The sequence below is a fragment of the Fundulus heteroclitus genome, chromosome 6, assembly GCF_011125445.2.
Source record: "Fundulus heteroclitus isolate FHET01 chromosome 6, MU-UCD_Fhet_4.1, whole genome shotgun sequence".
NCBI classification, from domain to species: domain Eukaryota; kingdom Metazoa; phylum Chordata; class Actinopteri; order Cyprinodontiformes; family Fundulidae; genus Fundulus; species Fundulus heteroclitus.
The window spans coordinates 16,575,553-16,694,610 of NC_046366.1; the positions used below are offsets into that span (position 1 = coordinate 16,575,553).

The following is a 119,058-nucleotide window of genomic DNA, read 5'->3' on the forward strand; positions in this document are numbered from 1 at the left end:
TCCATCATCCCCTAAATTAGATTGTCCTAACGAGATAAAGGCACCAATTAATCCTGAATTAATTTCTACAGCTCATTTTCCCCAGAAAACACTCTAATATGCAAATGCCAGTGAGAGACAGCGAGGCATCTTTCTGCAGAGGTTCATAATATATCTACGTATTGGTCTGTCTTTCTTGTATACTTGGTCACATACTGTGAGGGAAAAAAACAAAGGGTTTAAAGAAATTTCACCGCTCTGATTTAACACAACAACTTGTAAAACTACATAAAAGTAGACTTCTTTGGCTTTATAAAAGTTAAACCTGGAATCTTCTGTTGGTAGCAGAAGTAGGTGCAGTCCATAAGATATAAAAATGATTAGTTATTATATACACTTTGTTGCTCATATGTAATATATTTGTGTGCTTCACTGAACCCAAAGCTCTGTGATGTCTCTCCTAATTTTCTCTCTCTGCAAAATTACAGCACAGCTGCTACGGCTTCGGGATTTTAGCAGTGCAGAAGTTCTGAAATGACTTGTGCGTCTATTGTAATGCGAATTAACGTGTTGTCTTAATGGGCCGCCTTTCAGGTTCTGACAACAAAAACTGAAAAATATGTAAATGAGAGGAGGGTTATGTGGAATTTGGCTGTATTAAAATGCACCATATGAGTGCGCACACTGCTGAGGGCTGACACCAGTCGAGAGTAGGCTGAATGCAAATGTCACATGATGACATCACCTGGCAATATTAAACCGGTTGCCTTTCCAGGTTTGGGCTGTTTTCCAATGGAAATATGTTTCAAGTACTTTGTCGAAGCATGTCTGTGTTGGCTGAGCTCCAGCAGGTAGCATATATGCAAAATGCTAATGTAAAACAGAGAAAACGCGACACGCATACTTTCTATAACTCAATACAATGAAACAGGTTTAGAATTTCTAACTGGACAGATTCTTTGTGCCCAATTAGGGCTCCCAGCTACTCCACTGCATCCAAGATGTTATTTTCAACCAGTACTTTTTTCCCCCTCCATTCCTTAAAAAAAAGCTATATATACACAGGATTATGATCAGAAATGCTGTAATACTAATGCCACACCAGCAGCAGGGGGTTACGTTGACATTTAATGATATTAAAATTCAATAGAAGAGCAATTTGGGCATGACTAAAGCCTGGCGCACACTGTGTGATTCAAACAATGGTATAGTGTTTTAACAGGTCACATTATAGAAACTACATTTGATAGAATCTTGGCATTAACTCATGTCACACTGTGCAAAGGAAAATGGCAGAATGAATGGTTTGTTGCTGCAGCAGACTCGCTTCAGAAAGATCTAAAAGAGGTATCAGCGCAGCAGCTAACAGGGAGCAAGTTAGGGATGTTAACACTGTTAACAGGAGAGGAGGATGAGGAAGAGGCAACTGACATGGAAGTGGTCAAAACAGAATCAGATTTCGATCAAAGACTTCTTAGCCAACGAGAATTTTACCAAATCAGAATTTTAAGAGCTGCACAAAGAGTTTAACAAAATAATACCATAGAAGAAGAAATGAAGCAAAGGGGGTTGAATTGATTAAACTGTGGTTCTCAGGGAATTAACAGTGTGACATGCTGACAGTTTTCGTGATATATTGCTTTTTGTGTAATTGTTACATTTGTTACATTTGATCAGAAAGGGATATTGAGCGCATTCAAAGTACTTTACAGAACGATCTATTTTATAAAAATCTTTTTCTCACCCAAACCAGATGAGGCACAGCAGTGGCATTCTCTATTAAATACTATAATGTCAATTAGTTTGATCAGTCAATGGTAATTTTTCAAAGGTAGACTAATGTTCTACTACTTTTTGGCAATTTCTGGTTACATGCAAGTTAGGTTTCAAAATCAAATTAATTTCTGAGACAACGAGCCCCTAGACACAAACATCTTTCCTTCTTACAAAAACTCAAACAAATTGACAATGACTCAAAACACACCTGCAACATTTGTTGTTTTAGTCTTTCAACCATGCCTTTTCAAACACTCAAAACATGTATAAATAAATACTTACCATAAAACAAATCTATTTTAATTTTGATATATTTATAATTAAAATGTCTTTATTGAGGGTAAGATAGTAAACATGTGCCTTCTGTCAGGTGTTTTCCCCCAGTCCCTAAAAATAGCAATTACAAAAACACTGTTGAAAAAGAACAATTTGGACGGACTACTTCTGCAGAACTACAGTCCCATCGTAAACCTCCCTTTTATCAGTAAGATTATTGAAAAAGTTGTGTTTCAACAATTAAACACCTTTTTAACAATGACCAGCGACTTTGATGTTTTCCAGTCAGGTTTCCGTGCTCACTACAGTACAGAGACCGCCCTTATCAAGTTCTTTAATAACAACCGTATAAATGCAGACTGTGGAAGAACCACCGTGCTGGTTCTGTTGGACCTTAGTGCAGCATTCAATACTGTCGATCACTCCATTCAGTTAGAGCGCCTGGAAAACTGGATCGACCTTTCTATTACAGCACTCAACTTGTTTAAATTCTACTTAAAGGACAGGGACTTTTTGTGTCAGTAGGTAACTTTACATCAGAGTTGATAAAAATCACATGTGGGGTTCCCCAAGAGTCCATCCTGGGTCCCCTCCTATTCAATATCTAAATGCTCCCTCTAGTTCAGATCATAAAAAACAACATCAGCTACCATAACTATGCAGACAACACACAGCTCTACATCACCATGTCACCAGGTGACTATGAACCCCAACAAGCACTGAGTAAATGCTTAGAAGAAATCAATGCATGGAGGTGCCAAAATGTTCTTCAGTTGAATAAAAGCAAAACTGAAGTAATAATTTTCAGACAGATAGAGGAGAAATCAAAAGTTATGAATGGAATGAAAAATGAAATCCAAAAAGATCTGAATTTGTATGAGTTGGTGACTTTTGGAGAATTTAAGGCAATTTTAAAAGAACATGGAAGGTTTAGTTTAAGTTTAAGTTTTTGCAACTGTATTGGATCTGGTATCAGAATTTTGGTTCTTAATCTGATCAGATCTGTTACGTAATGAGTAATGTATATTTGAAGTTATATTTGATATTATTGGTGTCATGGAACTTTGCTGCTGTCTTGCTAGGTCCCTCTTGGAAAAGAGATTTTAATCTCAATGAGGCTTCGTCTGTATAAATAAAGGTCTAGTATCTCATCTCAAGGCACTTTACAATGTGAATTCTATCGAGTCATGAAGACAGATTGGTTAAAAAGTTTTCTACCTGAAGAAACCCAGCTGAATGCATCGAGTTATTGCTGCATTGATGTTTCACAGTAAAATGCAACCCAATATCTGCACATGTAGTCTTTTATTTGTAAGCTCGACAGGAACCACTTTGCTTTTCATCAACTGACTTCCGGCCTGAATGATCCAATCTGCTCTAGGTTGGCGTGGAGTTGGCACTGCAAGCGTACTTTAGTGAAGCGGCGAACGTCATCACTTCTGGGACCACTCATAAATGCGCCAAGCCGCACTGGATGGAACCACTCTGACTGACTAGAGTTGCAGCAATCAGCTGCAAAGGTGCGCCACAGCCGCATGACGCCCCCACGACGCTTCCGCCTTCAGTGGAACCCCAGGGTAAGTAAACACTTTCAGGCACAATTATTTGAAGATAGATGTATAGGTTTTTTTCTGTTTTCTATTTATGGTCAAAATATGTGATCGGACCTCTTTAAAGCTACTATAATGAAATTTTCTTTCAGGGGTGAAGATTTCCATTAAATGTTTATAGCCACATAATATCCTTATAAAAACAGACCAAAAAGCATTTGATCCTGATAAAATAAGGTTATATACACCAATCCTCCATCTTGACAGTGTTTTGGTGGTCCTTTTTGAGCAGGCAAATATTTTGCTCTCAGGTGTGATTAACAAATATAAACAGAAGTGGCGACATCTAGCTACAGTGTCGCAAAACTATCATAATGCCAGTTTGCTTAATTAATAAATCACTTGTAAATCATGCCGGGCCGAGCTCGACCCTCTGCAATGCCTTGCAGTAAAGCAGCAGCTTGACGTGATCGAAGACCAACCATAATTAAATAAATACATTAAACTTTAAGTCAGGCAATTCGGGTAGCTGTTCACATGCACATACACCCATGTGTTTTTAAACATACACACACACAGGATGGCCCGGCTATGTAAACAAGAGACCGTAGAACAACATAGAGAGAAATGTAGGGTGACGTCATTCCATAGTCCATCTGAAATATTACCGTTACTTCTTCACATTACTGTTTTTTCAAATTAATGAAATTTCACTTATTGCTCATCTAACCAGCAGTTTCAGGTTGGATTTGATGTTGCCCAATCTGGCTCTTGAAAAGCAGTTGACTATAGGCCCGTTTACACTACACCTAAAAACCGAGCCATGCCGAGACCAGTCCGAGCTTTGATCAGTTAACCTGGATAAAAACGGCCGTTTACACACAAGAGTTATCTCGGTTATCTCTGTTCCTTGGTTGCTCCTTGCCTCCTAGTGGCGATATGCGGTACTACCGCTCTCTGGAATTGAAGGCAGGACCGAGCAAATCAAAATGGCGGCACCCGTAACATTCAGGATGTTATGGTTAGACAGAGTCGGCTTTTGGGACGTGGATAAGACAAACAAACGTCTAATAATGATTTACAGACGCAGGAAACAACAACAGACACTGAGGTTCATCACACTGCTAAGCAGAATCATCTCTGGAAACCATGTGGCACGGTAAGGAAGCTAGTATTATTATGAATGTCTGAAATTTGTCTGAATGGATTGTGAATCGGGACGTGCAGCCAGACACGCCAGAAAACCCGCGGACAGTCAGCTGACTGTAAGGGCATGACGTGGTCTGCTCATGCGCTCTTCGTTATCAGGTAACTGGGATAAAAAAAAAAAACAGTTCAAGACCTACTAGGGAACTGGTCCGCAGTTAGCTGTTGGTGTCTCTAATGCCACGTTTCCGATTGCAGCATCCAGTTATAAGAGTCAGTTTCTCCGAAGGTGTTAGGGAGGTACAAATATGTGCCGTGCTTTTGCTTTCAACGTTACTTCTTTATTTAGGTCTAGGTAAGTAAGATGAGGGGTGCCATCTATTGTTTGTAAATACAGATTGCAGGCTGCAGTCAAAATACGGACAAAAAGAGTGTTCCACATGAGACACTTCAATTTGGCTCAAAATACGGGACATCCTGGCTAATATTTGGCAACCCTAGTGGGTGTCTCGCTGAGTGGAGAAAAACTGCTGGAACCACAGACAGGTTGATTGGGACCCATGGGCTGGGACCTTGGACTATGCTTTGTACGTAACGTTGCCTACAAAAATGCTACATTTAGTTCACGTACCATCATCACTAAAGGAGGCACAGGAGTAACTGATCAACTGACACAGAGAGAGGAGGGGACTCAGACAGAGAAAAGTAAAAAAATAAAAACAAGAGACAGAACCGTTAACCATAGTAGTGGCTAATGCTAAGCTAGCGACCCTTACCACACAACGAAACACCTTGAGAACCAAGAAGGACTTCCAAATGTCATGTGTACCAACAGAAAATAGGTGTTTTGAGCTGCTTATGTGTTATAATGACTCAGAGATGTCACAATAAAGACAATTCAGTTGAAAAGTTGAGTCTGAAATCCCAAACAGATATACTGAGCGCAACAGCGATAACAGGAATCGACGCATTAGGACACATGGGGACCGAAAAACGACAGCGACACGACAGCAATGGCAGCATTTCAAATCACGCTGTTGGATAGCTTGTTTACCAGAAATCTTGTTGGTTATAAAAATGGAGGGCTTTTGATATTTTCAAAGTAGTCCATCGTCAACAAGGATGAAGGGTCAGAAGATTTTGCTGGAATTGACTGAAATCTTGCTTTTCTGTCTATTCCACAAAAGAAAAATACATCTGGGTTCATCCTATATTACAGACGAAGAAACAGCATGGGGGATGACATCATTTTAAAGGCCGCACTCCATGGCTGATCCAGATAAATGGCTGTAGAACCAAGCGATGGTGACAAAAGTTGAACATTGTTCAACTTTCTTGTGTCGCATCGCAAGCCTGCGTCTCCACTTTTAGCTTTACGAGCTCCAAATTTCACATGCACAAATTTTGCTGGTCGCTTGGCAGGAGGAGAGCAGGTGATTGTCCAGAGGAAATGAGAGAGAGCGTCGTTGCTCCCCGTGTGTCCGTGTGACCCGATTAGCTGTGCTGCTCTCCATCTTTGTGTTTTCCCACGTTTCTGAATGTTTCAAATTGTTCTGACCCTTGACACTTTTATATTATTTCTATATGATATTTTTATTGTAGCCTGCTTGTCTATTTTAACCTTGTACTGTTGCAATGTGTTTTTATTAGTTTTTAGTGAGACATGTTTCCATCTGTCCTGGGACAATGGCTGAAAAACAGCTCTGGTGCATTTATAGAGATTTAAATTAATGTAGAGTGTCCTTGTTGCTGTTATGCTGCTGTTTAATCATACCACAATAATTGTTTTAAAAGAGTAAAATTATGTCGGAAAACATATTTTACATACCGGTGCACTTTGAGCTTATCACAAGTATTGGTAAAGGTATTCTCAGCTGAATTGGTAAAGGAAGTGACACATTTGCTTAACGGAAACTTATGGTTGCACACTGAAGCTTGTAAATATATATATTCATTTGAAAAGAAAGCAATTAAAATTTATTTTTTCATCATATTCATCATTATCATTTGAACAGTCTTAATTGTCTTGCTGCCAGCTGTCTTGAATCTGTGTAATTGAGCGATCTGCCATATTCTCTTGATAGTGCCTCAGATGCTGAAATCTTCTATAATTAAAAAATCTATTGTTTTTTACTCTAAGCATAGACTTTCACTGTTACAAATTATCATTCATGAAATGATTTACTATAAATCTAAACTGTCCCCAGTTGCTTTATTATTCCAGAAATATGTATTAATCTGGTCTTATTCTGGTTTTCGCTGTATTTTATTGATCAGCACCACCTGTGCAGGATCCCCCATCCCTGACAGCGTTGACAGAAAACAACCAGGCTGTCAGTTGCCAGGCAATATTCACAACCACTGGCCCACATCAGCTAATTACCAGCAGAAATCACGTATTGACAGATGGGCCTATGCATATTGATCGGCCAGCACTGCCACGTTCTAAATCACCAAACGCTAATGAATCATTTTCCGTTTGGGAGAGAAGGGGAAAAAAAAGCATCAGTCTTCCGCCTGACATCATACCTGCGTTGCATAAAGCACATAACGTGGATACAGACACACACACACACACACACACACACACACACACACACACACACACACACACACACACACACACACACACACACACACACACACGCACGCACACACACACATCACCTGAACTCCCTCAAGACTGCTCATATACACACCCCAAAGCTCTCTGTTTCCATCCTTGCTGTGTGTCTCATCTCTCTGTCTGTCTCCCTCCATCTTTCTCACCTCTGCCATCCCTCCCTGTGTGTTACATGGTAGTTATTTTTCATGGCGGCTGGCCGGTGGAGGCAGTAAATACCCCTCTCCTCAGACTGCGGACCCAGAGTGACCCTGCAACCCTTTCTGTCTCTGATGCCTCTCCCAAGGTCTCTCATTCCAAGGTCCCTGTGATGCAGCACTACGGTCGCAGAGTACACCCTGTAATTCACCAGCCTGCTAGATCGCCTGCCAGGAGCTATTGATTTTTGTTTCCCCAATCTCCAAGAGAGAGGGAAAGAAAAGATTAAAAACACTTTGTCAGTTTGGTAGGGAATAAGAATTCTGCGCAGAGGGATACCTAGAAGGGCACGGGGTCAGGGCTGAGATACTGTACGTCTTAATGGCTTTAACTATTTCCACACCACAAATGTCTCTGTCTTTCTTTTTTTCCTACTTTCTGTGACTATGAAAATTAAAAGATGGACAAGAATGGGTCGATGACCTCTACCTGCGTTTCTTGGAGAACAGTGCACATGAAATGACAAAAGTGTTTATGTGTCTTTGTTTATATACAGACACAGGGCATGCTGATGAAAAACACTCACTGGCATGAATGTCCTATTGAATTATGCATTCAAATCAATCACTTTTCAGTATGACATTATGACACAACATATGAGTTTATAATTTGTAAAAACAAAAATTTGGTGCACAAGTCATTTAGTATAATAATCAATTTGTGTATGGTTTCAACATGTTTGAAACCATACATAGAGGCTAAAATATTTAAGTTTTTGCTTGAAGGTTCTCAGGTACTGAAAAGGCTTTGCAGTATAGCCCGTGCAGCTAATGTGAAAATTAATTATACACCAGGCCAGATTAGATTTAAATTTATTTTAACTGAACCACAAAGTTTATATCTGAGGAAAAGTAATCTCCCAAAAGTTGCGGCAAATGGCCTGTTCTTGTCTAGCGCTTTATCAAGTCCTTTATCAAAGCGCTTTATACAACATTACGTCATTCACCCATTCACGCACACATTCACATGCTGATGGTGGTGAGCTACATTGTAGCCTCAGCTGCCCTGGGGCAGACTGACAGAAGAGAGGCTGCCAGATAATCGGCGCCACCGGGCCCTCTGACCACTGCCAGCAGGCAAAGCAGGTGAAGTGTCTTGGCTAAGGACACAATGACTGAAATGGTCAGAGCAGGGGTTAGAACAGGAAACCTGCAGGTTGCAGGACACTGTCCTAAATATAATAAGATAGTGTAAAAAAAAGTATCACTTTTGAAAACAAAATGTTCTCCATTTTTATTATTTTAATAAAAAAGACCATTTATTCATGCCTTTCTCAATAATAGCCAGAAAGCCTTTTATTGGCATTACAGTAGCAAAACATTTCTGGCCAAGCGTTTGCATGCTGTATCTGTAGTGATTTTATACTTATAAGCAAAAACGTTCTATGGAGAAGAGGCAATAATGTCTGTTTTGCCTTAAATCTGATTAGATTGGACAAATCCAAAATGTTAATATTTCTCCCAGTGAGAATGAAAACTGACATACCATATTAATAATATTAATTAAATCTGACAGGTATGAATGGATTTGGACCAGTGCATTTTATTTAGGATACATGTCAGGTCATTTAGGGAGTTTAATGTGAGCCTACTTTATTCATTCTAGAGACAGTGTTGATGTGTCAACCATCTAACCCAAACTGTCACATTCTAATGAATGGATTTCAGGATGTGTGAAAAACCGAGGAATCACCAAAGCTCAAACCCTAAAATAAACTGGAACCTGCTGGAAAAATCCTTTTCACTGTGAACGCTGAACTGTACCTCACATCAACTCGACGCCAACCGAGAAAAAAAATCCCTCCTCCAGAATCAACGCCTTCCTTCCTTACTGAAATTTATAGCTGTCCATTAGACAAACCTAACATCTTCTGGAGAAAACTTTGATGCTCAAACAAGACAAACATTTAGTTGTTTGGCCACAATGAAAGGAGGAATGTTTGAAAGAGTAAAGGTGAGACTTTCAAACCTAAGAATACACTGTTTGTCAAAAGGATGGTGCAGCATCCAAGCCCCCATTTCACAAAGTGGGAGTTGGTGGAAATCCAGAGTGAGTTCTGGAGTAAATTCCTGCTTACCCTGATTTTTCTGTTTCAAAAAGCAAGGAAGCTGTTACCCTGAGTCAAATTATGATGGCAAATTGCTCTGAGAAACAACCCTACTCATCAGCAGGTTTGTTTAGACCAAGCCTGGAGTTTTTATTATTTTTAGCAGAGATCTGCACAAAGAAGTGTCAGAAAAGGTGTGTCCTTTTTTGGAGGAGCCTGTATGCTGGAGCACAAATACTCCACAGAAGTCTCTGTTGGGAGGGGCTGACCACGATTAAATGTCTTATCATTTCTGGTTAAGATCAAGCGTTATTGTCTTTCACTGCAGTCAATAATTTTTCTAAATATTCTCAGCCAAGTATGGAGAGCAGGGTGTGGGGGAGGCAGCATCTTTTTTGGGTAGGTCAGGTTGTGGGGACTGTTAGATGATGGTTCCCCCTATTCGGATGATGAGGATCACCTCCTGTGTCTGGGGGTTGGATACCCCTCTAGGGTGTCAGTACCTGGACCTGGGAGTATAAAAAGTATGAGGTGAGTGCGAGTGTGTGTACTACGTCCTTTTTTTGCGGGTAAGAGTATGTGTGGGGCCACTATGGTGGGAACGTGTGACTGTGACTGTGTACCTGGTTTCTGGTTTGTCTTTTTGTCAGGTTGGGTTTTGGACTGCCCCCTCTCCTGGGACATCTCAGATCTCCGCTAAGTGTGAAGTCCTTCCCCCTCATTCTGCTCCTCTCCACTGGCTGGCGCCTTGACCTTCTGGAAGAAAATCTTTCAAAGGTTCATGTTGGCCCCATCTCCAGGTTGATGGGCGTATGTTACGCTGTCAGGCATGTTACTGTTGCATTCAGCTACTCCACAGTTTAATGGTGTTCCCTACGCAGAGACCCACAAGACTAGTAAAAGAACCACACAGAATAACACATATCAGTGAAATATTTATTCAATATAACATTTTGAGAGTTTAAGTACTCATTTTCTGTTCATATATTTTACATTTTTCAGGCATAATTGGCTGCAGTGATGGCACTTGCATTCCTATTACTGCTCCTTAACTAAATGAGGGACATTATGAGTGAATAAGAAGTTCCTATAACATTAATGTGTAGTGGGCCTAAATACACTTAATCAATGCAAATGTAGTTGACAATGCAGCTCATTATAAACTATTGCAAATGAAAATGTAAAATGTATCCTTTTATTTTCCAAGGAGAGTACAATGGTTACCTTCACAGGGACAGACGGTACCCGTCGGTCTGATTTCCTGACCCCTCAATCTCAGCCTGGAAAGGCTGATTTACCTGTTTAGAAACACTTTTTGTTATACTGGATGAAATGGTCCTTCCATCCTGAGATTAGTCAATATATTATGTTTTCAGAGAAAGGAGGTAAAGAAATTTAATCTCTGTGAAAGCTGCAGACCTGTGAAAACTCTGACCGATCTTGTCATTCGGTCCGAATGGAAATAACCAATCAGATGCCTTCATGCCTCGTCCTGCCCATACGCACAACAGGGGTATCGCAGCATCTGTTGATTTTCCCACATGCCAATCATGTAACACCACTGCGTTAGTTTCCGACTGCTGGTTGCACATGCACACCTCTAGTGTTTATGTATCCGGTTAGCTTAGCAGTAAGCTTGGGTGTTAGATGTTCATTGTAGTTCAGCTGCTCTCACCGTATACTTTGAATATGACTGAGAGACACAAGAAGCAAACCATTTACAAGTTTGTGAGAAGATGAGGAAGGCTTCAGTAGAAATAAATAAGACCAGAGTGGATTTGGGAGATTTTTTCACGTGATTGCCCTGAAGAGCAGAAGAGCAGGTAAGATGGTCTTGTGCATGTGCAGTTATTCAAAAAGGTACTCACGTTTCTTACTTGCATTTCCAGAAAAATTGCAGACTGTACCTTTAAGACAACAACTGCATGCAGGAGTTTTAGGATAGACAGCTGCACAACATCATCTACAACTGAGAAGACAGAGATAAGACTGTCAAATTAAACATTTACCCCAGACAAGTGACCAATTTTCATTCACAGTCATCATTCTTTCCTGTCTTCTTCTTGTTGTTGTGTGACTCTTTTGCATCATGTGTTAATGACATCCGCAGCCAGAGGTGTGACTTTGATTGTTCAATGTGATTGAACAATGACCCAAAAAGTGTTGATTGACCACAGGCAGAGAGAACTGCTTCCTGAAAAGTAACCAATTACTTTACCAGCATGAAGTCACATAGAAGCCAAAGTGTGTCAGATTTTCACACTGGCGCATCTTCTATCCATCCATCCATCCATCCATCCATCCATCCATCCATCCATCCATTCATCCATCCATCCATTGTCTGCCGCTTATCCGGGGTCGGGTCGCGGGGGTAGCAGCTTCAGTAGGGAGGCCCAGACGTCCCTCTCCCCGGCCACTTGGGCCAGCTCCTCAGGAGGAATCCCAAGGCGTTCCCAGGCCAGCCGGGAGACATAGTCCCTCCAGCGTGTCCTGGGTTTTCCCCTGGGCCTCCTCCCGGTGGGACGTGCCCAGAACACCTCACCAGGGAGGCGTCCAGGAGGCATCCTGACCAGATGCCCGAGCCACCTCAACTGGCTCCTCTCGACGTGGAGGAGCAGCGGCTCTACTCTGAGTCCTCCCCGGATGACTGAGCTCCTCACCCTATCTCTAAGGGAGAGCCCAGACACACTATGGAGAAAACTCATTTCAGCCGCTTGTATCCGGGATCTCGTTCCTTCGGTCACGACCCAAAGCTCGTGACCATAGGCATCTTCTAGTGATGTGCTAAATGAATTACAAACGACTTCTCTGTAATACCTACTACAGAAGCCACGGAGTATCATAAATGTGACAATGTCAACATTTTCTCCATGTATTAGCTACTGCTACTGCTAATAGCTAATAGCTACGGTCATGGTTTTTGGCACTGTTACCAAGTCCGCTTGTGTTTTTTCTAAAGTCGCGCGTAACTTCTGTGAGTCGCAGTTTTTTTGGGCTTGTTTCCAAACATGCAGTTGCTTATTTGGGCTGCAATATAAGCAACTATAAACACCAGTAAAGAGACCAGCTTCTATTGTTGCACTACAGAACGTGTGAACCAGCCAGCTGAGCCTGAAATATCCCTCTGCGTCCCTGCGTGCACACATTCTCCCTGAGAGGGAGGGAGATGCAAACAAACAAGCCCTCTCTCTCGGGAGGACAGAATAGCTCCTGCTCTACACTGCCCTGTTTCTAATATAAAGCCAAACATAAACTTCACTGCTATATTGAATTAACTTATCTGTACAGCAGAAAGCCTGCAACCTCTGCATCCGTTTTAAATCCGCACTGCCTCATGAATTATCTCCACCTGATAATAATAGCTGCACCGATATAGACTCTCGTTTTTTTCCCGGTTATTACTTCTTTTTCTTTCCTTGGTTACATTATCTTCCCTCTCACGTGGCAAATAGTATGAATGATCCTCCATTTCAACAGAAAATGGCAAATAGAATGATCCACGGTTGTGTTTGCTTGTTTTATGCTCTTCCTCCACCACAACAGCGAGTCTTCAGACAGATAGGGGAAAGCACGCATGGCTGGCAAGTTTGTCCCCTTTCGGCTACTGAAATCAGAAATAGAAATGCAACATGGCGCCTCCCAGTGGGTGCACAGACAACTATGTATTTATAAATAACTAATTCTAAGTTATGAGAACGCTTTCATTTTTGATTGGAGGTTATTAGACTTTGGCAGAATAAGTCTTTATAAAAGCAATATTTGATTTTTGCTAATTAAAAGCTGAATTAATTACACACTGTCTCTTTAAGAACATTTAAACACATACTCCTTTGGCTGGCGCCATCACCTTTAAAACAGTGTATTTAGGCCTACACAAACCAAAAACAAAAACAAAACAAAACAAAATGGAATCTGTATAAATGCAGAAAAATCTAAAGTCAGACAAACTTTATGAGTGAACAGACATAATTACAATTGAAGCATGACGATGAATAAAGAACACATGCCTCATCTGCTTAAACATACATGCAACTTTGGAGCTTTATGTTGTCTACGTTCTGATAATTAAAAACTAAATGTTTTTCTCGCTGATATTTTTTTGTTTACAAATCTAAAGACGGCAATAATTAATTATAATTAATGGAACACATTGTTGGTGCCACAATCTTGACTCTCCTTTCCATAACTGGACAATTCCCAGTTATTTTTTTTTTGACTACCTGCCTTACTAACTCACTACTACATCCTCCAACTTTAGCCTTGTTCATTTTACACATGTTTGAGCCCAGCCATGTGAAGAACAAAAAAAAAAGGGGACTGAACTGCACCAGAGAAAAAACAGCAATGGTGACTGGTAAAAGCTCTACTGCTAAAAACACTGGATCATTCTGTTTTGTTTTGTTTGTGGTGTTTAACTACTTTAGTGCTGACAGGCAACTGAGCCGTGATGCTACAAAGTTTTTTTGGGTAGTGCTTTTAAAGTTGTGACAAACTTAATTTCAGTGAGTGGTTCAAACCTGTGGGCAGAGGGCCTGGTAGCGCTGGGTACCTGTGGTACTTAAAAGGATTGTAATAATAATAGTAATGTTGCAACTAATATCTTCTTTGTTATTTAACCAGAGCAACCAGAGCACCTTGGTGATGCTTTGTTCCCCATCTTGAGAGTCCATAAATGTTTAATCCCCCAATTGTAGGACTCCATCATTTCTTGTGACAGCAAGTTGACGTATTAGGAATAAATTGAGCTCTAATTTGGCAAATTAGTAATTAAATATTATTTTATTAACATTTTATTTAACTTTTCCTTCTGCTTTCCATAGTGAACTGGTTGTTTGAACACAAACCAATTGCTGTTCTTATTGATTTAAAGCTATTTTGAATTCATCACAAACTCCTGAAAATAAACAATAAACGTACACATTCACAATGAACTGTGATATCACTGCATTGTTTTATTGGTCCTTTGTTTCAGTTTTATGGTCTATCCCTTCTTCCGTGGTTAGTTAGTTTAGCTTTTTTTATTTTTTTATATGAATGTCACTAGCTTAGCTAAACATTTTGTTGACTAAAGTAATTTAACTTTTAAGTATTCTGTAAGTAAATGTACTGTTAAGAGAAGTTGTTTGTGTTTATTGTGAATCTGTGTGTACACACCTCACCAGCAAGTAATCCATAAAATAAACTGACAATTTTTGTTTATTAATTCCTGATCATCAGGTGGTGGCCTGACTTTGTAATTGTGTTCAAAATTACTAACTTTGTCAATAATTGCCTTTGGCACTTACTGATAGTTATTCATAGCCAAACTAAACCTATTGTTTCACAACACACAAGGTAGAAGTGGCATGAAGGTTTCTCAGGTGCCGCTTTAAAGTATGATGTTAAAACCCGTGCCATGGGCACTAATATAGAACGGTGAAGGAATTGTATTTTGCCTAATATGTTATAATAGATGAGAAATAAAAGTTCTGTTGCTAAACAAATTATTTCTTTTTTAAGAACACAAAAAAGTTGTAATATTATGCAAAACGGGGCTAATATGTTTCACATCAGGATGACATGAGAGCAAAAAACTGTAAGGCAAATCATTTTAGGTCACTGAACGTAACAATTAACGAGTCACAGTGCAGCTGAAAACCATCGCTGATTAAAACACAGAAATAAACATGGTTTCCTGGATGGTGAGCAGAGTTAGGTGTTGCATGGTTCATCTTAAGGTGCTTAAAACTGTCTTTGGTGTTGGTAAAAGTGGCAGCTGTGAATTTTCTGTTTCACATTAAACAGTTAAAAAAACTAACCTGACAGGGTTCTACTTTGCTGACACCTCGCTACCAAAATTAGCTTTGTAAAATCTGCGTAGCGTTGCCAACAATTAGCCAGACACTGAAACCGATCTCATACCTCTGTGCTTGGCTCCAGACTTAGCTGAGGAAAAAGGAAACGACTAGGTACCTTTATTGCTCCGAATTAGATTAGTGCCTGAAAGCATTAGATTGCTGCTTTGCATGTAAACGCACTGTCTTGTCGTGAGTAGACTTTTTAAACGTTTCTGGCTATTGTTTCTTCTCACCAAATGAGTGAGATGATGAATTGAAAACGCATGTGCTCCGAGCTCCGTAGTTTCTCATTTGAGTCGTTTGGGGGAAAACCTTCACACTTGCGACAACGCCCAAGTCAAACGCAGTCATGCTAATGTAATGCCAATACATTACCCCATCAGATTGTGTTATGCATGGACGACTCTTATCATTTCACCGTAACTTTCAGCTAAATGTGGAGAATGTTTTTTTCCCCAGACATTAGGCTTTGGTAATGGTGCCTTTCAGGGCCACTCTATTTTCCAGAATGAAATATTCATTCATTGGCGAGGACAGTCTTAGAGGAAGTCTGTCTGAAATGTGAATTCATGGTTCCAGCAGACATTTCTTCAATATTTGATAGGCCATCAGAGCTCTGTGTTTAATACTGCGCACCGGTTCCAAACGTTCATTTTGTCTGTTTTGCTTTTTGTTCTTGTTTATTTTAGTCACACTTAACTTAATGGGACGTTAAATTCGAATGTGGGCAAATAGACCTTCCAGGAAGACTTGTTTACATATTTTGCTGAAATTTCTGGGTCACAAATCACTATTTCTTTTTTTTTTTTTTTTTTTTGATTTGTCTTTTCCTTTTCAACAGGTTCACATCTTATAAGTTGTTGTGCAAAGCCATCAGGAAGTGTGCACTAAATCAGCTTGATCGCTTGCCAAACGGGAGATAAAAGGCTCGGAGGTGGGTACAATAATCCAAAGAGAGCGGGTGGTCTGCTTCGAGGCATAACGTTTTATTCTCTCATGCATATTCACTTCTAAGCCTCCGAGTATGCAGATTAGTCTTGTTTGAACAGTGATCTCCCCAACCCAATCCAAGTTTTTTTTTTCTCTCCACCTTCATTTTTTCCCCCTGTTTTGCTCTTACTGCACCCTGCTGTGCTGGCACAAAGGATATTACATGCAAGGTTGTGCATGTGTAGGGGGGGATTTTTTTATTTATTTTATTTTCTTTGCTGGTTTGCAAGTTTTGGGGGGCAGCTGATTTTGAGCATGCACGCATGAATGGGTGTTTGGCTGCGTGTCCATGTGTGCCTGCGTTGTACGTGTGTAGGTATGGGCCTGCCAGACACATGGCTTTGTCTTGTCCTGGCACCGCGTTCGACTCACCAGATGTTTTCCTTTTTATCATCCTCCACTTGAACGGCGCTCTTTGAGGTTTAGGGAATTTGTGTTGCTGACATTCAACTTGCTCTGTTGTTGTCTGCGGGTTTTTTTTGGAAGAAAAAAAAAAGAAAAGAAAAAGAGAAACAATAAGCTCCTCAAAGCCTTGTTTTTATTTTCATGCAGAACAGGCATATGTGTGAAATCAAGGCTTCCCTCAGAAAAAGAGACCTGTTTTAAAACACTGAAATATTGGTCTTTAAAGTATTTTCTTAAAATGTCCCATATCTCTGTATGTATTTAATAGTAATAGGGATCTCATTACCCTGATCTGTGTGGTCTGTTGCTGTGCCAGTTTTTATTAGTGTTTTTATTAGTTGTTCAAAGAAAAAACAAACAAAGCTGAAATAGATTACGTAAAAAATATTCATACAATCTTATACATTTTTCTCCAGGTATATTTTCTATATGTGTTGTAGTTGGAGCTGTTGTTTGGATTTTATTATACTGATATTGCTTTCTAAAAAAAATTTTTTTTAATATACAGATAATTTTCTTCTTACTTCTTGTCTTACAAAAATTAAATTTGATGTCAGGAGTCTAAATTTACAAGTTTTCCTTTAGGATCACCATAAGGTTAAAAGCTTCTTCTTGATACCTGTTAGTAAATTTTAATAAGGCTCCCCTCCCAGGGCGCTATAAAGTCAAAGAGGCACAAGCATTTTGACAAAACTAGAAATATCTCTGAGCACCATCCCCGGTGAGGTATCTTTTGTTTATTTGCGTTTGCAGACAAAAGAGTGCCCAACTGAGTTGAGCACATTTTAAGAACCGTAAGAAGGTAAGCCTGAGCATCATGCCTGGTTCAACTGCATCCCATTTAGTGCTGAACCGAAGGACTGTTTCCCAGTTTTTAAGGATTTCAGACCATATTAAATCATGTCTGGTTCAGATAACTACTTCGATTGGTCAAACCTAAGCCGATTTATCTTACATTGAGCTCAGGTTATAAATATTTCAGAAATATTTTATTGTTTTTGAGACAACCCTAAAAAGGAGCGATTTAAATGTTTTTTTAATTTTTTTTTTAGCTTTAGGTCAAACATGGATTAAATGATTTCACATTCAAATGGCTTGCTCAGGATTTTATTCCTCCCAGAAGCAGCGCTACATGATTGACATCATTCGGAATAAAAAGGAAAAAAAAATAAGTTTGTTGACACCTGAATCACGCAACATGCAGTCCTTCCTTGCGTTAGATGTTATATACAGAAACCTCGTGAAAATGTCACGCTATGCAAGCAATAAATGATGGTAATACAGCCTTTTCTTTCAAGGAGCAAAGGATCAGAGTAAAAATTATAAACGATTGGTCTTTTATGCTGTGTTTGCATCCTCGCTCTTCTGTAAGGAGCACGCCGAAGCTTGATTAAAAAGCCAGCCTGAAATGTCACGACTCAAAACCAGTTCACTACATCGCAGCAACGCCTCCATAAAATTAAATCAAGCTGTCACCTGGTCAGCGCCACCACCCACCAAACACACAAACACATCGGGAGACACACTGCCTTCAACTAACACAGAGAGCTGTCAAATAAAGCAACACTTGTAATTATGGGCGGGGGCGAAACTCAGATTTATTTATTCCAAAATGAAGCCTGCCGATCGACAGAGGGACAGCTCTCCTCCATCTGTCATCGTTGAAGCCACACGCGCCTGACACAAGGATTCATTCGTCTTGTCGTCTTTGACAGTCGGATTTTCCCGGCGCACTCCCACCAAGAGTCGCGCGGGATTTTTTTGGAGGCAGTCTAAAAGAGAAAACACTCTGTGACAAGGAGTAGGCTCTTTATGAATGCAAATGAGTCTGGGAAAATTCAAAGAGCAGCAAGCAGGCTCCGAGGCTCCGGCATCCGTCACATCTCCCCCCACCAGGCGCTACCCACGCTTTGCCAAGAGGTCCAAAGGCTTACAGGGCCCTACAGCAAGAGCAGAGATACTCGTGGAAATCCTTTAGCCGACACACACACACACACACAGCGAGAATCACCGGTGACTGGTATTTTCATGAAAATCAGAAGCTTACTATTTTTACATGCCAAGCACAGAATGGCCGCTGGGCTTTTGGTTTTATTATAAACCATTCATCTCCTCAACCCGCTCTCTGTGCGGATATGTGGTTTGAGGATGCATCGCTTGTACGACTCGACGTTCGGCTCCCCCTTTTTATCATGTTCCAAGGATAGAAAGTCAAATGCTATGTGACAGGTCAACCCTTTCACATCAGTCACCCTTCACCCTGACCCGGCCTCAGCTGCTCAGAGACGCACCGGCATCCTCCGCACCAGAAACGTGAATAAAAGCGTCGCTCGGGGGTTTGTGAAACCTTCGGTTCAGTAAACCTCACCTACAGTGTGAGATTCATTGAATATTTCATTTACTGCGAGAGGGGAAAGTTTGCAAATCTCCGGGATTTGCAGAGAATGACATCTGCAAGCATGCACAGTGTTTTCTCTCAAGAACTGGATTTTTATTTATTTATTTTCAGTCTTCAAAGACTGTTTGTGTAAGTTGCTCTGTGAAAGTTTCCTGAGTTGCTGATGCCGGTCAGACTTGGAAATGTTACAATGTTACAAAATCCATTCAGACCACCACCAATCAATCACCAATACAAAGATTACCGAAGCTAGAGGAACACCCAGTTTGACATTAAAAAATTTTTTGGTTTGTTTCTACACCACATTGATATTCATATGGCCTCTTGTGAATACGACTGATCAACTGCTGATGCTCCAGAGAAGGCAGGATAAGTTAAGCAACCATGATTTCCAGTCAAAGCCAAGCTGAGATAGATGCTGCTTCCCATTTGTTCTTGAAATTTTCTTATTTTAGTTCAACAGTTGGAAAACAGATGGTATGCCCCCATAAAGTAAAATTATTGAGAGGAAAGTCAGAGCTCAAAATCAAATATGACCTCTCATCATATAACACTGTGTACGTATATACAGTAGCTTGCAGTAATTAACACATATGAAGTAGAAGTTCTCAACTTCCGCTGGTAAATCTGTTAATCAAGGGTTTGAGTGCATGAAAACATTATTTTTTTTTTGGCTTTTATTACAAACAGTACCTTTCTGGACACGGAGCACAACAATGAACACATCCCACAGATTTTCCAGTTTGCAGCTGGAACAAGAACAAAAAGGACTCCACTCCACACTGAGAACAAAAGAAACTGGAAAAAAAAACTCTGAATCCCAGAATGCACAGTATTAACCCATTTTCATGACAGCTCCCAGGAAGCAGGAGTTTCATGGTTGGAATCCACATGACGTCATAAATATACGAAACTCTGGCACGTAGCACAGCCTTCTTCATAGGCTGAGATGGTACCTTCAGGAGCTCTTGGAGAGAGCAGCTGGTCTTCCATGCCTCGTGCATCAGATCAGGTGGCCTCATGTCCACCTCCGTTCCAAAGATTGGATGGATGGAAGGAAGTTGACATCTAGTAGAAATTAATCTTCCAAAAAGGGTAATTATAAATAAGACTGAAATGTATTCACCTATTTTTATTTATTTATTTATTGGATTCAACCTTTATTTATACAGATATTCTTATTGACATCCAAAATCTCATTTTCAAGAGAGACCTGTTTGATTAAAAACAAAAAAAAATCATTAAAACTTTACAAATAATGACAATACAACCTCTATTTATACAGGTATTCTTGTATACCTGTATAATCTAATACCTGCGTAAATTCGACTCAATTAAATAAGCTAAAACATATGATTTAAAAACAAGAGCAAGTTGCATAAGAAGATTTCTCTTTTAGTCTTAAAAAAAATTTAAATTGTCGCAGAAGAATCGAAGTGGATAGTGTCAGATCCAGTTGTACAGTGGTCCATGCTGGCCGGAAAGAGTACAAAAATTATTTTTTTCCCCAAGTTCTGATCATACTAATGGAGCACTGAAGGAGAGGAAGTTCTGAAAGCGAAGTTTGTGGCTGGACTGTCAAAGTGACAGGTATAAGAAAAGGTAAGGCGGTAACAGTCCAAGGACGGCTTTATAAATGAAAATGTACCAATGCATGAGTCTAAGGATTGATAATGAAGGCCAGTTCACCCGAGACTATAAATTACAGTGGTGAGTGAGAGATGTATACCCTGTTATAAACCTTAATGCTCAATGATAGACAGCATCCGACATATGCAGAGAGGTGGCAGGTGCATTCATATACACAACATCACAGTAATCTAACAGAGTCAGTGAGGCCATTAAAACAAGAAAGAAAAGCAAGATCTTTTGTACAATATTTTCAATATGCTATTTAAAGGAGGGCTTATTGTGCAGTTTTGTGGCATTTTTGTGCCAAGATACTTACAAGATATGTTTCAACATACTCTATTGATGTGCCTGTCATTGTTTCTATGAAAGAACTTGTGGAACTTTCTTCTGGCTGGCCAACAGCATGACCTGCATTTAATCAGCATTTGAGACAAGCCCCAGGTGAAGGAAGTCAGACCGAATGGTGTGACTATGGACGACTGAAACTGACAGAATTAAAAACAAAAGCAGAAACATTTAAATGGCCCAATTTCCATCCTCCATGTTTTTCACATGGAAAAAAAGTAGTGAAGCTTTAAGAGTTAAAATTTTCCTCTACAGATGTATGTGCTAAAATTAATGTAGAGATTGTGTGCAGAAGGAACCAGTCAGAGTTGTTGGATAAAGATATTAAAAATAATCAATTGCAGTGTTTGAAATAAAAATACACCTAACATACACTATATTTAGTCAGAATTATTGATTTATGATCTTGATTTAAATTTGCAAAATTTATATTTCTTTGCTTTTGAAATTTAGAAATCATCACTCAAACATTTTTCGAACACTAGAGAGTGATAAAAAAAATCTGTATAAGCATCTTTACCCACATATCCATACATCATGAGCCCAATCATGGGATGTATAATTTACCTATTTAACAAAAAAACAATTCCTTATATGCAAAACTGAGGTGGGGGATGATAGATCTCAGTTTAACTTAGCAAGAGTTCAGATGTAGATGGACAACCAATTGAAAAGCTAGTGCTTGGAAATGCTGACTCGGTCACTGTGGCTTAATCTATTTGAAGCGTGATTAAAGTTTAATTCATGCCCATCTCCTAATGTTGGCCAGAATGTGTGCTCCTCGGCAGTGGGTCAGTGAGTAGTTTCGAGCTGAGCCCAGGTCTTTTCTCTCTGTCTGGGCCCCACTTTATTCATGCCTGAGGGACACCAGGAGCTGCAAACAACTGAATTTTTCATCAAGGTTACTTCCTGGAGAGATGTGCAAGGCAGTGTCTGCTTTCTCCCAAGGTGTGTTCCTGCCTCATACATAACTTACCCTGCTCTGACCTGCACCTCTCTCTGGGAGGAGCTGTTTGACCCCTCTCCAATGGCTACAACAGGGACTGTGGAGATTTTTTTTTATTAATCCTGAAGTGTCAAGAGTTGCTTTCGGTGCATATGGTAAGTCATACTTCATTGATCCTCAACAGCTTAAAACACGTAAATATGAATTTGTTTGTATGTTTTAAAAAGAGACCATGCTATAAATATATATATAGATAGATAGATAGATAGATAGATAGATAGATAGATAGATAGATAGATAGATAGATAGATAGATAGATAGATAGATAGATAGATAGATAGATAGATAGATAGATAGATAGATAGATAGATAGATAGATAGATAGATAGATAGATAGATAGATAGATAGATAGATAGATAGATAGATAGATGCAATGAAGTATTTATACCCGTTTTGTCATGCTACAACCCCAAATTTCTATGCAATTTTATTTCACAGGTCAACATAAAGTATTGAAGCACAAGGAAAATAACACACATTTTTATAAAATAAATAAAAACCTAAAAGAAAAAAATTAGAACCGGTATCATACGTTCGTGTTCTGTGTCCCCCGGTCAATGTTTTGTAGAGCCAAATTTTGCTACAGTTACACCGCCAAGTCTTTTGGATATGAGGCTCTAAAAGCATGAAAATTTAATTTGTGCATAATGTTTGTGAAATAGCTCAAGCTCCGTCAGAATAAATGGAGAACGTTTGTTAAGATTAATTCCACTTTTTTTTGTGGAAGGGTCCTGTAGCAGCACTTTAAACACAAAAGATAAAGAAGCTGGTGGGCTACATGTGCCAAGACACAGAGTAGAGCTGTGCTCTACAAAAAGCATATCACAAGATTTTATCCTAATCACTGACTTGATTAAATTCAGACTCGCTACAGCATTTGAGTAGGCAGGTCACACTAATTTTAATTGTAACCTGTGTTTCTGTGACCTTCAACAATACGCATTATTTGTGTGTGAGACCCCCTAAAGCCCCAAACATGCCAGGCAGGCCCTAGCCCACCACAGCAGCTGGAGCTTGGAACGACCAAATGAGGGAGAGAGGGGCACATTACCATCCCAGCTGGTGAGCTAGCCCCTGAGAGGTCAAGTTGGAGTGATGCTCACCACATGCCAGCGAAGCCCTTGTGGCCCAAGGACATCCCCAGGAGCCACAGGCCTTCAGGCAGGAGCCATTCACTCCCATCAGGCCTCTACTTGTCCCGCCTGCACCCAAACGAATAGAGCGCCAACCAAAGACAGGTGGGAGATTTCAGAGAAACCACCCCCACCGGGTGGGAGCAATCTGGGAGAACCAGAGCCAACGAAGCAGAACGAGCTTACCCCCAGCATCCCAGGACCTAGAAACCCATTCACCAGCCAGGACTGCAGACACCATGCCTCTGAAACCCCACTGTCGACCTGGGGATATCCCAAATCTCTATCACACCTGATAGTCCAGCAGACCCCGTTAGATTGGGGACCAAAATTGCAACATTGTTACTATTTTCAGCTGGTGCGGTTTTGCTTTCATGTGGCACTTTGTCAAACAAACCAAACCTTTTGACCAATCTGTTCATTGCTTCGCTTGTGGTGGCTCTGCACCAAGAACCACTGAAGGAAAGAGGTTGGTCAGCAACACAGCACATCTTTGTTTTCTGCAAAATGTAAACAAAATTACAAGGAAAGTGTGCCAGACACGCACAACTCAACAGTGGGATCAGCATGAGCATCGGACAAAGCAGAGGACCATTGAGATTATTATATATTATACAGAGCGGGTGAGACGGCTCTGTGTGAGTAGGGGAGCTTACAACTTCACTGAACAGATGTCACACGTACACAGATGTGGAGCAAGGTATTTACAAGATATGAGTAACTTCAGTAGCAATATTGCTGTACTATTACCATACATTTACTATTACACATTTGTTTTGATTGTATTTACCCAGATTGCCCTGTGCTGTAGTCCACTTCCTGCTTTTGAAACGACCTTCCCATATGCGTTCCAGAGTTTAGTTCAACCGAGCCAAGACCTAGGTTTTAAGGTGGACCCGAATTCGCTTTTTTTGGTCCACATCAGATTTTGATTGCGCATTCACGCCTGCTCAATTGAACTGAACTTTCTGAGCAAACGAACCAGAGTTCGATTAAAGTGGACTAAACAGGGCTGGTGTGAATGCACCCTTAACCTCCCTGCCAACCCCAGAAGATCATCCCCAAAGAAGATGATGCTGTTTCACCATACCATACCATACCATACCATACCGCTTCAAAATGTAATTGTGAAGATTTTTTAAAGCCATGTTTTCATTTTCTTTCACTTCACAACATTACTTATAATTAGTATGTTTTGGATTTTATGCAAAACATAAAATCCAAGTAAAATAAACTATGCTTTCTGGCTGTAATGTGATAAAATAGGGAAAAGTTGAAGAGATGTGAATATATGTGCAAAACAATGTATATATTATGTAATGCTTGTATTATCCTGGTTTCCAATCACAAATGCATGATTATTATCAGTGCGCACAGCATCTTTCTGTTTTCATCAGAGCAGCCTGGCTGGATCCTGGCAAACACAACTCCACAAATGCAACTAGTTTTCGCTTCTGTTGGGAATACCGACATGCTCTGCATTAACATTTTTATCCTCTGAAGAACAACTCGGCAGCTTCTGGAGGAAAAACATGCACTATTTATAGGCATATTTTTATATCAAAATTCATTTGCAATTAAAATCAAATCCCACATTTTATCAGAATTTGAATGCTTCAGCAACACATTTGATTTTAATGGAGAGAATATATGCAATGTCAAATTATTTTTTTCCTTCCTCGCTCATTAAGGGTGCAAGAGCTGCTTTATCTGAAATTCCGCAATCAGAGTCATAAACAAGGTCTTATTTATTCTGTTTGGAGTTTATTTTCCCACTAGCATCCGAGTAGTAAGGTCATTTCTGTTTACTGGTTTACACGGGAATAAATTTGAATTTCAAGTGAAAAGAACAAGCTCTTTAGATTATATTTCACAATAATCAATGCTGTTTTGATTTTTAAAACAGAACTAAGACGGCAGGGCGGGAGGTTGTCAGAAGGGCTTTTCGCAGATCAGCATTTGAAGAAGCCTCTTCAAAGCTGGACATAGTATAGAAAATTTCTCGTCATCATGTCTTTAGTGCTTTTCTAGCACATTTATATCTCTATAAGACCTACAACTGAGCCCTTTTCACATCATGACCCTGCTAAATACAGAAGAAGATAAAGCTGAATAGATGTTGGTCTGCAGGCTTCCATTTCAGAGCTGCGTTACACAGTCTTCCCACTCTGAGTGGCAGACATTATCACCACCACTACCCTCAACCTCACCCTGCCCCTTGTGACAATTACTAGCCTACCTCCCTATTCAGCACGTAATGAGAAAACTGACTGATCGATTTCTGTCGGCCCGGTGAAAGAAGGCACAGGCAGGCCTCTGAGGCACATTACTGCACTGTGTCCACATTATGAATTGACTTTTTTTCAAGTGTTAAAAGCAAGGAGATTCAGCTATTAGTGCAAATTGGTGTTGGTACCCCTCATTTTTAATGATGATGAATCGAAAAACAAATTTCTTTGACATCTGTATTGTTTTCCACATTGTTTTGCTGAAGCTCAAAATCACCCGATGGCAGATTTGTAAAGCATGCCACTACAGACGAAACAGTTGAGATGTTTCTTTAAGTAAACTGGAAAACATCCCCACTATAGCAGAGCTAAGCTCTAACAGGAATGTTTTTAAAACGTTTTAAATATTTTAAAACTACTGTGCATATTTGTCATTTCAACCTGGAAAGATAGGAAAGGCAATTAGACAGATTTACTGACAAAAGAGTTCTTTGGTGCTCGGACCCAAGCAGAACAGGTGAAAGCTGTGAATGGCTTTGATCTTGGATGATCAATCTTTGGATTGGGATTAGTAAAGTCTTCCCCCCGGGGTGCAGACACTGGTGGTGGAGGCTGGAGGAGAGGAGGGAGCCAGGAGGAGCCAGTGGCACGAAGGGGAAGATGGGGTGGAGATGGGTTGAAGTTCAGATGAAGAGCAGGAGAGACCATGTATGGAGAGTTATATAAGCAGAGCCTTCCTTGTAGAATGATTGGTGGAGGTAAAACGAGGACCCTGTGAAGATTGGCTGGATTGCAGGTGCCTAACGAGATGGTCGGGGAACAGGTGAGTTTCCCTGTCTGAATTTAGACTCCATTTGGCATTAGTGGGCAGTTACTGAAACTGTTTTTGTCTCTCTTTCTTACTTCTAGCCTGCACTGATTGTTGTACACAAATGTTTTAGAAATAATTGGTATGTTTACGCTAGACTAAGGGCCTACGACCTGTGACTCTAGCCCAATGTGGCCCTTTTAGTCCACCATTGGGGCTTTTCAATCACTTTGGATTAAAATGATAAGCAAGAGAGCAGTGCTTTTAAAAATAAAATAACTAAGAAGCTAGTTTTAACAGTACATGTTTTTTTTTTTTTTTCCACGAAATATCCTCATAGAATTTGGGGTGAAAACAGGTTTATTTGTATAGAACATTTCAGTAACAACACAATTCAAAGTGCTGTACATGAACCGAACATAAGAAAAGAAAACATTACAGAGGAAACCACATTGCAGTGGAATAGTAGCAGCAGGTTAAGATATAAGACAAGTTGGACTACAAACTAAAACATTAATATTTAAAAACAACTCTAAAAAAATAGGTTTTAAATCTTGATTCAAAGGAACTCAAAGGTTTCAGCACATTTACAGTCTTCTGGGAGTTTGTTCCAGATAAGTGGAGCATAGTTATTTTGTTGTTGTTCCCTAATTTTTCATTTATTTTAGTAGGTGACAAGTTAAATGCTTCTTTGAAATTTTTTAAATGATGTTTAAGTTTGTTTTTTCTCTTTATCATGAACCCCTTCTAAAATATTTCAAACTTAGATGGTGGATTTCTAGACCTGTGCTGTTCCTTTTTAACAAGTCGGCTTCTCTGCAAGGATAGAGAACACAAAGAAAAACAAATCTCTAAAGTCTGGCCAGACTGACACATAGAGCAAGTCTGAATATAAGGAGAGATGTGTTGTTGAAAAGAAAAACATCAGACCGATGCATTAGCAAATCTACAGGTAAATGTAAAAAAATTAAATATTGTGAAAGGTCACTTTTTTCACCCACTGCCTGAAACGCCCGCTGTCGCCATAGTTCTCGCTGTCTCGTCAACATAAGTAAGCGTACGGGTTTGTTGTTGTTGTTGTTGTTGTTGTGTGTGTGTGTGTGTGTGTGTGTTTGTGTGTGGGCCAGAGCGCTTTCTGGATTGGAGGAGGAGCGAGTGATGCGTTCACAGCATGTGGGAAAAACTAAACTCACACTGAATTAAATACAGCGGCTCAATCTTGCCATGAAAATTTACACTCGATGGTCACGATAAAGTCATTTTAACTATCGCGCGGAGGAAAACTTGAGATACATCGAGTATAGTCGATATATTGCCCACCCCTACCTTGAGGGCGAACTGAGACTCGACTTTTGGGATACTTTTGGAAGTGAACTTTGACACAGGATGTTGTTCTCCTGTTTATTCCCTGTCAAACAGGAGTGTATACATGTCTGAAATTAGACCTTCAATCTAATTTAGGCATTGCGTCATGTAAATACACGCATTGTACGCACACATTATGCTTGTTGTGTACATTTATTGACTGATTAAAATGAAAAGCTAACCTAACCATAGGATGTGCATATGCTCCTCTCCTGCACTTACAAGGCACACCGCGTCCGTTGTGTTTCCTCCTTAACTGAGCTTTCTGGGTCTGTCACTGGCACCGCTTGAGGTGGAAGGAGACTGGATTTCGGAGCTGAGCTTTTAGGTTGCTGCAGGGCTCAGTGGGAACCTTTTATTTTTCCAACACTTCTGTGCAAAAAAAGAAAAAAAAACATGCCAATCCTCGAAGGACATTTACCCAATATGTGTAGGAAAAACTTGTTGCTTTTCAATTCAAAAATAGTGTGCGTTAAATATATGATGTTATAAAGGTTATAACAATATGTAACCCAAAAACCTCATGAATTATTGCCCCGTTGCTAAAGAGCGATGGCAGAGGGGAAAAGGGACCACCAGGAACGCTCAGCATGAGTTTCAGGCTTTCAGCAGTGTTGCTTGGTCATCTTATTATCAGCGACTTTGGGCTTGTTTATTTAGGCTATTTACAAGGTAGAGGTAATAGAGCTGATTATTTATTTCTCTTGAAACAACTGGCAACACTGGAGTGGCTTACCAGTCGCACCAGCTGCCTAGACACAGAGGGATAGAATATTCGTCTCATAAGCTTTCGCTGCTGTGTAAAAGTAAAAATGTAAAAGTCATTTACCCTGAACTAAAACAGCTATCCCCTCAAACATGCAGCGCTCTGAGTGTGTGTGCATGCAGCAACGTTTATCTCAAGACATGTGACACAGACTGAGTGTCAGCCTTTGGTTAGCACCTAGCGTTAGCATTATCAAATTCAAGTAGTGAAGCTAAAATTTTTGTTTGCGGAATATGAGTTTGTGAAGCTAACTTTTTCGTTAGCTGTGTCGACCACTGTCAGTGGGTCAGAAGGCAACACATTCATAGGGAGAGCTGCTGGCTTGAGAAAAGTCCAGAAAAGAGGCACTGACACACTGTGCAAGATAAGCCATGAAAACAAAAAGCTAAAGAAGCTGATTTTTCACAGAGCGTTGTTTTCAACCGTATTCATAAAAAAGTTGAATGGAAGGAAAAAGTGTGGTAGAAAAAGCTGAACCAGCACCGATGATAGCTACAGCCTGCAGATAATTATTGGCCTGAGGTTAGAGTTGGTCTGCACTGACAGGCAGAGAACCTGATATTCAGCTTGACAGTGTTGCGTTTTAGAAGGTCTATTTAATAAGATAGACAAAGCCCTGCTGCAGGCAAATGTAGATGGCTCTGGGCAGGGGCACACAGACGGTTCTGGGCAGATGCTCCTTAACAGCTCTGGGCAGGCATTCAGTGGCAGCTTTCGGCAGATACTCTGTGGCGACTCAGGTCAGGATCTGTTTTGCAATGATAGAGATAGGCGCTTGGCTAGATTGGTGATCCTCAAGACAGTCCAGGTTGTGTCCAGAATAACTGAAGCCAAAAGAGGTTTCTGAAGAGGGCAAGGTGAGACAGGGGAATAAAAAAATAAAAAACTAGAACCTGGTTGGAGACTTGGCAAACAGGCAAGGAAGAATGCTGGACCTCTACTCACGAAATGTTTTCAATGGACTGTCACTGGCTAACTGTGGAAGCCCAGTATATAAAGTAAGAGGACTAGTTGAGCTGAATGAGACTGATTAGGCAGTGACAGAGGAGATACACAGACATCTAGCCCAGAACATGACAGGACTCAGCGCATCAAGAGCAACAACTAGGCACAGAGGGATCCTAAACATGGGCTACAAAAACAAAACGAAAACTAGACTGTTGCTTAGTGGTCCAAAGCAGGTATGTTTGAAGCATTTCCCCAAGGCCATGTACAGCCTTTGGGCTTTTTTATTCACCCAAAAGTACAAAATTGTTGAAATCATGGTTGAGACTGCAGACCATTCCTTCTTTAGTTCATATGGTGCTAAAATCCTACAGGAATGCCCTGACAGAATCTGCAGACCCAATAATTCAGCCAACACAGAGAATAAGGATTTAAAAATTTATATTGACAATAACCTGGTTCTGCAGGAACAGGAACTGCCTGGAGTTCATACTGGAATATCTTCTTAGATGCAAGGAGGTTGCATTGCCTCTGATGATTGATCCCAACGGCACCGTCTGAATGATTCGGATCACTGACTGACTGTTCCGAATCTCGGCGTGTCTAGCCAAGGCAAATGCTAGCGGGGAAGTCGTCATCAGTTCAGGGATCATGCACAGGGAGACATTCCACAGGGCAAAGGTTTCCAGAAGGACTAGGAAAGAGGGAAATCTGGGATCCAGGCAAGAGGATCGGTAACTGGAGGCGCACACACCAGGTGGAGGTTTCCGAGGTGGGCGGAGACAGGAGACAGGTCTGAGTTCCAGTCTTGGGTCATGCACGATAGGCAGGAGTATCCAGACAAGAGCTAAGGCAGGCATGCTTGATCGGTAGGCAATGCCGGAGGTCGATGTCAAGAATACAGAAGCCAACTGGAGAATCCGATAAGAGAAAGGCAGACAGGAGGAAACAGGAATGAGACAGGTCAATAACTAGAGGTCAATACAAGGAACACTGGACTGTCACACATGGCACTGGGAGAGCCAGGAATACATAGAGATCCTCCCAGATGCAGCGACTTCCAGTAATTGGAGCCGCCGCAGGTGTAACCACTCAGACCTTGATTGCAGGTGCAGCACAGAGAGCGGGGAGTGACGTCATGGGACTGCAAAACTGGAGTTTTTCGGGCAGGATCAGACAGGAATCATTGCACCTACATTGTGCTATTGTGCAACACTTAATCTGTCTTCTTCTGTCCGTCTGTTGCGCTACTAACTGCTATCTGGTAGCAAGCATAAATGCCTATTTGCCTGTTTGTCTGTCAGAAACCTGAGCAGATTCCCATTCTTCCAGATCATGCCAACTTCAGCTACAACTAGTAGTCAGCCATTCAATTTGCAATGATGAGTGTACCAAAGACGGAAAAGTCAACAGTGAGTACAGAGTGTTTACCAAGGAATAGACAAAAAAAAAATTCCATCAAAATCCAGTCGAAGCCTGTCAGTCTTATTTGGCAGGAAGCAGCTGCATTGTTTTGACAAAAGAATAAAACATCAACCTTCTCTTTTACACGGAAGGCTGGTTCACACGGCAATATTTTACAATTGTCAGCCGATTTTCACAACCTGAGAGACACCACACATAAAGATGAAAAAAAATCATAGATATAACAAGTTTGCTCATATAGTGTGTGGTCTCCGGGCAGAGGGTAAGTACAACACACCACACACAAACAGATTTCACTCAGGATCATTCAAGTGTCAGATGCAATCTTGCAAAACCTCCCAAGATAAAATGTGAGTTCAGAGTAAATAAACAAGGATGATGAGAAAGAATAATGGTGATTGTTTGTGGACTAATTTTATTAGAGAAAATACATTAAAAAGGTATTGGTTAAATGGGCGGAGACAGTGCGAACAGGGACTCTACATTTGCTACACTGAGACATAGAGGTGAGTTATGTGGGGGGCGGGGATATTCTCTGAGTTTTCCTCACCTCACTCTCTGAATGGCTACACGTGCTCAATTGTCCTTGAGGAACTCCACAGATTCTAGGATATCAGGCCTAGACAATCCAACATGTTGAATAGTCCCGATTTGACGGTGAAGCGGTCCCAACATCTATCCGAGCAGACCAGATCACTCTTAACACACCACACACATCAGAAATGTCTTTTAAGATTATCTTAAGAGAAAAGTTAATAGGCCTGTCTGAAGGGGATGATCGGGGCAAAAATCGAGCAAATTATCCTGCCGTGTGAACCAGCTTTAAGCATGTCAATTATGCCAACAACTGGTCAAACCAAGAATGGACAGCTACTGCACAAAAGCTGAAAGCCAATTTACAGGCTGAGAACAACACTTAGCTCCGACGAGCTACCATCCAAGAGTCAAGCACCAAGGCAAGTTATTTGCTGACATTATAATAAGCAAAGACCAGCAAGCCTTTCTCTGTTTTTTTTTTTTTTAATGAGTGCATAACAAAGACAACAGGTATCTTGTGTCCTGAGAACAAATTTAAAGAACAAATCTTTCAAGAACAAAGAAAAAATGGTTTTACATGCAGGATTGTGACTTGCCTCGTTGAGCTAATTGATGAAGACGTATCTAGCAAGTTTAACAAAAAAGCTTACAATGTATTCCTTGGCACTGGATGAAATTAACAATGCCAAGGATACCACTCAGCTTTTAATTTTGGCTACTTCGAAACAACTGAGCAGTTTTTGCTCATGGAATCTCTAAAGGGGCGAACAAGAGGAGAGGACCGTTTTGACAAGGTACTGAGCGTCATCAAGAAGCTCCAGCTACCTTGGAGTACACTTCCCAACGTCACCATGGATCGTCAAATCTGGAGGAGAAGAATCCCAAACAGAATATCATTCTCTTAAGGTGCGTTCACATGCCTCACACTGGGTCCTGGACAGATGGAAGTACTGCTAGAAGTGACCATCAACCAGACACAGCTCATGGAGCAGGTGGTGGTACTCGCTGAACCAGGTGCATTTCTGCAGGATCTTGTAGACCCAGGGATGCCGGCACCATTGTTCTGCATTCCACATTACATACAGCAACACGTCTAGCTAGGTAAAATCCAGGTCCGCCATGGTGAGTTGAACAGACAAGAGGAATCAGCAAGCGGATAGCTATTTGATTATGTAATGAAGCAAGCTTGGTGGAATTTTGCTGTGTTGTTCGTGCAAATTGTTTGCAAGAGAGAGGCAACAAACAGCAGGTGAACAATGCAAAAAAAAAAAATACTTCTTGTTTGCGTTCGGTATGAAAGCACATTTACATAGCCTAATCCAAGAGGAAGGGCTATTTAAGCTCGATCATCTAGAGAAGCCATTGTAACACACTACAGGAGCGAGGGGTCTTTAGCATTGTCAGTTTATCACATTTGTTGAAGAAACTGATGGAGATTACCAGGACTTGCCTTGCCACTCTCATGTCCACTGGTTTTGTTTTGGGGAGGTTTGTTAGCGAGTTTGGGAGCCAAACAGGCAATTACCAAATTCTGCAAGTTTCTTGAGAAAGCGACGTAGACACTGCTGTGGACACATTGGTAGATATGAAGGAACTGAACCTTAAGCTACAAAGGAAAGATCAATTTCTGCATGAAATGTACACAAACATGACAGCCTTCAGAGCTAAGCTGGCTATTTTCAGGACAAATGTGACATAAATATTTTACTTATTTCCCCACCCGTGCAATGCTGAAAGCGGACCCTCGACATTTGAAAAAAATACAGGAAATCAATGGACAATCTGCGCAGAGAATCCTGCCTTTGGTTCTCTTATTATTAAAAAATTAAGACATTGCTTCAGCTGGTGTTATGTCCCTTCTCACAGGATCCCAAAACAGCCCCACAGGAGTTGCATTTGGGACTGATTGTTCTTCAGTGTGACCCTTGTCCTAAAGGAGAAGTTCAGCCCGCTTAAACTGGGAGAATTTTATACTTTATTAAATGAAGCCAAATTTCCAAAGATACAGCAGAGGGCAAAGAGGATGGTGGTGTTGTTTGGCTCTATCTGTTTATATGAAGAATACATTTAATAATTTATATTTGGCCTTCCTGAAAGATTTACTATATCTATCCATACATACATCCATCCAAGAGAGGCAAGATGATTGCTACCAAAGGGGGTTGAACTATTAGAGATACTGAAAACAGTTAGAAATACTTTGGGATCCCACAGGTAACTTTGATTAAGCCACAAGAATATCTGCCATAATTATCCACTTACCTATAAAGAGTAAGATGAGTCCTCAGAAGCCAAATGAATGTTAAGAACAAAGTCCAAGCCATCAATGCCTATGCCCTACCAGTCATCAGATACCCTGCAGGAATACTAACCTGGCAAAAAGAGGAAACAGAAACCACTGATATGGGGACAAGAAAGCACACAGAGACCATGCACTAAGATGAAGAAGGTAGTCCAAGGTCTATTAAGTGTTTTGACAACTGTCTGGAATGAAATAACAAATATCCTGGAATCACAAACATAGTCCCAAATTATGATCTACTAAATTAATGTCTTAGGAAGCAGTTAACTAATGTACAAGAGAAAGACCCAGGAGGAACCATAATGGAAAGACAACCCCCTGCATGGTGCAGATTGAAGATGTGATAGTGAGAAGTCCATCAGTCAATATTTGGACTGAAGGACGATACACAGGCAGTAATCACAACAGGACAGGTCATTCAGCGCAAGCGCAACAGAGGCCTGGACCTACAACACTTGACAGGAACCAAGACGCAAGCTGTGCAAAGAAGCTATTGAAATATAACGGCTGAGTGGAAGAAGCTGGTAAAGTGTACATGAAACACCATACACTGGCCATAGGTCCCTCCACTCAAAGTAGACGCCACAGAGGGTTTTGGAGAACAATATTGTGATTTATATGCTACATACTAATACTATTTAATATAATAATGATGCATGAAGGTAGGGGGGCTTATTTCTACTTTTCCTTTTTGTTTATTACTTATCCAGACCTTTAAATAAATAATAAGGTCAGGATTATATTTTCCTGTACCTTACTGCTTTCTTATCACCCCCCCCCCCTTTTTCTACTTTGCTTTTTGAGTGTCATTTATATTTTCAAAATAAATGAAAATTAAATCAAGGAAATAGAATGATTGAACTTTCTGCGGGTTGTCTACATGTATGAAGTTAGAAAACCATCACGCTTCCCAATATATACAATTTGAGCTCATGAAAAGAATTTGTTCGCTGGATTATTTGTTGTCAACATCTTCTTTGGCACAACATAAAAAAAAAAATAACGTATGTTGGGCTCATGGACCATGCTGAGATACAAAATGCTGCGTTGCTTTAAAGAGACTGCATTAAAATTCATGAACACGGGCTCCACTTTTAGCTCCTTAAAAAGCAAAAAAAAAAAAAAAAGAAAAAAAAAGGCTCTAAAACAAATAAACAAATGATGGCAAAGATGGAAAGACTTCACAATTATTTTGGTCATAAGTTACAGTTTTACTGTGACACAGACTCTCAAGGACATAAACAAACAAATACAAATAAAAAACTAAACGGGATGATGTTAAGAGGTTAATTAACTTACCATCCACTGACTAAATGCACCCGTGTGGCCTCTGTCATCTCTGAAAATGTCAGCAAACACATCATGACTTGAGAGCTCGAAGCTTCCGGAAACTTAAGAGGTTGTGAATGCCAAAAGGTGAGGGCTGTTCATAATTGACTTTTCCTATAAACCAGGTAAAATATGTCAAAGGACACTGAGTGTATTCATGTGTTTTGTTTTATTAAATACAAAAAATCCCTTTGTTTTTTATTTACTTTTTTTTAATTCTGGAAATTTTTGGTCAGATGAGCAGATCTTGTGCTTGCATTGGCAAGACTTGCTGGAGCTAAGCATGCTGACTATGTGGCCAACCGGATTAATCCAGATTGTTTCCTTTGTTTGTTCGTTTTTCCTGACATTTCTATGAATCATAAAGGCCTCTGTTCTTCAGGATGAGCTGTGACATTCCTTTTACCCAATGTGTAATCTTACCACTGAGAGAATAGGAGAAAATTAGGTTTCATTTATTTTATTTGTTCATGTAACATTGATCAAATACACTTGACAAAGTTAAGCTTGGCATGATATCAATAAATAAAACAGCAGATGTGTCTTTAATGTCAGTAAGGTTATAAATCTATTTGAAAGCCACCAAATAAGGGTGGACAATTTGAACTCACTTTCAATGGCGTCGTTATGCCCTGAAGATAAAGTGTTGAACCAGATGATTGCATACGATCAAACCCTCCAAAAACTTTTCCATTGAGGTTCAAGCAGTACAGCTACATTAAGTAATTCAATTGTACCGTCTACTGCAATGTGCCGTCCTCTGTAATGTTTTCCTATGTTCTGTTCATGTACAGCACTTTGAACTGTCTTGTTACTGAAATTGACTTCACAAATAAAACTTGCATTGCATTGCCTTCAAATAAACTGGTTTCATGATAAAAAAAAATATATATATTCATGGATGCTTTCATGGAAGAATAACTGGAGGGATTCCCATTCATGCTGGCATACATTGTATTACGAAAGCTTAAATAAGTTTAAGACTGTTACCACCCAACCTTTATATATTGGTTATCTAACAACATTAATTATGTATATATAAATATATATATCTTATCTATATATATATATATATAGTATATAATATACATCAGATCATATATAATATATATATATTATATATATAGAAAGAAGACGAGAGCGCGACTCGCGGCGCGCGAGCCGTTGCGCATTCTCTCTCTCTCTCTCTCTCTCCTCTCTCTCTTCTCTTCTCTCTCTCCCTCCTCCTCTATATCTCTCTATATATATATCTCTCTATCTATATATATCTATATATATATCTCTATATCTACACCACGCAAAGCGGATGCTTCACCAAGCTCATGGGTCCCAGGCTACTGCCCTTGTCAGCCTTTTCTGAAGGTACGGCCCTGGTTGAGAATGCCAAAGGGATATAAACACGCCGGTGCCTGTTGTGGGTCTCTGTTACAACTCAAGGCTCATGAGATGGTCTCCACAAACAGCCGCATATTTCAATAAATCCACCTTGATTTATTATTCCTTTGACTGATTATACGAATGTAAATATTCAGCAGGAAAATATATAGTCTGGGTGACAGAGTGTCTTTTGCAAGCACCACCACGCCGCCCTGCTGGGTCAGAGCTCCAATGCCACTCACAATTATTTATTAGGCAGCATATTCACTCTCTATCCATCACCGCATTGCCACCCGGCCCGGTCACATCTCTTAATGTTTATTACTGTGTCCCACCTTCCACCGGGGGAGATGATTGACGCTTTCGCAGAGGACCGAGGTGGGACTTGCGCGCTCCTTTCTCTCCAATCGTGGCTCGAAGGGGGCGGAGGCTCTTCCTCCAATACTCTGATTATGAGTCAGTTACCAGACATAAGCGAAACAATATCAGTTGGTGGGCTACTTTGCGCTCAGGTTCCTTCCCCGGCAAGTTGAGTCCTTCAGCGCGGGTTCTTTTTTTTTTTTTTTTTTTTTTTGGCGCATCGTTATTACGCAGCCTACAGCGGAGGAGCACAACGCGCTCCACTTTTAATCAGATTAGGAATCTTTACTATTCAATCCAGTGTTTTTTTTTTCTTTCTTTCTTTCTTCGTCCCTACAGTAAGCGGCGCAGGAGTGGCCAAAGCCAAAAGCAGCGATTCAGATCAGATTTCACCTAAACCAGCTGGGAGAGAGACCGACAGAGAGGGAGAGAGAAAGAGAGAGAGAGAGAGAGAGAGAGAGAGAGAACGAGCCGAGAAGGGAAGAGAGAGGGTTTGTCAGTCTCCCTCCTCCCAAATCCAGTAAAGCTTACCAAGGAAAAAAGGAGGAGTGTCTGGGCTCAGATAGACGCGAGGAATCCAGAGGAATTTCCCGAGGATATTTTCTCTTCCTTACACCCCCCCACCCTCCTCCTCTTCACGTCAAATTAAAAACAACAACAAACAAAAAAGTTGGAGGGGAGGCAGCGGGGACCGTGGTCAGGGATGGACGAGCAGCCGCGGCTGATGCACTCCCACGGGGTAGGCATGGCCGGACACCCCGGCCTGGCGCAGCATATGCAGGATGGCACGGCGGGGACGGACGGAGAGGGCAGAAAGCAGGACATCGGAGACATATTACAGCAAATCATGACCATCACAGACCAAAGCTTAGACGAAGCGCAGGCGAGGTGAGACTCATCTGAAGACACTCGCGTTATTTATCGGGGGAAAAGGGGGGGGGGGAGAAATTATCAGCGGAAAGGGAGGAAGATGATAGTGGCTTGTAACAGAACTGCCTGCAAATGTAAGCAATAACGCCCACCGAAGTGCCGAGATTGCGCGAAAGCGACCCCAAAAAAGCCCTAAAACTTAAAAGATGTCATAATCTGACAACTTTTGTCTGATTTCCTATCAGAATGAACAATTAGTGCCTGATTGTTGCGGATTAATAAAAAAAGAGACCTGTTTTATCTGTGAGGGACTTGGCAGCTCAGTTACTCTGAGTCTTTTACCTTAATTATTACAAAGGAGCTTACATTGTAATCCTGTGCCATAATAACAGGAGGCTGATCATCTTCTAAGCTTTACACCCAGCACTACAAATAAAGACGGCACATTAAGGAAATAAAATGTGTAAATGTTTTAGAGATGTGGACCGACTTGGTTTCATGTGTGTTTAAAAAAAAAAAAAAAAAACATCTACGTTTACAACATGGCTAATTGGAGAATTAGTCATGTTTTATATAGATGCACCAATAAGACTTTTCCCGGCCGGTGCCGATTTTCAGGCGTTGTTTAGATATACTCTGCCGATGTGCTGCTGCTTTGTTAATGGAGGTAGTAAACAGCTGTGCATCAAGGCATCTGATTTTAATTAATTGTAAAAAAAAAAAAGAAAAAAAAGTGCATTGAAACTGCGATGGGAAATCTTAGTCTGGATGTAAGTATTTAAAGCAGCCGTTCAGCGGTCAGAGCCAGTCGAGGGAAATTGGTTACTACTCATCTTTGGAGGATTGATTGGGGTGTACTGCTCCAGTATTTATTTATTTTTAAAAACATTCCAGAAAATAGTCAAACTTTTTGTATTTGATCTGCATCTCCCAACTCACAGCCGGTCACGGAAATCGCACAGTTACGGTGCATATTTTGCCCGGCTCCTACATAACAAATCCAACAGAACGCGCTCATTTTTGGCTATGTGACCAACCATTCACCGGTCAGAGCCGATCAAAGGAAAGCTGACCAATATTGATTTTTAGGTAACTGATATTTGATATTCTACCTTGCTTGTGCATTTTAAAACGTTCTTGCTGTTTTTATTTTTTATTTAAATTCTGCGGCGTTTGACCTGCAATTAGAGCCAAATCAAGTGGAAGTTGGCCGATTCCCATCTTATCAATTGGTGCAAAATTGCACCCGGGTCCTGTATTTTCTTTCTAATCAACACAAGTCACCTTAGACACAAACAAAACATGTCTCTAGCTGTTTAGCTCTTGTTTCTGTTTGCTTCGTTATTGACCTAGTAATTTATCTTCTTTTTTTTTTTTTAGGAAACATGCACTCAATTGCCATCGAATGAAACCTGCTCTCTTCAACGTCTTGTGTGAAATTAAGGAGAAAACAGGTAAGGGCTCACGCAGACGAGAATAGCACCGTCTTTGTGTCTCACCGTCACTTTCCTTTTCCATAATTGGATTCAGGTGCATATATGTCCTGTTTTTATCTCTAAAATGGATCGTAAGATATGTGTTTATATGTGGACAGGCTGACGAAACCTGCTGCTATTGGGCAGCACTGTTGTCGTTTTAGCCTCCCTCACCTCTCTCTCCGTTGGGTTTGATGGTGTGTCCTGAGTGAGCTGTTTTTCATGCAGAGGGATGCTCTGTTCGTGTACACGAAAAGGGCCAAAGCCGCTCAGAGGCATGTGTGAATTATCCCTAATCTAACGTTGGGTTGAAAAAAAAGAAGAGCGGCCCACATGATGAAAGGGTTGTGAGTTGTCTCGGAGGGACGCCGGCAGAGCGGCGCTTTTCAAGAGAGGAAATAACACAAAATATCCAATATAGGCTTATCTGAGAACACAACTTTGAGGCTGTCTGCAAGGTTATTGAGAGAGAGCCTTGTCACTTTGTCGGCTGGCTTGTCGCGTCGCAGCCGCGCGAGATGGCTGAGAATAAACACAGGGACCGAGCCGTATGGAGGCAATACGTTTTTCATTAATATAACATGAACCTTTCTGCGCTGACATTTCATCTGTATGAGTCAGAGTTTGGCACAGGTTTCTCTAAAAACAAGAGAGGAAACATGTAGACACTTGAGATTTTCATCAGATTTACAAAGAGCGCTGGCCCCTGTGGAGGAAGCTACAGTGCAGACCGGGGGCCCTCGCTCCTAAATTGCAAGGCTTGGAAAAGTGAAAGAGTAATGCCTGGCTCTTTGTAAACTGTCTGGCGTCTCCATGGGTTCAACCAGAGTTCGTTTCCAAAAAGAAGAACAAAGTGACTTGGACCTTTTCCTGGCTTTTCCCTCTTTGCCTCTCCCCTCTTCCCACCGTTCTTGGCAACCAAGCTTCTGACAGGAGAGAGGCTCCCCTCAGACTGCAAATTGTCCTCCACTCTGTTTAGTACCAAGTTTGGAAATGAACATGTTTCAATACAGCTTCCATTTTTTTTCTCCTCTTAATGCTTTGACCTTTTTTTCTGTTTTACTCAGCAAACTTTCACCTAACCTAAGAATCAGAAATCTCCCTTTACAGCTTTATCAAGAAAGAAAAGCATTTAGGATCTAAGAATAACAACCCCCCCCCCACACACACACACACACACACTCCCAGAGACACCTAAAAAAAATCCACCCTGTCTGAATCTGAAGAGCCGAGCTGCAGCTCTTCTTCGCCTATAGGAGGGTTTGTACAGATGAAACTGAAAATCCTTTCACTGCAGTGACAGAGAAAATGACTCAAACCTTCACCATGGCATTTACAGCCAAATGTGCTGAGTGCAGTGTATGCGAGTGGAGTACAGCCTGTAATTTGTCAAGACTTTTTTTTTTTATATATATATATATTCTTTATAAAGAGTCAGCTTCTCCTTGCTTTCTACATTGTTGCAGTCAGATTGTCTCCGAGCGGAGACGACGAGTATACAGCGTCTCCGATTTGACTTTTTTTTTCTTTTTTTTTTTTTACCAAAGAGAGGAAGAGTTTCTCCACATTAGCGATCGTTTGCTGCGCGAACGGGCCGTGTGCGCCTCCCCCATTCGCACGGCGTCGGTGGCGTGAGTGTTGACAGCGGCAATACGGGTCGCTGCTGCAGTGAGTTCTCCATTGGCAGGCGGCTGACAAACAAGGCGGCAGCGCATGCCAATAGTGGACAGAGGAGGCCCCTAACTGATGACCCCGCGCCACCTCGCTCCCCTTTTGATTTGCGCCGGGGTCGTTGCTGTGTCACTGCGTTGGGAGTATTTAGCAAGCTTAAACAAGCTCAGGTTCACACGCCTGGCTCGTGGAAAAAGCAAAGGACGAGGGGCTTGTGTTACCACGCTTCTTCGGGCAGCCGAGGTCGTGTTTCACAGAAATATCCTCCTCCCGAAGTCCCAGCCCCTCGACTTTTCTCCTATTTAAAACTATCGGCATTGTGAGTGAAGTCACTAAGAGCTCTCGGTGTTTGTTTTCTTGCGCTCCGCCACACATCCTGTGACCAGCGCTGGAAAGCGTTTTTGTTTGCTTGGAACCATTACGGCGAGGGAAGCTGGCACGTACAGGTTGACTAAGTAAGAGAAGCCAGACACCAAGTCGGTGTTTCTGGGAGTCAGATTTCAGGCCAACTCCCCCCCCCCCCCCCCCCTCCCCTCCATGCCGGTTTCTCTCTATCTGAGGGCCTGGGACTGCTTCTTTTCGTCAGGGCTTTCTGTGTCAGCGGCCTCACATTACATCCATGCAGACTCGGGTCAGATGGAGAGCTCCAGCATGACTAATGTGATCAGACGGATAATGCATTACACCGCTTGAACTTATCAAAGCTAGAGACCTGCTGAATCAGTCTGTCCTGCTAGCAGCAGCCCTCCCAGAGCCTGCCATGCTTATTATGCTTGTTAGGCAAAACGTTTTAGAAATTCACAGCGATCAGGACGGCTAAATATTCGTTAAAGGAATAAGAATGCAAAGGAACATATTTTGCCATGAACAACTATTTTTATTTGTGCGGTTGGCATGAGCTGCTTACAGGTAGTGAGGAAATAGAAGGCTTTCAAAAGTTTGTTGCAAAGCAGTGAAAGAAAATATTTGGCCATTTAAAATGCTGCTAAAGACCCTCTGAGGAATAGACCAGATCGGTTTTCATTGAATTTGAAATGATCACAAAATAATTGTCCAATTATTATTATTATTATTATTATTTACTGCATGAGTATCTTTAAATCTGTTGGGCTGATTTTGGCACTAAGAAAGCAATTCTGAATATAAAAGAAAATAAAAAAGGAATAGACCACATCTCAGTGTTTAGGTTACACTTACATAACATGTGGACATGAGTTAATCTTAAGTCTATACCTAGCGCTCATTTAAACTTTTATGATTTTTTTTTTATGTTGAAACCAGGCAAAACTGCCAGGTCTAAAAGTGGTCTGAGCTTAGAGTAGAAAAAGCTTAATAAAAAAAGTCTGTAAGTCATTTTAAATTGCCAAAAAGCATAAACTGAAATTTAACGACAGCTTCAGATAATTCAATATTAATAAATTACATATTTTTATTGCTATTGCTGTATTGATGTTAATGTATGAAAAAAGACCCAGTATTTTTGTTTATTTGAGAGCTAAAAATTTTATCAATAGTGGTAAAAAAAATCTGATTTAGGCGTATATCTACTGTACTTGTAGATGGAAACAACATGTATCTCAATCTATAGTGACAAACATTCAAGCTATAAAAACAGGCTGTGCTGTGACAAGATGCTTTCTTGAAGACGAAGTTCGATGTTGCTTTAATAAAAGTAATATCATAGTAATTCTGGAAAATTCATTATTTTTAAGCGCACATAAACACCAATTACCTATGCTAACATGTCTGTGATTGAGTTGAAATTTTCAGACATTGAAAAAAAGCTTACTGATAAAATGCCAAAGAAAGAGCATACAAAATGTGATTTACGCATTCCCCCACCTGCTGCTGCACATTGACGGTCAGCTGACTGAAATAAGGCTCCCATGCTTTTAGTTCAAGTAGAACAAAGACTAATCCAGCTTTTTAGAAATATTTCCAGTAGTGGAAAAACACAGTCAGGGTATGTGATCTTACCATGAGGTACCAATGCTTTAAAGATACTGCTGGCAAACTGCGAGTGACATTTCTGCTCCGCAGCTGACTGCAGACTGTCTGAGCCGACAACCTGACTAATTAACTTGCTGTACCTGCGTTACATTAAAGAGAATACTGACCTACTTTTTGGATGAGATCTTTATAGATAAATAAGGAAAAAAGGCAAAAAGATATCATTAAAAGTGTCTTATTGCCATTATAATCTGTATATAGATATGATTTAATCTGTTTTGGAATAGTTTTCCTACCTACCGTGCCAAGTATATTGGTAAAAGTATATTGGTAATTGGGAAAAAAAAAAAAAAATCCTGGTAGTTCTTTGGAAAGTACGGTTTTGATGGAAACTTCACGGATTACAAAATAGGAGCAAAAAACATAAAGTTTTGCTTAGAAACAACAGAATTAAGATTTAAAGAAGCATTAAGACACGGATTACTTGTCTGGTTATTAAATAAGCATTTTTTTTGCTGTAACTGTCTCGATAGACGTGATATAAACCCGCAGGTGCATGGTGATAATGTCAAATGGCTATTTCCAGCATTTCCTTTAATATCAACACTAAACGATGATGGAGGTACTCGTGGAGCTCCTGTGCAGCGGTGGATAAACTGGTCACTATGGCTCCCAGTGCTGCTGTTTTTCAGTATTTAATTGACACGGCTGTCCATGATGAGTTCAGGGGTTAGTGTTGCCTCTCTTTGTTACTCTCCTCTCATATCCAGTGACAGATGGAGGCATTAGTCTCCAATGTGGCACTGTCCTGAAACTAATGGCTATGTCCTTGGTTTCCCCCGTGCTAGCTGGGAGACTGTATATCTGTCCCTGGCTTGGAAGTGCAGAAGCAGCAGTTTATCCCCCACCACCCCCCAACCCCTTCATGTTTTAGTTTCCACGGAAATAAGAGCGAGCAGGACTTTGTCTGCTTTCTCATAAATAACTTCAAAATAAATAACTTCAAAATGAGGGTGAAGTTTTTTTTTTTTCTTTCTTTCTGAGAAAAGCGGGCTTTGATTTGCGAGCTTATACGGACCTCTTCCTCCTCTTACCAGAAATGTTCATCCGAGCGAGGGATAATAACCATGTGATATATTTTTATGGAGGATGTGCAGATTGTAGCTTTTAAAGTAAGCTACGGGATATAAAAATAATCTGCTGTCCTTTTTTTAATGTCTGGCTTTATGTTTGTACTTCATTACCCATGCACTTCAGAAGAACCGGCAAGTATTTCTGCCGCTTCCCTGTCCTCCAGCATAAACTCACTTGCAATTAGGACAGCTAATATATTATGCAAATGTTGACTGGCTTAATTGAGACATGTTAATCATGTTTTAAGAGGCTAATTACAGCCCTGTATATCTGAGGTGGGAGTAGTAATTAGCCATGATAACAGATCTGGCGTTAGAGTGGTCATATTCAGTGTTGCGATGTAAAACTAGAGAGTACCTGTGTGCACATTTACAAATACGCGAGGATGTCTTTTATTGATTTTGCCAGGGCAGCGGATGTTCAAACAGTGCATTATTCCTGGGATTTGTTTTATTATCGGGTAATGCATTCACAAGCATTGGAGAAGGTGAGATATTAGCAATATTTGTTTTGAAAAATAAAGTGAGGATTTTGCGAGACAGCTTGAATTTATATCATGATATTCTCAAGGTGTTTGTTGTGAGAGCGATGAAAGTGACAATAAAAGGTGTTTAAAAATTCATCAGCCTCCAGGAAACAATTACTGCTATGAAAATATGATGTACCAGTTAATAAAAAAAGGGTACTTCACCACAACAGTTGCATTCATTTGTGCATATAAGATGCTTAACCGTACAGGTTAACAGCATTCAGTCAGATTCTGAAACGTAAACTCATTCATGGTTAATGCATTCATGGTTAATGTGAAAAATAGTCCAGAAAAAGTAAAAAAAAAAAAAAAGTAAAAGCCAACTGTCCCAGTCATGTTGTATGTTTTACGGGTTTCCAAACACCATCAATTAGAATTTATATATTTTGTCAAAGGCTGACATTTTTTTTATCGCAACAGTTCTTTTTTTATGATATCAATAATGCAATTGCCCATCTCAAGTAAGAATAAAAAAATTTTTCACAGAGGAAAGATTTCCCTAATACCAACCGAGGTTTTAAAGAATCTGTAATTTGAGTAGAATAATGCAGTTTGACGAGTTCATAGATTTTGTTTGTTAGCTTGACTAATCCTAAAGTCTATCCCTAATGACAAATAAGCCCTGAAATATCTCATAGAAAGGGATTCATAGATCTCAAATTGTGTTTTAGATCATCTTTGTTCAGTTGAGAATCATACAGTTTAAGTTTGGTCAGTTCAAGTATTTTAGATTTTGAACTAGAGCTGATGAAAAGGTTCTGAGTAGATCCTAAAAAGCTCCTATCAGAAGTGTTGTAAGGGCTAAGGGTTAGCCAGACATAAACTAAAGGTCTTCAGCAGAGACACAACAGGACCTCAAGATGAAAGTATTCACCCTCATTTCCGCGGATCATATGAATAATTAATCTGGCCAGCCAAAGTCACAGGCTGACAGCATCTGTATTAGGCTTTCACAAGAAAAATCGTTTTTTCTCAATTTACCCTTTAGTGAAATGCATCAAATGAATGGAGTTAGAAATGTATTTGTTCACATATTCAATAATAAAAAAAAATCATTCCCAATTTTTAGTTATTTTTTTTACCTGTTTGTATTCTGTTTTATGCGCTGGTCTTTTCGGTCATCTGAGCCGGCAGTGTTGGCTGTTCTGGACACCGGGCTCTATGCTGTACATGGCCTTGTTCTTAGTTTTCTGGCAGAGATCATATTTGGATCCATTACGCTAAGAATGCCCTCCCACTTAACGAAAATAAAATTGCTTTAGAGAGGAAATTTGCTTCATGGCTGGAGTGGAGTTTCTCTTTTATCGGATGTTTATCTCTGGAGCGGCTTTTAGTGTCTACACAACAGCTCCAGTGACATTATTGCCAATTCAATTGCCTCAGCCATTGTTTTTTCCCCCCCCTATTGGTGCTGTTCGGATTTGATTGGATTTTGCAGAGTCTTGTGGAATTGCCCCACACAGTTTGACAGGTTAAAACATACATTATCATGTTGTTGGAATTGAAACCTCTGCAGTTGGTATTGGTCAGCATGAGATTGTAATGGTGTGATAACCTTGAGTAAAAATACAGTTGCATTGCTGTTGGACCTAAAATACTGTAACATATACAGTAAATTGACTATTACACTTACAATTTCATCTATAAGATATCTTTATTGTCATCTACTTAAAGCTGCAGTATGTAAGTTTTGTAAAAATTTTATTTTCGCTACATATTTGTTAAAACTGTCCCTATGTCCTGACAGTAAAATGTGAAATAGATAATCTGTAAGAAAAAAAAAAAAATCAAACTTCTCTGGCTCCTTCCAGTGGTCTTGCCACCATTTGCAGAAATACATAGCTCCCGGTCAGAAACAACCAATCAGAATTAGGAGGAATCTCTGGCTCTGATTGGTTGTTAGAAGAGTCAGTCACCCTCGTGTACATGCTGCTCACACTGCTTTACAGGAAAACTGCCAATTTATTGAATATCACCTACTCAGAAAACAAAAACAGGAAAGCAGAAGATGACCGATGATGAAAAGCCAACTAAATAGAAAGAGTTAGACCAAGCAGAAATAAATCAGCTCCTCCCGTGGAAGGCTGCGGTGCAGCAGAGAGCAAGGAGGAGGGACCTGTAAGATGTTCTTGTTCAAGTTTTCAGTTCATGGTTTTCTCAGGACTTCCTGCTGCAGCTTTAAGAAAAAAAATCATGCAAACTGTGTGGCTTTCAGGTCAAATTACTTTTTTGCCATTCTGCTTTTTATAGAACAACACTGGTCATATTGCAATCTTATGTTAGTTGGTTAAGTAGTGGGGTTATCTGCTCAGGTAGAGCGCAACTCAGCTGCTTTACAGACTTGCTTGCCAGCAGTGGTTTAAAAAATGTGTTATTTTAATAAGAGTGATAGGTGGCGCTCTCTTAGTTTCCACACAATAGTTGTTTATGTATTAGTGATCAGAAATTGCACAGCTGGAGAAAACTCGTACCACTCCTATACTTTCTCTGGCGTCCTATTATAAGAACTTTTAACTGTAGGAACTGAATCATGTTAAATTTTTGTAGTTTTGAAACCATAAGCTTTGAACTCTGATTTATTTGCTGCTCATCACCAGCCAACTATTGTTTCAAAGCGGTGTTAGCTTAGTAGGAGTGCTGGGTGCCGCTCCTTTTGTTTTAATGACATGACTAAACCAGAAACATTTCTAGACGCATATTTCTGTCTCATGACCAAGGGGTAAATGCAATAACTCTCTAGTGCACAGCAACACGTAGGGAAGGGGCAGCGCACTATGGTCCATATAGCCAGAGAAAACTCCAGTCTCTCCTGTACATTCTTTGGCATTTCATTAAAAGGATTTTAGACCATAGTTATGGTGTGATGGAAACGCTAACGGTTTTTAAACATCTTTTTTTTTTTTTTACCTTGATAATTAAAAATGTCTCATTCTCAATATGTATATTTTATTATTGAAAGAAATATATTTTATTTAACTCTTTTTGGTCAATTTAAACCGTGTTTCTTACCTGTCATCAGACCAAAAAAACCCAAAACAAACATCTGCATATGCATTCATGAATGCTTGTGCAAGTTGATGGAGGTGGGCGGGCTGGCACGCCGCCACTAAGATGTAAGTGGCGTGTAGGCAGCATGCTGGGGTTGTACAAAAGACCCCCTCTCTCCCACCGCCGCCACCCGACTTCGATGTACAGTCAAACATAAGACGGCGAGCACTCTTCCCTGGCTGACTTAGTAAAAATGACACAAATTAATACGTGCTGCTTAAACAGGACCAAGATTAATGGTTGCCTTTCGCAGCGGCTTAGATCCTCTGTCAGTCGCTGCTCGCTGCCCAGATGGAATCAACACCAATCAATGAGGCTGCCGACTCTCACTGGATATCTGCTTACGATGTTGATTGGTACACACAGATGCCTACATTTACATACGCTTTGAACGCACGATCCCTTATGTCACGCGAAATAAAACAATAACAAATGCACAAAGTTCCTCCTGGTGTTTCCGCATCTCTCTCCGGCGCTCCTCTGTACAAACCCTATTGCATATCATGTATTACATCCCATATAGTAGGATTTTTCAATCAGGTGCCACGGAGAGTCAGATGGGGAAGAGCAGCGAGGCTGATGGCTCAGTCGTGATTGGATGTTTCAATTACTGATAGTAATGCCATGGTGTAGTGAGTCATGCAGTGCAGATAGCACCATTTATTTTAATCAGGGCAGGGGAGAGATGGGTGTGGATGTGTCTCCCTCATTTCTGAGGGAGTTTCGCATTTAGATGCAAGGGAGTGCGCACGCACACGCGCACTCGCACTGGCTTTCTTTAAATCACTCATGCAGCCGCACACATGCCCGTGCTCAGGTGGATTGAGAGTGGAGGATAGGTTGCCTTGGGTAACGCGTAGCGACAAGGTACTCTCTCGGTGAGCTATTCTAATTTATGTTAATAAACCTTGCAGTTGCTGCGAGAGACAAAGAGGCCAGAGATGAGCCTCGGTAACCTTGGTACTTTCACTGGAAGGAGAAAAAAAAGCAGAAACAAGAAAAAAAAAAAAGCATCAGCGAGGAGATAGTGAACTGTAGAGAAAGACTCTTCCCACTGAGGCGCAGAACGATGATAAATTTAGCCACACAAAGAGTTATTTTGTGGCTGCGGAATCAAACGGTCTCATGCTTGTAATTTTCGAATTTGGTGTGCGGTGTTTTACTATTTCTGTGTCAGAGTGCGCGTTGGAAGGGGCAGGGATTGGCAGGCGGGTTTTTTTCTCTCGGGATCGTTGCTGCTAATCCTGTGGGGCTCCCGAGAGACACTGGATGATGCAGCTTTGGATGGCTTCCCGGGGCAGATGTGACACCACAGGTAGCGTTTAGCGCACCGGGGCAAACGCAGCAACGCTAACAGAGGTCGGGTACGGTCTGATGGCGTGGCCCAGAGGCGGGCCCTTAAATCACCCTCAAAGCGAGTTGACATTTTTGCTTTTTGATATCATTATATTGATTCTTTTAGTCCTTAAAGGTTGATGAACAAGATCGTGTTTTTTTTAATTATTATTATTATTGCTGAGCTTTTGAATCCAAAGTGTTTTTTTTTCCCCCCCTATGCAAACCGTCACGCCAATATTAGCAAGGATTTATAACACAACAACGCCTCCTTGCTGGTTTCCGCTTCTATCATATATTTGTGTCCCCAGCCCGAAGAGCGAAAGCTGTGGATTTCCTCTGTGCCTGCTGTCTGCCAGCTTGCCTTTGGCGATGTTAGTTCTGGACAGTTAACTCCCACTGAAATTATGTTAATTGCTGTCATTTTCTTTTTTCTACTTGAGCATAATCAGCAAATTATATACTTCTGTTCATTTATTACAGAGCCACTCTTAACGGGGTTTTTACCCTTGAAAGATCAAAAGTTAGACGGGGAGCTGGTTTGCTCTTTAAGTTTTGTGTACTCGTTTTATCAGCTGGCGATTACAACAGCCCTTAATGTGCCATACAGAAATGTTTGGTGTTGTCAAATGTAGTATATCATACATCAAGTTAGAGCTGAGGAGTCTCATTTCTGACAGTTTCCAGAAAGATTCAGTAAACATTCAAAGCAAATGGCATATTTTTATCAACATACTTTTATTTGCCCTTTGGATCAGGCTGGTGATTTTACATGGTAGATTTATGTCCAAATGCAGTGTATTTAAGTTAAAGGTAGAAACAGTGCCACACATATGCATGAAAGGCCCAGCACTTAAAAGTGTAAAAAAAAAAGATAATGCACCACATTTTACCTGAAAATAACTACTACAGTAGTATTTCTTGACTGCGACAGACATTTTTTTCCAATCTAGACTTTTTTACAGGATGGCCTTAATGGGCTCCTTCCTATATATGTTTAACAAGGTGAAAAAAACTACCACAGTGGAAGCTCTAAATAAAATAAACACATTTATTTTAATTAGTTTGAATTTTGAATTTTGATTTTAAGGGATTCTACGCAGAAACAAGTCCCCCCATTAAAAAGGACAATAAAAATAGTTTGTTCCACCCACCTGCACTCCCGCAAAACCATGGACACCGCTCATTTTCAGTACAATAGTCACTTACCCTACTTGATGTCATTACCTCAACCATTGTATTGTGAAATAAATGACACGAGGACTTATGCGACGACATGGAGGCTTGCTCTCAATCCCAGGGATTTTTTGGACTGGCCTAACAATTTTGTCAGCACTGGCGTCACTGTCTCTAGGGTTGAGAAAAATAAATCAGTTTATACAGAGAGTTTCCTGCCTGTATTTTAAAGTGTTAGAGTAACGTGTAAGAACATTGTTGTTGCTCATGTGACAGAAGATTTGTTTGGGGACAGATCCCCCCAACTTTGCAAACACCTCTTTGATTGTTCTGGACTAGAGCCCTTCTCCAAAACTCCTGGGTGTGCTGCTGTTGCTGTAGCATACAGAGAATAAAGTGGGGGGGGGGGGGTACAGGGAGCACGCACAGCAGCAACACGTGGAAGCTACTGACAAAACAAAGCCAGGGTTGAGGAGAGAGGAACACAGCGGGTTGATTCGCCAACCCTGTATGAGTTCAGAGGAAACCCATGTTAGAAAAACCCATGCAGCGTTGGTGTTCAGCTCAGATGTGTCCGTAGGTAGAGTCCCCACTGTAAAAAGTTTTTACATCTAAAGGAGGTTATCTTTATCATTTGTTTTTAAACATATCTAACTCTCTGCCTATGCACTGAGCTCAAATCTCTGTTTTGCTGCAATGTTTTCATGCAGAGCATTTCGCTAAAAGCTTGCTTGTGCTCTGTTATGATGGAAATCGTTGATAAGTAGGCCTCTGACATATGTTCATGCCGTTCATTTTTGTCGTGTGCAGACTAGAATAACAGAAAACATTGTTCTCCTGCCTCCTAAACATGGTTAAAATTGTGACTAATGTTTCTGCTACAACGACGACTAGGGATTGAAATTCTTACGGTATGATAACCTTTATGAAAACAATAAAAACCTAACACAACTAGTTGTTTTTACTCAAACCAGAAAAGATTTTTTTTTTTTTTTACCGCTGCTAAAATAATATGACATTGATTGTTAGTTACAGTAATCTATAAAATTCAATTAATGTGATTTTGATACTACTTTGAAGCCCGGGTCAGTCCAACCCTTCCTTCATCATATAAGTTGAAGTAGTTTGAACCATAGAAAATGGCCAAATGGACATTTGTGAAGTTTGGAAAATTAAACTTTTAAAGCCTATCTTGAACGACCGACCAACAGGGTTTTGGGGAGGGCCGAGCGCAGAGTGGGGAACATCACCCAGACAGATGGGAAACTGTTTATGTTACAGGCAGATTAAAAAAACAGCCGTGATATTTAGACACTGACTGTGCAACTGGGTTGAGAGGCAGCCCCATAATAATAAGCAGCGGCCAAAAACAGGAGACGGGATTCGAGTTTCGTAAGGGACTCTTATACAGATCATCTGAAAATACCTTGATCAAGAGATCCCTCGTTCCTACAGAGATTTTCATAAAACCAAAGCTCTCAAAAATTACTACCTCCAGATTAAAGACAGTGTGCAAAGCCTCCCACCGTTCGTTTTACTGACTACTGACACTGCTGTCTCTGACGCTATGCTTTCCTGTGAAGCGCTATGTGATTCCCCGGGAAATCACTTTCTGTGCACATCTCTGCACACATAAACACAAGCATGGGCCATGTGGTTGTCTGCGGAGCACAAATAGACTGCCTAGAAAACCGCTACATACTATCGCTCCCAAAATAGGAAGGCATGTGTGATAGTTTAAACTGACAGGACAAGTGCTGCCACATCACATTAAGGTTGATCCAGGCAAGGTAATTCAAGACATATAGGGCGATTTTGAAAATATTAAAAGTTCCCGTTAAGGCTTTTTCGTTAAGAACTCAGGATGTTGCGTTTGAGATATCCTCACGTCTTCCCGTGATTTGGAGCAACAGCCTCGTCGCTACATGCATGTCTTTTACCCTGAAAGGCAAACTCCTTCTTCTTCCATTATGTTTTTTTATTTGGCTCGCTGGCATCGCCGGTGCCGCCTGTTTTATTGGACATGTCCTTCAGCGCCGTGTTTAGCAGTCTTCTGCCCCTAAAGACATAAAACTCCTTTATGTTCCTATTACTTGAGTTTACGGAGAGCATCTTCAGCCGCCCCGCCTTTCGATAAGATCATATTGATAGATTGATATTGGGAGAGCTGTAGTGTGATAAAGGCACGGGGGTTAAGAGCTTCTTGGATAGTTTAACCTTGATAAAACAGTTGTTTCAGTGAGGCTGATTTCGCCCCATCCGTCTTCATCCGTCAGGGCCCCGCTGAAGTATGCAAATGAAGGCAATAGAGGGAAGCGCCGTGTGCGGTTAAATGGGGCGTTGCGAATGTGCGGTGTACCGCGCCGACGGGGTGATACTACTTACTGTCCAAATTTAGTGTGTCTTTTCTGAATCCTGCTTCCTCCCCCCCTCCTCTGCCTGTTTTGTTTACATTTTAAGGAAAAAAACAAGAAACACACACATATATAAATATATATATATATATATATATATATATATATATATATATATATATATATATATATATATATATATATATTTATGTATGTACGTATATATAAACTAGTCCCTCTCGTAAAAAAGATTGCAGCTGTAACAGAGGCGAAGCAGTTTATGTTCTTATGTTCTTATTTTTAATGTGCTTTAGCAGGAGTGCAGAGGCTGCAGCCCTTTGTTTGTGGCTCTCGGTGTGCAGCGCAGGAATCTACATGTTGCAGTGGGTTTTATTGCATGCTCTGCCCATACATTTCGGAGCATGGCTGTTTATCGTGCTAATTAGCGAGTCTGGAGGTGTAAGGGTAATAATCTTTGTGATAATAACTGTTTATGCCTTAACACCGTGCCCCGTTCACAGTTTATGTTGCTCGGGCAGCTTCATTTGCCTGATTAGTTTTGTACCTACTCAGCAGCATTAAGGAAGCTTTTTTTTTTTTTTGTGTCTGTTTGAGTCTCTCATTTATCTCGTATGTCGGTATATTGATTGATTCCCCCTGCTCGCTCGTTATTTTTTGCTCCGTTCTTCACAACTCATTTTCAGAGAGGAGGCCAGGAAACGGGTTACCACATCCCCTGATCAGCCGCCACACACATAGAGCTGTCAGTCAGAAGCTTTCCTGCCTGCCCTTTTGTTAGGGAACGCCAGCTCTGTAGGAGGGTCCTCTGGGTGATAGATGGCTCGCGGAGCCTATCGGACTGCAAGAAGCATCCATCTCTGTCTGGTGCCTGTTAAACAAGCTTGGAAAGCAGCCATGTAGCCCTAACTACCAGTAGCCTCCACTAAAAAACCCCATTAACATTAATGAAGGATAGCTTTAAAAGTTCTTTAGTAATAGGCTCGAATTGGATTTATTAGTCAGATGGTTTGCCAGAGAGTACGTCTCGAAAAATGTCTCGGTTAGATAAATGGAAACGAGCACGTGAAAGGTTTCCTTTGGTATTCCGGCTCAGTTAGATTTTTGTTTTCAAAATTTTAATCTGGACACCAGTGTGTGCATTGGCAGGATTGGAAGTGCTTGCCTGGATGCAGTAGTTGGTAGGATGTTATGTCATTTGCATGTATGGTACATACATACGTACACATTCTGCACGGCAACAATTTTTGTTGGCTGTACCTCGATGGAAACAATTGATTTATATTTTTAGTAGTGTTGTGGTTCTTGAAATTTTCAGGTTTGCTCTGGTCTCGGTCTCAAACTGGATTTTTCACACCAACCTAGTGTGAATCTCTCGGTTACATTCAAATGTAACACTTCTTAACCGTGACAGCTTGAAAAGTGTAGATTGTTTTTAAACTTTTGCAGCAGCGACGCCATTATTACAATTACAGCAATTTTCTTTATAACGGTCTCACATTGGTTTAGTCCTGGTCTGGGACTAGATCTCACCTCCCAGAACGTCTTTCTCGGCCTTGGCTTAGGTGCTCTTGACTACAAATACAAACCGCAAAAAAAGTGGCGGGGACATTGCAATGAAGGAAAGAAAAGCATTAGAGAAATTGAGGTTAATCTTAATCGACGTTGTCATTGGCAGTTTTATGATACTCTGCAGCTCTGCTTTATTCAGATCTGAAATCAAGCTGCAGCTTTGGTGGCTGTGAGGGAAAGCGAGGCGTTTGATGTTTTAAGCCACTGAAAAGATAAAGCTCCCTCATCTTTAAGCACTCTGCTGCCCTCCTTTACAAAAAAAAAAAAAAGTTCCTAATAGTTTTTTTAAAGGCCTTTCATCCCTGCAGGCACTGGCCATTTCAATATCCTGCAACTACCACTTTACCTGTCTGCAAGGTCCCTATAGATGGTTGATGCGAAACTGCCATTAGCCGGCCAATTCCTCAGCCACAGATTACGGCGCGGGTACGTGGTAATCACAATGTTGAAAAGGTCTGATTGCATTCCACCCAACCTACAAAGTGCAGCATAAATGGGCTTTCTTGAAGGTCTGAAGTCGGTTGTTGGTGTGCCATCATAGTGCATTAGGACTGTCAGGAGCAAAACAGCAATTTTTGAAACCTCTCTGTGAATCTTTAAAGGATGCAGAAATACACTTGGAGGCAAACGAGGCCTTCACGAGATTGTTGAGTCAAAGCATTTCCTGTGCGAGCTGAGCTATAAACTCACCTCAGCTGAAAAGACATTTATTGTGAATATTCCTAATCCACGTCTCCCATTTCTCTCTGCCTCTCCCCCTAGTCTTCCTTCTTTTTTTTTTTTGTCTTGCTCCTTTCTGGCTCGTCTGCTCACCTCTGATGTCATTAGCGGGTATGGAGGGAGGTTGGGTGCAAGAGAAGAGTTGCTATTCTTAATGAATTCCACTTTGTCTTTGCACTCCCCTACCTAGTTAACCCCTCTAGTGCTTAAGGTGTCAAATTAGAGCAGCTGGAGAAAAAAAAAGGGGAGAGAACAAGTAAAGAACATTGCACCTACAGCTCATTTCCCGACTCTCCTTCAAACCACCCTAATACAACATAATATTCCTGAGTATTATCTGTGTAACAACTGTGGAAAAGATGCTTGGATCTGCTTTAAGTATTCCACTTTCATGAAGCCGGTAGGGCGCTTAATAACACGTTACTCGTTCACTGCTGTGCACTGATAAGGAAAAGGTAACCTGGTACATTCAGAAAGTTTTTGTGATTATTTCTTTTTACAATTATGAGAGGCATTTTATTTCACATCTTAGTGCTGGCAAAGCAGCAAACGACGTCTTGCTGTTTAGGGTTATGAAGGTTGATTGGTGCTATTGCTTGAGCCACAACCTCTTTTCTTACTTTCTGCATATTTTGATCTGCTTGAATGCACAAATATGTGCATGCACATATTTTTCTGGAGTTTGCAAAGGTCTCTAAAATATCCTATCTTTTTTTTTTTTTTAAATAACTCACCAAAAAGGATGCAATCATGTCCAGTTTTACATTACCTTACAAAACTATTCCTCTCCCCCCTAATTTCAACCACAAACCTCGATTTGTATAATTAGTATTTTATGTGACAACAACACAAAGTAGGGAATAACTGTGAAGTGGGAAGAAAAGAAGGAAAGAAAACCTTTTCTTTCAGACTTGCATTGTATCAAGCTCCATCCACTATACATCATCCCGACCAGTTTCTCTGTCACTGCAGATAAAGAAGACGTGCCCACAGCATGGTGCTGACACCACCAAGTGCATTTTGGGTTCAGAATGATCTGCAGTTTTCTGCCACACAGAAGAAGCACACATAGGTCCCAAAGTACCTGTTCTTGCTGTCCTTTACGTGGCTTGTGGAAAACTGCAAAGGGAACTTCTTATGACTTTAAGAGTCCCACACCTGAGCAGTTTATCTTTCCTGCTCCTCCAAAGTTACCATGGGTCTACTGACTGCTGTTCTGAATAATGTTTACTCATGCTGGCCTGCCAGTTTAGTTGGTCGGCCACGTCTTATTAGGGTTGCCGTAGCATTACAAAATATGTAAAAAATTATTTTCATAACAAGTTCAGTTTGTACAATATTGGTGTTGCACATAAAAGTATTTTAATACAATGCAGTTATACTTTTTATCACTAAGTATTTAATTTTCCAGAAGCCAGTTTTTCCCCTGATAAAACCACAGTGTTGGAGTGGAAACTGTATATTTAATTTATCCCTTTCCTAAAATTCTGAGTTTGTGTTTACAGTAAACCAAAAGTAGAAAGGCTTATCTAACGTAGATTATTGTAGCTATTAAAAAAAAAGGAAAATTGTTATTGAAATTGACGTTGAGACTTCACCAGCATTATCGCCTATCACCAGTTTTGGTGATTTTTTGTGCAGCCATCATTTGCAAATCTCAGTAAATGAACCACAATCTTCTCCCTGACCAATCTGGTGTGTTCCTTGATCTTCATGATTGCTTTTTCACTGATGTTCTTTAAACTAGATTTTTATTTGCCTAAAAAAGTAAAACCCAGGTATCGTTTTAACTCAACTTTGTAAGTATACACTTTTTTTTGTGTTGGCACGTCACATAAAATCACAAAGAAATGGAAAATCTGTACATTTTCACAGCATTGTTAGAGACAAAGATCTATGAGCTGTTCGAAAGTTTTTGCCCTGTAGTTTGGTTTTAGGTTTTGCTTTATTCCAAGCTGCAGATTCAAGCATGACCACAAGCACGTCAAGATAATCGGGTATTTCTTCTTTGAAAATTATTACAGGTATTTCTATACTCGTTCAAACAAATACAATATTACTTATTTGAAAGCAGGAGTGCAGAGCTCTCTGTAATCCTCGCAGGAATGTAAAAAAAAAAAAAAATAAATACATCTGATTTCTGCAGATATTTTAATAAGTGAAAACTCTGGTCAAGGTATTCTGTTATTTAATCCGCTGCCTGAGTGGAGTCTCAGTTTAATCTTTCAATAACCTCCTTTCCTTTCGTCTTGCGGCACCTGGAGGTTCATTAGCAGCCGAAGCCGTCCAACTGAACATTGATCAAGCAGTTGTTTTATATTCTACTACTTGAGATCCCGGAGTCAGATATAAAATATTCCACGCTGATAAAAATCAAACGTTTCCTTTTGATTAAATGCTGAAGCCATTATGCTTTAATAGGTCACGTCGGGTGGCTTCCATTAGGAGTGGGAATAAACTAATGTGATTTGTGACCCAGCCGCGTTTCAAGGTACTGAGAGGCTTAACCCGAGCTCGCCTCGTCTATATTTGTTTTAGCTGCGTGTGCGGCAGACTTTCCGGATGAGGTCGTGAACTTGTTGCGCCGACTGTGCGAGAGTGTGGGTGGACAAAGTAATAGTGCTAATGGCGGCGATTGCGTGTCCTCGCGGCTCCGTTGCCCATTTTTCTGTCCAGCGTCTGTTGCAGCTTAGCGACTTCATGCCCAAGTGTTCAACCCTGCATTTGGGGTCAGGTTTTTTTTTTTTTTTTTGTTACTTTTCCTGCGAGCCTTGCAGAGATGTTGTTGTTGTTGTTGTTGTTGTCTGCTTTCGAGCCGGGCATCAGTGGTTGATAGTCCTGACTCGACAGAGAGGTCCCCTCGTGGCTCTGCTTACTCACTCCTGAGCCCGGCGTTTAGTTTTCCTTGGCAGACCCGGGCCACAGCTCATTAGACTAAGAGAATGCGCTTGCCTTAATTAATGATATGTAAATATCCTTGAATTGGCCACATTTGCATATTAAGGGAGATTTGTGGAATCTGTGGAGTAATATATTTTAATTAGGGATTAATTAAAAATAATGGGAATTTCATTTCGTTTGGCAGGTTGCGTTCGGTGCGTCGGGGCTCAATCTTTGAACGCTGAGGCAGACACAAGCATGTGAAGGAAGCTCGGTTCTTTCACCCGCCACTATCTGCGCTGCATACAAACATGTGCCCTTACACACACACACACACGAGCACACACACACAGCAATACACACTCTCTGGCATCACATTCCTTGAGATGCCAGACTCTTCCCAGGGGGTCTCCACAAAGCGCTGCTGCTTTGAAAAGCCGGCGAAGAGGAAGCTTGAACACCCACAATATGTTTTTTGGGGATGGTCCCAGTTTGGCTCGGTTTCATCTCCTCTCATTTTTCTTTCTTCCCTGCGTAGTTTGGGAATGGCTCTCAGACACGGAACAGTAGTTATGTTGGCAATTATGTTAAGGGAATGCCATTAGGCCACGATTGTGTACGAGTGAATGGGGAGCGAGGGCGAGTTCTCAAGGCCTCGAGTCAAAAGGCATACTTTGATCCACTCCTGGGAGAGTCTTTGCATCCTAACGCGTTCTCTAATTTGCCCGGCACCCGTCTGCAGCACAGCGAACAGGCAAGATTCCTGCACAGTGTGGAAATGTATGGAACCTGAAGTATTTTGGATTTCTGGATGTGTATAAAAAAAGACTATAAGAATGTAGAAAAATGTTTCCATTTCTAGACTTTACTCCCTGTACCTTTGGCTAAATGTGAACTCGTGCCTTTCTCCCCCCCCTCGCTCTGTCTTTCCTTTCCTTCTCCTCTTCCTTGTGTACTTTGTTCCTTTCCTCCTTTCATTCCTAGGACCCTCACTGCTTCCATCCCTCCTTGCACCCTTCCCTGCTCACTTTCTGTTATCCCTTTTCACTTCCTTCCATCACTCCAAGTGTTCTTTCTTCTCTCCTTCCCTCCTCACTGTGTCTTTCCTTCCCTTCCTGGGTCATTTCTTTTTCCAAATTTCCTTCTATGTGTGCTTTTATCCTCCCTTGTGTCTTTTGTTCTTTCTATTATTTCTTTCTTGTCTCCTTCACTCCTTTAATCGCTCCTTTATCTTGTCTTTCATCCCTCCCTGTATCCTTCTTTCCATCCTTTTCCCTTTCTTCATCCATGGTTTCCATATTCCCTCTATTACGCTTGTCCTCCCTCTCCTCCTCCTATTATTTCCTTTTATCCATCTTTCCTTCTATCCTGGTGTCTTTTTTTTACTTGCTTCCTTCATTCTTTTCTTTCCTGGGTCCTTCACAGCATCTATCCCTCCTTGTAGTCCTCTCTAACCTCCCTGTGTCCTTCCTTACTCACGTTCTACGATGGTGTTTTACTTTCTTCCATCACTCCTAGTGATCCTCAAACATAACATATATACCATAAGTTTTCGACAGGAAAAAGAATGTGCATCAACCCCGTTCAGTTTGACCATTATGTCAAGGGTTGTTTTATTTCAGGCTATTTGCGCCGGCTAATGATGTACTCGGTGCGTTGTTTTTCCTCTGACAGCCGTGAAAATAAATCCGAATAGAGACAAAGAAACCATCTGTCATTGGCGCCACTAATGGCAGTGATAGCACGACCAGTATCACCTCATCTCCTAGGTGGAAATCATCCCCATTACCAAGCATCAGAGCTGCTTCCTGCTTCCTGATGCTCCTCACAGCATCAGCGTCACACACACACACACAAACATACCGCCTCAGTCAGCCTGCAGAGAGGGATTTTTGATGCATTTGATGAAGGCCATTTTTTTATGTGTGTGTTTTTTTTTTTTTTTGGTCATTTTCACCGCATTTATCAGCAAAACGGCTGTTTTTCTTCTAGCTCTGCTTAAAGCAGAGAGAGCTTCTTTGGCATTTGTGATGTGTCGTCAGCGCGCTGATGTTATTGATCCAGGACCTTCCGAATTCATTAGGAGATCCAGCCCCGGCCGTGCTGCATCTTTATTTATGTTGCTGCGCCCTCCCTGGCCTGCTTCTCTCTCTCTCTCTCTCTCTCTCTCTCTCTCTCTCTCTCTCTCTCTCTCTCTCTCTCTCTGCCTGCCTTTCTCTTTCATCCGCCATGCATTATTCTTTTATTATTCCTTTACAGCTGCCTTATCGCCTGCATTTTGGTGAGGATAAGACCTGTCAGCTTTGGGTCTAGTCGGGGGTGATGATGGGAGACTTCAAGGGGAGGAGGAGGTGGGGAAGATGCCTGCTGTCCCCCTTTTTTTTCATCATCTGAATGGACCCCCCCCCGCCCCCCTACCCACCTTGCTTCTTTTTTGCACTCTCGCCTCGGCTGTCTCCCTTCGTAATGAGAATCTTTCTCTAATTGAGGTAGCTGCAGCGAGCTGGCCGAGGGCGGCGGGGTTAGATTGTGATACTGGCTACGTGACCGTTATGCTGATAGAGGTGGCAGATCAATAATTTAGGCCCTGACCTTAATGGTGGTGTTAAAACGCTTATTCTCCCGGAGTCTGGAGGCCTTAAAGGTGCAGAGGTGGATAAAGGCGATGGATGTGGAGGTGGGGGGATGGTGGGCGAAGCAGATAAGAGTGAGAGGTGAAGAAAGACGGGAGAGGGAGAGGGTATTTGCAGCCAGCCGCTCAGACTAGTGAAAAGGAGGGGATCATGAGTGATGTTTTTCCTGCCTCTACATTCACACTCTCACATTGTCACCAGCATTCATCCTCTTAGTACCCATATGAGTGCCATAAGCTTTCCCTTCCTTTCTTTTCTTTTTTTTTTTTTTCTTTTTGCATGGGTTTGGTATCTGCTTGTAATCCATTTTCATAAAAAAAAAAAAAAAAAAAAAAATCCTCCAGCCAATTCTCACCAACACAGAGAATGCACCGGCAGACTCCAGAAGTGAACAAAGACTGCAGTAACGAGTGGGTTTAATCTGGTTCTGGGCTTGTCTTGTTCCTCCTAGCTTAAGGCTATGCTCAATGAGGATTCGGACAGCCATCGATTTGATTCTGAGGGACATTAACGTCACAGCCTCATGCCTCCCTCTCCCTCTCCCTCTCTCAAACTCTCATTCCCTGCTGGCAGGATGCGACCATCCCAGCTTCTGCACCCCTCCTCCTTGCTCCTCCTCACCCACCCAGCCACCCTTAGGGGATGATATATTAGATATAACCAATTCAATTTTATGCAGCCAGGACAGACGCCCTGGGGACATAAACACACACATTTTTAATACACTCTTCACCAGGAAGCCCAATGCGCCGGAGCCTGCGGCTGCCCTGGGTCTCTTCTCACACTCAATTATTAATGTAACGGCCACAGTGGCTTAATTAAATAATAAAGAAGAGCTCTCTGCAAAGGAATGGAACAAGGACAAGTCAGGGAAGGGCCGACTTCTCCAAACGTGTGGTTTTGACATATATGAGAAGACAATAACGTTTGGTAACTGAAGCGTCTCATTATCACCAAATACAGCAGGAAGTATGATTATGAAACAATGTTTTTCCTGGCAAATACACTTCTAATGGGGGCTGTGGACTTGAAATTTACACCATATTTGGGCAACGACCCAAGTAATGTACAAGAATGAAATAAAAACAAATAGGTCTGTGCATGATAAAGTGGAATAAAACAAGGAGTATGTAACACATGAGGACCATGGAGATGCAAAAAGCCAACAAAATAGCTTAAACCTGTCAGTATTTAGAAACCAATCATGGGCCCTATCAACACAAATCAGTATCATTTGGTTTAGTTATAAACAATGGCATAAATAGAGTTTTCACATTTCCAAGGCATGGCACAAAAAGCGTTTCATAAGCGATAAAAGCAAAGAGCACTTTCAAGACCTTCGCCACCTTATGATTGCAAAACATGCTAACGCTATTGGCTAAAGACGTCTGAACCGCTGAGCTTTCTGAGGTCCTTCATTTGGAAGAGGAAAGGCACTTCATTTCATCATGAACAAGCACAGACCAGGTGCTCTTTTTCAGATTTCTCTCAGGGGAATCAGAGGAGTCATTAGATGCGTCATCCAGTAGCCAAGGAACCATTGCTTTTCCACAAAAATAGCATGCAGTGGCATCTATGCACACACCAAACTCCACCGTGGACGAGAAAGCATGTAGGCAAGTTTCCAGCAGATCATTTGGACATGCCCATGGCATGCTGGGAGTCATTGCACGACATCTCCAAAATCATTGGCACTGCACGTCACAACGTTTGCAGGTGAAAGGACATCGTAAGATCCTGGCAGACTTCATATTACCAGAGAAAGCATAAATGGACATAGTATTTACTTAGAATCTGAGTGGCAGTGCTTAGAAGAGGCCTCCCAGACCATTTGTGACCTTAAGACCGTTTGGGTGGAAGAATGGGATCAAATGAACCCCTGAGCAATGCATGCCACTAGCTTTTATTGCATATTATTCCATCCCACTTTATCAAAGATAACATAGCTTAATTTATACACATAATAATCAGATTTTTTTGTAGATTACTTGTCTTTGGTTGTTACCAATGCCTGATGTGAATTTCATATCCCTACTCCCATTAGAAATATAATTCCCGAGAAAAGCGTTGGCATCCTGCATCCATCGGTTGTTAGTCTTTGTGACTTTTCGTTTTGTTTAAAAAGGTTGCTGTAATACAATATTCTATCAAACAAAACGTGTCTTCTTCAGAATAAATCATATGAAAGAGAAGTGTGGGCTTTTGGCTCAAGGCTCGATCTGCTCATAAATCAGCCGTCTAGAGAGACGGGTCAAACAGGGTTTGTGATTCTTCAACGGCGTAAAAAGACTGATTTCCTCACATTATGGATTCCTGCCACCTCCAGGGCAAGCTAAAGGAAGTACTCTGTCTCCGACGTGATGATATGTGGCGTTATCTTTTACTTTGTTTCATTAGATTCACTGGAGATTACACACCAACCTCAAAGACTGGATTTTCCAGCTCTCTAAGACGAGACATCCCCTGGCCTCGGGGCAAGAAAATATATATATTTCCCCGCTCCCAGCTCTCATCCCCGTCCCGTTTCTCTGGGTTCATGTCAGCTTTAACTCGTAATTAATTATTCAAATTCGTTTTGAGTGGCTTGTTCAAAGGCAAAAGCTTTTCTTTTTTTTTTTTTTTTCCCCTTTCCTTTCTTTTTTCCGACTAATGACAAGTAAGCTCTGCCATTAGATTGAAAAATAGGCCCATTGTGTGTGTTGACTTGGTTGCTTACTGCGATGAAGGATTGCGACAAACTGGAGTGTTTAAATTGGCGAATTGAAATTAATGCCCCCTCAAAGCCGGGCTTGCTGACGATACATTAAAGCTAATACTCCTGCGAGGTCGAGCAAATGTTTGTTTATATACAAGAAACACACTCAGAGAGAATGAAATGATTGGATTTTGCTCAAGCAAACACTTATATTAAAGAGGAAAGAAGCAAATTGTAATGCAGTGAGGTGTGGGTGCTTCTTTTGAGCAGACTAATCCTTCCAGACGAGCGTCATTTATGCCCCCCCCCCACAAACACATTTTTAAATCCTCGCTATTTCTCCCCCTATTTTTCTTTTTCTTTTTTTTTTCTTTTTTTTAACCACATTCTCATAACACACCCCACAACTTTTGCCTGCTGAGATACCGAGACGCTTTCAAAGGTCACGCCTTCGACTCTGTCTTGTCACATCTCTTATTCAGGCGGTTTTTATTTATTCATGCCACTTTTTGATTTTAATAATTTAATGCCGTGAAATGTTTCTTTCATAAAGCAATAAAGTGCTCGCAAAGGAGCGTCGACTTACCGAAAAATATGGTCGTATGTTAGGGTTTTCTTTCTTTCTTCCTTTCCTTGCATGTAAAGCTGTTGCTGTCAGTGCGTGCTGTAATGCGTATCGATTGAAATTACCCCTCGCCGCAGCCAGACGGCCCCTCAGATGCCGAGTGAAGAGTGTATAAGAGGCTCCTTTTTTTTTTTTTGTACTTTTCCTTCTCCTTTAGAATTTACTGCCACTGGCTGAGAGTGGTATTTATTTTCCTCACACTCCGCTCTGCTATCCTGGAACTGGCAGAGTGATTTTGTAGAATAGAAACATTATAGACTGTTAGTGTCAAAGTGTTAAATGTGATGTATAGAGCTGGGGGTTTCAGAGGGAGGAGGAAGGGGGAGGTCGGGGAGGGGGTGGGGTTGGGGCGGCTGAGGTGGAGGCGGTAAGGAGGAGGTGAGCACTGCCAGCCATGACTGGAGCAAGGTGCTCATGGGAGAGAGGAGCCATCCACCATGTGAGGGATGGCAGGGTAATGTGGCGGGAGGTAATGGCTTTTCTCAGTCCGCCGAAACAGAGGGGAGATCATTAGGGGCTGCTGTGCGGCATGGCGTAGTCCGTTTACCCCCCGCCCCCCCTTCTCCCCCCCCCCCTGACTCCGCCGGCGCCTCCTGTCAGAGCAGAGGGTGTGGAGATATTCACTGTATCTGTCTGTTTTTACTGCAGCGCCGCCAGCGTCACTCCTGAAGAGGATAGGCTGTTTGATTTTTATTCTTTAAACAGACCCCCCCCCCCCCCCGCTTACAGCTCCCCTCACATATTCATTCATTCATTCGTTCATTCATTCGTTTTCCTCGCCCGCTTCATCCTGCTCGGCGTCGTGAAAGGTGGCAGAAACCCAAACTTTCTGACCGTTTTCTCTGTGTAAGCGAGCGTCACTTTCCAGGCGGTACATTTGTTAGAGACAGCGGTGTCATCTTAAAAGGGAAGCGGGATCAAAGCCTCCAATATCTGAGGCCACTTCAAAGTAATTACAGCTTTGTTTAATTAGGAAGATCAGAAGATGCTGATTTGGTGTGCCGCTCACCCTTTAACTTTATCATTAAAAAAAACCCTTAAAGCTCAATAAAAAACAACACAAAAAAAACAAATAAGGTTCCTCTTTGATGCTTTTTAAGTCATTTTCTTGGTAGCATTTTTTTTTGTTTCTTTGTGTAGTAGTCATAGCCCAGTATGAGGTTTTGACACTACGATAACCGTTTATGATACCATGGTTTTTACAAAAAAATTCCCAAACAAAAATGTGTATCACAACCGTAATGCTTTTACTTAAAGCAGAAAAGCCATTCCTCCTGCTACGAAAAATATTATAACCTGGTGAGTTTTGCAGTTGCCCTTTCGAGCCCCATTCTCAGAACATTTGTGTGTTTTTTTTCACAATATATAGACCTAAGCAACATATTAGAATGAACACCTGTCAAACGTGGCCATAGTTTTAAACTTAATGTTCTGATGTTGTGGAATAGTATACCTGTAACTTTTTGTTACAAGTATACTTTATACTTATTTTAGCATCGGCTTGTCAACATTTTTTCTTATGTTTGCAATTGCAACTATAATTTAGGCAGTAACAGGTCATCAGATATGCTACAAGTGGCTTGCTATCTGTAGCATTGAATCCATGTTACATTAATAAGACGGACGAGTGCTTCTTTAATTCTTATGACACGGCTTTTGGTGTTTTCCATGACTGGAAATGCTTCAGATCCTCAAAATTTGTCTTTCTTGTTATGAGGAAAAAGCTTTGAAGGCGTCTTTCAACCAGTTAACCCACAGTGCGCAGCAACAGGTGGCTGAGGGGGAGCGCTGTCCAAAAGTTCCAGTTAACCAGGCACTGTCTTTGGCATGTCTATAAAAACACTCTAAACTGTACGATGGAAACTTTTAGCACTCTTGAGATCATAATTTTGTTTTTAACTCTGCATACCTTGACACTGGAAACCAGCTCGTGCCTGACAGAGACGCTTCAGTTTACAGTACTCCTCATTCAGTTGTTCAGATCATGGATGAGTTTAAAAACAAAACTATTTTTGACCACTTCTCTTATTACTGTTCATTACTTTACAACCCGTTAATTTATTAGAGAGAGCGGCGTCATCTAAAGGTGAATGACTATTAAATCCTTCAAGATAGTGAGTTTTTCGCTCCAGTTACAGTTTTATTTATTTAGAAAGATCAGAAAGTGTGGATGTAAAGTTCTGCTCTTTTCCTTATTGTTTAAAACTACTGGCAGGGTAAAAAAAAAAAAAAAACGAAAAACTCTCAGATGATTGTTTTGACAATCTGTTTTTTTCTTCTTCTTTGAGTTCATTTGTGTCTTTGGTTTCTTGCTTTGTTTACAAGTGATCATTTCTAAGTCTGTTTCTCCTCCGAAGTGGTTTCAGCCAAAGTTTGGCTGAATCTTTAGGAATGTCCGTCTGTCTTCCTGGAGTAACAGCAGCAGCACTCTCTAAACTCTTTGCTGTGAGCGAAGAAAGAGATGACAGACTTCTTGCGAGCTCTTTGTGGGATTTTTGAAGTAAAGGTTTTGCTTTTGTGCCGCCGGTTAACAGCACTTTAAGCCGGCGTTTGATTTTTGCCCCGGTGAGCCTGCACTCCGCCGTGACAGTGAAGATTGGACGTCATTAAGGTCTGCAGTCCTTCCGCTATCTGGGGGTGTGAAATGGGCTCTTTTTGGCTGCCAAAAGCGTGGCCTGTTATTGTGTATCTCCATCATTCATGTGAATTCACACACACACACACACACACACACACACAAACACACACACACATACACACTGACACAGGTTTGCAGCACAGATGACCAGAGCTGCCAGTTCATCTTTTGGCGTCATTTACATGCTCCGCGTGCATTTTATTTTATTTTTTTGCACGGCCCCTTCTGTGTTAGACGGCGACTGCTCAGTGAGTCACATCCCTAACGAGACGACACATTGTCGAGCCATAAGAAAGAAAGGAAAAAAAAAAAAAAAAAAAAGCTTCTGAGAAATATGATCGCTCCTGTAAAACGGGCCAATTATACCCCATTGACAACCTTAAAAAAAAACCACTTTTATTGGCCGATTCAGCCAAATAAAATTTTACTGCGCAAGCTGAGCGGGACGCCGTCGTTTTTGCATCGCCTTTCGAAGCTTAGCCTTTATAGGATCCCCGTTATTACACCTCTGTGACATTTAAACTTTATTGAACAGGACTTTAAAATCTGTATGCAGTCTATAAAACTGGAATTTATTTCTTTCAGATGGGAGGAAGGTCCTCCAGCAGTTCAAGAGCTGACTGGGGCAGACTGACGGGGCTTTGCTGGACTCGGAAAATCTCTTATAGAACTATCTTCTAACATTGATCTGCTAATTAACAGCGACTTTTAGCCATCACATAGTAGTGGGAGCCTTATACTAAAGAATGCAAAGTTTTACACTTTGGTAGGGCTGTGATATATGGCAAAAAGGTTATATATCGCAATTTATTTTACAGTCAAATCCTGATTTTATCGCCCTACATAAAAATCTAATAATAACTCTTAAAGAAAAACAGGGTTTATGCCCCAGAGGTTTTATTAGCTTGGTAACTAAGAACAGTTTTAATGGTTAAAATAATTTTTAAATGGTCGTGGTAACTAAATACGACATTTTACCATGGCAAACATTAAAAAACAGTAACCGTTAGGGTTAGAAAAAGGAGGGAAATGAAACTGATAATTCTGTAGCGCTGAAAAACAATACATGCTATACAGCTCATAGATTATTTTTGATCATCCTTCTGATTCTTCACAATCTAATATTGTCACATCGGCTGTGTTGAAATCGAAGCGACACTAAACTAATATTAGGACATACAATACAAATTTTGTTTATTTGAGTCACAAAGTCACAAAGTGTCTGAGCCCAGTCTGACATCATGTCACCTTGCTCCTTTGATGTTTATTTGCCTGGTCTGTAACTTCCAGAAATCACCATTAGTTCCATTTCCACGGACTTAAGCTCATCTCTGTGCTGCTAAAAGCGAAGCATGTTAGAAAAATATTAGACAGCAAAAAGCATGGGATACTTTTAGTCTGAAGAATGGAGTCACCTAATAAGTGACTTTAAGCCCGAGTTCTAATAATCGTTCCTTCTCATTTCTTTATCTCTCGATTTAGTAGGTAAAAATATAATAAATGTATTCCCTCGACAGACTCCAGATGAAAAAGTCCTGCAGAAAATGGAAAGGCGCTGGTAGAAAGGTCCCCCCCCCCCCAACCCCCCATCTCCTCTGTGTAATTAAAAAGGGGTGTCTGTCAGTGGCTGCGGCTGCTTTGTGTGGCCCCATATGTTTGGGCGCTGATACAGGGAGGATTATTCTGTTTGGAAGCCTGATAACAGCCTGTTTATAACCTTGGCACAGACCGTAGCCTAATCTGGCAGCAGCACATCTCTCCCCACATCCAACCCCCAAAATTTTCACAGAAAACCCATATTGGCTGTTTTTTTTTTTTCTTCTTCTTCTTTCTTCCTCTAGCTGGGGAAAAACGGTGAAAAACCTTAAAGAGTCGAGTGCTTAGCCTATATCTCTCCTGTGCATATTCGAATCTGCTCCGCCTACAAAGTAAGCCAGTGACGTTTACCTTTTATTTTTTTGGGATGGTTCTGATTGTGAATCCCAACTCAATTATCCTAGCTGTGTTTTTTTTTTTTTTTTTCCGACTGTCTTGTCACCGCGTTTTTCAGTTCGAAGGATATATAACGCTTTCATTCCTGGATGCCTGTGTCCTTCCTCTTTCCAGGTTTGAGTCACAAATAATCGATTCAATGCTGAACTTTTCCTTCCTTTTCTAGATGTCAGTGCTCCTTTTGTTGGAAACTTTCTCCTTTTTTTTTTATCTGCAGGCAGATTAATTCAACCTTTTGTTCTCCGAGCATATTGCCTTCGTGCTGGCTTTCACATGACTGAGTGTGTCATAATTTCCCTTCCACCAATGAAAACTGCTTTGTGATTGGAGGTCCTTTGTTCTTTTAGAATAGCACTCCAAACTAGACTAATTGCCACATGACTGACTTTTTGAAATTAGTGGGAACTCTATTGTTATTACCCAGTATGGAGGCCATATTCCTGATATTTTATGCCAAAAGCCCTGCTGGTCCGTGCTTTAGTATAATTATGATAAAAGGTGTTTATTGGTAGTTAGCTATTGGGTGAATTTACTGCAACTTGCATTTTAATATGTTTCATGTTTCTGCTACCATAGACTGATTACTAAATGGTTCTGCAGGGGCCCCAAGAAGTCGGAGGGCTTTAGTCTTATCTGAGTAATTTATCCCGAAGGGAAACATGAGAAAACCAAAATAAGACACAAATGAAATGGAACATAATACGTGTAAGATACTGTGGGACCAGCATTATTGAAAGTATTTAAAACATCCCAGAGGGCACGAGAAACAACCGTGAACTAAAGAGAGGGAGATAAAAAGGGCAATAATTAAGCCAAAAATAGCCATTAAGACTAGGGTTGTCGCTAAATGCATGGTATTAAAACACCACGTTGTTCCTCGTTAGAGCGAAGATTGACTCACAAAGTGCTATTCAGTTCAACATGTGACTTTGTCTGATGAAGTGTGACACATTGTCATAAGGTCAAGGTATGAATATGTATGATTTAAAGATTTATCACCTGTTGTATCCATACTTTAAACACTTGTCGGTTTTGCCAAACAGCACCTCTTGTCAATTCTTTCTCCGATTGCATACTTTCCATCCCTCTATGCTTCTATTTTGAACATTTACACCAGTGCTTCTCTGAATTTTCAGGCAGAGCCCCATTTCAGAGAGCCTCTCCGTCCACGTCTCTTTGTGTGATCTAACATTTATACGAAAGGCAGACCCGCCGTCATTATTACTCAGACAAGTCCTGCACTTTGTTTAACGTGAGGAAGCATGTATTGCTGCAAAACTGCTTTGGGATGTAAAGTTTTCAGACGCTGTACCCCATGTGGCAGCGACCCGCTTTGAGTTTGCAGCCAGATGCTGTTGTCCTGGCCAGCCAGACTTAGACAGACTTAGACAGGGCGTAACTCAGTCTGGTACGGCTCCACAGCCTCCGGGCTAAAGAAGACCAGGCCAATCACAACGCGGGAGGCAGGACTTTACAATGAATTACCCATAATGCAGCAGCGCTTTTCTATAACCATAACAGTCCAGATACATACGGAGATTTTTGTTACTTGGTGCCTTGGAGGATTAAGAAAGTTCTTGTGAGTGCAGCGCGTATCCTCAGATTTGTTTAGGCAAAAGCGGCAGAAATCGTTCACTGGAAAGTTTGCTTGATAGCATGACATGTTTCGTGGACTACAAATAATAATAAAAAAAAAACGAGTTTATTGCCTCACATTCATAGTTATCTGATTGGTTCTAACCTGTTGACCCTGTTAGACCCGCCTTTAAATCAGACTTTACCAGGTCCTTACCAGACAGCTAAGCAGTGGAAACGGTGTAAGTCAGTCTGGCTGGCCAGGCTGAGGTGCTGTCAAGCTCCTGTGCCGTAGATGCGCTGAGCTGTTGGATGTGTAACATGCAAACAAGTCTGGGTTCCTACAATGGAACACTTTACAATAATAATAAATATAATAAAAAATAATAAATTCATAAATGCCAGGAGGGTTCCTATCACAAAAACACGACGCTCACTTTGAGAACCCCGGCTAGAAACAACATTTTGTATCATGCTTTCTGGTTCAATAATTCTTTTTTATAAAATACAGAAATAAATTGTAATTGTTCAAATTTCATATTTGATTTAATTCAACCATTTATTGTTTTCTTAAAAATGATTACACCTTATTTCTGTTTATTATTGCTATTACCAACATAGTTGATTCCTATAAAATATGACAGAATATTATCAAGAACAAACAAACAAAAAAAACTCTCCAATGAGTGGATAATATTGCTGTTGGATAATAAGTAGAATATAGAAAATTAGTTTAAACCATTGATTGTGAAACCTATTGCGAAACACCCACCGGGGGAGGTCGACTTGACATGCAGCTGTCATGAAATGTCCTACGTTAGATGTCAACACTTACTGCCTGTAATAGGCAGCAACAAAACAACCAAAACTACAAAGGTACAACATGGCCAGCAACCGTATCTTTCAGTCTTTGATGTTTGTTGCTTTTATACTTTATGTGCTCCTGCCCAAGGGCCCTTTTTTTCAGCTGTGAAGCGCTGCAAAGGGAAGTATCCCATGTGGAGCCACTTTGTGAGGCAATTTAAAAAAAATAAGATTTGTGTGGGAGGAGACCCATGGGAAGACCCAGAACTCACTGGAGGGACTATATATCCCGTCTGGCCTGGGAATCCACCAGAGTAAGGATTCTGCTGGGAGAGGGATGTCTGGATAAGCAGAATACAATGGATGGATGGATGGATGGATGGATGGATGGATGGATGGATGGATGGGTGTGTGGATGGATGGATGGATGGATGGATGGATGGATGGATGGATGGATGGATGGATGGATGGATGGATGGATGGGTGTGTGGATGGATGGATGGATGCATGCATGCATGGCTGGGTGGGTGGATGGATGGATGGATGGATGGATGGATGGATGGATGGATGGATGGATGGATGGATGGATGGATGGATGGATGGATGGATGGATGGGTGTGTGGATGGATGGATGGATGGATGGATGGATGGATGGATGCATGGGTGGGTGGATGGATGGGTGGGTGGGTGGATGGATGGATGGATGGATGGATGGATGGGTGGATGGATGGATGGATGGATGGATGCATGGGTGGGTGGATGGATGGGTGGGTGGGTGGGTGGATGGATGGATGGATGGATGGATGGATGGATGGATGGATGGATGGGTGGGTGGGTGGGTGCATGGATGGATGGATGGATGGATGGATGGGTGTGTGGATGGATGGATGGATGGATGGGTGGGTGCATGGATGGATGGATGGTAATCAGTCTATGGTAGCAGGGTGGGTGGATGGATGGATGGATGGATGGATGGATGGATGGATGGATGGATGGATGGATGGATGGATGGATGGATGGATGGATGGATGGGTGTGTGGATGGATGGATGGATGGATGGATGGATGGATGGATGGGTGGATGGGTGTGGATGGATGGATGGATGGATGGATGGATGGATGGATGGATGGATGGATGGATGGATGGATGGATGGATGTGTGGAATTTGTTTAACAGAATGCTTTAAAATAAGATGTATAGATACTTTTTAAAATCACAAACATCATAATTCAGCTTGAGAAATCTTTTGTGTGAATACTTTTGAGACCAGCCTTGCGTTCAGCATTTCTAAATCCTGAACTTTTTAACTTGTATTTTTTACTCCTGAGCGTCGGCACATTTATTTAAGTGAATGATCTGCACTTCTGCTACTATTGGCGGTGACTAAGTGTGATTACGTACGACAGCATATTTGCTTTCCCGCTCCTTCAGTCTGGGAACAAAGCTTCTCGCCCACATCCTGTGCCGTGCACAAGCCTTTGCGGGTCTCCCCTTTAAACGTTAACGTTAATAAGAGGGTTCCAACCTCGCTGATGAGTTACCTGGGTGCTGAATAACAGCCGCTCTCTGTAATGCACTGTATGCGAGGACCCTTAACCAGAACACTGCGGAGAGAGGCAGCGCTCGGAGTGGCAGGCAAAGAGAACTGTCAACCTGTCACATTTCTCCCTCCTCTTCCCCCTGATAAATTAAAGTTACACAGTGTGCGAGTTGTAGCAGCGGAAGGCTGTGCAGAAAGCCTGGCTCCTCAGGTCTCAGGAGATAGCTAGCAACTAGGTCAGACTGATAATGTAATCCGCTGACTGGATCCTGTGCCCACTACTCACAGAGTAGAAAGGAATGGCAAGTAGAATAAAAAAAAAATGGGAAAGGTAAATAAAATCGCAACTTCTGTGTGCGATTTATTCGCGCATTTCCTCGCCGGTTACAGTTAATTGGGTTTATAAAGGAGTAATGTCAATGCGGGCTATTGTGAGGAACTGTATGCTGATAACAGACCCACCTGCTTACAGTATGTGCACCTGCACCCGCCTGATTATCCACCGCGCTTCATCCACGTCAATAACCGTCACACTCCTCACCGGGGAATCTTATTTACACAGATTCCTTTTTTTTTCCACGTTATCTTCGCGCCACATACCGCACCGCACATGCACGACAAAATAGCGGCATGCAGGGTTGCAGGGAGAAAGTGACAAGAATAAGTCTCTGCATCAGCAAGGTGCATTTTCATTCCCATGCAGCACTCCACAGAGACTTGGTGGGCCCACTGTGACAACTCTGCCTCCCTGCAGGTGTGGAAATGAAACAGCGCCTATAAATAGCCCAGCCAGCTGGGAGTAGAGAGCTGTAGAGCTAGGGGGGTGGGGGGGGGGGGGGTTGTTGGTGGGAGGAGGTGGAAAGCGGTCCAGCTGGGGATGCAGGTGTGTAGAAGCTGACCGACAGAATATGAGTGTTGTCTCACCCAGGGGGGGTGTGGGGAGCGGCAACACGATCCAGTTTTCAAAGTGGAGGAACCTATGGGGGAATATATACAATATACTTCATATATCAAGTTGGATGCGCATCTGATGATCTGGTATGCAATAAAATATTATTGTCAGCCAGTAGAACAGCTGTTAATGTTTAAGCTCCTTTCAAGCATTTCAATACTTAAAAACATTTGGGTTTGACTTATAGTGGCCTATGATATTCCATTTTTTGACATTACCACCACAAAACGTAATGTATTTAGCTGGGATATCGTGTAATAGACCAGCACAAAGTGGAACACAGCTGTTAAGGGGATTTCTTTTTTACAAATAAAACTTTAAAAGTGTGACATTCATTTTTATTAAGCCCCCCTTTACTCTGAAACCTCATTCCAGAGCAGCCAAATTACTTCAGAGGTCACACAATGAGTAAACACAATCTGGGTTAGGTTATAAAACAATATCCCAAGCTTTGATGAGCTCACAGAGCATTGTTCAGTCTATCATTGAAAAATGGAAGGAGTATGACACAATTACAAACACATGGCCTTTCACCTAAGCTGACAAAGACCCAGATCAGAACAGTGCGCCCACAAGACTCACTGGTGATGCATTACTGCTGTGGTTTCCAACCCTGGTCCTCAGGGACCCCCCCGTCCTGCATGTTTTAGGTGTCTCCTTGCTGCCACACACCTGACTTAAATGAACTTGATGCCGTGCAGCGGAGGGCACGCAAACCATTTGATTCAGGTGAGCTGGAACAGAGGCACGTCTAAAACGGGAAGGACAGAGGTGCTCGAGGACCAGAGTTGGGGAACCATAACGGGATTTTACTGAACAGTGTCAAGAAGAAAACCATTCGGTTCAATTCAGTAAAACTTTATTTGTCCCTGAGTAGCAATTTAAGCACACACTGAAGCAGAGGCAACATCTGCAAAGTGATGCAAACACAGCGGTTGACGCGCAATGTCAAGGAGCCATCGTTGAAAGAAAGCTATAAGCTCAGTTTGCAATTAGCCAGAAGCCGCGTATGAGACGCAGCAAACATGAAGGGGGGGGGGGGGGGGGTTGGAGGACCTATCACTGCGTGAAACATAGTGGTGGCTGCATCAGCGGGGATTGTGAGTCTGGTCAGAGATAATGGGGAACTGGCTGGAGATAGAGATAGGAAAATCCATGGACCAACCGGGTGGAGGCTGCATGATAATTGAGGTTAAGTACGAGATTTTAAAGAATAGCCTGATTTTCAGATGAGTTGGAAAACCAACTCAAAGAGAGCTTCTGTGCGCAATTTGGGGATTCAAAACGATTATCGCTAACTACTGTTTTAGTTTGTGACTTTCTGTTGGTGTACCAAACTAAATAGTAATATTCTGTAAAATAGAGACATTTCACAAGCTTTAACATACAAATCATATTATAGTACAATCGTAGAAAGATCATAAAATGATGGTTTTGGTCTGCACTAATGTAACCAATCAGCCTGAGTGGAAATATTACTCAGAAGTAAAGTTTCTTCCCTAAGCGGTAGTAACAACGTAATTATATGGAAACTGGAGAGTGTTCGAGACGCATGGCATCCAGTATACTGATGTTTCAATCCGCTCAGACGCGGACGTCCTCACTCTTCTGTTGCACACACCTCATTATATAGACACAGCTGAGCCCAGCATCAACACAAGTGCTGCATGTTGTCTGAGTGTCTGAGCTGAGTGCAGGGTCTCAGCGCAGATAACCAAAAGCGTCGCCGAGCTGCAGTGATGCACTCGTATCAATAGAAAAACACGCTGCCTGTCTTCGCTGCTTATATACGGTGCATGTGTGTCATTAGAGACGGAGCTGGACAGTGACAGCTGCTTTTTGTGTTGACAGTTCAAGATTTCTGTCTGAAACCTGGACGTAATAACTGCCTGGCGTATCGAGCCACCGTGCTGAGCCTGCTCTTTTTTTTATTATTATTATTTGTTAGGCATTTTGCAAGACAAGAAGATGTGGGCCAGTATGGGATTCTAACAGTACAATAGTCTTTGGGAAAAGACACCACGGTTTTACATATTGTTCAATTTCAATTCAATTCAATTCAATTTTATTTATATAGCGCCAAATCATGAAACATGTCATCTCAAAGCACTTTACAACACAAAAAAATTGGAAACAAGTGTAATACATGATCAAAATCGTGATTCAGTGATTATTCCTAATGCTGCTAAAGTTATGTTGGATGATTACAGACGAGGGGTGATTTTATTCCTGACCCCTTTACAGCGTGTCATAACTGGACCAGACACTGGTTGAACATGCATTCAGTTATAGTCATACACATATTATTATGGGATATAGCTGCTTGTGACATGTGCTCCCAGTGCACAGGACTGTCTGGCTAGTATATCATAATGTTCCTTTCCAACAAGGCTGTGTTGTCTTTATTGTTTTTAAGCTTCGGCTTGTAGAGCAGAAAATTCTGCTTTCATTTTCCCACGGATGACTTTACGTAGTGTTCATGTAAATGACATCTAGCACTGGTGCATGCGCTGATGCAGTAATTCCTCACTGCTATGTGTCTTTCTTTCTTTTTTTATGCTGGAGGCAGAGTGACACATTCTCATCAAAAACACATTCCCCCACTTACAGCTTCGCTCCGTTCAGACTCACACCCACATTTTAGTGCTGATTGACAGCAGGAGCTCCCTCTGACCTAGTATTCTGCTACAGTGGGACGATCCCACAGGCCTGTGATTAATGACTTAGGCTTTATCCGCTAGTAGAGTGGTAGGCCTGCCAGCCAGGCCACTTAGACTGCTTGGACCACTACCTCTGCTGTAAACACACTCTCGCTCTCTGCAACTGTGTTTCACTACGTCTCACTCTCTGCCTGCAGGATCTGTACCGTCATATTCGCTCCTGCATTTCTAAGTCATTGCCCCACATCCCAACGAACACAAAAGCAACGCACCTTTGCATTTGCACAATGGTCCCCGTGAACTTTCTCTAACCCTGTGGGAATCACTAGTTGAGTTCTATTTGCATTATTTCTGCATTAGGACAAATATGATGGCGGGGCAAAAAAAGCTGAATTTGCTTGTCTTTTACATGATATGGTTTACTTACGCAAAACGTTCACCACTGCATCTTTTTTTTGAAAGCCAGCAATCATCATGCCCCAGGTCATGAGCAAAAAATAAATGTCCTAGACTGGGATTGCTTGTATTACTTTTATGAAGCACACTGACCACCTTTAGGTGTTTTAGACGACTACACGTCACTGGAATTCCTCTCACCGTGAAAACGTCCAAGCAACACAGTTCTCTATTGCAGAGCTTAACCAGTCCAGCTTGTTTTGCTTAACAGTAAGCTCCTTTTGGAAAAGCTCAGGGACGATACGTTTCTGCAGAAGCAAATCGCTCAAGGGTTACCACGTTTATGGCATTTTGGAAGCACTTAGCCAGTCAGCCTGCCTCCAAGAGAACACCGCTTCGACAAGAGGCTTTTGTTTTTGATGAAAATGTTGAGACATTTATGCTGTGATCAGGTCTAGTAACAATTGAAATCAACACTGTTGATTGAGTGGTTTGATAAGTTATTTTAAGACAAATGCCTTCACATTTAGGGCTGTTTTGATGTAGTTGGTGATTTCCAGACTTCCTGTGTCTATGGGTTCTTAAAGAGTCTTTAAAAAAGTCTTCAAAGGTCTCAAATGTGTATTAATCTCAATTTTGTTGCCTTAGTTTTGAAAATCTTAAAGTGCAGATTTTCAAAACTAAATTCAGTTCAGATTCGACATAGATTTGGACAATTCTTCAATTATTACTTTTTCAATTTGATTGTTATTTTTTTTTCTAAATGCAGTGTCAGCATGTATTTGTTCTGTGTAAAGCTTTGCAGTGTATTGAATTCCAGTCGCCCTGAAATATCAGTTTGGGTAATGTCACAAATGCTTGGGTGCAATGTAGGATATTTTAAGTGTCAGTCATTCATGCTCTGTATGTTGATAATGGTTGGATGACTCTAAATGCCCTTTATTCCCACACCATCTTCAGTGGCTGAGACATTGAAGCTCATGGGGAGCTGTGGCGACATTTTGGGTTCCTACAGCCTTGAAAAGTCTGGAAAAGTCGGAAATGTACTTTTTAAGATCTAGATAAGTACTTTATTAAAACAAGTACAATGAATCTGGAAAAATGTTTTTTATTTTCCCTGCTTCCATTCCTCAAAGCATAAAAGTCTAACAATACTTTTTAAAGCAGTCTTTTTCACATTGATCTATATCTATTAGATTTGTCTTTGATTTGCCAGATCACATCTTGAATATAACATTTTACACAGATTGCTTGACCACCATTGCTGTGGTTTATAGGCAAATACTTTGTAATAAAATGCCAAGAATATCTAAAAGTCTAGAAATGTGTTTGAATATGTATGGAAAATGAGTAGGAACCCTGAAAATCTGCTTCTTAAAGGAACTACACCCGATTCACAAATTCACACCATGAAGGAAAAACCGTCTAGTTTGAACTGTAAGCCCCGCCCCCAACTGTTTATTCCCCAATTAGAAACCCTCCTTCTCTCTCCGGGTCTCTCCACCCAGTCAACAAGACTAAACACGCCCCTCAAGCTTTTGCACAATCCTCCAGAGGAAACAAGGCTTCATCAAGCGGCTTCTCCTCATTTTCCAAGTCATAGATTGCTACGTCTCGGGTAAATTATATTTTCTTATGTGAATGGTCAACACCTAGATTCATGCCATGCTTTTCTGTTTACATACCAGGAAGTACACTTGCTGGAGGCGCTGCTGCTTAGCAACGGCTCTGCACCTCTCGTGTCATTGGCTGAGAAAGTTGTCCCGGGTTTCGCCCAGTTCGCTGCTTATTCCTACTATTAAAAAAAGCCTGGACTCGCTTGATCGTGCAATCAATTAGTCAGTTGTTAATATCAATTTACATGTTTTAACTCTTAATACGTTGCGTAAAAAGCATTTCTCTTAAACAGACAAAAATAAGTTCAGGTACAGTTCCTTTAAACTTTCCTGGATTATTTTACTTTGTTTAGAAGATTAAAAACCAACATATTCCTGTCACATTATCCATTACGAGTTCCTTTGTGATAGGGAAGTGTATATTAAACACTGTCTGCCTTGAAACAGGGTTTTCCATTGCTGGGTTAAAGCCTATCAAAGCTTACTAATCCTAACCCTGAACATTAAAGTTGGGCAACCTAAATGGAAAGCCAACAGACTTACAAGCCACAGCTGGGGGTTATTTCAACTTCAACTTACCTCTTTTTAGCTAAGCAAAATACAAGTTGCTTTATTTTAGTTCTTGTCATCCATTACCTATACCTGCCTCTCCATGCAGGGTTGCATAGGTGGGTTGGGAGTGTGTGTTTGTACACCCTGAACAGGTCGCCAGTGTATCACAGGGCAAACAACCATGCATGCTAACACACACTCACACCTAAAGGCAATTTAGAGAGACCGTTTCACCTAAAAGTCGTGTCTTTGGACTGTGCGAGGAAGCCAGAGTACCCAGAGAGAACCCAGATATGCACAGAGAGACCCAGGCCGGGATTCAAACCCATGACCTTGTTGCTGCAACACAACAGTGCTGCCAACTGTGCATCCTCTCATAGTTCTAGTTTTTTTTGTTTAAAGAATCGTCTTTGAAGGTTTTTGTTATTGTTACTAACATTTGCTGAAGTCACAGTTTCCCGGCGGATATTTAAATGCAGGCCCAACCTTCAGCCAAAAATAAATATGTAAAATCAACTAATTCATGCTAAATGCTTAAATGGGGAATTTCCTCAAGGTTCAAATGCCAAAGGTTTCTGTGTGAAGGTTCAGTAAACATCTCTGTTAGTCAGATAAAACAAACGCTGAAATGCATTTGTTTAACTGTCGTACATTTTATAGACAAAACAATTGCTAGTCAATTAAAATTAAAGAAAAGATTGATTGACACAAATAGCTGCTGACTGCAGCACGGGACTAGTAGGTTCACTGAACACGTACGAGCTCTCACATCCTAATTGGAACATCATTTTAAGGTGCAGAAACAGAATATACTTCAAGTCTAAGCCATAAATCAATTGAATATGAGTAATGATGCCCCCTATGTTTTTCTTTTATTGACACTTTAATGCTTGAGCATCATTTTGAGATGTTTGTAAATTGAGGCCATTAAACAACCTCTTAATTTTGTACTCCATTAATCAGTAAAACAGACTTCATATTTTGAGTTTAAAATGTATTTAGTAAATAAAAATAATATCTTGTATTGTTTATATGCACATGTAGTGAAGCAAAAAGTCAAATGCCGAAGTGTATTATGTAAGAAACTCAGGTAAAGTACCTCAAAATTGTCTTTTCTGCACGTTGTTGCTTCTGCAGATTTAAGACTAATCCCAAAACGTAATTTTGTGAGACCCACCCTGCTGACAAACAATGAAATTATGCCTTTAGCTTTGCTGCAGTTTCTCATAGGACTACCAAAGGCTGCTCTGTAGTTTTGTGGGGTGTGATCTGAGCTTGTGGAAGGCTATAGGGCCTCTGCTGTGAATGAGCCTAGTTGTTAAGGCTGACTGTAGTTAACCCGTCAAATATTTGTCTCATTCTTTTAAATTAATAAATAAATATTAACGTTCATTGTGTCCCTCTGTGGGGGTGTTGTGGGCTAGGTCTGCGTTTTTTATAAACATGCGAGCTGGGTTTGAATCCTGGTTCTGTCAGGAAGGGCATCTGGGATAGAAACTCCGCCAAGTCTGTGTGCGAGTTGTAATGACTTGCTATGGCAACCCCTGAATAAGGGAACAGCGACTCACATTACAGCAGAAGTTGTCTATTAAGTTTTTGAAACCCAGCCGAATCTTCCTGCCTATGACATCTTGACGAACGGGTAATGCAGCTACACATAGAGCCCCAGTTTGAGTTCTTTCTAAATATAGAAGGACAATAGGATCATATCTATTTACAGATGTCAGATGGCTAACATCATTATCATGCCATTTTAAAGCACTCAGTGACCACTTGTGCTTCACAGAGAGAAGCATTGTCATCATGGAAGAGATTCTCCCCAGTGGATATAAGATGCATCATGGGATAATCTAAGTAGCCACTCAGGGTCTTCTTTAATAGTAGCGAACACTACAGAATGAATCACATGACTTCTCAGGAACTCTGCATACCAGGCCTCAACATTTCCCTGGTTTATTCTTTAAAAACAGCGCCAAGCAAAAATACTTACACCTGTGTGAACTTCTTTACTTTTTAACATGTTACAACCACAAACTTTCACATATTTTGGGGGGATTTTGTGTAATAGACTAACACAGTAGTACCTAATTGGAAAGGATACATGATTTTCAGATTTTTTTATCAGGAAAGTCACACATATTTTCATGCGTCACACACTTGTTTTCCACCCCTTTTAATCGAATACCCCTAAATACAATCCCTTGCAACCAGTTGCCTGCAGAAGTTGAGGCCAGCTGTGTGTAATCTCCCTAAAAATACACGATAGAGGACCATAGTAAAAACAAACAACAACATAAAGACTGAGCAAAACAGACCATAAGTCTGAGATGAGACTGGGTACAGCTGGTCTGAGCTCCCCTTCAATGTATGCAGCGCTGCACCACCACCATCACAACCACCAAGGATGGATAGGTAATTTATGCAGTCCATCCTGTCTGAGCTTAAGCTTTGTTTGGTAAATAAAAAATTACAAATATTCTAGATGTGCAAAACCCGCATCAATAATTGCAGCTCAAGTTTGGTAATTACCAAGTATAGGACCAGGGGATTCAATGCATACTTATGCAACACTTTTCGTACTTACTACTTTGTGTTGGTCCGTCACATAAAACCCAAACAAAGATACAGCCTACTGAAGTTTGTGGTTGTGTCATGACAAAATGTCAATAACTTTTTGGGGTATGAATAGTTTTTCAAAATGCTGTAAAAAAAAAAAATTATTATAGAGTGAGCCAGGTTCGCTCTCTGTTGATGGTTGTGTGAAACCCGTGTTTGCATGTTGTCGAGTGAAGCTGAGCACAGTGAAGCAGAACTACAAGTGCTGTTGTGTGTGAGCGGCCATATGGTAGGTGTCCTTGCGTGCTAGCTTAAGGGAGCCTTTCTCCCTGAGAGGCAGAAATTCTGTTCGGCAATGAACCTTATTCTCTATCTGCACTATATGTGTATCGGAACCAGCCCCCATCAGCCACCCGTGTGTAACAGGGGTCCCGGCAGAGCACCTCGAGCCGGGATGGCAACCCGAAATGTCTCAGGCAGACCCGGTCTGCTTCCGTCACGTAGCCGCTTGCCTTCTCGCTTGACGAAAAGCCCACCCCTTCTCGTGTAGCCCCTGCGCCGTGCCTCCAGATGTAGCTTAATTTACTGCGACTCTGCTAATTGCTGTAATTAAGGATTAATTACTGTTAATTACCTTCGCATAAACTCATCAACAGTCAAAGAGCGAGGCCTTATGAAATGTGCCACGCGCAGGAACACACACCGAGGGGACTCGAGGGGGGATTGTTTTATCGGACCTCTTGTTTCACGGTTTGTCCCGCTGCGTGGGGAGGACTTGTCGGACAACAGTTAGGGCAGGACATTAACTAACAGGGGCGACGTCCTCTGGGCTCCTAACACTTCACACTTCACCTCCTCACCAACTGTTGTCCAGGACAGCATCCCTATGCTGGCTGTCATTTGACTGTAGGCTGGCATTTATTTGCTAAAAGTAGACAGCAGTGTGAAGGGATTTGTCATAAGAAGACTGCAACTAACCACACGTATGCGTTTAAATTGATTCCTTGACCCATTTTATTTCAAAATATGCTGTTAATCAACTTAAACAAGCCACTGCCAGTTTGGCTCTTTGATTTGATCACACCTGAGCTGAGATGGAAACCGCTTTCAAGCTCTACAGTACATGCAGACTTCTTGAAAAGTTAGAAGTTTTCCCTCCGATTACTTAATCCTTTAATAAAAGAAGGTGGAAATTACAAGAGATGACAAAGGTTTGAGAAGTTACAGAAGAACGTAGCAGAACTTGATTGTATCCCAAAGAGTTTTTTTTAGTTCCTGGCAGAAAAAAGAAAGAAAATGACCGTGTCCACCTGGGTGCCATGTTTCCATGAGCGGTTAAACACCCGTGACTACTTTGAGGTCCTTTGACCCCGGTGTGAATGCTGATGGAACCTGTTTCCACTGAAGACAAAAGGCGGATGTTTACTGGGTTCTGTTGAGTGTTTTTGTCCTGTTTAAAAAGCAGAAGCTCTTTTTACCTACAGTAAGATTTCAGACACATGTCCCGTCCCACTAAACCTTTTACTAAAGTTTTAAAAATGGCTGTTCTTCAAGTGAAATAAGGTAAGATATGAAAGAAATATGGAAATTTAAGGTTCAGTGGAACATACACAGGTTTAAATGGCAGCTGGGTCAAAGGGAGAACTAATATGTTTATCGTTGTATCCTCATATTTTACAAAGCAGAAATACTCTGAATGTTTCAACTCATTGCTGAGGTTGAAGAGTTGTCATTTTAGAGGAGTGGCTCGCAAACCTTTTATTCCAAATTCCTCCTCAGAAAATGAAGTTTTTAGGTACCACTATATGGAATAAAAGCAGTACATTTGTACACATTCAGTTCTTTGTCTTGTCATAAAGATAAAGCAATGTTCTTATGTATATGTATCGCTTGAGTTTGCTTAATTTTTACTCAGAAGGTTCAAATTCTAAGTTGGGATATGCACATAGTGCATATTGGGTCTCTCTGTGCATCCCTGGGTTCTCTCTGGGTACTCTGGCTTCCTCACACGGTCGAAAGACATGACACTCTAAATTGCCTTTAGTGTGTGTTAGGATGCATGGTTGTTTGTTCCTTTAGTAAACATTTTGGTACAGGACTTGGCAGTACAAAACACAGAGACATTTGCTTGTACTACTAATTAATTGATTTTTGAACCTTTGAGTAAAACACTGGGAAGTTGGGAAATTTCTAACCCGACTTCAAAATCAAAAATGGCCACCTTTCATCTTCTTCAACTTAGAGAGTTGTGCAGTAAAAAAAAAAAAACCTGTTTATCTGACTTTTTAATGTAATTAAGTGATTCAACGTGAACCCTCAGTCTAACTTTAGAGACAAACAGAGGGCTGTATTAGTGGAATAAAGCATTTGGTTCTGGTCCACTGTGGTTCGCACAAGCAGTTCTCATAATTTTCTTCCCCGCGCCTTTCTTTTGAGAGGTTTCTGATGGAGCAAATACGAATGAGCTTGAATAACTCACTGTGGTTATCACTATGACTGTCGATTCATTTGTATCTACCTTGCAAAAAAAAATAAAATAATAAAATTGCTCCCAAAATTTGCCTCAGAGAACAACTAAAAGGGCAGCCCAAAGACCACCAGGGGTACCAGTGAGACAACCAGCATAAGTTTATGCCGAGATCCATCACCATATGTTTATGCAACTGTCCATTTTGCAAAAAAAAAAAAAAAACACCATTAGATTCTGGGATTTAAAATTGGTCAAGATTTTATTTAGTCACCTGTCCACTGTCACATTAGGAAAAAACATTAGGAAATGATGCTTGGAGTGTTAAGCCTTCTCCTGGTTTTTAAAAAGAGTGTTAGCAGTCCTTTGTATGCTTAATATGTGCCTTTATCCGGGGACTTTCTCTCTCTGCAGAGATGTCTTTGTGTCTCTGCTTGCAGTCTCTGAGCTCGTGACTACTCCTCAGCTCCTCAGCTATTGAGCCACTGCTGTTCCCAGTACAGCCTGGAGCTGGCAGAAGCTGTACTAGCTGAGCATGAGTTTGATTCAGTCACTGAGATATATATATATATATATATATTTTAAGACACCTTTAGAAAAACTGACTGCCAGGGGCTAATGTATTGCCCGTTTTGAATAATGAATTATTTTAATGAAGGCTTTTAAATGGGGGCGTTCGGCGTTGGTGGCGGGGCGGTCCTCTGAATGGTCTTCTCCTCTGGCGCTGGCTGCCTCATTATCAGGCCGGCCCCTCAGGCCTCAAACTGGCCTGCTTAAGCCTCAGATGATGACGATAATTACCGTTATTAGGAGTAGCTGCAGGGGAAACTTGTTCTGAAAAACACCAAGCTGAGTTCTTCGCCTTGCCTGCCTGCCGCCACCGCTGTCGTACGAGAAACCGCCGATCGCCAGTCGGAGAAAGCCGGGGAGGGAGAGAGAGAGACAGAGGGAAAGCAGGAGTAAAAAAAAAAAAAAAAGGAGGGGATGAGGGGAGCGGCCACCAAATCCGCCTAATGTGACGCCTGTCAGCTCGTCTCCCACCAGCTGTCACCTCCCAAATGCATTGGGGTTCATTTTTTTAATTGACACCTCGCTTTCCTATTCCATTTCTATTTTTCGCCTTTCATTCTCCCTCCATCACTCTGCTCCCCCCCCTCCCCCCCTCCACCAGCCTGCACCGTCCACATCTCCTCGTCTAGGCCTGTCTCTCTAGTATTTGGTGCTTTTTTTCCCACTTGGCCTTGGTAATCCCCATCCCCCCACCGCAGTGTCAGATGCAACACTTTAACTCTGGCCCCTTTCTGCACATGATACTCAGATGGCTGATAAAACATAAAGCTGCTTTAGAGATACTTTATGACTATGCCCTTGCGGACTGAAGCCGCACGGCTTCCTGTTATCTGGAGATGGGGGCGAACATTTTGGGCCTCACAAAGTTTTCTAATAGGTTTTTGAGGGGTTAGTGGCTAGAATATCTTTAGATAATCCATCTATATTTTGTCCATGTAGCCGATATCTAAATAACAAGTTTAAAAAAATGGAAAAATACCCGTTTGTTTGTATTTATGTGGCTCATTTGTTACTGTAACACTCCCAAATATTTGTTCGTGTTTTTTTTTTTTTTTGGTAAAGAGATTTTTTTGAGTTTATTTCTGTAACCTGTGCCTAAAGAACTGCCTTGCTAACAATTGAACAGTCTTATTGCGTTAAAATGCTTTTAAAAGTTTAGAACTGCTAGTACGCGACAAACCCTTGTTAATCTGAGTGTCAAAATTAAATGTATTTAAAAAGACCTAATGTTGATCTGAGTCCTTTACGATTTGGCCCAACAAACAATCCAACAAGCATCCATCCATCCACCGTCTATAACCGTTTATCCATGCAGGGTTGTGCAGCGGCCTTTGTGCGACAGGCAGGGTGCACCATGGGCAGGTCACAACTAAATAAACACAGATAGTAAAATACAAGAAAATTGTTAAAAGTATTATAAAAAAAATAGCCACACACAGACGCTACACTTGTGTTTCAAGCCAAGAAGCCAAAGAGAATGAGTTTTTAATAGATTTCTGAATAAATGTATGCTCTGAGTAATGTGGACATGTAGTGGTAAACATTTCCACCATGAACCAAGTTTTGGTTTGGCTGAGTGAACGTCTGCCATTGGTATTATTTAACGGCTTGGGAGTTTACTTAGGGTTACCCATTTTGTTTATTCCTAAAATGATTTCCATTCCCTATTTTTAAAACCGCTAAATGACGTAGACATTGCTTAGTTACATCAATGTTTTCCTTTCGTTTTTCTTTTTTTGTTGATGGCTTTTTTTAGGAACATAATCTGTTGAAATTATAACAATATGGCTTTTTTAAGCTACAATTGTCAAGTACTGTTTCATGATTGTGGCATACCATCATTCTTAGCGCCCTCTAAGTAACACACTCTTTATCTTGGTTTTATTCCTGCATTTAGGAGATAACCCTCAGTTGTTGTTTTTTTGCTTCAGAAACAGCTTTTCTTTGTCACAGAGAAACTGATTAGAAAGTTTCACGAAGTCTCATTAGTTTCCTGTATTTTTGCTTTTTGTTCTTGGTCTGTATGGCTGTGCTGATCATAGCTTCACAACTACTTAAAAATTAAAATGAAAATATATAACACAATTTAAAGTGCTTTTATGAAAACCACACAATCTTAATAATTCTTCCTACTTCAGTTAAGATAATATTACTGATAATGTTCCCAATAAATGAATGTTATCTTTAAACTGTACCTATTGTTATTTACATTTTGATACATGTAGCAGCGCTGTCAAGCGCTTATTGTGCAGATTGTACCTTTTGATGTCGATGCTTTCTTTCAGCAAGCTGATCAGTCAGTGCACAGCAACAGATGGGGGAGGGGCGGCGCAGCGTTTTTTTCTTTGCTTTGATTCGTACATTCACACAAAAACACTTTTATGATAACTCTAGATAGAGCCATACGATATACTGAATCACAATTGTCATCGCAATACAAGCATGTCGAAAGTCACATTTGCTAAAGACTTTTGGATGCCATGTTTGTTTGACTGTTATGTTTCAAGTGTGAGACGTTTATGCTGTTGATGCCATTAATACAGCCGGTGAGATAGATGGACTATGACTGCCCTTGATGCCTTCACATGATGTTGAATTTAGCGAGGAACGCCACTGTTGTGGAAATCGTAAGAAAATGAGGGAGGAAAATACAAATGCAACTTTAAAAATATTCTTAAAGAACAAAATCCCAATTGCATGTTTTCCTAACAGCGAGCTGACAACTCGTTAAAGTGAATTTAAACTGTAGGAGCAGTATAACAGGAAACATTCTGTTGCTTTTTAAAATCATGAGACACCTGCATGCTGTTAACAAGCACATCCCAGTAAACAACAATCTGTGGGCTATTTATTATGAACAAAAATTAAAGTCAATCTTTCTCTCTTTTTTGTCAGAATGTGCTTTATTAAGCCCAGAAGCCCCCCCCCCCTTTTTTTCTTTTCATTACTGTAAATTCATTGTTAAAAATAGCTAATTTGGTATACACAGATTATCTAAGATTAAACCAATTTGTAATGTCCGAATAAAGCGTGGTTAGATTTAAGCATGTTGTTTTGAGCAGAAATTCTGGAAAAAAAAGAAAAAAGGGTGGGGGCTGGGCTTAAGAGGTTAAGGAATTTTTATTCTGAAGGAATGTTTAGTTCTTAAAACACTCTCTTGTGGACTGATGCTACTTACAGTGCGTTTTTTTAGTATTTCAGTTATCCTAAGGTTTCCATATTAATAGACGAGAGCTCAAGATTTCTGTGAACTTTCGACATATGACATAAATTACATTTAGCGGGACCTGAGCGGTGTTACATCCCCTTAATCGGTCAGCAGGAAGTGTTACACGTTGCTGCTTCTGATGAGGACTGTTTTTTTTTTTGGGACTGCGTACGAATGCAGATGAGGGCAGGAGCTGAACTCCTTGAAGGAGACGGGGGGGAAGGGGAGGGGTTTGTATTAGTGATACTTGTCATGTCTGCTGTAAATCATGCTGCTTTTTTTTTTTTTTTCTGGTTCCCAGGTTGTTGTTGTTTTGTCTGAGAATGCTGTGTGGCAGGGATGAATGGTGGTGATGTTACATTATCATGTGGCTGTCGCTTTCGCTCCTGCTGACTGCTCTGTGACAGGCCCACACAGAGAAACACGCACACACTCGGAGATTTGTGTCAGGAGCGGGCCTGATTTATTAACTGCTGAAACCCTAGATGACGTGTGCCCACACAATCGATAGGGAGAGCGCAGCCACTGCCTGGTCCTTTCTGGGGTCATGTGACGTGGATAAGAAAGGACACACAAACACACACGTATCTGCACCGCAGGCCCGCAGAGTGTATTGCATTACTTTATTGATGGGAAATGGATCCAGTCCAGTGTTTTGCTGCCAGTTAGAGGCAGAGGGGATAAACTTTCATCAAGGCTGTCAGGGACATCACTCCTGCCTTGTTTGACTTCAGATCTCCCTAATTGTGACAGAATACTTCGGCGTCATTAATTAAACATGTTTTCATTTACAAGCGCCCATGGAGCCACATGCTGTGGGGGGCTCAGGAAGGTCCGCCAGTCTGCATGACCACTTCCTTGCAGAAATAGTCAAATAATGTCCTTTTTCAACTCACAATTTGTTACATGAAATTAAATTCAATGTTTTTGTGGTGATTTATTTTTTTTCCGTGAAAGACGAGCACAAAGTAGCGTGTATCTGTGAAGTGAAAGGAAAATGAGTCAAGGTTTTCAGATTTTTTTTACCCAAAATAACAACGCCATAAACGTGGTGTGCATTTGTATTCAACTTTTTGCGTCAATAATTTGTCGTGCCACCTTGCTCTACAATTGCAGAAGTCTTTTTCAGACATAGCTCTACTCGCTTTACATGTCTAGTGATTGAAATCGTCACCAGTTCTTTTTTTTTTTTTTTTTTTTTTTTTTTTTTTGAAATCGTCACCAGTTCTTTACAAATAGCTGAACCTCAGTCAGGTTTGGACATAGAGCATGTGGGTTTTTAAGTCACAGAGGTAATTATTGGACTTTGACTGGACCATTGTAAAACATGAACGTGCTTTGGCTTAAACCATCCCATTGTATATGTGGTTGAAAGTTGAAGATGGTTGTCCTGCTTGAAGCTAAGCCTCCACCACAGTCTTTTGCAGCTTTTATAAGTTTTACTTTCTGGTTTCTCTTGGACATATCATCATCCGTCTTCCTATAAGCTCTGAGCAGCTTCCCCACACCATGATGCTCCCGCCACCATGTACCACCCTGTGGATTGAAGTATTAAGCGTTTGTTTTCCACCACATGTGATGTTTTTAAAGTGGGGGTAGAGCTCCTTCTGCCACGTCTTTGCTGTGTCCCCCCATATAGCCTGTGACAAAGCTACAAAGGGCAGCTTCTAGCTTTCTTTCTGTCTTGAGGCTTGATGCAAAGCGCACAACTAAAATGAACTGAGTATCCGGCCTTAGCTCTGGATCTCTGCAACTCCTTTTGCAGTTGTGTTTTTAAAATTTCTCCACAACTTGATCCCTGACCTCTCTGTTCCTTTGTCCTTGGGATGCTTATTTCTTTTTCTTCTATTTTCTTTAAAAAAAGAACAGCTGGATTTATCCAGAGACAAGTGGACTGTATTTACCAATTGCATGACTTCTGAATTCTCTTGGTTGCAGAGGATTTCGTTCAGGGGCGTATCAACGTAAAAGAAGCCGAAAACAAATTCACGCCACACTTTCCAGACCTCTTCAGAAAATGCATTGAAGTTTGTGGCTGGAACATGACACAACCTGAGAGTTCAGAGTGTGTGAATACTCTTACAAGGCTCAGTATATATCATTTGTTCAGAAGCGCACGTGTGTATGTGCTCAGCATGCCCCCCCTCCCCCCCCAACCCTTAACGAGTGGGTGCGTTGATCGCCGTGTTTATTTACAATCTTAACACTACGCCCGGGATGCGCCTGTTGTTTGCAAACAGGAGGCAGTGGACACGAGCAAGCTTATAAGGAAATAAAACGGGAGCGGGAATTAATTTTATCGGTAAATAAACAAAAGGCTTATTCTTAGAGTCCCATTTATTATTCAGGAAGCAGCTCGGGAGCTGTTTGTGTTTCATTTCATGTAACGCTTCTGCCTTTTTTGGGTTTTGGCGGCCCACATCCCGGGAAGGGAATTTAGCAAGCACCAGTGGAAGGAGGGGAAAAAGAGAAAAGGAGGGGAGGAAGGGGGGGGGGGTGGAGAGGGGAATTGTGTCCCCTCATTGTTCAATTAAGCCTGTCAGTAATGATCAAGATGAGATGATGGCCATCTTCCTTTTATAGATGCTAATCAGGGACTGATGAAGTAAGAGAGCCCCCCCCCCATCCCTTCTTCCTATTCGTCGTGACAATAGACTGTAAAATGTGTATCAAAGGTTTTCCGTGTTATTGTGCCGCCCTTGATTTATTGTAATAGAGGCCCCTTCCCACTGTCAGGTGATTACGTTAATGTATAGTCCGCGGTTGCAAAGTTCACAGCGAAGCACTTCGACTGGCATTGAGGTCTAATCGATTTCATTGCTATTACTGAACAGGAATAAATAAAGCTGATTGCTGTGGTTAGGGTAATTATGCCCCAGCACAGTGGATTGTTTGATTTTCCTTATTAATTGTATTTATTTAATCCATTTCATGCTTTTAGTTGTGCACTCAGGGAGTTAGAGGGAATGAATAAATCACTTTTAGGCTCATTAGATTCCCCCTCTGGTTGGGATGCTGCGACTGTTTTGTCAGAATCAAATTGGTGAGTGTTATAATTTCCCGCCGGTGTGATTCACATGAAAAATTTCCAGATATCCATCTAACAGCGTGCACACACGCGCACGCCCGCCCGCCCGCCTCCGCACACGCGTCTGCTCCCCATCTGAACTCCTGACCTTTTCCAGCCGTCTGATGGCCATTGACATTTGCCTCTTGAGCGGAGCTTGCTCACGTTTCGGAGCTGATGGGAATGGATGATGTTGTTGCTGGAGGAGAAAAAGGGAGGGAAAAGGGGGGGGGGGGGGGGGGGTTTGCGAGATGAAAGGAGGTGGGAGCTCCCCGTGCCGGCCCTGGAATCCATCTGGACCCCCCGCTCGGCAGAAAGGTCACAGGGCGACAGAGCCTTACATCCTCCTTACAAAGGAGCCTCCGCTGTGACCTGGAATATGGCTCTGCTGCTCTGTCTCACATGCTGCCATTCACCCTCAGTGTCCACACGCAGCATACAGGAGACACGCGGAGCATGATCTGGCACGGGGACGGGTGCATTGTTCAATAGTGTGCCGTCTTTGTCCTTGAAGGCAGGGGATGGAATGGAGGGCTGCACCTGGTCGGCTGTTGTCTGAACCTCAGAGGAGAGCGGCGTGCGTCGCTCCTTTACCGAGGGAGCCTTCTGGTGGCTGAAACAGGCAGGACAGCAGTAACCTCTCACAGCGGCGGTGGAACACCTGCCTGTTTACGTCGGGCCAATATGGAAATAAGATTTCTGTGCATTGTTCATTTTTAGAAGAGCCACAATTGTCTTGATGCGTTTGACTTTGATCAGGTTTTTAGCTCTCGTCCAAACTCATTCGTGATCAAATTGCAACAGCAGGTTACCATGGAAACACAATAATGTTTTTTTTTTTAAAGATTAGCACACAAAAAAACAACAACTGTATGAACACTTTTTCCCCATTTTTGCTTTTTATGAACCTCATCATAAAATTTTGTCCACATCAGAAATTGTTTTTAAACATATTTAAGCCCTTAAATGTTTAAACTGGTAAATTCAGTTTTTAATATAACAGTAGATGTTTTATGTAAATTGCCTGGGAGTGTCAGAAATGGTCAGTAACATTGTCTTTGATCACTTTTTTTGGAACGTTTCTAAATGTGCAAAATAGTTTAAAAAGTGGTAAGCAATAAAACATAATATAAAATATTATAGATTAAAACAGAGGGTTCACCGAATACATATTTTATGCAGTCTTTAGCATCTTATATTAGCAATTAGTGCAGTTAACATAGCTAGCATTACAAAAGCAGCAGCCTCCAAGCATATTTCATAAAAAAGGCAGATTATCTTAACAGTGACATTTCTAACAGGCTGCCAGTGTTTCTAAGTGCGGCACGGTACTTAACAGACTGAGGTTGAAAGCTCTAAAGGATAAAACAGAGTTTGCTGTTCACCATTCAGGTTTCTTGCTATGTGCTAAAAATCGTATTCTCTCTCTCGTTCTCCTACAACGTAAGCAAACCGCAGATACGTTTTCACATATCTTTGAAAATAAAGCCTCCTTTTTAGAAGCATTTTAGGTCATTATGCTTCCTCTGATCATTTTATACATTTCACCAATACTGAAAATAGCACATTTTAAGTCTTCGTGTTGCAGTAACAACCTGGCAGCCCGGTAGCACATCTGGGTAGTGCATTCACTGATTGTAAAAGCAACACATATTTTTGCATTTTGGATCTCTCCAACACTGGTCAGGGCTGATCAAGCAGGAAAATCATCCAATAACCGATTGTTTAACGCATTTCTAATTTTAAGGCAACATTTTGAACAGTTCTAGTGCCGTCTTTTTGAAGACTTGCTGGTCTTAATTTATACAATGTGGAAAACCAACCAGAAAAATATCTATTATGCTTACATTATATTAGGAAAACCCGACTTTGCATTAATATTAAGCATTGCAATACTGCCCTTTATACTTTTGGTCACCAAGTTCCATGTCAGGTGTGGCCATAAAGGGTGGTGACCATCCATTTAAAGTGGCTAAACACATTATGGACAAGCAGAGGTTACGTTTATGGCAAAATAAATATTTTTGGTCTCTATTGCATCAAAGCATACCTTTGTGATTAAAACACCACAGAAAAGATGTTGCAGTTAGAATAGTGATTTTATATGTTTTGAAACTCTACTACTTATCATAAATAAAGAGAATCGGTATTTGATATCAGCATGATAAGATTCTGAAAATGATTAGGTATTGTTTGCCACTTTACTCTTGTTTAGTAACTGTTCTTTATATTTAACATTTTAGATCATATGTTTTACAGCTATTTATTTAGGCACACACTCTATCTTCTTTACCCTATTAAAGCTATGTTGAGATCCTTATTAATGTGTTTTCCGCTAAAACACATCAGTTCAGGACTAATTGTAGACTGTACATGCAGAGAGAAGAAAAAGATGAGCTCTTGTAAATGGTTGTGTTCATTTTAAATGAATTTAAAGATCGAATCAATGAAATTTCCTCCTGTTTATGGTCTTGCCAGACTTTGAAGCTGCAGATTTTTATAGCGCAGGCTTGAACTTTCGTAATGACAGTCGTATTTCAAGTTCAGCCTGCAAGCTGCAACAAGGGGGAATAGTTAGGACCTTTCTTTTATGTCTGTCAATCTCCTGTAGTTTCCGCTAAGGATGTGGGTTTAGCGTCATGCTTGTCATGTCTGTCCTCTGCAGTGCTCAGTATCCGCGGCGCCCAGGAGGAGGAGCCTCCAGATCCCCAGCTGATGCGACTGGACAACATGCTTCTGGCAGAGGGCGTGGCCGGACCGGAGAAAGGCGGCGGGTCTGCGGCCGCGGCTGCAGCAGCGGCGGCCACCGGCGGCGTCGGGGCAGACAACTCGGCAGAACACTCCGACTACCGGGCCAAGCTGTCTCAGATCCGGCAAATCTACCACACAGAGCTGGAGAAGTACGAACAGGTGGGAAACAGTCAGCGTAGGATTTACTACCTGATGATCATAAATGCAGCAACAGTTCTCTCATCCTAAAAGGTCTTTCAGACTCACTTCAGTTTTATCTAGTTCAACATACAGGGCTACATGCATACTAGAAAAGAATTACATTAATGCGTCAGGTATCATTTCTCTTCACCCAAGGCAGGAACCAAGCATGTAAGCTTGTTGGTGATGTTTTAAACCACTTGTAGAGAAATTGTGTTGCAACTTTTCTACAAAACTGTTCAATTTAAATCATTATTCCTCAGCCTCTGAAGAAAGCAACATACAAAGTAATGTTTTTTGTGAGTAAAAAGTCTCTATTATTCATATATATATATATATATATATATATTTCTTTGAAATCATCTGTTTCAGTTTGTCTCTAAATCAATGACAGTACGACAAGCTCTAGTGTCGCATCAAATCTCAAAGAAAGAAGGGAAGGAAGAATGATCTACCATAGATAAGCACACTTATTGTATGTTGCACTGATGCAATTGTTCTGTTTTTCTGTTGCACCCCCCTTTGAAGAATGAAACATTTCTCAGCAACCCCCCCCCCAAACCCGACAAAATTTCAATACAATTTTGAATATTCTTCTAAGCCCAGAAAAATTACAGAATGTGTACATATTTTAGAAGAGTAATAATAAAGTTGTTTTTGTGCAAAGAATTTTCTTTTGCCAATAAAGATGAATCACTCAGTTTGTGCAGACTATCTTAATAGAATCACAGTATTACTCACTACAACAAGCCTTTGATCTCCCCCACACCTTTTCAATACACAAACAATAAGGTTCAATCCTAGCAAAGAACAAAGACAAGTGCAATTATTTTACAAAAAATATGATTTCTCCTCAGTTATAACAATCTGTAACAGTCACTGTGTTGCAGTTTTAGTGACTGCATTGAGCCTATTATCCACTGCATACTGTTCGTGGGCAGTATTTTCTGGACAAAAAAAGGCAAGGCTATTCCAGCCACCAATCTCGCAAATCCAAAATTTTTCTTTCTCTGTGTGATTTTGTAGTCCAAGCTGAAGGTTTTGGTTGTTAACCCTCCCACATGCTACAAAAATGGCCGACGGGGTGGAGTGGAATGGTCTGCGACCTGTTGAAGGCAGGGGGGGGTGGGGGGGTGAAGTGTCTTCTTTTAGATTTAAAGAGAGAGCACCAAGATGAGTTGCTCTCAGACGCACCTCAGAACAGGGGCAAAGGATGGGCTGTGGGGGTAAAATAAGGAGGATTTCAGACCAAAGCATTGCAGTTCCACTTTATATAGACCACAGCTGAGTCATTTCTGTTTAAAAATGAAGAACTGAAAAGCATGAAATGTCCCCTTTAAAACATTTTAGGCCTAATTTAAATGGATAAAGGAAAATCTGTCATAAATGTAAAAAAGATAATTTTACATGCAGGTTAATTTTAAGAGTCATCTACTATGCTCTGCATCTTTTTTATATGTGAATTTATAGTTGTTCAATTTACCTGTGTGTTTACATGGGCAACAAATGCAGTTAAGGTATTTTAAGGACCAATAAACATGCTAAATCCTGCACCTTGCACACTTTTTGGGCGGCTCTCATAAAAATGTGTAAAGAGCCTTAAAATACAATAACTCTATATTGTAGTAGAAGAATATTACTCGAAAAACCTGACCTTTGTTTTGAAGAAATTTAAATGTTAAGAAATAGTTATTTTCAACTAGATCAAAGTTGCCACTTTTGTTGGCAGCCTTCACAATTGCTATAAATAACTGACTTTAGGCTTTCTTAATGTATTATTTGCCCTTTTAGGTTGATCAAAGTGTAAAAGACATTTTAGCTTATTGTGTACATATGGAATAAGTTGTTAAAAATGGGTAAGATGAGAGAATATTCCAACCCAGTAAGAGAGATGTGTGTTGTTCTTTATAGGTCAGGAAATGGCTACAAGAAAATAGCTGCTTGTTTTATTGTGTCCATATCTACAGAGCATTAAATAAAACATTTCAAACAGCTAGAACTGAGCTGTCAAAGCCTGGATAAGGATCCAGGGTGCGTGTTCTTTAATTATGATTAATGAAGTTGGGTGTCTGATGATGTAGTACAAACCAAGAAATCCTTGCCAAAAGCACTTTATCATCCAAGACTAAGCCCGCCTCACAAACATTGGTAAGAGTTCTGTGTTTGAAATGGGCTCACTGTCAAAAAAAAAAAAGTATATTTGGGCAACTAAAATCAAAACTTAGATTACCCACAACCTGTCTTCATCTTAGAAAAGTGTAAATTTATAGAAGTTTGGCTAAAAATCACAGACCTTAATAGTTTGCTAAACCCAATAATAACATTATTTTTTATTTATTTTTTTGTCATTGCAACATACATTCCGATGAAATTTGCATATGCAATTAGGCCATCCCCTAAGGAGCAATAGGCAGCCATTGTATGGTGCCCGGAGGACATTCTGGGACTAAGTGTCTTATTTAGGAACCCAGAGTAGTAGTCTGTGGGATTGGCACCAGGAAACTTGCAGTCTTCCTAGGAAGGAAGCGCCCTGCTCTAACCACTACTTCCATCACTCCCCCATAGGCAATACCTGTTATAAAGCTTACTGTACTGTAGGAATGCATTAAAGACAGGTAACTAAAGTTGTAAAAGCATCCAAGTTACATGTTAGAACTGAAAAAAAAAACAATTTAAGTTGGCAAAGTTGTAGATAACAGTTCTTTTATTTATGAAAATGTATGTGTATACAGATTCCTTCTGTATTTTTTTTGTTTTGTTTTGTTTTTTAAATCTGTGATTCTGTAACAGTGACATCCAGACTGTAGCCAGACCAGAAAAATAAGAAAAAAATCTAACAAACCTGTCTGGCTACAAGACGTTGGCTAAACGATACCAAAAGCAACACGTTTAGGGACTTATCTGAAGATTTTCAAGAAGAGATGAGGAATAAAATCATTGACATTTTTCAGTCTGGAAAGAGCTTCAAACACTTATCTGAGGTTTTGGGACTCCAGCGAACCACAGAGAAAATAATTATCCACAAATGGAGAAAACATGTAGCAGCAGGGAACTTTCTTGGAAATCATTGGCAAACCAAAATTACTCATCAACAACTCACCCAGGGGGGGGGTTCACAAAAGAACCCAGAACAACCAATAGGCTGAGGTATATCATCACCAAAATAAAGGTTTGTGAGTGTCCTGGTTAAAGTCTTTGCTTCAGTCTGATTGAGAGGCTGTGATGTGATCTTAAAAGGCAGTTTAAGCTTAAAAACCCTCTATGTTGCTGAATTATATAAAATAAAAATCTGCAACAATGTGCAGTCTAAAATTGCTCCACCGTGATGTAAAAGACACATTGCCAGTTGAAAGTTGTTATTGCTAAGGGTGGCACAACCAGGCGTCAGGCTTAAGGGGGCAATTAGATTTTCACATAGAGCTAGGTTCATTTGGATAGCTTTCTTCCCTTAGTAAAAAGCAATTGAAAACTACTTTATTTCTCAGGATAACAATTCCTGATGACAAAATTTGTTGAAAAATTCAAGTGTGACAAAAAAAAGTACACACAAAAGAAATCTGTAAGGAAGCAAATGTCCTCGTCTTTAAAAGTTGCCCTGATGTCTTCCATCATTGTGCAGTGAACAGGACGGTAAAGGAGGTGAAAGACCTGCAGCAAATTTAACTACTGTAATAAAACATTAACCATATTTTGAGGCTTTTCTACACATTTTTACCTGGGAGGGGGCAATAAATGTGGCTAGCGCTCCTACTGTCGTAGTGCCCGAAGGGGCTCTCCTCTCTTTGTGAGCTGTAAAGCTGGGACAAAGTCCCATCTTCAAATGTAAATAGAAGTAAGCCCACGTAAACAATGGATGCACTGTGGAGCTCATTTCCTCTGCATAACAGTGACGCTTTTGAAATGAGAACTCACAGGACAACTCATGACAAGCCAAGCTTTTAGCGACGCTATCTTTAGCAGGCAAGCAGCCATTATATCAGTCACACACCAGCTCTCCTCCAAAGACTGTAACGTCTTGTCATTCCCTCGGAAGTCAAAGCGTTTCTGGGTTTGTCATCTTCTCCGAGGAAGGCTAGTCATCGCTAACTGTCACAGTCGATATACACCTGAGCATCTTTGTGTCACCGCGCTATGTACACCCTGCGTTCGTATGAGTGAGTAGTGTCTTGCCACTCGTGTGTGCAAGCAGAACGGCTGATCGCCGGATCACTTTGACTGACGTAACCCTGGTGTTGACAAGCAACAGACACCTTGACTCTGAATGCAGTCATATCCAGTGACTGATTCAGTCGCAGACAGAGGTAGACGGAAAGATGGAGCGAGAAAGGAGGGAGACAGTTTAAACCTCTTGAACGTGAACGGGACTGAAAGCCTGCTGTCATTTTACATTTCTCCTCACTTGTCACATTTTCTCTTCCATTGAAGAGAAGTCGTTTTAATATTCAGAGCGCCACGAGTATCACTGCCTCCGCCGTACGACTCCACTGCCACATTTGTTTGCCTTGAAACACGGCGCTGCGTCTGCCGCTTTAATTTAGACTATTCTTATTACCTCTAACACCACTGCTGTTTCACTGTCAGCGCTGCCCGCGTGAATTCGGGGGCCGGCCAGGCGACCGCGCAGCCTCTCCAGAATCCAATTTCACCCCTTTGTTCTGTGTGAAGCTGTCGAGCCTCCGTGATAGTTATTTCTCTTATGAATCCTGTCTGTCTGTTCATTCAGGCGTGCAATGAGTTCACCACCCATGTGATGAACCTGCTGAGGGAGCAGTCTCGAACACGACCCATCTCGCCCAAAGAGATTGAGCGCATGGTCAGCATCATCCACCGCAAATTCAGCTCCATCCAGATGCAGCTGAAGCAGAGCACTTGCGAGGCCGTCATGATCCTGCGCTCACGCTTTCTCGATGCCAGGTCTGTGTGTGTCACCTTGATTTAGTACAGCAAAACCTCTTCCTATATTCTAATGCAATATGAATTGTAGTAGGTTCAACAGTCATTTGAATGTATTTCTGTCTTTATGTTTAAGTCTGTATTTTTGGATTACTTTTCCTCCCTTTTCCTTTCTTTATTTTACCAATTAACTGCAGTTTATTTATGCAATCCCAAATGACAGCCTTTGTCATCATAAAGTAGTTTACAAGGAAAACTGTATATATCCAGCTGTATAGAATCAACTTCTGCCCTAATTCAGTTCATATCCGTCTATCGCCATCTAATACTTTCCATTCATCAAGTGACATTCAGGTTATATTACATGAAGTCCAATTCAATGGGAGCAGTAGCTTCTATCCGGGAAGGAAACCGAACAAAACTCAGAAGCACTGAGCCAGGAGTACTTTCTATGGGAAAGAAAAACAAAGAAATTATACATAGCAAGAAATGAACCACCACTAAACACTGAGCCAGGAGAAGTTTTCATGGGAAAGACAAGTAGAGTACGCATAGGTAATGGCTGCCATATTTCTATCGGTGGCTCTGTCCAGAAGAGAAACAACAGAAAATACAGAAGCGCTGGTGCAGGGGCGCTTTCTATAGGAGAGAAAAATAGAGGAAGTATACTTTGTGCTAAAGAAAGGCCGCTAACACTGAGACCCTGAGCAATGAGAAGTTTTTATGAGAAAGATAATTTAAGTGAGTACAAGCAGGTAATGGCAGCAATGTCCTTCATCTGTGCAGGAGAGAAAGTCAAAAGCAGTGAGCCAGGAGTACTATCTACTAGGGCTGTAAATCACCAGCTTTATCACAATATGTCGATTTGTTTGGATGAGGATGCGATATTTGCCGATATCACAAAGCCTGTTACGATACAATTTCGATTAAATTCAATTCACAAGTCTGCGATCAATGATGTGATATCATCTACCGATCTCACATTATTGTTTACACTGACATCAACTCGCAATAAAACCAAACAAATATGATTTAAACATTTTATTTCTAAGGTCTTACATATCAGGCATTTAACTCAAAAACTGCATATTTCTGATTTTAAAATAATAATAATAATAATAATAATAATAATAATAATAATAATAACAGATCATCTGTTCACTATAGTCCCATGTCCTGTGAATTTCAAAATAAAGATGTATCTTAAAAAATGACATTATGGATCAATATTATTAATTTGCATTGAAGTAACTGGACTCGATGTGGATCGATGTATTGTTACATCCCTACTACCTATGGGAAAAGAAAAACAGTACACTAAATAAGTCATTTTGAAGCAGTGGTATTACAATATAATTGCAAATTATTGTTGCAAATAATCCATAAAGGGAGCCTAAAATCAATATTTTAAAAACTGAAACATTGTCAGAAGGAAGTAGTGTCATAATGTATTTGTATTGCAAATGGTCTTCTAAATTTTCTTATGTTTTATGCGCGTCTCTTTCTAGACGAAAGAGGAGGAACTTCAACAAACAGGCGACAGAGATCCTGAACGAGTACTTTTACTCCCACCTCAGCAACCCCTATCCAAGCGAGGAGGCCAAAGAAGAGCTGGCCAAGAAGTGTGGCATCACTGTGTCACAGGTAACCAGAAATATCTCATTGACGGTTTCTAAAGATTCACTCAGATACTAAGCCATTTTCTTCCCTGTTAGAATATTAACGTTGCAGCGGGCTGCTGTCAGTTTTAAACTTGCCAGTATGGGAAATATATCATAAAGCTTGTAAAAATAAAGAATAATTCTCTATGCCCATTTAAATGCCACTGCTAGGTTAATATCAGACAGTCTGTGAATTAATGTCTACGATGCTTTAAAGATTTGTATTTTATAAAAAAAATTTATTGTCACTATGATCTTCTTTCTAGGCAATACCATAGATCTACGGTATTTATGGATTCAATTTCAATTTTTTAAACTGATTTCACTGTGGGAGGAAAAAGCAGTTCAGACTTACGTATAGCAGCTGAGATGGTGACAAAAATATTTTATTTGGTTGAGTAGAGGTTATCAGAATCATCTGACTTTACATGTGAAAAAAAAAACATTCAATTAGAATATGCTGACATTAAAAAATGTAATTAATTTTCAGATTTAATCAACTGGAAATATGCGCAGTGCATTTTTTAAACAGATAATGATGAAAGCAAATGGATAAGGATAAATATGGGATATATATATATATATATATATATATATATATATATATATATATATATATATATATATATATAATATATATATAATATACAATGTTTTTTTAATTATTTAGAAACTTCTACATAATTTAAAAATTAAATTCAGTATTAGGTGATGTAATTTTACAAAAATGGCCACGTAGTTTTTTCTGACACACAGAGTTCATGAATAATTTTATTGGGATAATTTAAAGTTTAGATGTTTATTCAGCTTTTAGCTCGGGGCATTTTTTTTATAACTTGTCATTTTAAAATGTTATGCCTTTTTTCCTATTCACTTAGTGTGTAGTCTTTTAAAATTAACATTAGCTTAGTTAAATTATTCTAACTGCACTTCCTTTTGTTTGTTAGTTTTAGAAAAATAGAAAAAATAGACAGCTTCAGTGCTTTTTGTCACATTTTAAACTTAGTTTTGGACTTATGTTTCTGTCAGTTTAATTCTCTAAAAACTCTAAATAATTTTTTTATGTTTTATTTATTCAAATTTAAAAGGAAAATAACCTTGAAGGATTCTAAAAGATTCTGTCAAACATTGAAACAATATTGTAACAGTTATTATAAAAAAAAAAGAATCAAAAGCAGTTGCAATTATTTTGAATATGTCGAGGCCATCTGCACGGATGAAGTGGAGTTTGTCCAGAAATCATCAAACGCTTATGTCATTTTAACCTCAACAACAAATGAAAGAAGCATAACTGAGACGTGATTTTTTTTTTTTTTTTTTAAACTCTTATATTTCTTCTTCCATGGTCCTCTCTGTTGTTGTAACAGGTATCAAACTGGTTTGGCAATAAGAGAATCCGATACAAGAAAAACATCGGCAAGTTCCAAGAAGAGGCCAACATGTACGCAGCCAGGACCGCCGTCAATGCCACCAGCGTGTCGGCTCACGGCAGTCAGGCCAACTCCCCGTCAACCCCCAACTCAGCAGGTGAGCTTCAGTTTTTTAGTGTTCCAGTCATTTTAGCACATTTCTGGATAAAAAAAAGAAAAAAAGCTACAGCTCAAGAATCCAGTCTCTGGTTGGGTTTTTATTTACTCTAACAGTGGCTCTCTTCTCCTTAACTAACGCAGAGGTTTGCCTTGGCTTTCTGGCCTGTCATTGCAACACTTCTCATTCTGCTCTGCCTTTACAGTCTGTCTCATTTTCTGTCTCCCTCTCTTGAGTTTATTGACCTCTTGGTCTCGCGGACGTTAATTTTTTCCTGCCTCTTGTCCGGTTGACCTCATGTATGCCATTAAGCCGCTCGGAGGGCAAGCGGAGTCTTTTGTCATATAGAGACTTTGCAACTGTATTGGATTAGGACCGGGCGTTGAAATCAAGTTACCTGATGCTCTCTTTACATCTGGGGAGCTGGGGTCCATTAAAGAACGAAGAAGATTCTTTGGGTCTTCCTGCACATCAATTATTACTTCCTTAATGAAACACTCGCAGCATAGACATTTAACAGTAATATAATCTAGAAGCCTTGTTTTAACTTAAACAGTTTAGCAATGACGATCTGTCTCATTGTTGTCGTTGGGGGATGTTTTTCTTTACCTACTGACCTACAGTGCCTGTCGGGTGCAATTTCGTGGAAAAAGAAAGATCACTTATCTACAGTGCTGTTGCAGATTTGTTCTGCCTTAGCTTTTTGTATCACAATTAAATGCAGTTTTCCAGCCATTCTTTTATTTATCAGTGGTCAAAAAGGTATTTAAACCAACCTGGCTCTATTTGGAAAAGTATTCGCCCAGCAGTTCCATTACTTAATAACTTTTTAATTACTGCCAGCCTTGAAGAATCAAGAAATCACTAAAGTCAGACCTGTCTGACAACATGAAGTAGGCAAAAACACATTATGCAGCTTTCTAAAGTAATTCGGGAATAAATGAGGCACGAGTCCTTCTTTCGGTGGGAACGTAAACGTTACGATTTGAATGGGAGTCAGTGCAACTTTTTGGTTGCCTGCTGCGCTGACAGCTCAAAATAAACATCCTGATGTGTTTGGTAATGTTTAGAAGCTCAAAAATCATGCTGCACAAGACAGACAATCATGCGGCTAGTCGATTAGTCACCGATTGGCAAAGAGACACAGGGAGATTAAAGTAAAAGGATCAAAGTCTGTAATTTCAGCCTGGCTTCCCTGAGGTGGATGAACAACCCCAGCAACAGGACCGAGCTTTTTATATCCGGACATATTAAAACGTTGCAGAATTTCCAGGTGATCTAATCATTCCTTGTGATCTCAGTTAACTTTGTAAAATAAATATAATTTTGGCAGTATTCAAATTACTCATGACTATACCTTCTACTAAAAGATATACATGACATGACACATTATTTCAATGTTAAAGAAAACCGCAAGCAGAAGCTCAAAAGACACATTTGTTTACTTATCTTTTCACTTTTTGCTTTTATTGCACCGAGCTCCCCAGAGTTTTCATTGACTCTCATTCGACTCATTGCATCTACATTCCACCAAAAGGGTACAAAGATATTGTACAATGGATCAGGCCCCAGATAGGTAGAATCTATCTATCAGTCTGGAAAAGGTTACATGGTAAATGCCGCGGTATGGGCCTTCTTTACTGCTTTATGACCTGGACCACTTAGTGTAATTGATAGTCATGAATTCTGCCATAAGCAAAAGATCCTAAAGAAGACCACCATCAGTTTGGGACCTTACGCTCACGAGCCCTTGGAAGATGGCAGCAGAAATTGGCCTGAAGCACAACAGCAACACCAGAAACAAACAAAGTTTGTCCTAGTCAAAGTCTGAGCTTAAATCAGATGGTGAAGATGGTGTTGTGTGATGTCAAATAGTTTTTAGTGCTTAAATACCTTCAACTGTAGCTAAATTTAAAACAAATATTACAGAGAAGAATTGGGGAAAAAAATCCCTTCAGCTATGTACAATATTTGACACAAATGCTTCTGCCATTGATGCCAAATCAGTAATTAGGTTTACGGCTTACTTTTTCACATAGGGCCGGGTTTGTTTGTGTTGTTTTTCCCCTTAATAAATAATATAATGATATAGAAAATGCCTTTTGTTTTAATCAGCTTACCTATGTATGATAGTGAAACCCTTTTTGATGATCTGAAACATTTAAAACTGACAAACATAAAATAGCAAAAAGACTTTTACACCCCATAGTACCACCCTCTCCCACTAACCAACTTAATAGTCTTTTGCTTGAGCATGATCATTTTAACTCCTTTCTCTTTGCCTCTGTTCTCTTTTTTTTTCCCCTGTTTTCTTTCTCCTTGTGCTTTCTGTCTCCCTCTGTGCCTCTCTGTATTCTCAGGTTCTGCTGGCTCTTTTAACATGTCAAACTCCGGAGACTTGTTCATGAGTGTGCAGTCCCTCAATGGGGACTCGTACCAAGGGGGGCAGGTTGGGGCCAACATACAGTCCCAGGTAGGCAAAAACTGAACAAATTCCCGAGCCCCTATTCAGTCGCTGACCAGTCTGGGAGGGGGGGGGGGGGGGGGGGCCACGTTAGGGTGACCTACACACTGAACCAGAGGTCACCCTTAGCCTCCAGCGGCGCATTAATGTAGATAGTAGCATTGTCAAGCAGCTGAATAGACAACGGCAGACAGTTTTGGAAACGTTGCAGCACTCATCAGCACTCCTGACACGGGTTCACATAGCCACTGGTGCACTGTGGCTCTGTGACCTTGCCCCAGCGGACAGTTATGACCACTGCAGTGTTACAACTTTCACAACAGATTAAGAAATCAGCACCCACGGTGGTGTCTTTATGTAGTTTGGATGCTTTTAGCCTCGTTTGCGCCACTCCTTTTCAGTTCTGATCAGCTCTCAAAATGCTTCTGGTCACTCATGAATATGCAAAGGGGACAAGCCTTAAACGAGGTAAAGATGTTAACTGGTTTTGCCTTTAAATTAAATGTTTAAAAAGTAAAGGCGTGTACAGTAAGAATGGCGTTTCATATCAAAGCAAGAAGCCTAAAGCGTCTTTGAGTGAATTTCAGTTTTTATTTGAGCCGCTTGATTTGATGCGAAAACTTTAATTAACTGAGCGACAGTTATCATCTTGGTCACATTTAGAGTTGCTTTTGGATTACTGCACAGTGTGCCCTCCACATTTATTTAGACCCCTGGCAAGGATGTGTTAAAAAAGTGTATTTCATTTTAGCAGCATAATCTCCCACTGAAAATGTTTTTTTTTAAAAGCACAACTGTTGATTTGAGATACTTTTTTTCAGTGTGAAAAAAGTAATGTTAAGAAATTAAAAAGAATTATTAACCCCAAAGACTGACTAAAATAAATGTGACTGAAGCATTTTGGTAATTTACCAGTAACTTCATGTTTCCTTTAATGATAAATAAAATGTGACTTTTAGCCACTCTTAAAATGAGGAAGACCAAAGAACAAGTAAGCAAGTAGATCTCTATTTCTCTTCATAAATCCTGACATTGCTGCAAAAAAAAAATACTTGCGTGAATTTGTGAATTTAAAGGGATTATCATAGAATTATGATGACTAATATTGGACAAGGACCCAAGTGTATCTGGCCACCTTACACAGTGATGAGGATGGCGAGGGAGCAAAGAAATCTACAAAGCCTATTTCTGCCATGAAAGATACAATTAATAAAAAAATATTTGGATCTTCTAGACACACCCAAAACAAAATGTGAAGGACAGTGTATTAGGAAGAAAATAAAAAATCATGTTCTTTTAGTAAGATTTTTAAAGACTACAAAAAATGCTTTGTGAAACATGGAAATAATTTTGAAAAAGGAATAAGAATGAACTAGAATAAGTTGTTTATGCAAATAACCTGGTTTTAAAAACACCAATTTATGGAGCTCGAAAGGGCCTGTGGTTTTGCAATGCATTGTGGGATGCGCTCGCCATTTTCTGGGGCAACGGCTTTTGTTGACAATGCTGATTCAGATGCCGTGCTGTGAGAGATAGAGATACAAAGTCTTTGAAAAATGGACCATACTGAAGAGATAGGCAATGGACAAGCTGGACCCTGTTCCAAAGGTTTGCTGTCTGGAAAAAAAATTCTAGGATCGGTGGGATTAATCCATATGAGCCTCATAACTAGATTAAGGATTTGCATAATCTGCCGTCGCCCACTACTATTCTGAGAAGATGCTTTCTATCTCGTCAGTGGAGTTAGTTTTTATATCAGAGAGTGTGATTGATTCAAACATACCAATCTGATAATGTCATGAAAACGCACACGTGTCGGGATTTACTGTATAGCATCGAGAGTAAAGTTTGGTCTTCTCATGGTTGCATTCAGCGTCTCTTTGTAAGTTCAGAGATCCGAGCTCCCTGGCTTTGATTCCTCATTTGAAAACTGAAAAATTAATCTGATAGTGAGAAAGTTGTAGGCAGATACCATCTCCAAATTAATTGACAAACATGGTCAAATCTGTAATTTTCGTTCCTGTCAATAGGCACATGTACAAAAGAAAAGTGGAAGAAAAGTGGAAGACGGCACATTTTATCTCAGAAAGGCACAGCAACTCAAATAAACTGAAACACTTTTAGGAAGGTGTCGGTCCGAGAGCTGTACAGCTAGACTGCTGTACACCAAGGGAGTTAAAATTTTATATTCCTGAGCAGTAAATGAAAGTTTTAACTATTTTGTGGGATTCATTTTGAATTTATGTAGCAATTTTTCCACTAATACGTTAGAGTTCCCAGAGAAATAATATTTTTTGCTATAGTTCTGCAGTGAGATGAGGATAAATCAGTTTGATTTGCTCAACGTTCTGATGGCCACTTTCAGCTTTCAGCCATCACAGAATCGTTATCCTTCTCCAAGGAATGTGGAGTTTTGGTAAAAGCGTTTTAGACAACAGTATTTCATTTGATACTTAAAAACTGTATTTAAAAAAAAATCGAATTAGTGAATCTAGAGTGCCTATTTTCTCAACAGAAAATCACCAGTGACTTATTTACCAGCAGCTACAAACGCTTTAATGTTTGCTTTCTCTCTATCATTTTGTCCTTTTGCCTCCTCCATTACGGAGCTTGTATTAGCAGCGAGATCATTCAGATTCATTGTTTGTAACCTTTTCCTGTTTATGATAGCCTTTTATTATCAGAGTGACCTTTCCTTGCACATCGCTGTCTTTTTTGTACAGGAGCTTTTGTCTGACCGGGGCCTTTTGTCTGTGTCCCCCTTGTTGTTCCAGGTGGATACCCTTCGCCATGTTATCAGCCAGACCGGAGGATACAGTGACAGCCTCGCAGCCAGCCAGATGTACAGTCCGCAGGGCATCAACGTAAGACCTGTAAACAATCTCCCTCTGTTCTTCCTGACATACCCTTTGCTGTTCTGCTCTGCAGTGATTCCTTTGTGGCAGGACGTGCACGATAGTGTTCAAATCTGGGTGCGTGTTGTGACTAAGCCACCAGGCTGATCCTCCTTGACTGTCTGGCATTATCAGTGTTGTTGAGGCACCTTTGAACCACAGAAACAGGAGTGAAGGTGTAACGACGGTCATCTCTCCAAAGAACCGCAAAACTTCACTCCTGAAAAAAAATTAGATGTATTTGCTGCTGAATCTGAGCAGAACTTCTTAATCGGCCAATCAAAAGTGGGAGCCAGCAACCGTTGTCTACTTTCTGGACTACAGGCAGGGCCGGACTGAGCGGGGCGCTCAGCACTGGAGGCTCCGTGTTAGCGTGCAGATCCACGGCGACAGGCTGCGGCGGGGTTGAGCAGAATCGATACGACAGTCGCAGGGACAGAAAGAGCGGGGCTTTGGGCGAACAGTCCAAGCACATTGGCCAGATCAGTCATCCACAGGAACAGCAGCACTGACAGCCAAGCCCGCGACATGCCTCCTGCTAAAAGAGGAGTGCCAGTTCCTCCAACTTGCTGCAGCACGCAACAGGCTGGATGCTGTCGCTGTTAGAAATGAAGTACGCTGTGAGTCAGACAGCACAATCCGAGAGCATCTTCAGGCAAAAGGAAAAATAAAACAAAAGAATTGGCATATCGCTGTTTGACAACGATGAGTAAAAAAATATATATTTCAAATAATAAAAAGGCATAACATGATATCACTGCCTTTAATTAGAGCAGGAAATTAATCAAACTTAATCAAACTTTTGCAAAAAACAGTAAAACACATTGACGACGACAGATATAATTGTGCTTTCCCTTACTGTTTTATTTTGATGCATATAAACTAAAGTTACATACAAAAATACAAAATAAACACATGTAGAATTTAGAAGTTGCTTTTAAGTGGTAATTGTGCAGAATTGTGTCCCTTTCTGTTGTCCTGCTCTTCATAGTATAATAGAAATACAACAAGCTGATTTTGATGTTGGGCTGTTTGCTCTGGCTGAGCCTGCAATCAGCTACTAAACAAACATGTCACTTGTGCGTTGACTAAACTTTTTGTTAGTTTTTTAATATATGTAATTTCTAAGCATTTTACAACTATAGTTTTAAAACACCGTTACCTTAGTAAGGTTAGTACCTTAGTTACGCTCCTTTCTGTTCCAACTCAAGGCTGTGCATGTTTTTGGGGGGTTTTTTTTGCGAATAGAAAGGGCTTTCTTGTGCAATAGTTCAGCCAGTTGGCTGGAAGTGCACAGTGACATGTGACAGAGGGGGGCAGTGTCAGGCTACTTTCCATAAGTCACTCTGGCACTTTTCCTGGCATCGCATTGAAAGGACTGAAATTTCAATGATTTTAAAATTGATATGCTGTACCTTGATACAAGTAACCGGTCCAAGCCGTGCTCCTTACAAACAAGTCGTTAAGCTTCCTATCTCATTTTATCTTATTCTCATGTATGTCCAATCCAGAGGCGGCTGAGCAATAGGGGGCGCAAGGGCGCCACCCCTACCAGTCACCACATTACCTTGAACATTACAATAAAATTAAATAAAAATATTTCAAAATATATTTAGGTCTTTTTTTTTTAGTTGCATAAGATAAATATTTTAATCTATATTGTCTTTGCCCATAGACACTTGTTAAAAGTTGTACATGCGCAGTAGCTCCTCTTCAATACAAGAGATAGGACCATCCTGGGCTCACCTCTCCTGCGCCCAGAGCTGAATGCAGCTTCATGAGTATAAACCACCCTACCGCCATGGGGCGACGTCACAGCTGTCTGTTAGAAAGTTTGCCTGAACAGAAATTAGAAATGGCATAAGAAAAATTCAATAATTGAGTACAGTCACTCGAAAGCACACCTTTTGAGAGAAGAACTTTGAAGGAGAAGTTGGCGGTTAAGGATCTTCAGCTCTTTATCACAATTATTCAGCAGTCCACAGACAGAGGCAGACAATACACTCTGTCTTTTTCCAGGACCTGTTTCAGCAGCAAGGCTTGGCTAGCTAGTAGTGAGGCTAACGCTTTATTCTGCTTTCTCTGCCTCCTTTTCCAATCATCAGCACCTGACCCAGCTTGGATCATGCTTCTCTCAAAGATAGAATGGCAACATTTATGTATAACAAAGTAGAAAAGTTTCTTTTGTTGCTTTCAGTCATGTAAATACACTTGTGTCATATCTTAGTATATCTTTTGGTATATATTGTGAATTGGCGCTTTATAAATGAACTAAATTGAATTAAAACTAAATGTCTATTTTGAAGCTATAGCCCCCCCAGCCACCACTGGCCCAATCAGAAAACGGCTATAGATCCAATAAAATAATAGCTTTTACTTGCATATAACAAAAGAATGCAGCTAAGACCATGGCTTGGGATTCAAGCTTTGATGCACAAATGCGGATAATCTTATATATTTTTTTATTTTCTAATGAATTGAGGACTACCTGTATCAAAGTTTTTTTTTATTTTATCTGTTGTAGTCCTTAGATGAAAATAAAACTGCAATATAGAATTAATCTGAATCAGCAGGTTAATTCTTAAAGAAAACCAGGAATCTGCATGTGCCAGGAAACACATCTGGGTCTAAGACTAAAATAAAAGTTTAGATAAAAACCCAAAAAGCACACGTTAAACAAAAAAATTGCTTGCACAGCTTGTGAGAATGAGGCTTTATATTTATAGAGCCCAAATGATGTCTTTTTGCTCGGTACAATTTACTGACTGAGCTCTCGTGGCTCACCTCTCTCTCTTTATCCTTGAACAGCAATTACACCCCCTTAAATTGCTGGTGGGTGTCGCTTCACTCGCAGACTGGAAATGTGTTTTTTTTTTTTATTCTTTTTCTCTCTGAATGAGATGACAGACGGTCTTTACGCAAAATAACAGGGTTTGGAAATAAGAGGCTGCCAAAGCACATTCCCAGCACTCACTAATAGCGTGAAAATTGCAATTAATGTCCTAAATGGTCCTTAGTCAACCTTTTATCGCGATTTGAGATGGCTTCCATTTTTGAAGAGCTGCATTTTATTGTGATAATTTATTCTTTTATCAACCATCTCAGGGGTATATTCAAGATACATGAAAGCTCTGTGTATTCTGTGTTTCATCTCCCCTGTTTATCTCACATTAAGTCAGGCGTGTGAGAAGGAAAGTGAGAGGAGTGGCACAGGAATATTTTTTAAAGCTTCTTAGCATTTCAGTGATCTGCTGTGGAGGAAGTCTTTCATATTTACATAAAAGTTGAGGATTTACCTTTAGTAAATCCTGACAGAAAGCACGATCTACCCTATCTGATGGGATTTTTTTTGTCCTATTATCTCTACAAAATGCAGGTGTGCCTGCAGAACGTTTTAAAAGGGTTAGCCAGGCGGGAGCCACCAAGAAGCAGAATAGAAATTCAGTTTAATCACTGTGGTATCACTGATATGGGAGTAGTGGGGGTTGGGGGACGTTAGACATATAAAGGTGGTGGGTATGACATTAGGGAAATTACATGGCATAAAGTTGTTATTAACACTTTCCATTTCTGTAAAGTGTTTTAGCATCAGACATGAGCAGCCACTACTGAATGATGCTATAATGCTTGGAAATAAAAACAGATTTTAATCTCACTGAGACTTGTGCCCTGATAAGTGTAAAATAGAACAATAGATATATAGTATAGGGATGCACGATATATCAGCATTAACATCGGAATCAGCCAATATTAGTCGTTTTTCAACATATTGGTATGTGTCCGATAAGTAAAACTGGGCCGATATTAACAACCAATGTTTATTTCCACCTACTCGCCCTTTGTGCCTCTGTCTCAAGAGGGGGAGGGGGGTTTGGTCATGTGACAGTGATGCATCGCAGACAGTATTTGGGGTTATTTAAATGAAGCAGAGATAAAGAGCAGTGTGAAAGTCTAGACTATAGACCACATTCAAAAATGATGTTGCCATAGTTTTCAGTCGGTAAAAACTTTTACTAAATTTGGCCATCTCAGAAACGTAACTGTGGTAATATCGGTTAATATTGGTTATTGGACATAACAACAATATTGATATCGGATATCAGCCCAGATTTTCATATCGGTGCACCCCTTATACAGTATAATTTCTTCGTATAAGATGACCCTAACCCATTACATTGAGGGTTTTTTTTTTATTCATATTTGTTTCCTACAAATTGTGGTTGGTGTGGCATTAGAATATCCTCTGATATTTTTCACCTCTGTGATTAATTTATTTTAAAATTAAATAGAATCAGTATGCAAAGGTGAAAGTCTCAAGCCTTTAAGTTTCTTTTTCGAAATAGGAAGATGATATTAAAGTCATAATTTAACATTTAACCAGTTTATGTTTTTCCTAGGATAAAAGGGTTGTTAAATTCCTTGATAGCATTAAAGTGCATGTCTTCAAAACAAGCCTTCATCCTTAAGAAATAATCGGTATACTATGTTCATCAGTGACCATATTCATAGGGACGACAGATGTAGTCTGTAGGATGTAATGCAGCAGAATTGCTATAAAGTAGCTTTTAGAAATTGTTGTCCAACAGCGAAGCTCTTTGTAACATTTTGTGAAAATGTGAACTGTAGGGCACAAATCTTTTAATCTTTTAAAGGTCCCGTATCGGGTTAACATACACGTTCAGCATTTCTGTTTTAAGAATCCGCTACATTAAGAACACTTTATTGTTTGGATTTTATCCTTATCAGCACCTCTTGCCATCCTCCATCCAATTATGCTGCTGTCAGTTTAAAGCTCCTGGCTAAAAGGGACAGTTTTGATCTAATTTCACCATGAATTTTCAGTTTCACATTTGCCAAACTACTCCTTTCTTTCTTTTCTTCCTTCCTTCTTTCCTTCCTGCCTTCCTTCCTTATTTCATTTGTTCCTTCTTTATTTATCTCCTTCCTTCCTTCTTCCCTACCCTTCCTTCTTTATTTATGTCCTTTCTTCCTTAATTCCTACCTTCCTTCCTTATTTCCCTAATTGCTACCTTCCTTCCTTATTTCCTTTTCCTTCTTTATGTCCTTTCTACCTTAATTCCTACCTTCCTTATTTCCTTTCTTCCTTCTTTATTTCCTTCCATCCTGTCTTCCTTCTTTCTTTCCCTTCCTCCTTCTTTTTTTCCCTTATTTCCTCCCTCCCTTCTTTTCTTGTTTTTTGCAGGTTCCATCTTTAAAGCCTGAACTCTAGTGATAAAGTAATATATTTCTTTTTTTTAACTTTGTATTTCTAATCTGTCTGAAAATAATGTAAATCTCTGGAAATTTGAGTACGACCATTTGACATTAAAATATTGGAAACATCTGTTTGTTGTTGCCTTGTGCTTCCTGTGTTGTTGTCCTTTGTTTCCACGTTCCCTCTAAGTCCTCGTTTTATCGTATATTCACAGACAAACGGCGGCTGGCAAGATGCTCCGACTCCTTCGTCAGTGACATCGCCCACAGAAGGACCTGGGAGCGTCCATTCAGATACTTCCAACTGAATATCTCCATCTCCGCATCTCATCCACAAAAAAGAAAACAAAACATACACTGATGTCGCTCAGCGCAGTGTTAAAACCAAGGAATTCACTTTCCCCACATTTCGGCGAGATCCTGTGAAATCCTAACCCTGAACAAAAAAAAAACGTTTCTCGGCTTACAACGTCGGACTTTTGGGATACAAATGAGAAGTTTCGCAAGAAAAATCCAATAACATTTCAATCAGCAGAGGGTTTGTACAGCGTTCACATTATAACCAGAGGGCTGGGGTTCCTTATTCACTTGTAAATGTTTTCACTCAATAGGATGAGATGATAAAATAAAGTAGATGAATAAAATCATTGGTTTAACTGAAAATACTTCATTCTACCTCTCAGCCACTAAGAAGAGTAAAAGAAAATGTCAGTGACCATTATTTGTTTTTTGTAAAAATGAAACTTTTGTCTTTGCAAACAAGAGGCACATCTTCTTACATTTTGTTGTCTCTCACCTACTCTATGGTACGCCATTTAGACATAAATATTGCTCAGTTGTTTACAATGTGTGCTCGATAAAAGTATGTTCATCCTCCCCCTCTGTCTCCGACAAGTCAAAACTGAGCTCTGTCAGGAGATCTTACCTCTAAGGTAACCCTGTGAAGTATGTTATCTGTAAAACAATGAAATAAATACTTCTCATCAAATCAGACAAGCTTGACATCGTTCATTAAGATGTGAGGGATATCAGTAGAAACTGTCTCACGCAATCCTGACTTTGCTTCTGCAGTACAGAGGAGGATGCAAGAAAAGTCTGCAGTACTGTAAAGCCGTTGTTCCTTTTTAAATCTCCCGGAACATCTTTCCCCATTACGATTTACTGTCTTTCTCTGTCTGATGATGCCAAAACGCTCACGTAACCAAATCCAAACCTAGACGTGTCATGCGGTGTGTTATTTCATCAAATATTTGCTACACTTATTTCTTTATCAGCTCATCTACATGGCTCCTTTAAAAATAGTGGTGATTTTTAGGAGCCTAGAAGTCTAAATTTCAACAGGAGAGAAGTTTGTCATAATGGTTTGTAACGGATTTTTTAATACACAGAGACGAGACCCACCGATACAGAGACATCTTTGTGTTAGCAGAGCTTTCGTTGCAGTTTTTCCACACAGTGAATCCTTGCTCCTGATTCTAAAGCACAGCTCCGGAGCCTCCAAGCATGAAGTCACTGGTTATCATAACAAAAAGAAGTCTGAACTGCGGCTCAGCTGATGGACATGTAAAGAAGAGTACATTCTCCATTTTGTCTAACTTCATCTTCTGGAGCGCATTCGCCTATGGTCAGTTATGTCAATCGGCGGGTACTTTAGCGATATTAAAAATAAACATGAAGTTCATTATGACACTTATGAACAAATGTTGATCATCACGCATCCGAGATTGGACATATTATGTCAAATAATTGTGTTTTCTAAGCAGCCCAACCTTGTTTATAGTTATTTTTTATGTTGTGTGACTTACCTTTTTGTATTTGATTTTATTGGCATGCTTATTGCTTTTTTGGGGTCCTCTGTTCTCGTGATTTAGCTCATGAATTTTCAACATCTGTTTCTGTGCACCTGTTGTGCTTGACTTGCCTTGTTGCAAAGGGTTTTCAACACATTAAAATAATATGTACTACAGTGCAGTCATATAACTGCTTCTTTTTCTTACAATTGTACAGTTGTTGCCTAATCAACATGATTATTATTCCCTGTGAACACACCATTGTGTCAAGACATTCTTTCGTTCACACGCAAATATCAAGAATTACCAAAAGAGATCAAAGGTTCTTCAAGACATTTCCAACTTTGTGGGAGCAGTTTGGGGATGACTCCTTCCTGTTCCAGTATGACTGTGCATCAATGTCCTTAAAGACATGGATGAGCGGGTTGGATGTGGAAGCACTTTACTGGCCTGTGTAACAGGCCTGACCTCAACCTGATAAACACCTTTTGGCTGAAATAGAACAGAGACAGTTAGTTGTCTAACATCAATGTCTGACCTCATAAATTCGCTTCTAGAAGACTGGTCAAAAAAAATTCCCATAAACCCGATCCTAGTCCACCTTTTGAATTTTTTTTAAAGAAGAGGTCAGGTCCCTTGCCCAGGGCCACAAAGACATATAACAAGAGAAAGCTGGAATCAAGCTCACAACTTTTGACTAATCCAATGACTAATGAGCCACAGTCACGCAAGATATTGGTTTGGGGTTTATAAAAAAAACACAGTTTCTACATGGACCCCGCCAGGACTGGGGTTTGGAAAATTTGAACATTCATGTAATACTGGCTCTCTTTAAAGACACATAAAACTCCTCCTTTTATTAACAAGGTTTATGCGTCGCCCATCTTAAAAACAAAGATTTCCTTTTATCATTATCAAATTTCTCATCATTGACACTACAATGATTCTAGAAAGGACTTTATTTAATTAAAAACACTAAAAATAACTCAGAATGATGGAAGTAACTATGCCAGGCCAATGGGTGACAACACAATGCTACAAACAGCAGAGAAGAAGGTGTTGAATACATGAATAAAGGCATAGGCAATATGGATTCAGGCCCAGATACGACTATGTGGGCCACTGGGCTAGAGCCAGCTATTGTCTTCTATACCGATAAAAGTGCATATACACATGCTAGTTACAATAGACTAACAGTTACCGACATCAAGTTCTAGGTTTTTATAGACCTTGTCCAAATGAAAATGGCTTTTCTGAAAATAGCTTTATGTTTGCAGTTTTACGACAACGTATTACATAGTTTTCTGAAAAACAAAAATGTTGCAGTAATTATGAGAGGCCTGTGTGTGGCAATGAACTGCACCAAAAAAATTAGAACGGTCTGTAGAGCATGCTATGCCATTCTCTGAACCACCTTGGAGACAAGAGCTGGCTCAGAGTTGGGGTATGAGATCATCGTTTCCAAAGATATCTGTTGGTTTCTGCCAATTTTCACTTTTGGGCTTTTCACGTGTCTAACAGCACCTTAGGGGGAAAAAGGAGACCACACATTTTATTGTAGCCTTTTTTTAACGGCCAGTAGATGTTTTCAAGTGCTGTCCACATGGATAAGACGTGTTATGTTAGGAGTCCCAAATAGTTTTTCAAAAACAAGTACTTAAGGGGAAAAAAGGTTTTAAGTACAACCCCATAATTTTCATGTAGATATCTGATACACAACGTTTTGAAATCAATAATGTTTATAGTCCCACTAAGCTGCATGCATGAGCCATGCTTCTGTTGTTGGTGTGTCTTAGTAGCAGCATTGCAGTGCCACATACTGGTCTGGCATAGTCACTACAGCGGTTTTAGGCTGTTCTTGGTGTTTTTGTTTAGTAGAAGACTTCTCTGGAAAATATGCAATGTTTATAACTAACATTACCAGCAAACAGAACAAGTAGTTTTTTCTATGGAAAATGCCTAAAATTATCCAACATTAATCAAATACACATAAAAATAGGATTGTGGGCACTAGTTTGTTCTCTATATTTTAATTTTGGATAGAAGTCACGTACACCCGAAAATTATTAATTGAAGATTTTCTTTTAAGATAATATTAATGAAGCAGTTTTTTTTCCATCTTTTTTTAAATGTCGAACATTTCAACAAAATAATGCATTCTGCAAAAAAAAAAAGAAAGGAAAAAAAAAGAAAAAGGAATCCATTTTGGGTCAGGGATCCCAATGAATGGGGAGGGTGCTGTATCTACACATCAGGTATCTTACATTTTTTGGCAAAATCCGTATTACAAAGCCTTTTAAATCACACATATTTAGCATTGTTCTGGGTTCATCAACGAATTTTAACACTAAGTCTGTAGAGTCTACTGTTGGGCTGCTTTGCCGCCCCTGCTGGCACTGAAAGTAACTCAGAGATAATGAAATATCAGAAGCAATCAATAAAATATCTGGAGTGGATAACTCTTTTGATGTGTGCATTTAATCCGGATTAATTGGTCCTGGAGGGTGAGTCCAAGAGGAGCCAAGACCAAATCGGACTTCTAACATTTTTTTTTTTTAACTCCAATATCAACAGCTTCACGAGCTTACTATTTTATGAAAGTGCTTTAATGTTTGCATATTTACACAGGTGTTTGAGGAGTGAGGCAGTGCACCATGAATGATCTTCTTGTGTAAAGCATGTACTGAGAAAGGAATGTATGAAGCATTTATAGTCAAGTTAACTGTCTATAGGAAGAGTAGGTAAGACATTAACCGCTTTAATCATTTAACAGAGTGTTGTTACAAATATTGAAAGCTATACCTTTAAGGTCACAGAGATGTTTGTTATTGTTGTTGTTTTCCCACTAGAGGCACAAGAACCAAACAGCTTGAAAATCATAAGTGAAAGAAAAAAATATGGTTTTCAACGTTCAGAATCGCACTTGGAAAAAAAATATTCGTATTTTTGACTATTTTAATACAAATTAGGTTGGGAGAAGAGCAGGTAGTTTGTATCTTTAGGGGAAATTAGTTTGAGCATTACTCTTTTTCATGACAGTGGTTTGTTTTTATTAATTTTTAAAGAAATGTACTGTGCAGACAAACCAAAAAACAACTTTGCAGACGTATTTTTTCCAAGTAATTTTGCAAGGAGAAATAGAAGCTTGTGCTAAAAAGGGGAAAAAAAATATGTTGCTATAAGCATTTAAAAACTATGAGAGAAAATTATAGCTTTTAATGGTTTGATCCATTTAGATCGGTCTACTGTTTTGTTTTATTTTTCCCCTTGATATCTGCATAAACTATAGACAGAAAGGATGATGATATCCTTTTATTCAAATCAGACCTGTGACATTATCTGGCTGGACAGTCGCATGTCTGACAGAATTACGTCCATGCTAACTGAATATCTGTAATTGGCCAAACAACATGCGAGCTGGGGTGCAAGGGAGCAGTTGGCGGTAAAGTCTGTGGACGGTCACAGGCTTTGACTGCTGAGCGACTGTGAAATGCCAAAGCCAGACTGCTCCCCTGCACCCCGAGGGCACCGGAGGAGCCGGCCTGCTCTCGCCAGCAGAGAGAGAGAGAGAGAGGGCATCAAAAGCAATCTGACAAGACTTCACCCCGAAACATCTTCTGGCTTGTGCAGCATCGCTCAGCGCCATTGTGTTGTGGATGAGCCTGATTATTCCAGCTAGAAGCCTGCAGCTCAGCGAGTGCAACAAAAACATGAAGTGAAATCACTTGAACAGCGAGGAAGTGTTTCATCCTATTTTTTGAGGGATTTGGTCACGCAGCGTAGTTTTAACACCTCCGCGTTCCCTTTGAGGGGGTGAGAATGTGCGGGGTGATTGAAATCTAATGTTGCTGTTGACATTTGCCTCCCCAGATGACAATGTACTGCTGTTTAAAGGCGGTCTCCATGGAGCTGCACGGGTGGAAGGGCCCAGACACCTTGTCTTCCCTTTTCAACGGCGGCCAGCAGGCCTCTCTAATGTGTAGTGACACAACAACCCAGACCCTGCTGCTGCTGGACATGTTGTCCACAGTTTCCCGGGTGGTCTATCAAAAATACATTCATTCACACACTGTCACAGGTTAGATTGTACGGCGTGGTGCCACGATTTCCTTTTATTAGAGAAGTGCATTCCCTCTTCCTGTGTTTGGTATGTTCAGACAGTTTATTTTTTTACAACTGGGGCAAAATTGTACAAGAAAAGTTGTGATATTTTTAGTCAAAAGCAGAATAATCTGTTTTGATGAGAATGGGTTAATTGCATTGTGTTCTACTATAAATAAATGTTCCTGACAAAAAAAAAAGAAAAAGTAATTTAGATTTCCTCCTATAATGTTTCCATGCTGTCAGATAAAGGTTTGTGCAGACTAATAAAGTCATAATGGAGTAAAGGCAGTTTATCCAAAGTCTACACATTTCACATTTGTTAATACTATCTTATGTTACCAAATAATACATATGTGTGATAGTTTGGTTATAGCATAACTGAGCTGCAAAAACATACTGAATAGTTTGGGAAAACACCCAAAGCACTTAAAAGTTTTCAACACATTAAAATAATATGTACTACAGTGCAGTCATATAAGTCTTTTTTCAAAGACTCCTAAATCATTACTTTTGCATGAAACCAGTAAGGATCTTTAAATAATTATTAAATCTGGATAAAGGAGGTCAGGGTGAAGAGTAAATATTCCCATACCAGTAGACAATAAAGTCCAATGAAAATTTATAGATTTCCTCTGTTTTTTATTTTTTTGCCACACTTAAATGTTTTGGATCATCAAACTAATTTTCATTTCAAACAAATGTGACCTGCTTAAATACGACATAACATTTTTAAATGATGACTACATTTATTTAGGGAAAAATAAATCATACAAGCCAACTTGGCCCTATGTGGAAATATAATTACCCTCGTTGTTGAATCATGAATTGACCCCTTTTTTTAGTTCAACTTAACTAACCAAACCCAGGCCTGACTACTCCCTGACCCAAAGAATCAAGCAATAGATTGTTAAGACCCTGTCTAACATCATGAGGTAGGCTAAAAGACCGGAAAAAGCAACACGGTCAGCCCTGATCTAAACAAATTCAGGAATAGATGGGAAATGAGTAACCTGGCCAGCCAGATTGATAATGTGTAGCAATCTAGTTTGTGTGTTTGAGAATGCACAAATACCACGAGTATTCATTGTGTAGACAAGGTTAGAAAATGGGTGCTTATTCAGAATCTGCATGGGCAACTTACAAGAACTGAAGAAAAATGCATTGTGCTTTCTCACTGAAAATCCTAAACAAGATTTTTTTTTCTCACATACGATCAGATATGGTTTGGGTAGTTATCTTCCCTTGATTGATTAAATCCCCATTTCAAAACAGTTACTTGTATTTGGTCAGGTTATCTTTTTCTTTTTTTGTGTGTGTGTATCCTGTCTAGCAATGTGGGAATAAGAATTGATGTCTTAATGCCAAAACGAGCCCAACAGATTTTACTTTAGTCACAGTGCTCCATTTGATCTATATATGCAAGAAGCTTTATTAAATTTTATTCTGGAACTATTTCATGTTCAATGGACACTGAAATGGGAAGGTAAGAGGAGAAAAAAAAGGAAAGAAACAGATGAG

The 119,058-nt window shown here is 40.5% G+C and overlaps 1 protein-coding gene across 7 annotated transcripts; it reads left to right on the forward strand.

The window, feature by feature from the left end:
* Nucleotides 1-36,888: 36,888 nt before the first annotated feature.
* pbx1a (pre-B-cell leukemia homeobox 1a) lies at nt 36,889-113,621 on the forward strand. 7 transcript variants are annotated; one of them, XM_036138192.1, is made up of 10 exons: nt 36,889-37,672; nt 39,035-39,108; nt 92,728-92,972; nt 97,717-97,907; nt 99,395-99,530; nt 100,915-101,074; nt 103,435-103,547; nt 106,313-106,411; nt 111,636-111,669; nt 111,862-111,939. In XM_036138192.1, the coding sequence occupies exons 1-9, from the start codon at nt 37,488-37,490 to the stop codon at nt 111,660-111,662; spliced, it is 1,230 nt and encodes a 409-aa protein (XP_035994085.1). In that variant the 5' UTR covers nt 36,889-37,487; the 3' UTR covers nt 111,663-111,669; nt 111,862-111,939. The 7 variants fall into 7 exon arrangements, 5 of the variants coding, with proteins under 5 accessions (XP_035994085.1, XP_035994086.1, XP_035994083.1 ...); XM_036138193.1 differs by having other exon boundaries at nt 106,313-106,402; XM_036138190.1 differs by lacking the exon at nt 111,636-111,669 and having other exon boundaries at nt 111,862-113,621.
* Nucleotides 113,622-119,058: the final 5,437 nt, after the last annotated feature.

Excerpts from the sequence above, each read along its gene's own strand:
- pbx1a (XM_036138190.1), top strand. The coding sequence starts at position 37,488 with ATGGACGAGCAGCCGCGGCTGATGCACTCCCACGGGGTAGGCATGGCC. Across the intron at positions 92,973-97,716 it reads AGCTGGAGAAGTACGAACAG|GCGTGCAATGAGTTCACCAC; the intron begins GTGGGAAACAGT and ends CTGTTCATTCAG. Across the intron at positions 99,531-100,914 it reads GTGGCATCACTGTGTCACAG|GTATCAAACTGGTTTGGCAA; the intron begins GTAACCAGAAAT and ends TTGTTGTAACAG.